Below are 141,211 nucleotides of genomic sequence, written 5' to 3' on the forward strand. Positions count from 1 at the left end.
CTCTCTGTTTAATCACAGCATTATAGTTATGCCTCGTGGTTGGGTTCATTTTGACAAAATCAGACATGCAAGGAGTTTGGGTTCCATCCCTGTGCCCCCCCCCATTCTCCCTCCTCTACTCATTTTGCACTTTTATTTATTTATTATTTTTAATTTGGGGGACACCAGGGATTGAACTCAGGGGCCCTCGACCTCTGAGCCCCATCCCAGCCCTATTCTGTGTTTTATTTAGAGACAGGGTCTCACTGAGCTGCTCAGGGCCTCGCTGTGGCTGAGGCTGGCTTTGAACTCATCATCCTCCTGCCTCAGCCTCCCCAGCTCCTGGGATGACAGGTGTGCACCAGGCGCCAGCTATTTATCTGTTTCCCATGGGGACTTCCTGCCGTGAAGGTGAAGGCCCTTTGTTGCTGGCGTATGTACATGACATGATCTTGGTGACCCTCCCGGTATTTCCTCCCTGTGTCCATCCTTCCTCCTCCCTCTGAGGATGGCCTATTTTTCGGGTGGCCTTGGTTTCTCTAGGTCTCCACATGAGTCCCTCCACAGGGCTCCTGGTGGCCGGCCTTCCCCAGCATCAGCCATCAGAGAGAACAAGCTCGAAGCCACGACAGCATTCACGAGCAGGCTGTACGCCCTGTTATGTCACCGTAGTCCTCAAGTCACAGTGGCTGGCTCTGATCCCGTGTGCAGGGACAGTGCGGATGTGATGCAGAAGCCAAGCGGCACGGGGAATCGGCACTGCAGGGCTCCTCCTCTGCATAGATCTCATTTGATGTGCCCAAGGAAGACCCCAGGCCTATTCCCATTTCACAGAGGAAGAATCTGAGGCGCGGAGAACGGGGCCCGCAGAGCAGCTGTCCTGGTTCTGTGATGGCTCTTCCTTCTCAGCAACTTAGCTCATCAGATTCTGCTCATCCGATTGGCCAGAGTCTGTCTGTCTGTCTGTCTTGCGGCTGGTGGGGGCTCAGGGAGCCAAGCCAGTCACAGCAGCTGCCCCGCCCCAGTGCAGCTGGGAGATGCGTGTGGGTGACACGGATCTGTTTTGTCGACAGGCAAATGTCTCCATCACAGGGCCACAAGCGCTGGGTGACGCGGGCGCAGTCAGTCAGCGGAGGAAAGCAGGGCTGTCCCTCGTCCCTCCCCGGGAGGGGGGGGCAGGTGTCTGCATGGAGTCTGCACACGTTTCTCTGGTTTAGCAGGTTCCTGGGGGGCCCAGGGGGGAGCTGCCCCCTGGAGGGGAAGGGCAGGCAGAGTCACCCTTGGGGACAAAGAGGAAGCCCCTGTGTTGAAAGCCACAACCAGGTCAAGATGGCGCCTGGCATTTTGCCAGAAGGAGTGGTTGAGGGGTAGCGCCAGCGAGCCATTAAGATGATGGAAGTCAAGCTGTGTATAATTATTGGGATAATGACTGATTGCTGTAACTGGATGATGCTAGATTGAAACAAGCTGTGTATTCAGCTGTGTATATAAACCTCTGCTGTCCCGCAATAAGGCGGCTCCTGCTACCTCGGGTGCCCGCTACTTTTGAGTTCTCGTGGAGTTTGCGTTGGGTTCTGGCAATAAAGTAGTTCCTGTTTGAACCTACAAGTGGCTCGTGACCTCCCAGTTATTTATGTCCAGCCAGACTGCGGCACCCCAGGGCGCAGGGGACCTGCAGGACCAGGGGTCCTCACCCCCTTGGCTCCATGTGGCTCCAGATTTCTGGCCGCCTTTGAGGAATGCAGCATTTCTCTCCCTCGGCCAGCTTCAGAACCTGCTAGAAGGCAGGTGCCCAGGGCCCAGGGGACTGTCTGGCTCCTGGTCACACCCAGGGCCACGCGGCTGCGTCTCCAGGGAGCCCCCCAGTGCCTGTCACCACCCGGCATCCACAGGCCCCACGGTTCAGGGTCAGGGACACACAGGGGAAGCCCGCATCCCATTCCTCTGTCTGGTGTCAGGTTTTCAAATTTCGGAAGCCGCTCACCCCTCCATCCATCCACTCGTCCATCGGACAAGTCTCCATTGAGCACCGGCTGCATGCCAGGTCCTGGGGACCCAGGAGTGGCTGAGACAGGTGTGGTCATGTCTGTCCCATGGATTCATCCTCCCCAGTCTAAAAGGGGGACGTGGGTCAGATAGGTCAAGGAGAGACCCAGACATTATCTGTAAATTGTAAGTTTCCCCCAGGAAATGAACTTGGAGTGCTCAGGGGCAGCTTCTGTACACTAGGGGACTGGTCAGGGATGCTCTCTCTGAGAACAGAAATTGGTTTGGGATCTCAGGTCGAGAGGAGGCTGTTTGTACTACAGGTGGGGGATGCGATTTCCCTCAGGGAGAAGCAGCATGTGTAAAGGTCCTGAGGCAGGTGAGACCTGAGAGTGTTCAAGACACAGGAAGAAGGCAGCGTCCTGGACTGGAGCAGGCGAGGGCAGACACCACGGGACGGGATGGGCTAGACCACGTTCACCACGGCACAGTCTGGATTTCATCCTGAGGCAGACGAGTGGCACTTGGAGGGGCTCTATGGGCACAGGCTCATGGGCTCACCGGAGATGATTCTTTGGGCCACATCCTCTGGCTGTCCCCGGAGGGCTCCTGAGCGCCGTGCCCCAGCTGAGATGCCCGGGGTGGGCAGATGCTCACAGACGGCTCCCCACAGTGCGGGGGCCCTGGGTGCCGGTCACCATGAGCGGCGTTGTTACCCCCCGCCCAGAAGAGCTTGTCTAACAGAGGCTTCGCGGGCTGCCCCAGTCCCTCACTGTCCCCCCCACTGTCCCCCCCACTACCCCTTCCTGAGGACAGGGACGTCATCAAGCCCGTGGGCACCACGAGGGCGTGGGGGCCTTTGCTTCCTGGCTGGGACTTTCCCCTCTGCTCACAGGACAGATGGTCTTCACAGGCTGAGAGCCACACGGGGACCTGGGGGGCCTGGGCCCGAGGAGGGGCGGGGAACGCAGGAGCCAGGGGCTGAGGCCTGGCTTCCCGCAAAGGAGGGTCTTTCCCCTGGGAAGGGACAGGGCTCCTGGTCATCTCCCCGCTGGACAGGAGAGCTGGAGCTCTAGGTCCACCTGTCCGTCCACCAGTGATCCCAGCCTGGGACCCAGCAGGGAGCAAGCAGATGGGGTCCCTGAGCTCCTGGTCACACCGAGGGCCTGGCAGGCTGAGTCTCCAGGGTGGAGCTGTGTTTTGTGAGCACCTACTAAGTGCTGGGGACCTCCCCCAAGGGGCTTGTGTGTGAGAGTGTGTGAGAGGGTGAGTGTGTGCATATGTGAGTGTGTGTGAATGTGAGTGTGTGTGTGAGTGTGTGTGTGCGAGTGTATATTGAGTGTGTGTGTGAATGTGAGTGTGAGTGTGTGTGAGCGTGTGTGTGAGTGTGTGCATGTGAGTGTGTGAGTGTGTGTGACTGTGAGTGTGTGAGTGTATATGTGCATATGCTAGTGTGTATGACTGTATGTGTGCGAGTGTGTGTGAGTGTGAGTGTGAGTGTGTGTGAATGTGTGTGTGAGTGTATGTGAATGTGTGAGTGTGTGAGTGTATGTTGAGTGTGTGTGTGCATTTGTGAGTGTGTGTGAGTGTGTGTGTGAGTGTGTGCGACTGTGAGTGTGTGAGTGTGTGTGAGTGTGTGTGAGTGTGGATGCTCGAGCCGGATGTGGTGGCTTCACCTGCACCTCCCTCCCTATCTCCTGCAGCCATAGCTAACCAAGCCCCGCGGGTGAACCTGCCCGGTCCAGGGCGTCCTCTCTAAGGCCAGAACCTAGGCCGGACCTTCAGCTCCGCTCTGTGTCTGTGGCCCTGGGAAACGTCCCTCGACTGCCCAGGGCTTCCGTTTCTTCATCTCTAGGATCAGAAGGTCCCTCTGAAGAATAAATGCGACACACGTGGCTGTGCCATTCACAGAGTGAATCTGGAAGACTCTGGAAGGCAGCAGCTCTAGCTGGTGAGAAAACTGCTCTCCTTGATAGAGCTCCTGGTGACTTGCTAAGAGCAGACAAAGAGCTGTGAACAGTGACCAAACTCTTCTTCTTTTAACTATTCAGACCAAGCCATCTGGGGACCTTTGAAAGATGCCCATCACATGTGAATGCTGAGGGGGGATCAAAGCACATGAACAGACAATGGTGTGTCCCTCCTGAACCTGCGCTTCAGCCCCAGGGACTTCAGTGACAATCTGAAGCTTAGGGCACAACCCTTAGGTTCCTAAGAACTTTCCTTGGGAAAAATCTCGTTAACCCCCTCTGCTCCTTAGTATTGCTGCCAGCTTGGCCAGCGGAGAAGCCTCGTTCGTTAGGCAGCGGTATCAATGATGCAGATACATCTTTTAGGTAATTCTTCTTTTTTTGTTTATTGGGTGTGGAGCATTGGTCTCATGAAGACCCTGGGAAACACTGCCTTTGGTTGGGGGCCGGAGCATCCGGCTGACGCAAGACACCGTGAGCCCTGAAATGTGCTTCTTTTTGATTTAGTCTCTGGCTGGCTTGAAGGACCGGGTTTTATAACAGGTCAATTTCAGACCATTTGGTATTGATATATGAAGATCCTCAGGGATTATTGAATGCATTTTTCATCCAGCCGCGATAGTATCATATCAAGAAAATGGGATTGACTGTTAAGTACAAATTGGAAAAGACATGGCCATTTAAGATAACTCCTTATCTGTATACAAGGAAATGGTATCAGGGAAATAGACCACCAGTTGACGGAAATAAATTTCACCTTGGGTCCCTCTTCCCCACACCTCCTCTGCCGGGCACCGTCGCCCGGGATTATTCCATTACTCGGGGAGCCCTTCCCGGGGCCCCTGGGGGAGGAGGCACCTGCAGGGAGAGGTCTCTGCTGCGTTATTCTGGAAGAAACGATTGGATCGGAGGACCTGGGGCCATTACTGGGGTAACCCTTGAGGAGTCTGGAATGGGGAGCTTTGCCCTGCGATATGGCAAGTTTCCCCAGTAGAGCCTCTGACCCCAGCTAGAGCAGACAAAGAGCTGGGAACAACAGCACCTCATCCACTCACGCGACTCTGTGGCTCACGCTGGGGCTGGGCCTGGGTGAAATGACGGTCCTCAACAGTAGACGCCCTCCACGTCCCTCTGAGGAGTCCCGGTGGGCGTGGTCTCTTGGAGGGGCGTGGCCGTCTGCGGGTGGAGGTGGGTGTTTTCCCACCCGGTTCTTTTGGGTCAGGGGCCCAGGAACTGCCTGATGGAGCGGGTGCAGGTCGCGCCTGACTCCAAGCCGGCCCCACTCTCTGTACCGACCACAATCCTTCTGCTGCCCTCCAGGTGCTGTGTGGGGGGAGGTCAGCCAGGTGTGCCACCCAGGGGGACCTTGTCACGGGGGGGGGGGGGGGGGAAGCAGGCTCAGGTGGGGCCTGCCACTGTGCTCAGGGAGCGCCTGCCCCCGCCTGGCTCTGCGTCCCCCGCGCAGCCAACATCTGAAACTCCCTGTGTTCAGGCAGGAAACGGGCTCTGGGATCCCCAAAGGAGCCAGGTGATACGGTACCTACCGCGTGCCAGGTGAGCCGCTTCCAGGGGAAGGAGAAGCGGGTAATGGGATGCGAGCAGCGTCTTCAGGGGCACGACTTCATCGGCCATTATGAGATCAGCACCCGATTCACAGCCCTCCACCTTAGCTAAGTACCTCCACCTGCACTGATTTTTTAGTACTAAGAATTGAACCCAGGACCTTGTGCATGCTGGGCAAGTAGGACTGGGCTGTGTCCCCAGCCACCCCCACCTCTTTCTTTCTTTCTTTTGGTAGGAGGTACCAGGGTCTGAACTCAGGGGCCCTGACCCCTGAGCCCCATCCCCAGCCCTATTTTGGATTTTATTTAGAGACAGGGTCTCACTGAGTTGCTTAGCGCCTCACTTTTGCTGAGGCTGGCCTTCAACTCATGATCCTCCTGCCTCAGCCTCCCGAGCTGCTGGGATGACAGACGTGGGCCACGTGTCCTGCTCCCAGCCTTTTCATTTGATTTTGAGACAGGGTTCTCACACTAAGTTGCCAGGATGATCTGAAATTTGTGATCTTCCTGCCTCAGGTTCCCATGTGGCTGGCATCACAGCCGAGTGTCACTGTGCCCGGCGATTAAACAGGTCGCACAGGTAAGATGAGTGGAGGTTGAGAGTGTGAGCGGGTTTGTTTGACTGCAGTGTCACTGATCCACTCGTCCCCTCACCTGTGTATCCAGGTACTGCCTGACCCCCCCCCCCCCCCCAGGCATCTGCCCACCCCCCAGCTCTCCTGGGTCCTTCTCTGTCCCTTCTTTCCCCCAGGGCTAATCAAGCACAAGCCAGGTAAAGCCGAGACTTTCCCAGGCCACCACATCCTGGGACAGTGACCAGCACGACTGGAGGCTCAGATGACTGGGGCAGCTTTCCTCTAAGATCCGCCAGGAAGAGGCGGAAGGCTGGGGAGGGGGGTGTCTGCCACCAGAGCGGGACCTCAGAGAGCCCAGGTGGAGACAGTGTCTGTGGGGTGGGAAGAGGAGCTCCCTTTCCCCAGAAGCCCACAGTCTCTCACTGTCTACCAGGGTCTGTTGGCAGGTCTACCCAGGGGACCCTGGGCCACTTCTCCCTGAGGTCCCTGACTCCCCGACTCCCTGGTACTAGGACAGGCTGGGCTCGGCTGAATGAGCCGGAAGTCCTCCGGATCCCTGGGCCACCCTCTCTTGGGTCTCTCACTCCGGCAGGGCCTGAAATGCGGGCCTAGAGGCAGACACGCCCTGGCACCCTTGGCTAGACCTGTCCCCAGTGCAGCAGAACCTCGCCGGGCCCGGGCTCTGGGTTCAAGTCCTCCCATAGCCCTCATCAAGTCCCCTCTCCTCTCTGCTCTGAGATCAGGAGATTGTTCTGGAGGCCCCCGCAGTCTCCCCCCGCTGGGCCTGGCTGGGCCTGATCTTCCCCAATGCACCATGGCTGGGGGACACCCCAGTTATCCACGGGTCCCCCAACACACAGCCCTGTGTTGCAGAGGTCACGTCCAGGGGGAGGCCCCGATTCCCCGCCAGAGTGCGGCGAGCACAGCAAGGCCTGCAAATTTGTCTCAGTTTTCTGTTGCTGCCATCAATTAAAATGACGACAAACTTGGTGGCTTAAGGTCATGGGAAAAAAAATGGGAATTTATTTCCTCACGGGTCCGGAGTCAGAGATCTGAGTCGAGGTGTTGGCAGGGCTCAGCTCTCGGGAGGCTGTCAGAGAGGCCCCTTCCTGGCCTCGGCAGCTCCTGAGGATTTCAGGTTTCCTCTGGTCACTGGGCACTCGGCCTACCCAGGACCCAGGCTGAGGCACTTAGTAGTCACCATCGCGTGAGCCGGGAACGCTCCCGAGGGCTGGCAGGGGCGATGCCCACTGTGCAGAGAGAGCGAGGCGTCCACCGAGGAGTCTCTGCAGCTGCCCCACAGTCCCTGAAGGCCTGAACGCGCCAGGGGCCAGCGGAGGGCAGCGTGTGCGCTGGACGGCCTGTTTGGGCAATGAATCGGGTCATCTCCATAGGTGAGCTCTGGGGGAGGGGGAGGTCCCAGGACACTTCCCATTTCACAGGTGGGGAAACGGAGGCTTAGGGAGGGGATCCGCCCACCTCGTGGCTTGGGGTGAGATAGGGGTCTTCTGCTCTTAAACCTGGAGAGGGGAGAAAGTGGAAGCCAGGATGAGGTGGAGCCAGGACTGGAACCCAGCTCTATCGGACTCCGGAGCTTTCTGGGACTAGGATGCATGTCTGTCTCTCCAAGTTCAAGTTAACTAAGGAACAAGTGCTGGTGTTTGTCAAGGGCTTATTCTGTGTCCGGCACTGAGCTAGCCAACCCCCGCCATGACCCGAGGACCCCTTCCGTGGAGGACAGAGCCCAGGGTCAGGAACATTGGTGGAGAGTAGTTCTTGTCCCCACGGGAGAGGAACAGAGGTGGAATGGGCTCATGACCACCTTGGCTGGAGGTGCCCTTGGCCTTCATCGGGTTTATTGTAGCAGCCTTCCCCAGGCCTCCCTGCCTCCATCATCCCTGACCTCATCCCTCCCCTGCTGGCTCTGCCCCCCACCTTGGCCTCCTCTTCCTGCCGGCCCCCAAGGCTGGCTGCACCACACACAGTGCCTCAGGCCTTGTGTTCTAGCGTGTTCCTAGTCTGTGGATGCACATGAACATCCGCCTCTGCCTCTTCCTCTGCTTGGCCTCCTCCGGTCGCTCCAAGTCCCTGGGCCTTCCCGCCACATAGGAGAGTGGTTCGAGGTCAGCCTCAAGGTCAAGCAGGCATTGGATCAAATTCCAGCTGGGCTGCAATCTCCTACTGTGCATCTGTGCAGTGGGGCACCCACTGCACCTGCCTCATCAGGAGCCCGTGAGGATTGAGGAGGCCGTGCTTGGAGTGCACGGGGAATACAGTAGGTGCTCAACTGGTGACGGGCCTTACAACCGCCAATGCAGTGGAGATTCTCTGACCTTCAGCAAGAGGCTTGGAAGGTCACCTCATCGTTCTTCCTCTTTTTAACTATTTTTAATATCTTTATTTTATTTATTTTTATGTGGTGCTGTAGATGGAACCCAGGGCCTCACACACGGTAGGCGAGCACCCTACTATTGAGCCATAACCCCAGTCCCTCGTTCTTCCTCTTGTAGGTGGGAAGCAGAGGAATATTCCAGAGCCTGGCGAGTGAACAGCCTAGGCCTGCAGCCAAACCCCCACTCGTGACCCCGCCCACAACAAAGACCACGCCCATGCTCATAGCCACACCCAGCGCTCCGGTCCACACCCATAGTGGCCAGCCATCTCCCACAGATCCTGAAGTCACCAGGGGAACTTGGAGCTCCCGGCCAGGTCCCCCCACAGCAGGGGCAGACTGCTGCCTGACCTTGAGGCGCACTCACCCCCTGGGCTGGAAAGGTGGCTGTGTGAGTGGGTTCTCCAGAGAGACGAAATCCACGGATAGAAACCCGTGTGCAGCCAGCCCTGGCGCCCAGCAGCTCTGCACTGGCCAGTCCGACCCGTGCATCGGCGGTGCGTGTGCTGACCTGTAAGCCTTCTTTCCTGCAGTTATTCCGGGGTAACAATGGTTTCCCCAGCATTTCCATTGCCCTAGGCGTGGTGAGCCCTCTAGAGACCTCGGTGGACCCCAGGATGGGCGCAGGTTCTCTGGTTCACGACCTGGGCGCCTCCTGGAACAATCTCCACGGATCTGAGACACGACGCTCTCTGTGTGTCTTCCAAACCCACCTACTGCTCGCTCTGTGTGTCCTTTCGTCCGAGCAGACTCAGGACAAGGTTTGGGCTGGCCTGAGTATGGAGGCCGAGCGTCCACGCCCGCCCCCTGCTGCCTGGAGACCCAGGAAAGCCTGTGGCTGGTTGGAAGGCCGACGGCCGGTGGTGGACATTACAGTTGGAGGGAAGCGCTGGGAACCTGGGGCTCCAGGGCAGAGGACCCCTGACCGCGCAAGCAGTCGGGCAGGGCGAGGCCACCTCCCTCGGCCTTTCCGCTCCAGTCAGGTCCTGGACAGACTGGATGTGGGCCATCTGCCCGCTCAGTCCGCCAGTTCCAAATCTCATCTCCCCAGGAACATCCTCAGCGCACCCAGGCATAATGTTGAACGAGCTGTGGGGGATTGGGTGGCCCCGCAGGAGGGTGCAAAATTAACAGCACTGTGACCTTCCCCAAGAACGGCTGCTAGTGGGAGAGTCTCATCGGGTGCTCTTCCAATGACCCGAGGCCTGAGTGGCAAGATTCCCCGCCAGGGTCGCGCGTAGCCCTGTTGCGAGGTGGGGTACCCGGAAGGGACGGGTGAAGGTCTCACTCTTAAGGACTCACCCCTGAGAGCAGATGGTAAGTCACAGAGAGGCGTGGCATGGGCGAGACCTGGGAATGACGGGGGTGTGGCTATGTGTGTGGGTGTGGCTTTGGGAGTGGGTGTGGTCACAAATGTGGGTGTGGCTACGGGTATGGGTGGTGGCAAATGTAGGTGGTGCTATGGGTGTGGTCATGGGTTGAGTGTGGGTGTGGCTAAGTGTGTGGGCGTGGCGTGATTACAAGTGTGGGCGTGGCCGTGTGTGGGCGTGGTGGGGTGTGGCCAGGCTGTGTGGAGAGGCAGAGACGTTCCCTGCGCTCCCGGGAACTGGGCTTTCTCCTCTGCTTAAGCCTGGTGTGTCGTGTCCACTCCGAGGCTGGGACCCTCACAAGGCCTGGGCATTGGGCTGCCACACCAGCCAAAGGTACGAAAGGGGCCTGACTTTCTGGAGCCCAAACAGGTGAGCAACTTTCCTACATCCCACACACTCCAGGGCGGGGGATACCCCAGGGATCCTGCAGCCCGTGGGTCGGGACCCCACTGGCAGGAGCCCCTCCTCGTGCACCTGACCCACATGCAGGGCTACCTAGCATTCTGATGGTGAGATGGGCGCTGTGGTTCTCCTTTGTGTTTTTCAAATAACTGTTTTATTTTGAAATAATATTCATGTGCAGTTTTAGGGAATACCACAAAAGAGATTCCACGTATCCTTCCCCCAGATGTCCCCCAATGGTGACATCTTGCAAATTCTACAGTCCAATGTCCCAACCTGGATATTGTCATCGATACTGTCAGGATGCAGAACACTTCCATCACCATAAGGCTCCCTCCTGTCACCCTCTTACAGCCCCGCCCACTTGCCGCCTGCCCCCAACACCTCCTTCAGTCCTGGCAGCCCCGAATCTGGTGTTTCTACAAGTTTGTCATTTTTAACCATGGCATGTAAATGGGGCTGCAGTCTGTAACTTTTTGGATTTGGAGGCTTTTTGACTCAGCATAATTCCCTGGAGGTCTACACAGGTTGTGGCATTTGTCAATAGTCATTCCTTATTCCTGCTGAATAGTATTCCCTGGTACGGAGGTGCCACATTCACGCATTGAAGGATATCTGAGTTGTTTCCAGATTTGGGTTTTTAGAAATAAAACTGCTATAAACATTCTTGTACAGTTTTTTATGTGAACAGAAGTCTTCATTTCTCTGGGATAAATGCCCAGGAGTACAATTGCGGGGTTTATAGTAGAGTGTTTACTTTAAAAAAACATTGCCAACCTGTTCACCCGCCCTTTTACATTTCCACTGGTCACCAAGGAGTGAGTTCGTTTCTCCTCGTCTTCACCAGCTTTTGACCTTGCTGTGGTTTTTCATTTTAGTGATGCTGATGGGTTAGTGGTGAGATCTCACAGTGGTTTTAATGTGCATTTCTCTCACATAATGATCCTGTGCTCTGTGGTTTAAAAAAAAATGTTTTGAGCCACTATTGGGTCCCCTATTCGCCCATTTCACAGATGAGAGAAACTGAGGTCCAGGGATGGCATCGGGTTTGCTCAGGCTTCACCTGACTCTGTGTCACATGCCTTCTGAGGGAAAACAGCTCTTGGAAATGATGCTTTCTTTCCCTTGGGGACAAGGGAGGCTTTATTGTGACATTTTAAACTATGCATGCCAGCTTCCCATGTGTCTTGTGACTGTATTCTTGCCCATTTGGAGAGCCAACTTCACACTGTCTCTGAGGGACGGATGGTCACGGCAGGACTTTTCTGGAGGATCCCCAAGTCCTACCATGTGGACACCCCTCTTTATCGACCTAGAACCCTTTTAAGATGACCTGAGCGGGAGGTGGTCCAGGCTCTGAAGGGTTGCTTGACCCTGACCCCCGAAGCTCATGCCCAGAGGAGCTCGTCCCTCTGTGGAGTCACTAACTTGCACCCCTAGAGAGAAGCACGGCCACCAGTGGGCCTTGGGACCCAAGCTGGCCAGGTCCACTGTGGTTCCCAGCTGTGTGCCCCTCCCCCTCCCCATCTGTCCTGTGTGTCCCTCTGTCTTTCCTTATCAGACGCCTCCTCCCGCCTCGGCCCTGCAGATCGGTGGCATCCTGTTTTCTCCTGTTTTATTTGTCTGGAGACAAGCTGCATCTGTGCGACCCAGGAGCAGACAGACCCGGCATCTGTGGGCCACGCCGGTCTGCGGGGACGACGACACACACACGCATTTTTTTAAAGCATGGTAATAAATGCTATTCAGAAAAAGAAAGAAAAGGAAAAAAAAAGAAAGAAAAACCCACCCCACAACCCCACAATCTCTGAAAAACACAGCCCATTGAAATGACAAGCCGAAAATCATTTGCTAAGCGCGGAGACCGGTCCCTTTGTCACCCATATCCTTCTGTTGACAGTTACCTTTCAATCCCGCGATTGTGCTGCAAGCGCTGATTTTTATTCAATGTTCTATTCACCCTGCGTATTAATGGAAGGGGGGAGGGAGGAAGAAACTTGTAAGAAGGGCGTTTAATAGGCTGAGAGACCAGCCGTCTGCACCCGCCGACCCCCTCTTATCAGTGGCCCGCAGCGGGCCGTCGGCTCCCTGTCCTGGCTCCGCTTGGCGCACCCGCCCGGCCTCGGCCGCCGCAATGGAAACCCTGTCGTGATGGTGGACTTTGTAAATTATGTGTGGACATGTTTAAAGGTGCGATGACCTGTCCTTCCTGCCGGGGACCGCGTCACTGGCACTCAGACCCGTGGTGTTTATTTAGCAGCTACTAGGTGCACTTGGGACCTGGAAGTAGATCAGCAAACCCAGTTGGTCCAGGTGTCAGGAGAGGCCCGTGTGGACCCACCACCTCCTGGGAGACGGTGCACCCCAAATGGCAGATACAGGGCTGGGGGCCACAGGACCAGTCTGCCTGAGTGGTCACCACCTGCCCAGACCGGGTCCAGTTGGTCTCATGTGGCCTTTGGCTCTTGGGACCCCACCCACGCTCCTTCCCTTGGCCCACTCGGTCCCTCTGGAGGTCAGGCCAGCTCTGGCTGGAACACCCCTGGAGCCCGCCAGCTGTCCTCCTCCCCTGCCGGGTCCCTGACCAGGCTCCCCACCCCGGGCCCCTCTGTCCTTCCTCTTCACTGAGCAGAGGGACACTGCGAGCCCACACATGGGGTCTCCCCATCTGTGCAGGACTGACCACGGCTCCCAGCCCAGGGCCCTCGGGACACCGCCCCGTAGTGGCCTTGCCTGCCCGTCCCCATCTACTCGCTCTGCCCGGTCCCCAGGACCTCACGCCCCTCAGGTGGCTGACCGCCTTCCCTTGGCCCCAACTGCCCCCTCTGCCCGGGACGCCCCTCCCCAGGTCCTCCCGAGCCTGTCCCTCTCTCTACGCTTTGACCTCCCTGGGCACCAGTCCTCGGTGCCACCTCTCAGTACCCGTCCCCATCTTCGCCCTCCAGGCTGGCCTGTGGCTCCTGAGGACAGCTTCGTCCCTGCTGGGCTCTCGCCACCTCTGAAGCACAGCCAGAGTCCCACCTGGCCGGGTCCCAGTCCCACAGCTGGTCCTCCAGATGGCACCCTGAGGCTCCCGCCAGCCGACATCCGGGTTCAGGGCTGCAGTGCCACCGCCTCATCGTGCCCTCTCTCTGTGCTGGGCAACGTTGACAAGGAACGGCCACCTGTCCTCAGGGTCACTCATTTAGTCACTCAACAAACGTCTATCATCATGAGCAGGCGATTTGCAGATACTAGAGACCCCGGAACAAGAGCTGAGCCCCGTGACGGGCAGACTGAGGTCGGAAGTTAACAGGATGGGGGGATGCTGTGTCGAGGGGGTAATCAGGGAGGGCTCCCTGGAGGAGGTGATCGTGGCGGGGGTGGTGGGAGTCGGGTGAGGCAAGAGGAACAGGCACCAGATGGTTCAGGGCTCAGAGGCCCCGGGACGGGCACAGATCTGGTCCCCGATGCTGCGTGGAGCCTGGCACATGCTTTGCCGAAAGGCTTCTATTTAGCACATTGGTAACTTAGCGGGCTCCTGAGAAATGCCTGATCAATGAGTTAGAGAGTGAATTCGAGGGTCCCCACCGTGGCCCACGGGGAGCAGCATCCTGCCCGCTTGACCTGAGCCCTCTCCACATGGGCCCTGCCTGGCCGGTGTCCCCTGTAAAGGTCCCATCTGGGCCATCTGGGACCCTGCCTGCTCTGGGGTCTCCGCCCTGCGGTGGGAGAGCTTCCTGGTGAGCATCTCAGGTGGGCTCAGCCCAGGTCCCCCCAGGGACACCACTGGTCACCAGCGTCCGGGGCCATCTGCATCCGGATACCATTATGACACCAGCAGTGGCCTCCTCTGAGCAGCCCCAGGAATGCGGTGGCTCCACCCTCTGGGGTCGGGGCTCGGGGGCTGGGCAGAGTGGTCCTGCTCGGGCTGAGCCGCAGCCCTGATTTCCCCTTGGTGGGACGAGGGGGATGTGGCCTCAGGTGGGGAGGTGTACCTCTAACACCCGGGGAAGGGGTCGGGCGATGGCAAACATGTCCCCATCGCCCCCTTCTCTGCAGCCACTGCCCTTTGCCTCAGGGTCCACGCCATGGAAATGTGGACTCTACCCCTCCCCCGCAGCCTGACCCGTGACTTCTGTGGCCATCACACAGGTGTCCATGAGGGAGTCCAGCTCCGACCCCAGGCTCACGAGGCCTTGTCTGGTTTGCTTTTCCTCTTCTGGATCCCTGCAGCCTCTGGGGGAGGTGCTGTGGGGAACAGGGACGTGCCCTCCCTGGCAAAGCCCACCAAGTCAACCCGAATCTGGCGGAGCAACTGCTTGGTCTGCAGCGTTGCCCCCATGTGCTGACCAGCAGGAAATGCCTGCAGGAGGAAGGCCTGTTTTGTTACGGGGCACTAGCTAACAGGGGCGGACGTCAGTAAGAGGGGTTTCATCAGAGACCCAAGGGGTGAGCAAACAGGGGTGGAGAGAAAAGCTACAAGAGGAGAAGCCCTGGGAGAGGGACCGACAGGCACGGAGGCCCAGAGGCGGGACACAGGAAGCCTTCCTTGGGGGACAGAGAGGGGGCTGCCGAGGCCGGGGTTTGGTGAACATGCAGGGTGTGAATGGTCCCATCTGAAGACCAGCAGCTGAGCATCTGGGCTCTCCACCAGCTAGAGGTAGGACAAGCATCTCGGGGAGCCGAGCTGCTGCTTATGTTAACAGTGTAGTTGGCGGGGCGTAGATGGGGTAGGGGACAGGCACGTAGCTACCACAAAAGGAAATGATTCTTCCCGTCCCCATGCCCCAGCCTGCCAAAGGCCCTTCTCACAGGCAAATCGCGTGTTAAATTTGTACACGTCTTTTAAGGACATTTAACGCAAATGTAAGTAAATACTTAAAAAGAAGACCCACCTTTTACACCAGCAGTGTCATACTCACTCCATTTTGTCTATTTCCTGGAACTTGGAGATTGTCTGCATAGCAAATAGAATCCTTCCTCATTCATTTTATACAGCTGTGTAGTATTCCACTGCATGAAGGTGGCTTCGTTTTACCTATCCAGTTTCCTATTGGTGGGTGCCTAGGTGCCTTAAAATCCTTCACTGAATAACCTCGTGCATCTTTCTGCCTGTAGCATAGATTCTTCCCCTTGGGATTGTCCATTGATTATATTGATAGGTTTAGTTGTCCCCCATAGATGACATCAATGGGCTCATGAGAGTGATGTGGCTGACCCTTCAGCAGGAAGACCGTGTCCTCCGTCCTGGACTTTGAAGCTGGCTCAGGAGCACCATCTGCGGCCCCACTCAGCCTGTGACACTGTTCCTCAAGATCCCTGAGACTACAGACCGGAGACCAAACCTTGTCTCAGGGTCCCCAGCCTCCGCACGGGGCTCAAAGTACAAACCAGCACCCTTTCTGCACAGCCCACCGGCCGGGGTCCCCAGGGAGGGGAATCTCCCTCAGCCTGTGCCCCCGGCGGCAGGGACTGGGCCTCAGCCTCTGGCCCTGGCGCCGGCGGGCCCTCCGCGTGCTGTTCCTGGACACAGCCTCTCCCCAGCCTCTGAAGTCTCTACCTTCTCCCTTGAACAAATAATCATTGTTAGAAAGAGGCCTGTGGATAAATTATTATCGTGACCCTCATTCCAGCGCAAAAAACTTTGCTAGCTGCCAAGTGAAAAGTCAAAATTTGCATTTAAATAGAAAACGTTAGGCGGCTGAACAGGGAGGCCAGTCCCCCCAGAGGCCTCTCCTGGGCAGGGATGGCAGCCCCCTCAGGAGCCCAGGGACACGAATTGGACCTGCTGCTTTTGGGGGGCTCCTGGCCCCTTGGAGTCCCAAGTTCCAGTCCCTGAGGAAGACTCCGCAGTGCAGCCAGATAGACTCTTAGATGCCCTTCCTCCAACACCCTTGACCTTGAGCCTTGCTCCCTGAACCCCCCAGTAGACACATCCTCGCCAACAGTGGAGGTGCTCGGGGACTCGACAGGTGACGCGACAGAACCTCCTGAGCCGGGTTTACAGCTGCCCAGACCAAGGGCTCGGAGCCTGGCCCCTGCTAGGTCACTGGGCCACTCTCGGCCTCGGTTTCCTCATCTGTAAAGGTCACACAACCTCCTGACTGGTTGTCACCTCAGAACACGGGTCATTCACCACAGTTAGAGAATGTGACAACTCCCACCAGTTAGTCCCTCCCGTGAGGCTGGGGTCCCATTCCAGCAGCTCTGGCAAGTGCTTGAATGCCCCCCACGACAGGGCGCTCACTCCACCCAGGCCAGTGGGTTCCACCTGGCCACGCCGGTGTCTTCGGTGACGTGAGGAAGCCCACGCTTGTCTCCTGCGGGCTCCGGCCCAGGGCCACAGCCTCTGGGCGCCCATCAGGTCACCTGCTGGCTTCTTTCTGAGGACCGTCCTGTCCTTGTGGGCACCACCAGGCGCCACCTTGTCCTATCCTCTGACCCCTCTTCTGGGGGTCCTCACATTTCTCTGTAGCTGAGAGCTCATTGGACCCCCAAGAATGTCCCCTCTGGCAGCGGGAAGTCCCAGCACTCCCAGGACAGGGAAGAAAGGCCCAGAGGGAAGACATGACATGCCACCAGGAGAGGCCCACAAGGGACATGGTGCTGTCCCCTTCCCACTGGGTGACGCTGGGCACTCTGGGGTCTCTGAGCATCCTCCTATGAGTGGGAGACAGGGACGAGTCTCAGTGTGTTGACACTCCAGCTTGGTGACATGCGCCTGTGCTCAACGAGGGCTCGTGACTGGTTGTAGGCTGTTTGAATATAATTGTCACAAGACGGGAATCAGGGCTTGCGTTCAATTTGGCAATTGCATCTTGAGGTCTGACTGTGCTTGGTGCCAGGACACTACTTCTCCCCGCCACTCTTTTTGGTTAGTCCTGGGGATGGGCCCCAGGGCCTTGCACATGCTAGGCAAGTGCTCCACCACCGGGCCATGGCCCTGCAGCTCCTGCAGCCGCTGTTTTGGAAGTGGAGGTACCAGGGGTTGAACCCAGGGGCCCTCGACCACTGAGCCCAGCCCCAGCCCTATTCTGTATTTTATTTGGAGACAGGGTCTCACTGAGTTGCTCAGGGCCTCGCTGTGGCTGAGGCTGGCTTTGAACTCGGGATCCTCCTGCCTCAGCCTCCTGATGGGCTGGGGTGACAGGTGTGTGCCACTGCACCTGGCTCCCTGCAGCCTCTTCTCTCTGAGGTGATTGAATGCACCTGAGGGTAGAGATGCTGTCCGTGTTGCAAAAATTGTGCCCACGTTGCCCAGCACATAGTAGGGTGCTTGATACCTGCTTGGGTCTCAGTGGTGTATAAAGAGCTCCTTTGTCCTCAGCCCCTAGGACAGAGACTGGCGCATAGTAGGGGCGCAATCAGACCTTTGCTGGCTGGAGTGGTCGAGCAGTTGCAGGGACCTCTGAGTGCCCTGGTCAGGACAGGCCTTCGGGCCGCGTGGATCCCACACGGGACCTTCCTCAGGTGATGTGCACTGGCTGTTACCCTACTGTGCGCTTGCTGTGCTGGGATGCAGGAGCTGGGGGCAGCGGAGGCCTCTGTCCTTCCAGGTTCGTGGTGCTGAGACCACCCAGCTGGTGGGGCACCTGCACCTGCCGAGTCTCGGGGAGCTTCCTGGGGGGGCTGAGGCGGGGAGGTCTCCACGTCGTCCTGGGATGGGCCAGGGCAGGCTCAGGGCGGGGTCAAGGCTGCCTCCTGTCCAGAGAGTCTGGGTGGGGGGAGGTCTAAAGGAGCATGCGGTGTGGCCGGAGAGGACAGCGGCCGGCGGGGTGCAGGGTCGGGACCCCGCACACAGCACCCAGCACCGTCCCCTGTGGAGGAGCCCCTCTGGGCCGCGCAGAAGCCTGGCTCACAGCAGAAGGTCCCCGGGCTGCGCCCCATTCTCCTGGCAGCCTTTCTGCCCCTCCTCTCCTCTCCCGAGCGTCACAGCATCCGGAAAGGAACCTGTCACTACCTTGCCTCCCTGGGACCTGGCACCAAGCTCGTCACTGTGCACACAGGGCAGGCCCCATCTCGTCTCTGCTGTGGGCCTTGACCATGAACCCTGCTGGAGCCCCTGGTGGCCATGGGCACCCCCTCTAAGCCCCAGCGACAGAACCCCACAGGCCTTCCATACCCATTGGAGATGAGGACACTGATGCTCAGAGAAGTCAAGACATCGGCCCTGGGACACACAGCCAGGAGCCTCGGAGTGGAGCATCCAAGGCAGCGCCTGTCAGAGGTCAAGACAGTCCTTAAACAAGAGGAAAGTGTGTGTGATTTTTTTTATGTAGTTAAGGTTGAAATAGGAAAATATGCAATTCACATCGTTTTCAGAAACAGGAAAGAGCCGTAGGTGGGGGCGCTGTGTCTCCCAGAGTCACATGGAGGTGGGGCTGGGGACCCTCCTTTGGGCTAAGAGTCTCGGAGTTTCTTCCCAAACCACGCACCTGTGTTCCTTTTGCAGAAAATAAGCAAATAATTATAAAAAGTGACAACCACCAGCGTATGCCCTCCAGCGTGGCCTCGGGGTCCTGGGGAGGGGGGGGGGCGATGCCCTGCTCTGGCCCGTGGGGCTCGGCTTCCCATTTTCCTGGTGGCGCAGGGTCCCCCGCCTGGCCTCAGCTCTGGGGACTCCCTGGAGGACGGCTGCGAGGCTGGGACCCGCCCGTGGGTCAGTGCCAGGATGGGCTGTGGGTCATGAGCTCCGTGGTGTTAACTGTGGTCCCTTCAATGCCACCACGCAGGGAATCCCCCACCCAGGTCCTGGGTCCCCAGCGCTCTCCCTCCCTCCCTGGCCTTGCCGACCGGACAGTGCCCGCCCTCCAGAGGCGCCTGGCCAGCCTCGGGGAGACAGCTGAGCAGCCTACGTGTCCTCACGTCCCTCTGAGAGACTGCCCTCGTGACAGAGGGTGACAGGGAGGGACTCAGGAAGCTTGAGCTGCGCTCTGGAAGAGACAGGGACAGCGGCCGATGGAGATGCGTGGAACAGATTTCCAAGCTGAGGGAACAGCACAGGCGAGGGCCGGGACAGGGACAAGGTGTCGCTGTCCAGGGCGGCAGGACAGATGGGAGGAGGGCCAGGGAGGAGGAGGAGCAGGAGGAGAGGACTGGGGCAGGGGAGCCCTGGGGGACCCACCTCAGGGTTCGGGCCACCCCGTCCTGGAAGAGGAGCAGGGGGCCCCGAGGGCTGGCGTCCCCTCTGCGGGCAGGAGAAGGCGTCCCCAGGTGGGACGGGCCTTGTGAGAGACGCACCATGGAGCTGAGCCTGTGGAAAGGTTAACGAGGTCCCTGCTGTCCCCGGTCAAGCCACTTCACACATTTACAACGTACCAGTCAAACCAATTAGCCGTAAAAGTGTGTCGACTGCGTTTTATTGGATCCTGCTCAACCAGGAACTGGCCGAATAATGTCTGTGGGAAACACAGGAGCGCCACACAGGGGTGGGTCCCCCAGGCTCCCGAGGTGGCCCTGGAGACGGGCCGGACCCGGGGCTGCGCAGGCCGGGCTGAGCTTCTGCCGGGCGCCTCTGCCCACAGAGGGGACAGGTGGTCCCCACAGAGCCACTGGCCCCCCCACGGGTCCAGGACCCCCAGAGCCTCAGAATCCCCCGCGGCACTTTTAAAACACAGTCTGGATGCCTGGGGCCGTCCCAGTCCAGCTGCCTCTGGGGCTGGGGACAGCCTCGTTCATTTTCCAGAGTGGCCTTTGCTACTATAAAGTGTGGCAGGGGCTGGGGGCCACGGCGCGCTACCAGGCCTGGTACCCAGGGAGTGTCCAGCAGTGTCTAGAGACGGTGTGGGCGTCCCCCCATGAAGTGGGTGGAGGCCAGGGACATGGTCCTACCCTGCACAGCGGTCCCCAGTGCCAACCTTCGGCTGGGAAATGCTGCCCTAGACTCCTTCACTGGATTGACATCTGTGAACAGAGGGGTCCTCGCAGACAGCACCCCCCAACCTCTGCCCCTGGATGGCGTGTTGGGAGATCACCAGGTGACTTTGGTGAGGGACACTGCCTGACCCAGGCTGGGTCTGACTTAGGATCTGGGGACTCACTTCCCCTGTGGACACCCCGAGGCTGGACCCCCAAAGATAGAACCAGGAAAGGAAAGAGTCCGACTTTGGACGTCCCTGGCTGCTGGTCTCGACCCCCTGCCCATTTGGCCACCCGTCCCTGGGGGGGGCGGTAATCTGAGCCCAGCCGGGGGCTGGGGGAGCAGGCTAATTGCAGGCTCAGGGGGAAGCCAGCCGGGACGGTGGGTCGGCGGGTGGGCGGGCATCTGGGACCTGATGGAACCTGATTAGTGAAATTGCCGGCACCTGTTTGCTTTTATTGCAAACATAAACACAGCTCTGCATGGGACCGACCCACCGGCCTAATGTTTTCCGCATTTGCAACTTGTGCAAGGTCCCCAGTGGGGCGGGCGGGCGGCGGGAGGGGCCGCCTGGGCACCGCGGGAAGGCACGGGGTGTCCTGGGAAAGTCCTGGGTCAGTGGGGAGGAGGAGGAGGCCGGTCACACGAGGGAGCACGCGTGGGGCCCAGCCGGCCTCTGCAGAGCCAGGTGACCCCCGCGGGCTTCCTGTAAGGTATTATCACGGCTCTGGTTGAGGGTTGGGAGCCTGAAGCCATATCCTCGGGTGATCCAGCCGGGAGGCAGGACTGCGGGATTGGCACCAGGGTCCTCCCGCCGGCCCAGGCCCTGGGGTTGAGGGTCCAGAGCACTGTGACCAGGAAAAGAAAGTTCATCTTGTGACAATTTGCTGGGCGATGGGGAGAAAAAACAAAAGTAAAGAAAAGACACTGTCCCCTCTCTCTGTGCCTCAGACTCCCTATAAAGTGGCCATCTGGTGGCCTGTGTTCTTGCTCTTTGAACTCCAGGGCAGAGGCTGGACGGTGAGAACTCGACCTTTGGAAGCGTCTGGGGTCAAGTTCGGCACCACCAGAAACATCCGCGGGAGGTCCCCAGGGCTTCCCGCGGGTCCCCGGGCTGGAGAGGAAGGGGAGGACCCCATGACGCAGGGCAGGGCCTGCTCAGCCACTGCCCAGCAATGGGCACCACAGAGGCCGGCTGGGGACAGCACTTCACCTTGACCCCGTCCCCACCCCAGGCCCTCTTCTTAAGATGGGCTCTTGGAGAGGTTTTCGGGAGAGAGCCCTTCGCAGCCCGCGGGAAGGTCAGGGGACACTGGGGCTGTCATCTCAAGCTCTCTGGCTCTTCACGTGTCTCCCTCTCGGTGACAGATGCTTCAAGCCCGTGACGTGCTTTGTCAGAATTTCATTTGTCCGAGCAGCTTCCGTCTCCTTGTTGGCAGATGCAGCGATGGGGTTTCCATTCCCTTCTGCGTCCTTGGGAATAGGGGGGGTCTCCGTCCATCGGCACCTGGAGGAGGAGGAGGAAGGGGACATCTCACCCCCACCCATCCGCCCAAGCCTTTGCTCTCGCTGATTAAATCATGGGTCGATTAAATCACACCACAGTATCTTTTCACATCCCTCTAATCGATTTGTGTGTGTGTTTTGTCCCAGGGATTGAACTCAGGGCCCTCGGCCACGGAGCCCCAGCCCCAGCCCTATTCTGTGTTTTATTTAGAGACAGGGTCTCACTGAGCTGCTTAGGGCCTCGCCGTGGCTGAGGCTGGCTTTGAACCCGCGATCCTCCTGCCTCAGCCTCCTGAGCTGCTGGGATGACCGGTGTGGGCCACTGTGGGGCCGTCTGTATTTGTGACTTGAACTTGGCTCCTGACCTCTGTCTGTCCTTCTGTGTGTCGGAGCCTCAGTCCACAGCTGGGGTGTGGGGATGGGGCTGGCATAGGGTCACTCAGGTGGAGCCCTCTGCTCCCCATGGGCACCAGCCAAGCCCACGGGGGTTCTGTACTGTGTGAAGGTGGTGGCAGTGGTAGGTCCCTTGGCCAGCAAGTGTGGGGGTGGCTTGGGCCCAGGGCCTGTCCCTATGTCCTTCCTTCCTTCCTCTCTGACCTGCTTTCCTGGTGACCCTTAGCCCACGCCCGTGGGGGGCCTGGTGACCGAGGCCTGGGCCTGGCCGCTGTCCTGCAGAGTGCAGACCCTCACGCAGGCCCTGACCTTGGGCTTCTCCAGCGCGGCCGTCTTCTCTGGGGCCCTTTGCCACACAGGCCACCACGGGTCTTGCTCACCACCATCTTCCGACAAGCCCCATCGGGCAGGGCTCCCTGGGCCCCAAGGACCGGCGTCTCCTGTGCCTGGTGGCCACCCTGTCCGCTCCTGCCTCGCCTTACCCTTCTGCCCAGGGGGCTCTCGGAGGCCTGGGGTCCCTCCTGGACTCTGAAACGGAGTGACTTAAAGTGGAGGAAATGGGTGTCACTGCAGCTCAGGGACCTCGTTGGGACAGTGCTTTGACACACAGTTGACATTAACCCTGTTCAGCTCCCCCGCCTTTCCCTCTAGGGAGCCCTGGGTCCTTGGGGACGTCCATTCCCACCCCTAAAGGGTCCCTAGTGCCCCACAACCCCTGTGGCCCAGGACCCTTGCCCTGGGGGATTCTGGATGACAGACACCTCGGTTTCTCCTGTCCCAATCGCCGTTTGTCAGCCGAGGAGACTTATCACGCTGGGGACCATGTCTCCTGGGCTGTAGGACACATGTCTCTGCCGGGTCCGGGGCTCTGGGAGCGATGGCATAGTGTGGTATGTGATGTGACTCCGTGGGTCACAACGGGCAGAGATTTGGCAATCGGGGTTGGGGGTGGGGGCTGCCCGGTCGAGAGGGGGAGGTTTTGAGCCTGTGGTGGGTTTTCGGGGTTTGGTGGGAACCTTGGCGTCCACGGGCAGCCAGTCCCAGGAGCCCAGCGCTCACGGAGGGCAGCCAGCGGGGACACAGGCCATGGCCAAGGAGAGGACAGAACATTCTGGGGTAGGTGCAGAGGAGGCCGCGGCTCGGGAAGGGGACGTGGAGGGAGAGCCTCGGAGTTCGCAGGCCGAGTGGGTCTCGGGGGCCGGGAGGGGGGCTGTGGGATCCAGATGTGGACGGGGGAGGGGGAGGGTGGGGGAGGGGGCAGGCCTGTTCGCAATTAGCCCGACTCTGTGCGCTGACGTTCAAATTGTGGGCAACATGAAAGCCGAGTCGTGAGGACACGTCGTCCGGGCAGCGGGATTAATCCGACGTGAAGGACGCGCCCGGGCTGGCGGCACATGGAAGCATTTTGAGGGGGTTTTGATGTCCCGCTCCTGAAGGGGCCCCGCGCCCCATCCCCACCGCCCGGGGACGGCCGCCCCTGGCAGGAGAGGTTAAATCCCGAACAGCCCGAGGTCCTGCGCTGCAGAGTGCCCGCCCAGGTCTCAGATCACACGGAGGTCCCCAGTGTCCCCAGGCCGCCTGGGTGGGGGTTCCCTGTGGAGCCCAGAGGCAGCCAGGGTGCGTGGGGCTGGGGGTGGTGGCGGTGGGTGTCCCTGAGCTATTTTCGATATTTCTAATATGACAAAGAGTAGCACTGGCCACACGCTCAGGGGCTGGCAGGACACAGCTTTCTTTTTTCTTGGGGGAGGGTACCAGGGATTGATCTTAGGGGCACCCGACCACAGAGCCCCACCCCAGCCCTATTTTGGGTTTTATTCAGAGACAGGGTCTCACGGAGTTGCTTAGCACCTTCCAGTTACTGAGGCTGGCTTTGAACTCAAGATCCTCCTGCCTCAGCCTCCCGAGCCGCAGGGATAACAGGTGTGGGCCACCGTGTCCCACCCAGGATGCAGCTTTCGGGGCCTATGCCCTTTGGGCAGGGCTTTGTAGGGATTCTTGGTATTCTTTTTAAGAACCTTTTCACACTACCTTTGTTCTATTTATTTTGTATTTTTCTGTGGGACCCAGGGCCTCACATGTGCTGGGCAAGGGCTCTCCCCCTGAGCCCCAGCCGAGCCCAGATCCTTGGCGTCTTATCGATGAGGGAGCAGGGTTGGGAGGCCGTCGGGGGTCCAGGGCCACCGAGCCAGGCCTCCAGCTCATGGGAGCCCGCCTGGTGAACTCAACTCAGGATGCTTACATCATTTTGATGGGGACCGTTGAGTCTGGATAAGACTCTGCCCTGAACCTCCCGGGGACTCAGCCTCCTCATCTCTGCAGTGGGGAGACGGAGGGCTCCTCCTTCGCGGGCCAGCCGGGGGACCCCAATCCTGCTTTAAAGCCAGGCGGTGGCCATTCTGATTTCCGGCTCCCCCCGGGGGGCGAGCGCTGGACGGGGTTAGGATGCTCAGTGCTGTTGCCCGTGTTGCTATTTATCAATGAGGGTTTTGCGGCCCAGAGAGTCACCAAGTGCATCTGCTGCTAAACACCAGGGCAGGGACTCCTTTCCGTCAACTGGGCCCTCCCCCTCTGGACACTGGGCTCCAGCCCTTCAGCCCGGCTAGTCCTGACCCCAGCCCATCACGCACTGACGGCGGCCGGGCCTCTCGAGCTGTCTGGAAGCCCAGAGCCCCATGGATTCACTAGTCCCTGTGACCCCCAGCGGGTCCCTGGGGAGGTGGGAAGGAAGGGGCTGTGTTTGAGTGGGGGAGGGGTGGGGGAGGGGCGGGGGGAGAGAAGAGTCGATGAAATTTCAGGATGTCCCAGGGTCACTTCCCGTTGGGCGCATCTAGGTTAGGGAGAGGCGGTGGCCACCCCAGACACGCTTCTTCATGAGGAGCAGCCCCTGCTTACAGGCCTTCCCCCAGGGGGACATTCTCGATCCTGAACACAGAGCTGCATTTACATATATTTTGTAGTCACCCGCCTGTAGAGAGCTGGCGGCAGGAAGGTTATCCAGGGTGGCCATGATCTCCCGGCTGAGCCTCTGACCATGAGCTAAGAGCAGGTGAAGAGCGGTGAACAGTGGTCCAGTTTTGGGGCTTCAACTAAACACGGAACCAAGTCTGTCCCTCTGAGGATTGAGATGTCCTAGGAATAGAGACGACAAGGTCTTCAAGGGAGACAGGAATCGAGGCCAGTGGACTAAGAAAGTGAACTTCGCAGGATTCTTAGTGAGGTTCGGCCGCGCGGGTCTGGGTGTTGGTCTGGGGAACCGACGGGGGCTAAGCCACGCGCTGAGCCTGGCTCTCTCTACCTTGTTGCAGAGAGACAGTTGGAGGAGGTGAATCAGGGAGTGGGACAGTGGCCGCTTGTCCCTCCCATGAGCGACGACCAGGGCCCGCTAGATCACCAGGCCATTGCTGCCCCAGATCTGCACAGCTCGGGACAATTCTTTCCATCTGTGGGGGACAAGCTAGGCGGGGGGGGGATCAAGACACTGACACTGAGCAGGACACACCCCCCTCCTGGCCCACTTCAGAGGCCTCACAGGGCCAGCTGGGGGGTGCCCTCCGGGGTCATAAGGTGGTCACTGCAGGCCTTGCTGGGAGTCCCCGTAGAAAAGGGGGGCTGGGCAGGCATCCCCGGGGAAGGCACCGTGAGACAGCTGTCCTCCTGCCCAGGGGCTCCACACCAGGGACTTGGCCAAGGTCAATAAGCTCCTAAGTGTCAAACCCAGCCCTTGACCTGGGTCTTTGTGCCTTCAAAGACCAAACTATTATATTAAAATTATTTCTACCAAGTCGTTCTATCTACGCAAATAAAGTTTAAATATCTCTGCGAACAACGTATCATGTAGACATGGAGAAAAAGCCAGCCGGGCGGGGTGGTGCACGCTTGTGACCCCAGCGGCTGGGGAGGCTGAGGCAGGAGGATTAAGAGAGTTCAAGGCCAGCCTCGGCCACAGCGAGGCCCTAAGCAGCTCAGGGAGACCCTGTCTCTAAATAAATACAGAATAGGGCTGGGGACGGGGCTCCGTGGCCGAGGGCCCCTGGGTTCAATCCCTGGTACCCCCCCCACACACACAAAAAAAGATACGAGGAGTTTCTGCAGTCCCTCCCCCCAGACGCCATCCTCCACGATGAACTCAGGGTCAGCCCATCCTGGGGTCCCCAGTTTCGTTTTACGTGTCTTCATTTTCCGCCCCCTTGGGGAACAGCTCTGGGAACAGGAAGCAGAACCGCCCGTCCCCCCAGATGCTGCCGTGTCCCCCGGGCTGACCTTTCTTCAGTGCCAGGTGGTGATCACCCCCCCCCCCGGGTTCCGCAGGCCCTGTCCCCGGGTGCCAGGTGGTACACACTGGTGACACTTCACGGGCACAGCTCCTGGCACCCGTTGGCCGGGTCCTCCTCACACGTCTCTCTGGGGACATGGCTGGTCAGAGGCTGGTGGGTCTCCCACAGGACGCCACATCGTCAGATGGTCTTCCCAGTGGTCGTGGTCATTCACACCCTGGACGGTGACACGCCACACCGTCTCCTAAGAGGCCCGGATGGGGCCACCGTCACGGTATCTGCACGGTGCTGCAGTCCCAGGCCACCCTGCAGCCCCTGCATGTCAACTCGGTGTCACTCCACTTGCTGAAGCTGGCATCTTGACTGTTCCAGGGCTCACGTGTTAGAGACCTGTCCCCAGGGGTCACTACTGGGCGTCCTGATACTTTCGCTTCCTGGCCACACCCAAGCACTCCCACCACCCCCTGCTGCGGGGCCACAGGCTCAAAGCCAGTTGGCCAGCAGATGGTGCCCTGGAAGCTCCCACCCCGTGTTCTCCAAAGCAACTTTTTTCTTTATAAATCAGTCGTCTCAGGTTGTTTGTTACAGTCACGGAGAGCCGGTTACACTACACGGAAAGAAACAGAGACATGGATGCCAGGTGAAGTAACTTGCCCGGGCCGTCAACCAGGAACTTCTGGTTCTGAGGCTGGAACTCAGGTGGCCCCTCGGTGTCTCCTCCATCCCACGCTCTGCTCAAGGGGACACCCCACTCCCCGTGCACCATCTCGGCCCCTCATTCGGGAGCCTTGACACAGTGTGAACAGGCAGGGCCGGGGACGGCCTCGGGGACCTGGGGCTGGGAGCCAGACCCCTGCCCGGGGAGGATCCCGCAGGTCCCGGGGGCCCACGGAGGCCCAGTCTCATTGGGCCATTGACTTGGACGCTTGGGGCCGCGCTCTGCACCCACTTGACCCAGCGAAGCCCCCGGGAGCCGAGCGGAGGCTTCACCAGGCGGAACCCAGCCTCCCCCTGAAGCGCCCGCGTGGACCGGCCCTGGGCTGCGGAGGTGACCGCGGCACACGGGGAACCAATTTGCTCTGAGCGTTCCCTCCGCAGCGGCCACACAGGAAAGAGGCCGCTAACCCCAGTGTCGCCCCTCCACTCGCTCTCCAGGGAGGCCGTCGTCCCAGGGAAGCAGCGCTGGCCTCACTCTCCCGGGTGCGGAGCGGGTAGCAGGTGGCTTGGGAGGGTGGCCCCAAGAGGACCGTGGGCTGAGGAGTCTCGCTGTCCCCTGAGGGCCCCGGTGGGGTGTGGGTGTGACATTGCAAAGTGAATAAGGGCGGTGACATGGCTGGCTGGCAGGGTCCGCTTTGCAGAGCAGAGTGTGGGTCCGGCCGGTTGCAGATGGGCCATGCCCGTTTAGTTTTCTGCCAATTGGAGTGTCCCCTAAAGGCCTGTGTATTCAAGGCATGGTCCCCAGCCTGGCACTGCTGGGAGGTGGTGGCTCCTTTAAGAGGCGGGGCCTAGCAGAGTGTTTTAGGTCTTCAGGGGAAGTGCTCTTGGAGGGGATTGTGGGGCTCCACCTCTTCCTCGTCCTCTTTTTCCTTGACCTGGCCTTGAGGGGATCCCCTGGCTCTACCACCCACTCCTTACCACAGGCCCAAAGCAACGGGGGCAGTGGCACAGACTGCACCTGTGAGCCCAGGTGAACCTTTTCTCTTTATAAGTTGATGGACCTCGAGTGTTTGTCACAGTAACAGGAAGCTGACTAACACAGCCACATCCATTTTCCACTGAGTCCCACACATCACACAGCCAGTCCTGCATGTAGCCAAAGGACTTGGTTCAAGTCCTGCAAGTCACGGCCCCTCCTTGCCTCAATGGCCTCATTGCTGAGGTCCTGCTTGGCCCAGCACTGGGCTCCCAGAAGGGATTGAGATGAAGAGTCTCATTTCTGGCATTTGAACGCTCACCTGGGCTGGCCACTCTGCCTTCCACTTTACCTACATGTCACAGACAAGAAAAATGAGCCGTGGTGACTAAAGGGGAGGGGGCAGGGCTGCTTCTATCACAGGCAGAATCAAGGCCCAGGCAGACTTGGAGCAAACCCAAGATGATTTGGCCTGAATGAGGCGGGACTCACCCCCCAGAACTGAGTGACCCAGACAGAGCTCATGCTCCTAACCACTGGACCACACTGCCTCCCAGATGACTTAACTTTTTGCTGGGAAGACCTCACAATTGTGAAAGCCAAACAGCGCTGTGAGGAACCTCCAGGAGCCAGGCAGGGTGGCATGTGCCTGTCACCCCAGCATCTCAGGAGGCTGAGGCAGGAGGATCTCATGGTGAGTCCAGCCTCAGCAACTCAGCGAGACCCTGTCTCAAAGTAAAAGATCAAAAAAGGGCTGGGGACGTGGCTCAGTGGTCAGGTGGCCCTGAGTTCCATCCCTGGTGCCCTTCGGGGTGCCTGCTCGGGGCAGTCTGCGTTCCTGGGACGGCAGTGTCTGGACTTCTCCCGTGATTCCTGGGCTCCGGGAGCGGAGCCTGGGACATTCTGACATTTGGAGAATTCACTCGGAAACGCAGCAGCCGGGTGGGTTGTCAGATGACCTCGAGCTGGAATGTCCTCCCGGGGGTTTGTTTAAAACCATCACGTTTGGTGCTGCCTCCCGGCCCACTCCAGGAAGGTTGTCTCCACATGCAACACGTCCCAGGACAGCCTCACCCCGGCTGCCCCAGCTCCAAGTGATTTATTCTCTCTCTCTCTCTCTCTCTTTCTCTCTTTCTTCTTTTAACCAAGAATTGACCCCAGGGGTGCTCAGCCACTGAGCCCCATCCCCAGCCCCTTTTAAATATTTTATTTGGAGACAGGGCCTCGCTGACTTGTTTCAGGCCTCAGTGGCTGAGGCTGGCCTTGAACTGACGATCCTCCTGCCTCAGCCTCCCCAGCCGCTAAGAATTACAGGCGTGTGCACTGTGCCCGGCTTTTTCCTTCCCTTTCTGAGCACACCATTGCTGGCCTGGAACCACGGAATGGGGACGTGACTGAGCTGGGCTGGGGACTTGGGTGTCGCTGACTGTGGGTGCCTTGGTTTTCTCCTCCTGCCTGACACGGAAGCCGTGACGTGGTGCCTTCCCACCAGCCACAGGGACTCCCTCTCAGGTCCGCGGGGGGCGGGGGGGGGGGGTCCCGGCAACGCTCAGCCGGCTCCCTAGCTGAGGGCGTCATGGGCTGTGCTCAGGTGCTGGTGGCTGGGGCTGAGGTCTCATCCAAGGGCCCGTCTGAGGGAGCCCACGGCTGCAGGACCCGGAGCTTCAGCCTGGGGCTCCTAGGGACGGCCACAAGCTCTGCCCCTCAGTCCCCACGAGGTGGCCCACGGCCCGGCAGGCTGCTGCTTCCAAGTCGGTCGGGTTGAGGGGTTCCAGCCACACGGGTGGCGGGTGCTCCATCCCACATATGTCACCGCACGTGCCACCGACTTGCCCTGTTCTACAGGTGAGCGGCAGGTCACAGGCCGCCCACACTCAGGGGAGGGACCACATGGGACCTGGGCGCCAGGAGGGAGGGCCCCTGGAGCCTGTGTGCGGGGCGGCTCGTCCATTCTGCCCACCGAGCGCTCACTGCCTCAGGATGGAGGCAAAAACTGTGACCCAGGTGTGGTCGCCACCACGCTGGGGGACTTGTAGGGACACCTGCTGGGCCGCAGTGGTGGGTGGGGGAGGCGGACCCCCTACTCTGGCCTTGCTGTGAGTCTTCTGACTTGATATCACCCTCTCTGGGCCTCCGGGGCCGTCTGTCCAGGGGGTAAGTAGCACAGGGCAGGCCGGTGACCCACCTCCTGAGCAGGAGTCTCCGCACCAGGTGGGGACATGGGGACACCTCCGTGTGCTCTGGCCCCTTGCTGTGGCCCCGGTGGCTCTGGCCGGGGCTGTAGAGGGGATGGCAGTGTCCGTGGTGCTGGCTTGTCAACTGGGACGCCTTTGTCAATAAGGACAGAGCCCCAGATCTGTCCCAGACCCCCCCAGAGCAGACCTCAGGGAGGGAGGAAGGACGGTGGTCCTCGTCACAGAGGCCACGGAGGCTGGGGGGCTGCCAGGGCAGAGGGTCTGGTCATGCTCCTGTGGGGTCAGAGCCTTCCATGGCTCCCCAGTGCCTGGGTATCAAACCCCGTGGCTCGCGAGGCCTGGCGAGGACCCTCCTGGACGCCTCGTCCTCTCCCCTAAGCTGCAGGTCTTGTGTGGACACAGTGACCAGGTGACTCAGCCCTCCCGATGGCCAAGCCCACGCCAGCCTCCCACCGCGCATGTCACAGTGTCGGACACACCCCAGGTCCCAGGACCGCAGTCTCACCACCAAACAAACGGGAAACCGAGGCCCAGGGAACCAGGTGACGTCCAAGTTCAAGACGCAGCTCTGGAGCCTGGGTCCCTGACCCGGCGTTGAGCCCGCCTCCAGACCATGTGAATCAAGGGCGTTTGTCCTAATGTCGGAACAGCAATGAGACCCGCGAAGCAACTTCAGAAAAAATATAAAAGTGAAATGGAATGAATATCTAACCCTCAATATTTCAGCCAAACTGTAAATCTACTAAGTCAGAAGTCCCTCTTAGTGGCCCCGGGCTGAGGCTCTTGTGTTGCTTCAAAGAAGAAACTAGTGCCAGGCGCTGTGGCCCACGCCTGTAATCCCGGTAGCTCGGGAGGCTGAGGCAGGAGGATGGTAAGTTTGAGGCCAGCCTCAGCAACTCAGTGAGACCCTGTGTCTAAATAAGTAGAAAAGGCTGGGCATGGCTCGGTGGCCGGCGGGGTGTGAGTCCCGGCCTGGGTGGCTCTGGCTGCGCGGGGCAGTCTTGGTGGGTGGGTGCCCGTGGGGTCCCAGGGGTCCTCCCTCAGGAGGGGGCCCTTACCCTGGTCCCTCTGCTCCTCTGCTGCCAACTTTAAAAGCCCTGCTGATGTTTGAACTGGGGGCCCGTGTTTTCCTGAGGCATGGCCCCCAGGTCAGGTCGCGACCCCACGGTGGAGGGACCCCGGCGAGGCGTTCCCCTCCCCGGGCCCTCAGCTCCCCGGTCCAGAGGGCAGCCCTCGCGGTGCTGCTACAACAGCCACAGAGTCGCCGTCTCGCACCCGACGTCTCCCTCGCGTTGTCGCATTGTCCGAGCACCAGTCGAACACGGCCCTACACCTCCTAGTCACCCCGCCTGGACGGAACTATTGCCATGTTCATTTTATAGATGAAGAGACTGAGGTTCTGAGTGGCTGAGTCACTGACAGGTGCTAGAGACCCGAGTGCACACCCTGGAGACCCTCTCTGGGGCCTGGCCAGTGTGTGCAGGGGTGCGGCCCGTGGTGGGGGCGTGAAGTGGCTCCCACCTCCCCTCCCCAGCTGTGGACTGTTCTGAGTCAGGAGCTGGGAGACGTCCGGTGTCCCACAGCCGCTGGAGAACACTCGGTCTCTCCCCAGCCTCCGCCCTCCCTGCCGTCCTCTGGCTCTGGCCTCCCTGACAGGCGCTGGCTGGCCTGGCCTGAGTGACTTCAGCTGGCTTGGCTAGTGTCCCCATGAGCTCATGGGCCGAGGCCGCCGAGCAGGGAGGCCTGGGGCCTGTTGTCAGGGTTCCCCTGGGGGCTGTGGCCCTGGGGACAGCAGGGCACCTTCTCCTCTCAGTGTGTCCTGAGGTCCCGGGGACCCCACATCAGCTGGAGCGGACAGCGAGGTCTCCCCAGGCCCCCACTGCCCGTGCGCTGCTGCGGGACCTGAGAGGGCTTCTGTCCCCAGGGCCCCTTGGGCTTTGTCAGAGCGTGGAAGACCAAGGGACACGCGCCACCCGCAGCCCCCAGCCCCCGGCTCCCCTGCCTGGCTGTGGCTCCCCTCCACCCGAAGGCCACTTTCCCACCTGCTTCTTGTCTCTGTGCTCTGTCCCCTTCCCACGGGGACCTCTCTGGGCCCAGAGGCACTCACCATCCTCTTCCTCTGCCAGGTCCCAGTTTCCACCGTTATCACAGCGTAAGGTGGGTTTAGAGCGCCGCCTGCCTCCCCGCCACCGCTGGGGACACGTGGCAGGCCACCAGCACTGGCCCTTCCCGCCAGACCCTGGGACCCACTCACTCACCAAGCCTCTCGCCGGCACCCCTGCCCCAGCCCGGCCCCTGGGGGCGCGGAGCCAGCTCGCCCATCGGTTCAGATTTCGTGCACGGCCGGGAAGTGGGTTCTGGGGCGCCCATTTCACAGATGAGGAGACTGTGGCGGGAGCAAGGGGTGATCTGTGAGAATGAGGTTCTGCTCCCCTCGAGGGTGGGTCAGGGGAGCCCTCCTGCAACACACCCAGGGCCACTCGGAAGGCCCAGTCCCAGGAAATGGGCAGCTGAGCCCCGTACGAGGTCTCTGTGACCTGCGGAGGTGGGCACCCGGCCGCTGCTTTGTGGAACAACCAGATGCAAGACGCACAGAGACCCTGAATCTTTTGGGGTTTGGAGGGGTAGATACTGGGGATTGAACCCAGGGACCCTTGGTCCCTGAGCCCCATCCCCAGCCCTATTTTGCATTTTATTTAGAGACAGGGTCTCCCTGAGCTGCTTAGGGCCTCACTGTGGTCGAGGCTGGCTTTGAACTTGGGATCCTCTTGCCTCAGCCTCCCCATGGCTGGGATTACAGGCGTGCACCACCGTGTCAGGCAGAGATCCTGTTTCTTATTTATCTATTCTGAATACTTTGTACCAATGGAATGACACAATATACGGCCTTTTGTGTTTGGTTTCTGTCACTTGGCATAATTTTTCAGAGGTTCATCCACATGCTAGCATATATCAGTGTGCCATTCCTTTTTAGGGCTGAATAATATTCCACTGTATGGATAGTCCATATTTTGTTTACCCTTTCATCTATGAGTGGACACTGGGCTCTTTCCATTCGGGGGGCTATTATGGACAAGGTGTGCAAGTTTTCATGTGGACACGTGTTTTTATTTCTTTTGAAATAGGAGTGGACTTACTGGCTCCTGAGGCAGCCCCATGTTTTGCCTTTTGGGGAACAAAGGCAGCTGGGTTCTGGGGTTCTGATTGCTGGGCCAGGAGTAAGGAACCCGACCGCCAGCTCTTCTCTTTATCTGGACCCCAGGATAAAGGGGAACCTCCCCGCTCGGCATGGACCCCCTTCTGCGCCCAACCCCAGGCTATCACCCCCACTTCTGTCTGTCACCCTGAGCAGTGAGCCACTTGCTAGAGTGCCCTGTCCCTCCCTAGTCCCCGCGGTCTCCGAAGCCCTGGGGACCTCCCTGTCTCTAGGTGCTGTCCCCTGTGGAGCCCGTCACTGTTCCCTGTGCAGTCGTGCGTCTCCTGCGCCCGGCCCCTCCTCTTGGCCTTCCCGTGGTCGCTGCCTGGCGGGAGGAGGGACCTGTCAGTGCCATGAGGTGCCAAGGCGCTGCACTCCCGGCCAGGAGTGGGTCCTCGGGGGGCCGGGCTGGGAACTGTCACCTTGGGCTCTGGGCTCCTGAGGGGTTGGGCCAGCGTGTCCGCCTGCTGACCGCCGTCTCCCTCCCTTCTAGTGTGAAGCCTGGGGGACTGTCCCCAGTAGGTTTTTTAATGCACAGGTGGATGGCTCCCAGACCCTCTAGAATGTGTGTGCTGCAGAGGGCTCCTGTTAGCTCCCTCCTGCCCGGCTGCAGGCCTCAGCCCCGCGCCCTGGTCCTCACGGGGGTAGACATCCGCACCTCTCTGCACCACGGGTGCACACTCGGCCACACCGGGCTCTTTCACTCCTACGTCACAGTAGAGCGCAGAGGCCCCAGGTGTGCCGCCAGCTGGCTGAGCCACGGGGCAACCCCGGGTCACCTGGATGCCCCTGACCCTGAGGCTGGGGTCTCCCAGGGCTTCCCGGGAGCTCTGCCCCTGGTGCCCGGATGTGCCTGAGTTGAGATTCGCCAGGGACGATGCCCACCAGGACCTGCCTTGAGCACGGGCATCTCATTCCCCTTGTTTCCTGGTCGCTGTGTGGCTCTAAGCAGTTTTCTTTCCCTCTCTGGGCCTCCATTTCTCTGGCTGTAATAGGCTGGACTCCAATTTCAGTGATCCTTCCCACTCCAGGTGTCTCTTGCTCCTGGTGGGCAGAACCCGCATCGTCGTCTAGTCCTCATGGCAGCTGCGTTGGGCTGACCGTGGGGCTGCCCTGCTCCATGCCTTCTGGCTCCCTGGAGCCTGCCTGGTACCGGTTGTTAAAATGTCCTGAACGTTGCCCTGGAGTGTTCCACTCCACACACCTGGAGACACAGGTCACCTGCACGCCCAGGGCCCTGAAGGTTGCTGACCCAGGAGGAGGATGGATGGGGGGGGGGTGGGACTTTGGAGGGAACTGACTTGTAAGGCAGCTCTTGCAGAAATTCAGAGAGAAGAGTGGGTGTGTGGGGGGAATGGTGGCTTAGCACAGGGTGATGATGAGAAAGAGGAGGTAAAGGAAGAGATTCAGACACACTTAGAAGGTAGAAATGGCAGGATTGGGTGAGGAACGTATCAGTGAGCTATGCTGAGTAACAACCATCCCCAAGCAAAATGAAATAAATTAACAAGCATTAATTTAGCTCGTGAGTTTGCACATTGATTTAGACTGGGTTTGATTGGATGGTTCTTCTGGATTAGGCTGGTTTACATGTCCATTAATGTCCTGGCTATCAGTTGACCTGGGATGACCTTGGCTGGGGACAACTGGGCTCTGCCTTGTCAATCATCCTCCAACAGGCTACACTGGACGTGTTCTCATGATAGTCACAGAGGAGCAGCAGCAGGAGGAGGAGGGGTGGGAGGAGGAGGAGGAAGAGGAGGAGGGAGAGGCTTGCTGTGTGACCTCAGGGGAGTCATTTGACTTCCCTGTGTCTCAGGTCCCCCATTTGTGAAATGAAAGGACTGGGATCAGAAAATGTGTCAACTCCATTCTGACTCTACCACCAGGGACACTGAGAGGGTTTCTTTCCTGCAGGACTCATCAGTGCCTTTGCTGGGGGTCAGTAAATGCTGGTGGGGAGATGGCAGGTGGTCTTCCAAATCCGACCCATCCCCAGGTATGTCTGTTTGCTTTTGTTGAAGAGTGTTTTAGAGGACAGTGTTCTGGGATTCTAGGTTGGGGAATTCTGAGCCCACGGAACACACGGACTTGAGAATCCTTCTCAGGCCTGCTTCCCCGAAATCCACAGACCCCCTCCTTTTCTCAGTCTCCTGAAGTCAGGCAGAGCAGGTGGCTCCCAGTCAGGGGCAACGTTTGCAAGGACAAGGTGAGTTCTTTCCTCCTGTAGTCAACTTGGTGCAGGTGTACTGAGGTAGGAGGGCCTCGGGCTGGACTCAGGGAGCGTTGCCAAGTCACCACATGCGGGACAGCCACCCTGGAAAGGGACCAAACTTACATCAGATTTGGTGCTTCCAGGAAGCAAGCCTTTTTGGATCAGGGCACTGGGGTTTTGGGGGTGTATTTGTTATGGCAGCAGAGCCTGACTTATCCTAGCTGGCACATGATGTGACTTTCTTTCTTCATGGGCATGTTTTCATGCTGGCACAAATAGACGTAGCTTCCTCTTTTTCACATCTACACAATATTCCACAGTGGCCACACCTTGGTTTATTCAGTCAGTCCCTTTAGAGAATTTTTGGGCTGTTTCCAAGGATTCTCTACAGTCCACAATCCTGGGATATCCTTGTGTGTCGTTATCCATCTTTGTGCAGTGTGGGTGGCACTGCGTGGCCAAGTTGGCACGTGCATGTGACATTTCTGTGATCATTGCCAGATGATCTGCTAAAGATGTCAAACCGGCTTCACTGCCACTGACGGTTTCCGACGACCCATTTGCTGCCCCGTTCATGAAGGAGTCCTCCATCTTTCCCTTCCTGTCCGTGTGGTGGCAGAGCCTGGACCTCAGTCTGCTTTGATTTATTTGATGTCTGTGTGTAAGTCAGCACGCATTTATGTTTTGGTACCAGGGATTGAACCCAGGGGCCCTTGATCCCTGAGCCACATCCCCGCCCTCTTTATGCTTCATTTTGAGAAGGATCTTGCCGAGTTGCTCAGGGCCTCCATACGTTCCGGAGGCTGGCCTCGAGCTGACTTGTGTTCCTCCTTCCTCAGCCTCCGGAGCTGCAGGCCTGGCGTCCGATTTTAATTCATGTTGCACAGCGAGCTTTTCATGGGTCTGGGTTTTTCGGGATTCCTGCCGGCTCCAGGCTCCTCGGTGAGAGAAAAGGATGTGACCCAGAGACCCACGCTGGAGTGAGACCCCCACACAAGGGAGTGGAGGCTGAGACAGGTATAAGAGGCATCCGGAGGCCCCCGCAGGAAGGAGCGGGAGGAAAGGAGGAGGGCTGGGCGGCCTCTGCTCCCGCTCCAGCTCCCCGCTGCAGGCTGGCTCCAGGCCGACCCCTGGCCTCCGGGCTGGGCGGCCTTGGCGCGGGTCCTTCTCGGCCGCAGCCTCGCCTGGCTCCCGTGCGGTTGGGCCTCAGCCCTATCTGGGTTCCCCGGCTCTGGATGAGCCCTTCCCGCCCCGGGAGGAGACAGCCCCCTGCGTCCCGCCCGGGGCACCAGGAAAGACGTCAGGACATAGCCCGAGCATGACGCACTCCCGCCCTGGACCCTGGACGTCCACTCGCATTTCCATGGAGTGTGGAAAAACGGCCGCTGCCCAGGAGCCTCTGCCTCTGCGGCCGCTTCCTGTTTTCTCTAGAAGCCGCCGGTTCCCCGAGGTTCCCCGAGCCCAGACTTGGTCCTGGCCGCGGTCTGCTGAGGGCCTGCGGAGACGTGTGCGCATGCGTGCGGCCCCTGGAGCGGTCTGTGAGTCGATCAACAAACCGCCTCCGAGAGGCTGGGGCCTGGGGGCTCATTTTCTCTGCTGACGAGTCCTTCCAAAAAACAAGGAGGGCTCAGCAGAGTCGCCTCTTCTCCCAGGAGTCTCCCTGACAATAAGGCGCCCAGCTTCCCCGGGACCACGTGCCCGTCCAGCTGCTTCAGGCCCCGGCCGACCCAAGCCTGGCGCCGGGCCTCCAAGTGCGCCATGCGGTGTGGACCCCCCCTGTGTACCCCTGAGCAAAGACCACGCAGGATGCTGGCAACAGTCGGAAGCGAGAGGGTCCCTCTAAGCGTGGACCCAGTGTGCCCCGGTGTTTCTCGGTGGGTGAGCTCTTGGTGGCACCTGTTGTCCTCCTGGCAGGCAGAGTGCTTCTGATTTTAGCCCACGGCGGGGGCAGGTCTGACTTTAGACAGCTCCCGGGATGGGGTCCCCAAGGGAATCCAGGCTCTGTGGCTTGTGGGCTTGGGGTGAGGCTGGCGCCTTCCAGAACCGACTGGGGGGGTCATGTTCGGGTGGACCTCCCTCCCCCCACCCGCCAACTACTGCTGCAGGGCTTTTATTTCGGCAGGTCATGTACCAAGCCGAGCATCCTTCAGTTAAATGGACAGACTTTTATTTTGATGGGTCAGTCGGCCACCACTTATTGAGCACTTACTGTGCACGAGGTGTGGGGGATGCAGAAGTGAATCTCACATAGCCAGGCCCGCAGAGGACTCGTGGTCTGGCGCTCACAGGCAAGTCAGGAACTGGCACTGTTGGTGTCCCTGCCATACCCTCAAAAGTCTCCAGGTCTGTCACCCCATCCCAGTGGCCAGCACCAAATAAGTGCTCCTTTTTTTGGTGTATGTTGGGGATTACTGGGGACTTAACTTGGAGGCCCTAGACCTCTGGGGTGCACCCCAGCCCTGTGGTGTATTTTACTTAGAGATTCGGGTCCAGCCAGCTCTGGTCTCTCTGTCCTAGTTTCTAACCATCTTTCCTGGTTCAGAGGGGTCTGAAGTGGGCTTTCTACCGCGTGCTCATCGAGGGCACCCACTGACAAGTCCCCTGATGGCCTCTTCCCCCTCCTCCTCAGGCCCTTCCTGCAAAAACCAGCTCACGTCCCCAGGCCCCCAGCCGTGCTGGCCGCTGTCCTGGTCCCTGGGCTGGAGACCCTCACCCCCAGGCAGCGAGGCCCCGCTGGGCTGCGGGCGGAACCCCACCCCGTGTGCCCCGTCCGGGGGCTGCTGGTCTTTCCTGTGTCTGGGAACAGGAGTGGGGACACCCAGGTCACTAAGATCCCTGGCCAGAGCAGGGTGTTTTGAAGCTGCTTCCTCCAGGGGACGCTGGGGGACTTGCCCTCCCCCCACTTCACCATCTGTGAGCGAGCGGCCACGGCCAAGGTCAAGACGCGTCTCGGGAACCGGCAGGGGAAGGAGGGACCCGAGGCTCTGGTCCTCCACCATGTGCCTTGGGGCAGTCACTCCTTGAGCCCTTCTGCACTCATTAGGCACCTGCTGTGTGCCTGGACCCTGTAGATGGGGGCTGCCGTCTCCCCACAGAGGGACCATGGATCAGAGCCTCAGGGCTGGAGGAGGCAGGCGGGACCCTGCCGTCCAGGGCTCTGGTCAAACGACTGCGGAGACTGAGTCCCCCCACTGGGCCCTGACCGCGGCCTCCCCCCTGCCCCCTGGGGAGGGCGTATCCAGGAGGTGCCTCCTGGGCCTCCTCACCTGGAGGGTCAGGCTCAGCCCAGGAGTGCAGCCTGCGACAGTGGGAAGGGCAGACCCTTCTGGCTTGGGAACACGCGCAAGCACTGACCCCCACTGTAGCAGGCTGGTCCAGGAGAGCCCGGAGGTCCCCTGGCTGGGCAGGACGAGGGAGGCCACGCCCCACCAGGAGGTTCCAGGCAAGGGTCCACCGGGGCCTAGTATCTGCGGGGAACCAGGGGCTCTCCTCGGGTGGCCTGGTCACCAGGGACGAGGTCCCTTCCCCACCCCATTGTACAGAAGGCAAAGCAGGCTCGGGGAGACGGACCGTCAGCCCAGAGGTGCCCGCGGGGACCTGGGAGCGCGGCAACCCGGGGTCAGTGTGGCTGCCGTGTCTGTTTCTCTGGGTGACAGGAGGCGGCTGGAGCCGGTCTCTAGGGCCTCTGTGGCCCAGAGGCAAAAATGGAGACCAGGAGGGAACCAGTTAGTGGTTCTCTAACTTGTGCGTCCTCCGAATCCCCGGACAGCTCCTCCCAGGGCGGGCAGCCGGGCCATCCCTGGTGACTGACCCAGTGCTGCTTCAAGAAAGTCGGGGATGGGGCCCAAGAACGCGCGCGTGCGTGACAGGTTCCACAGGGACGCGGCCGGTGTCGGTCCAGGGACCACACTCTGAGAACCATGGGCCTGATGGACCCAGAGATCCCTGAGGGGCTTCTTGCAGGTCCCCGAGTTCCCTCTCCCTCCAGGCCTCCGAGTCCTGCCCCAGTGGCTCTGTCAGCTGGGCCCTGCAGACACCACGTCCCCAAATTTTCTGGCCAACTCAGAAGAGGGGCCCCAGAACGGCAGCCCTAGGACGGCGTCCAGCAGATCGAGACGCTCAGGTGGAGTCCTCTAGGCCGTCTGAGCAGGTGACGTGGCGCTCTGAGGATGGATACTCCCCCGTGGAATTGATGAGCAGGGCTGGGGGGGTCCAGGTGACAGGTCCCCTGGAGCCTCTGTCCCCACAGCCCCACGGGCTGCCCTGCCAGTGGCCCTGATCTATGGCCTCCCGGGAGCCTCCGACCTGCCCTTGGTAAACAAAGGCTTTATTCCCAGCCGTGGGGACGTTTCAGGCCTTTATAATGAAGTGTCCCGGTGAAGGGCAGCTGCCAAGTCCTGGCGCTGGGGGCCGTCAGGCGGGTGACGGATGGGGACAACACATCATCCCCGCGCAGCCTGCGGGAGCCGGGACCATATATCACCGCAGCCTGGCCCGGCTGCTCTGCTCGGGACGGAGGCAGGAAGCTGGGGCTCTGTGGGGACGGGGTGCAGAGGCCCTGGCTGGTCCTGTGGCCTCCCCCAACTTCTCCTGGGGCAGCTGAGGAGGCTGCGACCAGGGCAGGGTGGGGTCCGCCCACGCCCATCCTGTCTGTGCCATGGCCCCTGGAAGAAATTCAGAAGCCAAACTGCATCCTGTCCTTTTCCCTCACTCCTCCATTGAACCCCCTGCAACCTTCCAGTTGGTTCTGTCCCCTAAATTCATGGCTCCGGGGTTCATCTGCTTTTCTCCATCTCCTGGTCGCCACCCGCATCCAGGCTGCCATCTCTCCCTCTCTCTCACCATGCTTCCCCACACATGATTGGCATGAAACTCTCAGTCCCTGAAACTGACCCCGTGACTTGGTTAGTACAATGAAGCTGCAGGAAGTGTGTCAGTTCCCACGTGAGCCCTGGGGGCCTTGCTGCCTACCTTATTCACTAGCGTTTCTGACACAACTCACAAGAATGGGCCTAGGCTAGCCCTGCAGTCCCAGGAGGAAGCTGAGACACGAGGAATAAAACTGCCCCAGATATTTTGCTTCAGCTGAGCCGACATACAGCAGAGCACCCCATCTCCCCAGCAGATCCCCCCAATGTGGTGATAGCTCCCATTTGCTCCCCTGTTTGGGGATACTTGTTACGCAGAAGGAGCTGACTAATACACACCACTCATGAGCCCTCACACGATTTAGGGCCTTTCCAACCTCCCCAATCTCATCTTATTCACTTCTCCTCTATAATTATCATTTTTCCCTGTCTCAGGACCTTGGTGCATGCAGTGCCCTTTGCCTGGAGAGTTTTGTCACAGGTAACCTTCTCCTGTCCTTAGGTCTCAGTATAAGTGTCATCTCCTTAGAGAGATCCTGTGTGACCCCCCATCCAGAGCCAGTTTCCCAGCCTATTACCCTCTTTTAATGTCACTCATGTCCTGCATGAAACTTTAAAGAACCCAACAGTTGGAATTTATTCCAACCTTATGTTTATGTCCTTGTCACAGGCACAGCAGGACGCCTGCGATGTCACCTTTGTGGCCCTGGGGCTCCCCCCATGCCTGGCCCAGAACAGTCTCTGTATTTGTTGTTGGATAAACAGACAAAAGAGCGGAGCTTATGCAGACCTCGGGGGGCCCTGGATCTTTGACACAGGGAGCCCACTGCAGAGGTGGCAGCCTCACGGGGACTGTGTCACCAGACAGAGCCCTCCCGGGTTCACACAGTTCATCAGATCTCTTCCCTGCAGACCTTTTCAGAGCCTTTAACATGCTAATGGACTCCGGAATCCCAAGAGGGTTAGGAATGATTGGTTGCCCAGTAGTAGGGACCAGGGGACCAAGGGACCCTTTAGACAGTCACCATCTTGTGGAATCACTGGTCACAAGGACACACTGGCCTGGGACAGGGTCACGAAGTACTATTTCAGGTCAAATCTAGCCCTCTGATAGTTTCAGGAGGCCGTTGGGGGGCTTAAAAGTCAATATCGCGTATGCGATAATAAAAAGTGTTTAAAAAGCTCTGAATTTCTAGCTTCTGTCAAAGAATTCAGTGGGCACCGGGGTCCCATAGCTCACGGAAGGGTCCTCCAGGCAGGCCGTGGCTCTGCCGTTTGCCACAGTCCCCCCACTCCCCACCGCCTTCCCCTCTGTTCTCCTAGAACAAAGCGCCTCCCTGCCCCCCGGCCTGGCCCTGGGCAGCGACCAGAAACGAGCAGAGCGTCCGGGCAGCCCCAGCACCGGAGCTTCACCCTGGAGGGAGGGGCAGCGCTTGGTTTGCACATGTCCTGGAAAAGAAGGGGCAGCCCCAGGGAAGGGTCCCCGGGAAGGCTCCCCGGACACCCTGGGCAGGACCAGGGCAGGAGGGGTCACGGGGTCAGCCCAGAGCTGCTCCTGCAGGTGTTGGGGCCGAGGGGCAGCAGGGGCGGAGGAGGAGCCGGTGGGGACAGCTGGGGACGCTCTCACACCCTCTGTGCCCCTCAGCAGGGACCTTTGCTTCCTTCTCCCTGAGAAGTCAGACCTGGTGGCACCCGAGGCCCAGCTGCAGGGAGCCCTGGGAGGTCGGTCAGCACAGCAGCTGGGACCAGCAGCCTGGGGCCTGGGGCTGGCATGAGGCTGGGCACGAGGGTCCCAGTGGACTTCCGGGGGGCACATGGGGGACCGGCATCGGGACTTGATGACCATGATTCCTTCACGGTGGCCCAGAGCTTGATGCCGGGCACTTCCTGGATGTCAGGCCTGGTCACCAGACCAGGGCTTCTTCCCCCGAGTGGCCCCTGCATGGCCCCTGGACACTTGCTGGAGAGGCAGCCGGGAGCCCCGGAGGTGGGGCTCCTTCAGTGAATTTGACTCAGGCCGCTGGCCTCAACCCAGAGTCCCATTTGGGGTCCCAGTGACAGTATCAGTTCCTCGGGGGGAGGCGCTCCTGGTTTCCTAGGCTAGGGAGCCCTCGTGAGGACCTGGACCTGGGCAGAAGGGACAGCCCTGTCTCAGAGATGAGCCCACCAAGGGCCAGGGAGGCTGGGGAGGGAGGCTGGGGAGGGAGGCTGGGGAGGGAGGCTGGGGAGGGAGGCTGGGGAGGGAGGCTGGGGAGGAGCCGGGTCTCTGCATCGGTGCCTGTGGGAGGGGCCTGGCCAGGGGCTCACTCCTGGCAGCAGCTGCCACTGTGCCCGTCTCACAGATGAGGACACGAGGCCGAGGAAGGGGCTTCCCTGGGTTCCGGGGTGGTGGGGGTGGAGGCCGGGGTCTGCCCAGGGACTCCTGGCCCCGAGGCTGCTGCTCAGACCACAGGGCCGCCCTTCCCCGAGGGGCGCTGGGCAAGTCGCTGCAGGGGAGGCCGCTCCTGTCCCCGCGCCGGCCCCTTCTGGGGGAATGCACCAGCTCCCTGTCCTCTGTCCTTGGAGAGGCCCTTCGGGGTCCCTCCTCAAAGCCAGCACTTTTCCTAGAGGCCTCCCGACTGGCTCAGGCCCATGTCCCCAGGGTGCCCAGGCTCCAGGGAGAGTGGCACGGTCATCGTGGCTCCTGAGTCCCCCTGGGCCTTGTGTCCCCATGGAACATGCCTCCCCCTGGTCACGTTCGTCTCGTCCCCGCCACCCAGGTGACCTTCGGGCCTGGCACCCAGGCCTGGCTCCCCGGGGTGGGCTGGGGCAGCCTGTGAATGGCCGCCCTGTCTGAGCGGCCGCTGTCCCTCCCCGTGCGGTCATGTCCTGTGTGGGCCTTAGGTCATGGGCTGCGGGGGGTGGCGGACCCGAGGCCAGCTGGCCGCGTGGCAGGGTGACCGGCTTTTCCAGCCCCGCGGCCAAGGGAAACACGGGCTCGTCCCTCCCACCCGGCGCTGCAGACCAGGTCAGAGCGCAGCTCCGTGTGCCCGTCCCTGGCCGGGGGGTCCCCGTGCACCCCACTCTGGCCTCGGCCTGGGAGGCTGCAGAGCTCTTGAACCCCCCCTGGGGGCCTTGGGTCCCCCAGCCCCACAGGTCTCTGGGTCCCTCAGGTCACGCTGTCAAACCTGCCCTGGGGACCCCTTGTCCAGCCTCCTCACCTGACCAGTGGGAAAACCAAGAGCCAGAAAGGAGCAGGGATCTGGGCACATGGAGCTGTGACAGCCACCAGAGCGTTCTGCTGATGCAGAAAGAGGCCCAGAGAGGAGGAGGAGCCCCCGAGGTCCCACTGCAGGGCACCGGCAATGGCCAACAGCTCTTGAGTGTCAGTATCGGTGTTTGACAGATGAGGACATTGAGACACAGAAAGGTTAAGACACTTCCTGGAGGTCACACAGCGAATCCTTACTAGCGGACCCAGGACTTGCTGTCCCGGCCTCTGAGTCAGGGGCACCACCAGCTGTTCCCGTCCCCTCGCTGCCCTTCCCATCTGGCCCTCCAGGCCTCTCTGACCTCGGAATCCTCATCTCCCTGCCCGTCATTCGGGAAGCTCTGGTAAAGGGGAAGTATCTTGCAGACCAGGGAGAGCAGAGGGCCAGGCCAGGGTGGGCTCTGCCCCGTGTGTGTGCCCGTGAGGAGGATCTATTTGTTGGTGGGGGGAGTTACCTGCACACTCTGGTGCTCTGCCACCCTTAGCACCTCCTGGGGGACTGATCCCCGGAGCCACCCACGAGTGGGTCCACTTTGCAGCCACAAATCTCCCACCAACTCCATGTGGTGGGGACAGGGGTCACATCTGAAGCCGAGGCCCAAGGAGGCCCAGGGAGGCCCAGGGAGGCCCAGGGAGGAGGCCCAGGAGAGGAGCCACCCTGGGAGTAGCTTCTGAGATGGGAGGGGGAGCCCAGGAAGGACTTGGGGGGTGGAGCTGTTCTCGGGGGCAGCGGGGGTTGGCTTGACCATGGAGGTGTGAGTGGTGAGCTTAAGGACCCGCAAGGGGATAGCTGGAGGCCCAGCCTTCCCTGGTGGGCACCTCCTGGTGCCATGTTTGTGAGATGTGTGTTGAGGGGCATGGAGGTCAGTTCCTGGGCACTGGGACAGGAACAGGGAGGACACACTTACCGTGAACAACCAGGGAGCAACCATAGGCTGGGAGCCACCTCCCTGTGCTGGTCAGCATTCTGCTACTATAACAAAACACCCGAGGTAATCAACTTAGCAAGAGAAAAGGTTTATTTTGCTTCACAGTTTTGGGAGGTTTCATTCCATGATCTGTTGTCCTCATTGTTTTGTGTGTGTGGTGGCACATCATGGGAAGAAGTGCATGATGGAAAAGAACGGCTCACCTCATGGCTGAGGAGCAAATGAGGGAAAGAGGAAGAGACTGGGGTCTCAGAATCAAGGATACACCCCCAGTGACCTGAAGACCTCCGAGGAGGTCCCACCTCCAAAGATGCTACCACCTCTGAATATTGTGCTAGGGACCCAGCCACCAACATATGGGCCTTCGGGGAAACACTTGTCCAAACCCCAGGGCCTTGCATCACTCATAATCTTAAGCATTTGCTGGAGGAAGATGGTCATTTGTCCTGTGGGTCTCAAGTCCAGCAAGGAGCCCCCTTCTGTGTCTCCCCCTAAGCTCATGGAATTGCCTCCTGATTGTTTGTCAACAGAGTGAGTTCAGAACTTCTAATGATTAAACTCAACCTCCAATCACCTGGTTTTCTGCAGGAGACGGTGTGGACACAGCCGTCTCCCGATATAGAGAAAAGAAAGGAGCAGGAAACTAGTTCAGGACTCTCCTGCGAGGTGGTGCTGTCCGCAGATAAATGGGCCCAACTGATGAGGAGACTGAGGTCAGAGAGGCCCCCGTACCACCCCTCACAGCTCCCCTGAGATCCTGGGCCGAGTGGCCGGGAGGGGGGAGGCCAGAGGCCCTGGGTTTGCAGAACCCGAAGGTATTGACGCCCGGCTGGAGGCTCTATCAGGACAGTAACTCACCCGGGGAGGATCCAGATCCCCGCCTATTCTCTCTGCACCCCCAAAGGTCGGTTACGGGGAGGCAGCCAAGAGCCGCCCCATCTAGAACAGCCGCGCCATCAAGCCCTGGATTCACTGGGCCTGACAGGTGACCACTTCCCGCGAGGTCCCCCAGCTGGGCCAGCACGCAGGCTGCTGTTTGTCCTTCGTGGGGAGAAGGGACGGCCTCTTTCCTTGGGGTGGGATTTTTGGGGAGAAAACTTCCCCACTTTTCTGAAGAGCAGGGACATCCAGGCCTGGGAGGGTGCATTGAGGCACATGGCCAAAGTGCCCCCAGGAGAGCGGGGTGACGGTGCCAGAAGTCTGCTCCCTGACCTGCACCCCCACAGACGCTCTGGGTGTGACTTCCGTTGAAGCCACTCCACGGTCAAGGTTGCTTGGCCAGTGACCCTCCTTCCAGGGAGGACCCCTCCCTGCCCACCACGGGGCCTCAGCCCCCTGCCCCTGTGGATGCCCCGGCCTCTGTCACCCTTGGCGTTTCTGAGGAGCTTCTCTGCTACTGCCATCTTGGTGGATAATTCTGACCCCAGGAGGCAGGACCGAGAGGCCTGTCAAAGTGGAGGCTGAGGAGCGAGGACAGGGATCTGCCTGAGGCCAGCCAGCCCTGGATGTCCTCCGAGGAGCCAGGACTGACAGCGGGACTCACGGCAGGACCCCCCTAGCCCAGGCCTCCTGCAAATGGTCAAGAAAAATCTCCCCTCCTCTGCCCCAGGATGGATGGCCGCCCCCCTGCCCCGTTTCCAATTTCAAGGCAAAACCCAACCAAGCAAATCGACCCCAGGAACAAGGAGCTTCCTGGCTGAGGCTCTCCCTGCTCACCAGAACTGGGAATTCTTCTTTTGGCAGATCTGCAGGAGGTGGGGGCCCAGCCGGGGGAGGACGGTCCCCTCCGTCTCTTTGTGGCCAGCTGGGGGGGGCGTTTCTGAGGCCCGAGCTTTGGAGACCCGCTGCCCCCTGCCGTTGCGGCCCCCTCCTGGTCCCCAGGTCTCCTGGCAGGGCCGAGGGGGGCCGGGAGCCTGTCAATGCCTCTTAGCAATCGGAATGTGCCCTCTGACCCCGGCTCCCCTCCCCGGAGCACGGGGAGGCTCCTTTTTCGGAGGCCCTGCCCCTCGGCCTCGTGTCTGTGTGTGGCTTCAAAAGCCAGGGGGAGGCTCTTCCCCTTTGCTAAAGTCCCCTGAAGCTCTCTGGTGGCCGAGGACTTTTATTTTGGACTGGGAGGATCAGCTGGTGCTGGGAAAGGGCTGCTGGTGACAGGCAGGGACCCGGCCCTGGGGGAGCCCACCTAGCTCTGGGGCTCCTCGCAGGCTTTGCCCTACAGCTGGGCTCCTTGCCGCAGGGACTCTCGGGGCGGGGAGGAGGCTGGCCTGCTGCCTCCCCTCCTCCAGGAGCCGGTGCCGAGTGCCACGGTGGCAGTGCATGGTGGCTTCAGGGGTTCCCCAGCTGATTGGGAGGGGACAGGCTCCTAGCCCCGCTCTGCCTGGTGTGGCCTCCCCAAGGGCCTCTCCTGTCTCCGCACTGTCTCCTTAGTGTCCCCTCCCTCCCCTCCTTCTCTCTTTCTCTTCCCTCCCTTCTCCCCCAGAGTCTCCCGGGGCCCCGAGCTCCCACCAGGAGCCACCCAGCCTGCCCAGGATGCTGCTTGCCCCGTAGACAGGACTCAGGGTCCTGAAGGGCCAGATATTTTAGGGTTTGCAGTCCCCCCGGCCACTGTGATCTGGAGGGTATCACAGACAACTTGTCATCGAAGCAGTGTGGCCGTGTGCCAATAAAACTTTATTTGAATAAGCAATCAGTGGGCCAGATGTGGCCCATGGGGAGTGAGGGCTCACCCACACCCACCTCTTGTCCTTGAAGTCTCGGGCAAAGATCCCAGGGGCTGTCACGTTATGGGTCCCAAACAACAGAGTGACAGTGTCCAAGGTGGCAGAAGGGCCAGGCAGGCCCAGGTTTGAGTCCTATCTCTGAAGCGTGACTGCTGTGTGACCTTGGCCACTGGCTTTCCCTCTCTGAGTCCCAGTTCCTTCCTCTGTAAAATAAAGGTAAAAGAATACCAGGTCTTCCCAGTCGTTGGGGTGACAGCTTAGAGGTGACCTACGGTGCCCGGTGGACCCTGGGCTCATACCAGTCACCAGTTTTACCTGTAATCGGAGCACAGTGCTTTCCAGCAGTCCGCTGAGGTCCACGGTGAACAGACAGCGGAGGTCAGTCCTTCCTGCTCCCCAACAGTGTCAGATCCCAACTCTGAGGCTGAATGCTGGAAACCGAGGGCAGAACGCGGCACCTCTCTGAGCCCGAGGCCCCTTCAGTCCTACACGGGGCTGGTCCTTGGCGCTGGGGCCGTGGCCCGTGGAGGGAGCCCCCTTCCTTGGGCAGCCCTCCGTGTGAAGGTCCAGCTGCTGAGTCTCCATTTGGCCCCCTTCTCTACCACCAGTCTCTCTTCCCTCGATCTTCCTTGCTGGGAGCCATTAGCCAAGTAGGTATGACAATTTCCTTGCCAGCGTACCCCATGTTGCTGACATTTTGCAGTGACATTGAATGTAGGTGACCTTGCTCAAGGTTTTTTTTTTTTTTTTTTTTTTTTTTAGATTCAAACAGCAACTCTTTATTCCCGAACTCACACCAGCCGTCTACAATCACGTTCTGGGGAAATCCACGTTCTCTGCCCAAATCCACTACCACTGGGCTTCTATCTCCCAAAAAATACTGTCTGAATCCCGTGAGAACTCAAGGGGAACTCAGGCAGCAGTATACGCCCTATTCCCAGCAGGAACAATCTTAAACCTGGAACGCCCTAAACCCGATTATCTTAAACCGGGAACACCCTAATCCACCCTGGTCCTTGAGCAAGGTCACCTACATTCAATGTCACTGCAAAACGTCAGCAACATGGGGTACGCTGGCAAGGAAATTGTCATACCTACTTGGCTAATGGCTCCCAGCACATGTGCACACTCTAATGCACACACACGTGCACACACTGATATACGCACACACACGCACACACACAGTTGCACTGTTGTAAGTGTGGAGAACTTTCTGGAAGGACAGGTGAGAGGCATGGCCATGGCTGCTGAGCTGGGGAGCAGGACCAGGGCGTCCACCGGGGCTGTTTGGTGCCTTTCAAGAAGGGCTCAGTGGCTCCCACCCGGGCAGAGCCCTGGGGCTCAAGAACCAGGGCGCGTTCCGGGTCCCCAGGAAGCCCCTCCAGATGGCCTCGGGTCCCTCCCGCCCCAGGGAACCTGAGCCGCCCAGCTGCTCGGCAGACCCCTGCCCCTTCTGGCCTGAGGGGCCCAGCAAGGCCAGCTGTGTCCACACAATGGGCAGGACAGAGGACCTTTGTGTCCCTGCTCACTCCCCAGGGAGGCTGGGCCTCTCCACTTGCAGCCCCAGGGTGAGTGCCCCTGCCAGGGTCACCTGTCACACAAAGGGGAGGGCAAGGGTCCCCCTGGTGCCCAAGACTTCTTCTCAGTCTCCACAATGTCAGCCCTGGTGGCACGGGCTCGGAGCCGGGCGGCTGGTTGGGGTCCTGGAACACGGGGACCAGAGGCTTTGTGTTTCGGAGCCTCATTTTTTTCACCTGGAAGATGAGGTGATGTCGCGCTGGGTTGTGGGGAGGACAGAAACACAAGGTGACACAGCCCCTGGCTCAACAGATGGCACCTTGGGAAAGTGGGTGGGGGGAGAGGGCACAGCTGCCATAGAGAACATTCTGGCAGCCCTCAAGTCATGTACCCTGGAGGGGACCTATGACCCAGCAACTCCACTCTGGGTGTTCTGCTCACACGGAAATGCAGCCAGCACTGCTCACAGCAGCCCGAACCTGGAAACAGCCTTCTGTCCATGAAAGGACTGACAGACGAACAAAATGCCGTCTCCCCAAAGAATGGAATAGTATGCAGCCTTCAAAAAGGACGAAGGGCCAGGACCCGATACAAGGTGGATAAGCTTCGAAAACCTGACGCTAAGGGACAGGACCAGCTGGTCCAGATGGTATGATTCCATTAGAAGCATCCAGAAAAAGCTAATCTACAGACTGAGGAGGCTGAGGTGAGTGGGAGGACAGGAAGCTTTTTGGGGGAGGTGATGAAATGTCCTAAAATTGAATCAGGAGAGGGTTCACTGGGCCGTCCAGTGCAAAGGCCTGGACTCGTGGCCTCCCTCTTTTATCCGGGCCCTTCCCTGGCCAGTGCCTCAACCTGCCCACCTGTGGCAGGTACGGATGGCCCCAGGCCCACAGGAGGCTGCTGTGGCCGTGCGGAACCTGAGGAAAAGCTGGACGGTCCTTGCTCCCCATGTGCAGGGCGTCCCCCACCCCCCAGGTCAGCCCACCTGGTGGCTTCCACCCTGAGTGGGGGGGAGGGGGGTGACTCCCTGGGCTGGGCACAGCCCCCGGAGCTGGAGGAGCCACACCCAGCTCCCTGCTCTGCGGCTGCATGGACTCCCAGGAGGGTCCTGTGGGCCCCACGGGTCAGGGACCCTGGGCCCACAGCAGAAGCCCTCAGCTAATACAGTGTCCCCAGCCTCCCTGGACCCCCACCTCCTCCCAACCACATCCCCGGGAGCTCCTGTCCCAGGTGGGCTTCGAGGTGGCCGTTGCCCACGGTCAGATCGGAATATTGGCCCCTAAGCCCTGTCCCCGCCCCCACCCCAGTCACAGCAGGGAAGGGACCTCGGGATTCAGAAGTCCGAGCCTGGAGGACCGAGGAAGAAATGGCGTTGGGGACCCCGCCATCCCCAAACCAGAGGGCCCCCAGAGGGGTTGGGGACAGCACAGCCGGGGGCCGCGCCAGCCAAATGGCAGCAGCTCCCACAGCACGAGCCGAGCAGGGCCGAGTGTGCAGTGGAGCTACAGGAAGCGAGGCTGAGGCTCGAGGCCGGGCTCCGCATACTTGAGCCCCGGCCAAGAGATTCTTGGTGTTATTCAGACGCTTGTTTTTCTGACTCACTTACAAAGAACTCCCCACCCGCACCCCCAGCGCCCGCTTTCTTCCCCAGCACCTTCCACCTGGTCCTGACTCACCTCCTTCCTTCCGGCCTCGAGGCCCCGGGATAGTCTCCAAGGAGGGAGCCCAGCCCAGCTGGGGCAGGCGCCCCCAGGGGAGCACCCAGGCCTGGAGGAGGCGAGGGGCGGAAGGCCCGGCAGGTGAAGGAGGCCGAGGTGCCGGGAGCTACAGACAGGCTGGGGAAGTGGGGGTGGGGGAGGTATCACCCTGCTGTGTTACCCCGGGGAAATCGCATGCCCTCTCTGGGCTCAGGCGCTGTAGAGTGAAGGGCTTGCATCTGGTCTTCTGCCTCTCTCTGAATGCTCTTTGGTTCTGGAGCGAAAGCCGCAGACCTTTCAGTGTCACCAGGGGCTGATGGACTGTCCCTCCTCCCTGCATCCCCTTCCTCTCCACACGGAGCCCTGCTCCACGCACCGAGGACACAGGGTCGGCCACACAGGCCCCTCGCGGAGGCGGGCACTCAACGCCAGGTCCAGCTGAACGCCCGGCCCCGGGCGCCTCGGAGTCCACTAAATCCTCAGAACATTTGAGGACCGGGTCCTGGGCATCTCCAGTTCCCAGGTGGGGAGACGGGAAGAGAGGTGGGGGCCGGGTCGCACCCCCAGGAGGGGAGGACCAGGCCTGGGATTGGAACGGGGTCCTTCAGGCTCCAGGTCCCTGGTCACCATCACTGCTGAACAGCAGCAGGCAAAGGGCATCTGACACGGCAGGGGCCCCCAGACCGAGGCCCCAGCTGGGGCAGGGGCGGGGCGGGGGCGGGGCCAGGGGCGGGGCTGGCGCCTGTTACAACCTTGCAGCAGTAGCGCCCCCTGGCATTGGCTGACAGGACCCTCTAAAGTTCTGATTGGTGGGCTTCAGTCAAGAGCTTGATTCTGACCAATCAGTGTAGCCAAAGGTATGGCGTCAGCTGATTGGCTGATCCTAGGGAACGTGCCCGAGTTCTGGAGCTGGTGGGCGGGGCCAGTGTCGTCCAATCCACACGGAGAGTCAGGGAGGCGGGAGCCAATTGAGACGCCCTTGGGAGAGGAGGGGAGAAAAGACGGACCGCCCCCACCTGGTATTTTAGGCAAAGCAACTCAGGACTCGCTCAGCAGCTCTGGGGCACAGAGAGGCCAGGAGACTCAACCCAGGCCACACAGCTTATAAGTCCTGGTGTTGGAACCCTAAAAGTTTGACTCCTGAATTTTTTAAAACCTCAGGGCCACTACTTCTTAGAATACAGCTCAGATTATGAATTCACTTCACGGATCCCTTCTGCCCTTGAGGCTTCCCCCAACTGACGGATGACTCATACGTGGCCTCGTTGGCCAAACCTGGCTGGCACCCTCGGCCCCGCCCGGGCCCTGCAGTTCCTGGTGGCGAGATGGTCCCAGGGTCTGCAGAAACAGACGGAGGCCACGCTGGTTCCAGCCCCAGCTGCCTCTTGTCCGCACTGCACGGGAACCCATTCGGGCAGTGTCTGCGGCAACTTCAAGTGGCTTCTTGAGGACACTTCTTAGAGAAGGACCTTGAGGTCAACAGCGCTGCTTCTTGACAAGGGCCGTGCGCATGTGGAAGAGGGTGACCGGGTGGAGAATAGCTCAATCTACTGTCATCATCCTTCTTGGTCCTCCTGAGAAGATTTCTCCTGCCTTAATGGGTCTAATTCGATTGTTGCTTAAATATTCCGTGAGATGTCCCCAAACTGGCATTTTTAAATGAAAATGTCCTTTCGGTGGCTTTAGTTAAACACATTCTGGAAATAAATTTGGTCCCAATCTTCCCCGTCTCTTTCTCTTCCCTTCTTTCTCCTCTCCCTCTGTGTCTTAGTCTGTTTTCTGTTGCTATAACAGAGCACCTGAGACTGGAAAATGTATAATGAACAGAAATGTTTTTGGCTTCTGCTTCTGGAGAACGGGAAGTCCAAGTTTGAGGGCCCAGATCTGGTGAAGACATTGTTGCTTTGTTGTAAGGCGGCAGAAGGCATGGAGAGAGCGGGGAGGATGAGTTCATCCTTATATCAGAAACCCGCTTGAGGCTGGGGCGGTGGCGCACACCTGTGAACCCAGTGGCTCAAGATGCTGAGACAGGAGGATCATGGGTTCGAGGCCAGCCTCGGCAAAAGCAAGCAGCTCAGCGAGACCCCGTCTCTAAATAAAATACAAAATAGGGCTGGGGTGTGGCTCAGTGGTCGAGGGCCCCTGGGTTCAAGCCTCGGTACTGCCCCCCACAAAAAGAAAAGAAAAGAAACCCACGTGAGGCCCACCCCTGGATAATGGCACTCATCCATTCTTGAGCACAGAGTCCTCACGACCTTATCATCTCTGACGGGACCTGGTCCACGTTCATGATAGATCTGGGGGTGGACGTACCTATGGGAATGAGGCTGGACACAGTGTTAGGACTCAGCCAGGCCACCCAGTATTTGCCATGACAGAGGAGGGTAGGGGGTCATCCAGGACCAAGAGAGCACTGGAATAGGAGTCCAAAGGCAAAGACCAGGCTCTGTCATGGTTTAGAATCTGAGTCATGGTGCCTCTATGACCCTCAGTCTCTTCATCTGTAAAAGCGGAGGCTGCTCTGTTGGCCTCGAGGCGCATTCTGACGCGGCAGGCATTGAGTATGTATCTGAGTGAGGATCCTGTCCCTGGCCTCCCTGGATTCCCTCCAGCTCTGCAACCCTGTGAGGGTCTTGGACCCGCGTACACCACCCACCTCAGACGCAGACTGACCTCCTTACTCCTGGTGGGCCTGTCGATGTGAGGGGCACCCCCTGGGGGGTCGCTGCACGCCACCTGATTGTCTGATTTATTTTCACAGCTGTGGTGTATTATGGGAGCCGAACGCAATGACTAAACCAACCCCAGGGCCCATTGTCACCCCCAGGCCTATCACCAACCCAGTGGATAGGTTTGGGTTCTACCTCTGAATAATCAATGTGCGGACATGGACCTGGGGCCAGGTGGCAGCGCGGGGAGCAGAGGACGGCGGGGACACAGAGGAGGAGCAGGTGCCCCAGGGTCCAGGACCAGATGCTCCACGGAGACCCTCAGAGGGCAGCTCAGGACATCAGGAGCCCCTGACCCCAGGAGCAGCCAGGATTCACCCTCAGAGGGGCCCCGCAGCGGTACCTGGGGCCTCGATCATCTCCACATCTGTCACCCACCCCCCACCCCTCCACCCCCACGCAGCCCTGGCCATGTTCCCCCTGGGGCCAGCAGCTGGGGACACAGTCTGGCCTCTGCTGCGGGGGCCACCTTTGGTGTGGGGGCGGGTAGGGCAGGTGGGCTGCCTCCTGGGTAGTGTGACGCGGGTTCTGCAGGGCAGGGCGGGCTGGGAGCCCAGGGGACCTCATTTGCCTGAGGGGTCAACAGGGCTCCAGGCCCCTCTGGAGGAGCCGCTGGCCAGCTGGGGCCGAAGCCGGGACTCGACAGGACGGCAGCCGGGCTCCAAGATGGCGCAGCAGCTACGAGGCGGGTGGGGCTTGGGCCACTGTCCACAGGTGGCCGGGGCCAGACGTGGTGGCTGCTCAGCTCTCCGGACCTCCTTTGAGGATGCTCTGAAGGCTCCTGTAGGGAGTCTGGATGGGCTCCTTCATGTGCTTACTGTGTGCCCTTGAGCAGGTTACCTAACCTCTCTGTGCCTTTGGAAAGTGGAAATCACCATCGTCCCCATCTCGTGAGGACTGGAGGAGGGAGCCCAGGAATGGTACTTGGAGCAAGGTCTGGGAGTGGTGGCTCACACTGCCACCGGGGTGTCATGACCGCCTGGGACGACTCCTCTGGACTTGGTGAACAGGGGTCACAGCAACGCCGGGCTCCAAGTGCGGTGCAGGACGCAGTGATCTGAGGCGGGAGCATGCCCGCGTGGAGCCTGGCCACAAGGTCGGTTGCAAAATGAGCTCGCGGGGCCTGCCGTTCCGAAGCCATTAAGAGTCCCATTGGCGAGGCGGGCCTTGGACCGAGCGGCCCGCGTGTCAGTTTGACAGGTTGACAAACGGGAAATTCCAGGCGACGGGAACAGCGTGTTCAGGGGCTGAGGCTTGGCCTGGAACAGAAAATTTGAAACAGGGTTTGTCTGTGAAAATCCAAACAGGCGTTGCTGGGACCGCAGGGCATCCGCAGGACACCCCAGACACGAGGGCCCTGCCTCGGGGACCCTGCCACCCCCACTCACCCCCGTCCAATTCTGACAGGGGACCCAGCTGGACCAAACTGCAGCCCTCTCTGGACCAGAGACCTGAGTTAACTTTTTCAAGGACACACAGCCCACTGTGGCCAGGGTCGGAGTCTGACTGGTCCTGGGGCTTCCTCACGAAGGACCTGTCCCCAACTCCAGATGACGAGGGATGGAGAGGGGTGGAAACAATTCACCAGGCATCAGAACAAGCAGCTGACCGGGTCGTCCGTGTCCCCGCTGTGACTCACGCAGCATCTCTGGGGGCGGTCGGGGAGGGAGGCTGAACGTGGCGCGGCTCTGCTGGCTCCAGAAGGTTCTGCACAACATATTTTATGTGTGTTTATAGAAAAAAGAATCCGAGACCCAAATTGATTAAAAAAACGTGTTGTTATGGAGAGGATCGTGTCCGACTGCGGAGCGCGGCGCTCGGCGGCCTCGGGAAGCCAAGATTTCACATAAATAGTTGCGCGAGTCGTTATGGCAACTGAGATCGGAGGAGCCAAGGGGCTGGCGAAGGGTCCTCCTCTCCTGGAGGAGCTCTCTGTCGGGGCCCTTTGCAAGAGGAAGGCCTCATCCAGGCCCCGTGGGCGTGGCGCAGGAGCAGACGTGGGGTCGTCCCCGGGCAGGGCTCTCCGTGTCCGTGGGGCTGGCTTTGTCCTTTTCCTGAATAAGGATTGAGAAGAGGATCGTGTGGACTGGGTCACACATGCTGTGTGGCCCTGGGCCAGCGGCCTGCCCTCTCTGGGCCTCAGCTTTCCTGTCGATAGAACAGTTGTGTTAAAAGGAGTAGCCATGCAGCTGAGGGACTGTTGCTTTGGGGACAAGGATGTGCTTCTGCATCCGAGCACAGGACTGAAGACCCTCGTGGGTGGGGACAGGGCAGCTGTCACCCAGGCCTGGCTCCAGTGTCCCAGGCCTCGCTCCAAACAGAGGTGCCTCTCTACCCTGCCTGTCCCCCGAGCTCCTGGGCTCCCTGATGGACCCGCTGGGTGGCAAGAACTCCGTGTCCTGGCTGGGGTCAGGCAGCCTCTGAGGACCCTCAGGAGGAGCGCTGCCCCAAGGGGTCCCACCTCTTGGGGACAAGCCTCACGGTGCCAGGGACCCGCTGAGGCTGTCCCGATTCCCAGGTGGGGACACCAGGTCTCAGGGACCTCCCCAGGTCACGTCTGGGCTCAACCCAGGTGGGCATGAGTCTGAGCTGTCCCTTCTGGTCCTGGTGTGGAGCTGGCCGAGGCTTGGTCCCCAGGGCCACCCACCCTCTGCCCTGGCTGGCCTTGCAGACGTCCACCCAGTGGGCCCTGGACGACAGCCGTGGCCCCCGGTGTCCCTGCAGGAGCAGATCCCCCCCCCATGCTCAGGGATGTGGCCCTTGGCTCTGCCACGGGGGCCTGGCCTGGAGGCCACAGCCAGGGACAGTCCCCGGGAGGGCAGGAGGGACACCTGGCCCGGGGAACAGCGTCCCCTGCTCCTTGCTGGGGACGGGGAGACAGGGACAGGGATGGCAAGAGGGGCACCGTGGACTGGCTTCACCCACGGACTCGCCGCCGTCTACCGACCCGTCCGTCCGTCTGTCTCCATCTACAGGCCCGTTGACTGTGCCCACCATCTGTCTGTCCGCCCATCCATTTGTCCACCCATCTGTCTCCTCTGTCCACCTGCCCAGTCACCCAGCTGCTATTTACCTATCACCTGTCTGTCCACCTGTCCATCTGTCCGCCCATCCACTTCCTCTCTCTCTGTCACCTGTCAGTCCTCGTCCCTCGGTGCCTCCCCCACCCCTGTCTAGTTCCCATCTCTCCGGCCACCTCGGGCCACCTCGGGCCACCTCTGTTATGTCTCTTCCTGTCTAGAGACAGACGCAGGAACAGAGGGCAGCGTGGTGGCCAGCAGGCTGTCCCGGGCCTGGGGACTATAGCCGTGGCCTGAGCTGCCCGCCCCCTGCCTACCCCTTCCCTGCTTTGGTGCCGCGAGGAGGCCGGGGGCGTGGGACAGTCACCTCATGGCCGTGGAGCTGAAAACGTTCCCCACCTGCCCCTGGCAACGTCCACTCGCTTGGCCACCCCCTGAGGGACCAGGACCGACCCAGAGGCGTTGGATTTGAAGCCACTTGATGGCGAGGAAGCCCCGAATGCAGAGCGCCCGCCACAGCTGCAGAGCTGGCTGCAGGCCTCGCCCTCTGTACCCAGGACACCGACGCTTGTCACCCCAGCAGCTCGGGAGGCCGAGGCAGGAGGATCTTGAGTTCAAGGCCAGCCTCAGCCGCAGCGAGGCCCTGAGCAACTCCGTGAGACCCTGTCTCTAAATAAAACACAAAGTAGGGCTGGGGACGGGGCTCCGTGGTCCAGTGCCCCTGGGTTCAACCCCGGGTACCCCCCAACCAACCAACAGAACAAACAACAACAACAAGACCCCAAACCACAACAGCGCTGGGTGGGGGAGGGGGCAGGAGGAGTAGAGGCGCAGAGGCGGGAGGGAGAAGAGTGACTCTGGAACCTTCTCCCAGCCGTGCCCCCCTCCCTGTACCGACGCTCCAGGGCCACTGGGGGCTCTGGGTCCCCGAGGGGCTGCTGCAGCCGCACAGGCTCCCCCGGCTGCCCGGCCTCCCCTTGGCCTTCAGGGTGGAGGCCCGGCCTGCCCCCATCCTCCCCAGCAGTGTCCTCCTCGGTCACATCCAATTCCAGCCGCTCCTCATCAAAATGAGAACTCGGAGGCCGGGCAGCCACGGGAGCTGAGAACACCTCTCAGGTGGGCCTCCCTCCCGGCTTATCGCCAGCCGCTCACCCGTCTCCAAGGACTTCTCCCTCAAAAAAAAAATCGCCTGGATGTGCACGAGGTGGTGAGATAAAAGGAAAGGAAAAAAGGGAAGAAAGGGAAAAGAGAAAGAGGCCGAGGAGCCAGAGATCTGGGCTGGGGGAGGCAGGATCCTGAGCCCCCGACCTCTGCCCGCCCCAACCTCGGCCCCCAGCCCCGGGCACCAGGAGGAGGGGCAGGTGTCACCACGCGGGCTCCCCTGGGTCTGCGGTTGGTCAGCAGACGTGTGCTTGGTGCGGAGTCCACAGGGAGGGCCGTGGGCGGGCCAGGGGTGTCCCCCCAGCCTCCCCTCAGCCCTGGCCTCCAGGCCTCCCCTCCAGGTGCCCATCCCGGGGTCTCCGTCCTCTGTCTCTGTGCCCCCGGCCTTTGTCCCCCACCTCTGCCCTCCCACCCTTCCCCCCCAGCGGTGGGTGGTCCCCTCCCTCTCCCCTGGCCTCCCTAGAGGCTCTGCTCTTCTGAGACTGCCTCCCCCCCCCCCCCCCCCCCCCCCCGCTGCCGTCTGTCCACACCTGGCCCCTCCCACGTTTCTCTGGCTCCTTCCACAACCTCCCACCGCGCTGGAGGGAACGGCTCTGCCCTCGGACCCTCCTCCTCCCCGCGCTGTGTGCCTGGACCCCGGGGGCCGCAGGGGGCGCTCTCCTCAATCCCTTGGTCCTGGCTTGTGCCCAGTGGGTCTGAGGATGGCTGAGTTTCAGGGCAGCTGACCCCACACAGTGCCTCCTCCATATGGCAAGTGGGACTAGAGTCCCTGGGAGTGAAGGTGGCTCCCAAGGTTGGGAGGCTGGGAGGGGAGGCTGGGAGGGGAGGCTAGGAGGGGAGGCTATGAAGCTTCAAGTCCAATCTGCCCAGCCTCATTGTCCACAAGATCAGAGTTCCACACAGCACACTTGTCCCATGTGCCAGTCACTCAGGCAAGGTGGCCAGGACTCTACTTAAGAGTCAGACTTGAGCTGGGCACAGTGGCGCACTCTTGTCATCCCAGTGACTCAGGAGGCTGAGGCAAGGAGGATCAAAGCCAGTTCAAAGCCAGCCTCAGCAAGAGTGAGGCCCTCAGCAACTCAGGGAGACCCTGTCTCTAAATAAAATACAATATAAGGCTGGGGACGGGGCTCAGTGTGCTCCTGGGTTCAATTCCCAGTCAAAAAAAAAAAAAAAAGTCAGTCTCGAGCTAAACAATGTTTAAAATGCTGACTGTGCCACTTCCTAGCGGGTGACCCTGACGAAGTCATTCAACATCTTGGAATCTCTGTTTCCTCGTCTGTAAATGGAGATAATGACAGCATCGGCCATTATCAACGTCAATGTGGGGTTCAGACTTAAATCATGAAATGCATTTGGGGTTCTGCTGGACACATCCTGGCCACACACGCATGTTCACTTTTGTTATTATTATAGGAGAATCACCTTGGGTCAAAGGGAAAGGGTGTTGGGAGACCCTGACGCAGGTGACCTTGAATTCCAGACCTGTAGAGACCATGAGACTGTTGACGCTGCTGTTTGAAGTCTGCTCGGGGCTGTTTGTTACGCAGCGTGGATAACCAACACCACGAACGTGGGAAACACCTCGAGTCTTCCAAACCCGCATCTCCCTGTGACGCTGTGGGACTGTCCGTCCCCTCCAGAGCTCACACTGAAAGTTAATCTCCACTGCATCCGTGTCCAGGGGTGGGCCCCAGGGGCAGACTCGGGCGCCTGTGTTCCCACAAGGAGCCCGGGGACGGGGGACTCTGTGGGAGATCCCAGTCTGCTGCTCAGGGGACCAGCCGAGGGGTCTTCCTGCCTCAGCCACCTGCCTTTCCTGGCCCGACTCTCCCGTGACAGTGAGGGTGACGTGGGGGTGGAGGGGGACACCTGGGGTGCCAGGCAGGGAGGGATCTGAGAACAAATGGTTTTCCCGCATTCTGGGTTTCCCTGAAGTCCCTAAGGTCCAGTCCTGCCTCCAAGGTGCACCTGTGCCAGCCCAGGAAGCAGGTGCCCAGGAGGCAGTGTCCGGGCGGATGACCAGGGGCAGCAGGAGGGTGGACGAGGAGAGTCCACCTGAGCAGCTGGCCCTCACCCACTGGGGTCCCTGGGCCACCGAGGAGTGGGCAGGAGCTGGGTGCCCGTCCTCCGACTCCTGTCCCTCACCTGCAGCTCCTGGGGTTCCCCAGCCAAGTCCAGGTGGCCCCAGGCACCTGCCCGGAGCAGAGCAGGGCGGGGGCTGCAGGGTCTCTGGGTGCCGTCGGGGGGCCCCGGGGTGGGGAGCAGCGGGTCTGTGAGGAGGGGAACCGTCCACACCTGCACCAGGGACACTATAGCTGGGACTCTACTCCGTGTGTCCCTCCCTCCTGCAGGCGCAGCCCCTCGCAGGGCCCCGCCCACCTGCGCTGCCCTGGGAGGCCACCCTCAGCTCCGGAGCAGCCTGGCCTTGGCCTCCAGCCGCCCACAGGTCGGGTCAGACCCGGGACCCTCCTTGGCCATCGCTGATCCCTCCCCCTCCTCCCGACTGGTGTCTGTCCCCTGCCTGATCCTCTGGTGCTGACCCCAGGGCCCCGGCAGCCCCAGTGTCCTCCCTGACTCCGGGATCCCCAGCCTCAAAGGCTCTCTGGGGCGCGAGGCCCCAAGCTGGCGTCGGCCACCCCACGTTCCCTGGCGCTGGCCTCTGGGGCCGCCTCTCAGCTCCTGCCCAGGAGGAGCTCATTCCCTTCTTCATCGTCCCCGATGCACGTGGCACCGGGGTGACGTGGCCCAGCCAGGCCAGCGGAGCTCACGTCCAGCAGGAGGGGGCAGAGCTCTCCAGAGCCCCCTGGGTGCTAGAATAGGTGGGGTTCCCCAAAGCAGGGCCTGAGACCCGGACTTGGGAACAGGAGTGGATCTGGAGGTGACCCCAGGGGACTGGGCTCAGGGGGCGGGGCAGGAAATGGCCGTGAAGAGTGGGCTTCCATCTGGTGACTGTGAGCACCTGGGGACCCACCCGGCTGGGGACCCTTGGAGGATCCGTGGGGCGTGGTCTGAGCTTTGAAAACCCTGGGGCAGGAAGTCAGGGGAAGCGCTCGTTTCTGGGTGTTGGTCACGGCAAGCGGTGTCCACCACACGGCTCTGGGGCCAGTGGGCACGGAGCACCACGGACAGCTCCTGCAGCTGCGGTGGGGAGCTGAGGCCAGCTGGGGGTCAGGGTGGGCCTGCAGGAGGAGGGGACACAGGAGATGAAGTCTGACAGCTGAGAGTCGGGGGTGGGGTGGGGTGGCGAGGAAGAGCTTCCTGGGAAGGTAACAGCACATGCAAAGGCCCAGGGGCAGGAGGGGGTGGATTTTTTTTTTTTAACCCAGGGGCCCTCGACCACTGAGCTCTGTCCCAGCCCTATTCTGTATTTTTTTTATTCTCACTGAGTTGCTCAGGGCCTTGCTGTGGCTGAGGCTGGCTTTGAACTCACCATCCTCCTGCCTCAGCCTCCCGAGCTGCTGGGATGACAGGTGTGGGCCACGGTGCCTGGCAAGGGTGGGACAAGGGAACAGGGAGGACAGGAACCTGCTGCTGAAGTTTTCCAGGCAGGAGAGGACCCTGGCTGCCACCATCACTCTCTGTGTCTGCTAGGGACAAGTGACGTCCCTCTCTGGGCTCTGGGCTCCTCACAGCCCCACAGAGCTCAGGACCCCAGCCCCAGGGCTGTTGGGAGGAACAGAGAAGGTCACCTGTGCCCGCTGGCTGGCACAGAGCCTCCTGCAGGGCAGGTGCCTCCCCACTCTCCCCCCGCTGCCCCGTTCCTGCCTTTGGAGCCCCGTCTTGCCAAGGCCAGGTTCATCTCGGGAGGAAACGGCCTTGTGCGTGTGTGACTGATGGATGGCGGGAGAGGAAGAATGGCCGCCTGGCCTTGGCCCTGGAGCTGTCCCATCTGGCAGGATGGGACATGGCACCTCCCAGCCACACTGAAAACTGTTGGGTGTGTGCACAGGAGAAGGAGCGGGGGACACCTGTGCCCAATGCAGGCAGCGGGCGCCCGACGCTGCCAATGCTGTCTCCCCTGTGCCAGGCCGAAGGCAAAGGGGACTTTCTAGTGCCATCCCCTCCCACCCCGAGAGCCCCGAGACCTTGTGGGCCTGAAATCCCAGGTGGTGCTGCCAGAGGGGCCCTGGGCTCCGGGCCTCCACCTCAGCAGGGCCCTGGGGTCAGGAGCGCGCACTGCACACCTCGGCGCCCACTGGGTGGGACCGTGGCTGTGCTGACTGCTCAGGGCACCCGGCCAGGTGGGGGGCCTGACCTGAGCTGGTGCCTTCCTGCCTGCTCCTCTGGAGGGCTGAGGAGGGGGAGCCAGAGACGGTGACTCCGCTTCCTCTCGCTGGCCTCCTCCTCCCCCATCTAGGTCGGCCAGCGGGCCCAGAGCCTCCAAGGACGGGGCTGTGGGGTTGGGAGCTCCAAGTGGAACTTCTATGGCATCCAGCGCCCAGCACAGTGCCTGGTACACAGCAGGCGCCAAACTAATGCCAACCACATGAATAGATGGATGCAAAGAAGGACAGATGGACAATGGACGGGAGGATGGGTGGACGGATAGATGGACAGATGGAGGGATGAGTGGGTGGGTGGATAGACAGAAGGTTGGGTGGACGGATAGATGGACAGATGGGTGGGTGGTTGGTGGCTGAGAGCGAGTGCTGGAATGAGTGTGTCTGGGGTCGTCACTGTCACGCTCTGGCCCAGCCTCCTTGGGTGGTGGAGGACACCCCAGAACCAGCTGCTGAGCGCCTGTCTTTCAGGAGGACTGCCGGCTCCCGATTTGCCTCTGGAGTGTCCGGGGGAGCCCTGGCCAGATGGTCCTCGTCCCAGGTCCCTGGGTGTCGGTGGCTGTGACAGCTGTGTTAGGGTCCTGGGTCCTCAAATGCAGGGAGCTTGAGCGGAGCTGTCGGGCCATGACGTGGGGGATGGGTGGCGGGAAAGGAGGACAGAGAGCGGCTCAGGCCCTCTTGTCCCCTGCGGAAGCTGGCAGGGCAGGGCCAGGCTCCAGAGATGACCCTTTGGCTGGTTGGGAGAAGATGCAGGGTTCTCTCCCATGAGCAAATCCCGGGCCTTTTCGTCCATTCACCTGTCTATCTGATGTTCCTTTTAACCAGTCACCCTCTCACCTACTGTTTAATCCACCCACGACCCACCCGCTGTCCTGAAGTCCCCACATCTAGCACCTCGTTCACCTGTCCACCTCCCTTCATCCCATCGACCCACCTGCAGGCCATCCGTACACCGCCTGCCCACCAACCCAGCCACGCAGCAGGTCCTCGCACTCACACACACTCACACTCACACACACACACACACTCGCCCCCCACCCATCCACCCACCCTCCGTCTCTCCCTCCCGGACTCCCTTGACCTAACCGTTCTCCCCAGTGGTCCTGGGTCTGTGTCCTATTCACGCACGGCCTGGCCGTAGTAGGTGCACTGCAAATATTTGAGCATCCATTAAATGAAGGTGACCAGACTGAGAAAGAGGAGGGACAGGAAGGACATTTGGGGGCAGCAGGGCCAGCTGGGCTGCTGAGTCAAGGGTGGCTGCATAGCCAGACAGTGATAGGCATGAGAGTTGGAGACCAGGCCCCCGCCCTGTCACAGAGCTCAGTGAGCTCGGGAAGCCCCTCCCCTGAAGCTCGGTGTCTTCACCTGTGGAGTGGAGGGAACTGTGTCTGCCCTCAAAAGTTTTGTGCAATATTAGAAAGTGCATGAGATCATGTCCTTGGTGCCAGTTTCCTGTGGTTACTGTAACAAATACTGCAGCATGGACTTCTTCTCTACAGTTCTGGAAGTCAGAAGTCTGAGATGGGTCTTGCAGGCTGAAATTGAGCTTTCAACAGACTGCTGTATTGATTTGTTTTCTGTTACTGTAACAAAATACCTGAGGCCGGGTACTTTATTTCAAAAAAAGGTTCATTGAGCTCATAGTTTTGGAGATGGAAAGCCCGTGGCACCAGCTCTCTCAGGTCTGCAGGAAGCCCCAGGTTGCATTTTGGTGGGACAATGTGTGAGAAGCAGGGACCACGTGCTGAGATAGGAAGCCAGAGCTGCCCAGGAGGGCCAAGCTTGTCTTCATAACACCTCCGAAAAGAACTGAAGTGGAGTCCCGGGAGCATCACCCCAATTCCTTCCAAGTGGGGCCCCGTGACCCCCGTGAGGCTCCAGCTCCCCACTTCCAACAGTGCGTCTCTTCTCTTTAGCCTGCTGTTCCAGAACCAAGCGTCTGGCCCGGGGACCTTCCAGGGACACTCATAAGCCACATCCAGGCACAGCAGCTGCGTTCCCTCTGAGCCCTGTTTGTCTTCCCAGCCTCTGGGGACCGCCTCAGCCCTGGTCACAGTCCTCTATGTCCAACACCCGTCACTGTCACTCCAACCCCCTGCCATCGTAGCCACTCCTCTCTGTGACCTGATCCCCCCCCCCCCGCAAGGGCCCTCGTGATGACGTGCGGATCCCAGGACACTCCCCCCTCAAGACCCTTGGGGGGCAGTGCCGTCAGGGGTGCTGGGGTCCGGAAAAGGACTTTGCGGGTCATTATACTGTCAACCGCGTACTCTGAGAAGATGGCAAGATGAGCCCAGGAAGGGGGGACTGAGGGAGGCTGGGCCAGCTGTTGGGCCTCCTCGCTGGACAGGGGCAGGAGGAGGGGCCCGGATGGGGGGTCTCAGGTGGCCACACGGGCGGGCCTAAGAGAGATTCAGCCAGACCAGCGGGGACCCCTGGAGCCAGTGACCCCTGACCAGCGGGGACCCCTGGAGCCAGGGACCCAGAGCAGTGGGGACCCCTGGAGCCAGTGACACAGACCAGCAGGTATCCATGGAGCTAGTGACCCTGACCAGTGAAGTCACCTGGAGTCAGTGACCCTGACCAGCGGGGACCCCTGGAGCCAGGGACCCCCAACATCAGTTTCTTGCTGGAGGGACTCGGCCTTGATATCCCAGCAGCCCCGGTTCCTGGCTGGCAGCAGCCCTCGAGTGGCCGGGCTCTGGTGCCACAGGGCGGTGGAGCCGGAGCAGTGGCTGGGACCAGCAGCTGGTCACCTCGGTGAGGCCGGGGCCCCGGTGGGTTGGATGGCAGGAGTTCCCAGCACAGACCGTGGCAGGAGGTGCTGCAGGGAAGGCAGTGGCCCTGGGCCCTGGGGAGGCTGGGCAGGGGAAGAGACCACTGTCCCAGGGGGGCCTGGCCCAGAGCCCCTGGGGGTGGGAGACCCCGAGCCACCCAAGATGGGTGGCCCCCACCCAAGGGGGCACCAAGGGGGCCTCGGGATTTCTTCCGGATCAGTGAGGGAAGGTCCCCAGGTCCTTCTCGATCTAAAGAAACACGTTGGGGCCACATTCTGCCACTTACTTAGTGGCCACTTGTGAAGAAAATTCTTCTCCCGAAGTTCGTCAAATGGTCTCAGAATTTTCTGTTCTAAACCTGGGCTGGAGAACAGACGGTGCCTCCCTCCCTCCCTCCTCCCTCCTCCCTCCTCCCTCCTCCCTCCTCCTCTCTCCCTCCCTCCCTCCTCCCTCCCTCCTCCTCCTTCCTCCCTCCTCCCTCCCTCCCTCTCTCCCTCCTCCCTCCCTCTCTGTCCCTCTCTCCCCCTTCCCCCCATCTGTCACATGATGCCCAGGGCTGTGCGTTAAAGATACGAAGTCACGCTGACAGCATGGTCACCCGCAAGGACAAATATCTGCGCGGATGTTTTCTGGAGTGTTCTCTGAATCCGGCAGCTGGACGGCCACCGTGCCCTGGCTCTAATGTGACACTCCTTGCAGACATTGCCAGTCGATCACAGAATTACGTCCAGCGAGCCGGACATCATCTCAGGACAGGGTGATGGCATCATTGACGATGAGCATTGGGGACACTTACAAGACTGCAAAGGGACGTGACTTGTGAGTATGTCTGAATCACAGCTGCAAACGGGGGTGATGCTAAGAGGACCGGGAGCCTGGCCCCTGACCAGACATCGACTCAACCCCGAGCTACAGGCGGCCCTTGCCCACCGCCTACCACCCTGGGCACATGAGAGCCAGGGGTGGCTTTCCAGGTGTGGCCGTGGGTGGCCGTGGGGATGGCACGCCTCCCAAGGATAGATGATTCCCGCCACCTCTTCTCTCAGGGGTGGAGTCCTGCTGGGGTCGCCCAGGCGTTGGGACTAGGTTCCGTGTCCCTCATCCCCTCTGCAGTCCAGGGGGCCATGATGCCCTGCAGGGCCCTGTGTTCTGCGTTCTGAGCCTCCGTGACGGACATCTGCACGGCTGTCTCCTGGGGAAGACTGCAGCCCTTGCATCTTGGGGGACGTCCTTGGGGACGGACAGTGCAAGACCCTGTGTCCATGCGCTGGCTCTGAAGTCCTTCTGGTCCCTGCAGGACGGGATGGAGGGTGTGCTCCCCCACGTGGGGGGCGTTCAGAGCCGGGGTGGTGAGGTGGCAGAAGGGCCCTGGGAAGCAGGCATCCTGGGTCCACCTCAAGTCCTGACACTGTGGCATCTGTGGTGGCCACAGGGGCTGCGGGGCCCACCACGTCACCATGTCATTCATCTGAAGATTCCCAGGGGTGCCCACGGGTCACAATGGAGGGGCAACGAAAGACTCCATTCATGGACAGCACGCTGATTGACCGTCTCCACCGCCTCGATTCACAGATGGGCAAACTGAGGCTCCAAGGGCGTCCTGCTGGGGGTCCCTGAACCAACTCAGACCCCGAACCCCTGGCTCCCGGCTCCTTCTCCTGAGCACCGTCTGGGAGATGGGTACGAAGGAAGCTGGTCATCTGACGTATTCCCCCGAGGGTGGAGCGTGGTGAGTGCTGGAATAAAGACTCCAAGGCCCAATCCTGGGGCGAAGAGATCAAAACCAACATGTACCCATCTCCTACTGTGTGCCAGGGCGGTCCTGCATTGGCTTACTGCAAACTGCTTCTTTTATTTATTTACTTATTTATTTTGGCACCAGGGATTGAACTCAGGGGCCCTCCACCACTGAGCCCCGTCCCCAGCCCTATTTTGTGTTTTATTTAGAGACAGGGGCTCACTGAGCTGCTGAGGGCCTCACTGTGGCTGAGGCTGGCCTTGAGCTAGAGATCCTCCTGCCTCAGCCTCCTGAGCCACTGGGATGACAGGCAGGCGCCATCGCACCTGGTGAAACTGCTTCTTGAGTTCCCCGGGTTCTACCAGGTGGGCTCCTCGGCCCCTGGCACAGAAGGGGGACAGACCCAGAGGGTTCCAGGCTTCCCGCGGCAGGGCTGGCGGGCCAGGGAGGTGAACTGACCCTGGCGGGTGTGGGACTGTGTTCTGTCACCTGCGGCCTCTCTAAGCTGGAGCCGGTCCTGTGTCACCTTCTCCCAAGCCGCTGAATCTCCAATGAGACGTGCTGTAAATACACAGAACACCGAAGAAGTCGTGGCGTCAGGCGTCTGGGGACAGAAGTGGCAATTCCTGGCCTCCCTACCATCCCAGCGCCTGCTGTTTCCTGAGCACTGACCACGTCATCGAGCTGCTTCTCATGGTGACACTCACTTCACAGATGGGGAAACTGAGGCTCGTGGGGGCACAGAGCAGGGAGAGCGCGAAACCAGGACCCCGGCCCTCCGTCCCGGGCCCCGTGTTCTTCCTGGTTGGCCTCAGTGGGGACAAGGCCTGGGCCACCCTGGGTTCCCCAGGCCACGTTTCCCGGGCCACGTTCCCGGGGCTGGATTTTCCTGAGTCGGCCTCTGGGTGGCCCCGTGGAAGGCAGCGGGACAGGGACGCGGCTTCCAGACTGATGAGCGCCATTATCGCCCCTTCAAAGCCCTAATCCGCGAGCGGGCGCCATGGGCCTGGAGGACGATGGCGTGTCCACCTCCCCGGTGACACCCAGGCCTGTCTGCGGTGTCCTGGGGCCAGGGTCCCCAGAGGTCACCTTTGGTTCCTTTGCCACATCCAGAGAGGCTCGCTGGCCCCACTCAGCATTCTCCCGTGTCCCCGGGGAGGACACTGAGTCCCCGCTGGCTGGAGGCCGCTCGGTGGACAGTAGGGCCCAGCCCAGAGGCACCCGCGTGTGCCCGCGGTGGGACCAGGGCCTGCGGCCCAAAGCGGGGACCTTGACCAGGTACCCGCAGCCCTCGCCCTGGCCGTCGGGCCTTGTCTGACCAGGCCTCGGGCCTCCACCTTGTTATATAGGAGCTGCACCTGCCGCACGGGTGACAGGTGGGGTCCCCGAGTCATTGACCCGCACACGGGACCGCAGAGCCAGGCTGGCGTTGGAACCCGGCTGGAGCCCCTGTGCCCTCCTCTCTGGTGGCTGGACCCTGGACTCTGTGTAAGGTGGGGCTCAGCCGGGTGTGGGGGACACGTCCAGGTGACTGTCATCTGAAAGGGGCACTGACCCCGGGCCAGGCGTGACGGCGTGGTGTGAATCTGGGGTAGGGTCTGAGGGTCGCCGCGTCACAGAAGAGGAAACCGCAGCTCCCCGAGAGGAGGAGACCCCTGCCCCTGCCCAGGCCACCCCCCAGTGAGGACGGGTGGCCCCGCGGCCTCCCCAGCAGCCCATTGAGCTCCAGGCTGCCTCGAGTCCAGTGCCTGGGGACAGACCCAGGCACGGGGCCTCCTGGGGACACCAGACCGAGGGGTCCCTGGGGGCCGCCCTCCCGTGGCCCGTGTGTGGCTCCGGAAGCAACAGCCAGATGTTCGGTGTCCACACAGCAGGTCCCAGCTGTGGTCCTGGAGGCCGAAGGCCTCATTGGCTGAGCCCGTGTGTCTGGGGGCAGCGGGTTCAGCCTGGGTCAAGCATATGGTGGGAAGTCACCTGTGCCTGAACGAGAGTTGGTGGGAATGTTCTGGATCCATCCTCTTGGGCTGGGGAAGTGCCACTGATCCTGCTCTGAAACCCCCCACAAATACTGCCTTGTGTCACGGTCACCTTGGGCTGGCTCTCTGAGACGAAGAGGAGGTTTCAGCTCCCAGGCTGTGTGACCAGGGCAGGTTGCTTACCCTCTCTGAGCCTCACTTCCCTACCTGGAAAGAGAGCTTATGTCAACTGGATCGTCTCCCTGGTTTGTGGGGTACTAAGGGACCTGGATGCCAGCCCTGGGAGACCCCTTGCCCAACCCCACCCCCACAGCCATTCACAAGACAGTCCCCTCCCCGGAGGCTGCGCTGCAGGGTCCCTATGAGTAAAACGGGTCTCATTATAGGTCCCTCAGGGGTCACGCATCTCTCAGCAGGCGGCTTGGCACAGGGTCCCCACTGAATAAGTAGATTTGTTATTAGTATGGTACGCAGTGACACAGGGGACCCGCCTCTTGAGGGCATGTCACAAGATTGAGCCGATGGAGCCTCCCTCCAGGTGTGATGGCCAGCCCAGCCAGGGGACTCCTCTGCAGAGAATCACGTGTGGGTTCCGTGAGAAGGAGGGGGACCAGGATGACAACAGGCTGTGGCTCGCGCCCCTCCTCCCCCTTCCCCTCCCCCTCCTCTCCCTCTTCCCCCTCCTCCCCTTCCTCCTCTCCCTCCCCCTCCTCCCCCCTCCTCTCCCTCCTCTTCCCCCTCCCATTCCTGAACCCCCCCCCTCAGCAGGGCCCAGACACCTGGGAAGAGGGACCTGGAGACCAGCCACTCCCCCCCCTCTGGAGGCTGGGCTGCCCCTGCAGCCTTCTGGGGACAGGGCCTGAGTGGCCCCCCCTGCAAGCTTCTGGGTTGGAGCAGAGGGTCTCCCAGCTGAGACCCCTGGCCTTGGGGCTGTGGCTCACCTGCCACGTCAGCGTTCACCTGGGGAACCCCGAGTCCCGGGTCTGACCTTGGCTCAGTCCTGCCACCTCTGGGCTCTGTCCCAGGCCTGGGAATGGGGAGAGCGGATTTGTCTTGTTATATCAAGTGAAGGTGACAGTCTTTGGGGGTCCCAGGGATCCTGGACCTCGTGGAGGGGATGTCTCCTGACACTGGAGGGGCATCTGAGGTGGGGGAGGGCTGGGCAGGGTGGTGCCCGGGCCTGCGTGCCATGGGGCCTCGGGGCCGACCTCCCCAGCTGGCAGTGAACTTGAAGGTGAACTCGAACGTCCCAAAGCCATGCCCTCCCTGGCTGCCCTGAGTCTGAGGGATGAATCCAGCCTTGTCTAGTCCCCCGAGGGGTCCTCTGAGCCAGCCCCTGGGCCTCCCTGTGAGTTTGGGACGAGGGTGGCCCTGGCCAGGTCTCCTCGTGGGGGACTGGCACGTGGGACTTTAAATCCGTCATTTCCCAACTTCACGTGCCCAGGAGACACCCGGGGCCCGCGTGCAGCACAGCACGGGGTTCTGCGGGCCGCCTCCGTCTCGGGGCCCGGGCAGAAAGGCCCCGCGACCCCTTGTCCACAAACCCTTCCAGCGAATGGCAAGTGGTGGAGGTTGGGGACGCTGCCGCGAGGCCCTGCTGACCTCGGGGTCCAGTCTGCTGCGGCTGCTGGCCCTGGCCACACTTTGAGGAGCCGGAGCCCAGGGAGCCCTGAGATGTCCAGCTGCTGTCAAGGATTGGGGTCCTCAGCAGGCCGCGTGGACTTGCACCTGACCTTGGCCTCCTGGGACTCAGAGTGGGCGGGTGAGAGGGTCACTGCGTGTCCTCTAAGCCACCTCCCTCTGGTACCCTGTCTCCCTGCGAAGCCCCCCAGCCCTAACCTCCAAGCCTCCAGCCAGGATCAAATTGCGGCAGCCTCCTCCCTCCCGCGGCTGGGAATGATTTTAAACAAAGCCACGTCCCCTGTTCCTTGAGAGCCTATTGATTCCCCAGCTCCCAAGTCCACGGCCAGAGCCAGGGAATCAGCAAACGGCAGGACCCCAGCAGGCAGGTCAGCAAGCCCCCGGGGCGCCCCAGCAGGGTCCCCGTCTGCTTGGGCCTCCCAACACCCAGGTCAGGGGCTCCCGCCAGGCAGGAGGGTCCCACTGAGGCACCCGGGAGGACAATCAGAATAAAACAGAGGTCAGGCCCCCAAAGGGGACGGCTGACTTTAATCCCATAATGGACGTCCCCAGGGGACCGTGGCTTGGGAGGCTCGCAGGGAGAACGACGTGGCTTTGAGAGCGTTCGCCAGTGGGTGAGGGGGACGGGAGGGGGACCCAGGATGCCGACATTAGAATTCTGTTCCTGCAGGTTCCTGGGCGCGAGCCTGCCGCCCGAGCATCGATCTGTTCCAGCATTTGACTTTCAACCATGACAAACCTGTGGGCAAATTAATTGTTCTCCAGGATATTAAGCATCAGAGTCCATTAATCCTTTCTGAGCGAGATGCTCGCAGAATACTAATGGGGAGGGTTCCCGGCTGCCGTGGGTGATTTTCCTGTCACCAGGGCCCCACCAGGTCCCGGCTGTCTCTCTCTCTCTCCTTGGCTGTGGGTGCCCAGGGCCACGTCTCCCCCCACCCCACCCCAAGCCACCACGGGCTACCTTTGTTTGCCTTTGTGGCCCAGGACAGTGGGGGGACAGGTGGCCCCAGCCTGAGACCTCCCCGCCCCCACCTGGGCGTCTTCTCCCCGGGAAGCCGCAAGATTGTTTTATGCAAATTCCAATATCTGTATGCAGGCACGGCCGCGAGGAGGAGCACGGGAAATAATTACCAAATTATGCACGTGGAGTTGCTTTTCCTGAATCCTGAGCCCCTGAACAGACACGGCAAGAAAAAAGAGAAAAAAAGGAACCAGCCTTGTCAGGGTGGGAGACGGACGAACCAGCCCAAGGCCCTGGTCACCCCGGGCAGGAGTCAGGACTCCCAGATCCAGGCTGCCACCAAATGTCCAGGTGTCCTTGAGCAAGTCCTTTCAGAGGGGAGGATGGCCTTTGACCCGGAGGCCGGGCATGGTGGCGGTGGGGGGTACTCTGAGCTCCTGGCTGACCAGAGCCCCACAGGGACCCCGCGGGGGACCAGTGGCTTCCTCTTGGTCTGCAGACCTTCCCTGTCCCTCGGTGGTAACCGGGTTTGGTGCCCCAGCTCATCTCGGGGAGGCCGGTCTGGGACCATCACCCTGTCCACAGAGGGCAGCTCAGAGCCCTGGGGACCAGTGGACCGTGACCCTGAGCTCTGTGCTGTTCTCATGCGGGGACAACCCCTCCCTTCCCCAGCTCGCCTCCTGATCAGGTGAGATTCTCACCTCCCTCCCAGGTGGGCAGCTCAGCACCACACGGAGCAGATGTGGTTCCTGCCCCCCACAGTCCTGATGCACCCCGAATCCAGGAAATTTACTGGGGAGGGTGTGTGTGTGTCTCACGCCAATTTAGCGAATCCCAGATCCATCACAAAAGGAGGCTGAAATGACCTCCACCTCCGTGGCCACTGTCACCCCCACCCGTTAGGAAACTCTTAGCCCTGAGCACTTTCCACCAAATTTCCAACCCACTGCCCTTTGACGCCACTCTATGAGTTGGGTCCTAATTTGTGCCCTTCCAGATGAGGAAACTGAGACTCAGAGAGGCAAATTCACTCGCCCAAGGTCACACAGCAAGTCAGTCAATGTGTTGGGATTTCAACCTGCATCTGTCTGGCTTCAAAGCTCACTGGCTATCCTATATATGTAGCATCTTTTTAATTCCTCTTTCCCCCTGTCCTGGAGGGTGGGGAGGGGAGACTTCCTCACCCCCTGACCTACTGGCTCCCTCTAACTCCTGCCCAATTCTCCCAGGATGCCTCTGTGGATTGCAATGGGCAGGGAGAAAACCGAGGCTGCTACTTGGTAACTGCATGGATATTTATGCAGTATAAACAGCACACACGCCTTCTGCACGATTTGGAGCTAAATGCAGTGTTACTTAATTAATGCACATGTAACACTCGGGAACATTACACCTATTAGAACTCGCGGACAATTAGCACTCCGGGGCCGCCGTGTGTCCCACAGGCAGAGGCCTGGACTCAGTCTGCAGGGAGTCGGCTGCCAGGGGGAAGCGCCCCCCACCCCAGCCCGTCCACCAGCCCCGCTCCTTGTGCGGGGTTTCTTTCTCTATCTCCTTTATTTTTACCTTTTCTATATTTAATCTCCGGGTCCCTCTTCTGTATTTAATCTGGCAATTTGGCATCCTTGCATGGGAAAATTATTACCCATAAAACACCATATTATACGTTAGATGAAGTATAAAACATTTCTGTTTTGGTGGTGTTTTGTGCAAAAGAACTTTCTAAGCTCCATACAGCCCGGGCTGATGGGTCATGAAACATTTTGAATGTCCTGCTTCTTCTCATATTTCTTGTTTTAACGTTTATAAAAGAAAAAAAAAAAATCACCTCTTCCAGGGAGCCCTCTCTGATTGCTCCAGCCCATTCTGAGGCTTTTCTCTGTAGATTGTCCTTAAACACTTAAGATAGTATTGGCTCCAGGAGGGGCTGGTTGTCACCCCTCTGGGGTGTCCCTGCCCTTATAGATGGAAGAAAAGATCCAGAGAATTTTTATTTTCTTAACCTGCTCTGCTCTTTGGAGGATGAAATAAGATTTGGGCGTTGTGCAAATCTGCAGCCGAGTCTCCTCTGCGCATCCATCTTCCCATCTGTCAAAATGGACGCGTGACTTCTTTAGTGCTGGCTTGTTCGTCCTACACGCAAAGAAACCAGGCTGGTACAGGGTTCTGTGGGGAGCGACATAGCACCTGGAATAGGCTTCCATCAAAGAGGCATCCCCTACCGACTGCAAAGACAGTTGTCGAGCACCTACTGTATGCAAGGACTACAGAGAAGACTGGGATGGGCACCGCCTCCCGCTTCCGTGGGCTTCCAGTCAGGCCAGGCCGAGGGCGACAAACCCACGGGGCAATGGAGAATCCTGGCTCTTGACCCGCGTTGGGAAGGAAGTATCTGGAGGACAAGGTGGAGAGGGGCAGGTGCTTTCCCAGGGTGGCCGAGGAGGGCTTCCCGCGGAGGCACCCTTGGAGGAAGGGCAGATGCTGCAAGGAGGAGGTGTGATGGTGCCCCGCCCCCTCTCCCTGTCAATCACCGATCCCGGGAGCCCACTGGAGGGCTCCGGGGCGTGGCCCAGTGTGGGCAGGAAGGGTTGCTGGGAATGCACGCCCCTGCCCCGAGGGACGCGGTCCCCAGCCAATGAGAGGCCAGGGCTGGGGTGGCCATACCGGGCTTCCTCGCCTGGCTTTGAAAGGCCTACTCTACCCAGGGTCCCCTGCTGGCCTGAGCCTAAACCTGCCATTTGGTGCAGCCAAAGTCACTGCTGTCCCTTCCCAGAGCCCTCCCGCGGACCCTGCTCCTGGTGCCTGGATCCCACCCCAGATCGGCTGGCCCAGGGGTGCTTCTCTTGGGGCTCAGCTGCTGGCCCAGCAGGGTCAGCAAGTGGCAGATGTCCTTGGACCCCCAACTTGGGTCCCCCTGAGATTTCTCTCCAGGCCCTGCCCCACCCCCCGGGGCCCCTGGACCCTAGGTCCTCAGGCTGGGGGATTAGCAGGGTCCCCAGGGCTGGCCTTCAGACCCACCCCCAACACTGTTTCCAAAAGGGATTAAATAAATACGTCCAGCGGGAGGTGGGGGGAGCTTTCAGTGCCCACTGGCGGGAAATTGAATAATGTTCCTTTCTGCGGCTGTGAGCTGGAACCGGCCGGCGGACCGGGCGCGGGCGGCTGCGGCGATTGGCAGCTCGTGGCCAGCCCTAAATCAAAGCAGCCGATGAAATTTCTAATAGCAGGAGTGCGGCTGGCATGGGCGAATAAATAAAGTCCCCCTCTTGAAAGGCAGCTTATTCCAGCCTTGCGCCAAGGATATTAAGCCCAGAGGACCAGTGGCTGCGGCCAGGCTGGACCCAGGCCAGAAGCCAGCTGGGCCTGGGAGACATGAGTCCTTCCCAGCTGGCCCTGGCTGTTCTTAAAATGGTCCCCGGGTTGAGCTCCTGGGCATGCCCAGCTCCGACTTGGATGGGTATGCGTTTGTGACCTGGGGCCACAGACTGACACAGCAGATTTTGATCATTCTCATTGTCAGGTTGGGCTCACCGAGGCTCAGAGGTGTTAGGTGTTCTGCCCAAGGTCGCACAGCAGGCTCCTGGTCCCTCAGTCTGTGCAGGGCATGCCATCTGTCCATCTGTCCATCCATGCATTTGCTGCTGTGGCCACAGGGTCTGGCCATGGCCGGCCTCTACACTTTCTTCGCGCCTGCAGTGCCGGGTGCTCTGGGTCCGGGGCACCCAGCTGGTCCAGATCTCTCCCAGAACCTATTGTCTCAAAGGCCTCATGAAATTAGTGAATGGACTTCACAGACATAACAGGTGTCCAGGAAGGACCTGGAGGGGGACTCAGGGCTGCATGAGTGACCTCTGGCCTTGGGCATCATCAGCGAGTGCCTCCCTGAGGCGGATTTTCAGGGGGGGGAGCCGTGAGGACAGAGGACGTGAGGGTGGGGGGCAGCGAGGTGGGTCCCAGAGCCCCCTGTGGCCAGGCCAGGGCTCTAGGGACACAGTGGTGCTGGGGTCCCACCATTGTGCAGATGAGCAAACTGAGTCCCAGGATAACTCCACGAGCCGAGCCAGGGTGGGTCTGGGCTTGGCTGCCTCTGGTCCAGGGCCTTCCTAGCAGGAAGACCAGCAGGGGCCCGCGGGGAGGTGACGCAGCGGGAGCTGAGTGGCGGGTGTGCCTTGGCTCAGAGGGTTCCTCCTCCGCACCAGCATGAGCTCCGGTGGAGCTGGAGGAACTCTGCCGGGTGGGTTCATTCACAGCTGGACGCAGGAGCTGGATCCGAACCCAGAGCCAGGGGCTGGGGCCTGGGCTTGGGGCTGGGGACGGCTTGAGCTGCTGTGATTGACAGGAGCCAGCCCGCGCCGCCCTCTTGGCCCAGCGTGCGCCCTCAGCCCTGGCTGCACCTCCGGGGACAGATGCTCAGGTCACTCTGGCTCTCCGTCCCTGTCCTCTGTCTCTGCATTGGGTTGTTTCTGACTCCGGCTTCACGCGCTGCCCTTTGGTGCAGACTCTTTTCTTTGGGATTGGAATTCCTTTTCTTTCTGGTTTGGAATCCAAAAATCTCTTGACAGGAACGTCGGGGCCGGGGTTGGAGCCGTTCCTCGCGCTCCATGCGAAAGCCATTAGGGGCTGTCGGCCGGGCTGGCTCCCTTCCCCACGCCCTGCCAAAGTGTGTCCAGCTGTCAGCCCGGAGCCTGCCCGGCCGGACCTAATGCAAACCAGGCCTCAGAGAAGTCTGCTGCCATCAGGGCCCACGTCCCGCCAGCTCCGCGCCCAGAGGGGGGGCTGCTCCCCGGGGTGGGGCCCCTCCAGGCTGTACATGGAGCCCGGCCTGCACTGGGTGGCTGCGGGGGGCTCCCTGCAGGCCCAGGCCCCTCTGGGTGTACCTGGGGGCTTGGGGTGGTGGAGGACAACCCCTGAGCAGGGGAATGTGGGGTGCAGGGAGGGGTGCAGGGGAGATGCCCGAGGGGGCAGGGGAGAAAAGGGAGGATGGAGAGGTGATCAAGGTAGGAAGAGAGGGTCATGGGGGGACAGAAGGAAAGAAGGAGAGGGAGAGAGGAAGAGGGAAGAGGGGTGTGGAGCGAAAGGGATGGGGGAGAGGGAGAGAGAGGGAGAGAGGGGAGGAGGGGGAGGAGGGGGAGGAGGGGGAGGAGGGGATAGGGAAGGGAGAGGGAGGGGGAGGAGGGGGATAGGGAGGGGAGAGGGAGGAGGAGGAGGGGGAGAGGGAGGAGGGGGAGAGGGAGGAGGGGGAGGGGGAGAGGGAGGAGGGGGAGGAGAGAGGGGGAGGGGGAGAGGGAGGAGGGGGAGGAGAGAGGGAGGAGGGGGGAGGGGGAGAGGGAGGAGGGGGAGGAGGAGGGTAAGGAGCAGGAGGAGGGGGAAGAGGAGGGGCAGGAGGGGGAGGGGGAGGAGGGGGAGAGACAGGAGGAGGGGGAGGGGGAGGAGGGGAAGAGGGAGGGGAAGGGGGAGGGAGAAGGGGAGGGGGATGGGAGGGGGAGGAGAGGGAGGGGGAGGGGGAGGAGGGGGAGGGGGAGGGGGAGGGAGGGATTTTTTTCTTAGTGGAGAGCGAGAGCCCAGGAGAGGTCAGGGCGAAGCGCTGGTCAACTGCAGGCCCCTGAGGGGATTCCCTAGGTGTCCGGTGCAGGTGGCTGGGACCCTCCGTCCAGCCAGTGTCTGGACACCTGTTTGAGTCCCTTCCCAGCTGTGTGACCTTGGCGAGTCTCGGCCCTGCCCAGGCCTCCTTCTCCGTCTGTCTGTCCCAGGGGTCCCCTCCAGGCCCAGCCCCGCAGTCCCCTCCAGGGAAACTGGAAAGTGAGGTGGGAGGTGAGAGGCTGGTGGGGACACGGTGCCTGGGGAACGGGGTGCTCTGCGGGGTCTCGGGAGACCTGGGAAGACCCTCGTGTCCTCCCATGGGGGCCTCTGGACGGGCTTGGGCTTCTCTGTGCTGCTGGTCCCCGTGTCGTGCAGCTGGACCTGAGGGATGGTGTGTGTCCTGTCAGCCTTAGGGACACCACAGGGACACCACCCCAGGAGCCACGGGTCCTGCTGACCCGGAGTCTCCCGTCCCTGCCTGGGGAGCCCCTCCAGGACTTCGGGTTTACCAGGGACTCTGATGCCCACGGACCAGGGGACAGTGGGTGGTGGACGAGGGAGGGGAGGGACAGAGCCCTGTGGCCCTCAGCCCTGAGCAGCTCTTCTGGGCGGTGGCTCGGGTGTGGCCACATCCTGCGCTGCCCTGCATGCCCCTCCCCTGCTGTCCCTCTGTGCTGTCCTGCTGTGACCCATCCTGCTTCTGGCCGTGAGCTGGGCAAGAGCAGGGTCACACCCTGTACGCAGCAGGTGACAACAGGCGGTGCCCCGCGGCTGTCCACTCTCCTCTCTGCCCATTTAGGACCAGGATGTCCGTGTCCACGCTGCATTGGTGACAGGGCCCTGTCCCTCCTCCAGGCCGTGGGTGTGGCCGTGTGACACGGTGGCCTCAGTTCCTCCATCTGTAGGAGGCCCAGGGGGACAGGGGTCAGGGGCTCCCTCCAACCTCCCAGAGGAGCCTGGACCCCGAGCCTGAGCTCAGATGGCCACTGAGGGTCACCCACTGGTGACCCAGAGGAGCCCGCCTCTGGCCTCTCCAGCCCCAGTTCCTGTCCCGTGTTGGGCTCCTGCCCTCGCCCTGCCACCAGAGCACGTCCTGTCCCCGGCCATGGCCCTGACCCCACTCACCAGATGGCAGGGGTTGGGCAGCGGGGAGGAGACAGAGGGCCCACCCCAGGCCTGTCTCACCCAGGGCCTTGTCCCTCGGCCTCCTGGCCCCTCCGTCCCCCTGCACGGTGAGGTCATGGGTGGGCTCAGCGCGCACATCCTTCAGGGAACTCCGAAGTCCCAATCCTGGGGACAAGGACCTGGGGTTTTAAGTCAGTCCTATGTGTCCCCGAGGGTCACGTGCTTTTCATAGCAGACGGTGGAGGTCAGAGTTCAAAATTCCAAACCAAACATTCTCCCGGTTCTAGGAAAAAGGTGAATTATGTCCTGCAGATAAGGAGTGCCCTGTGCCCTGGGCAGCTTGCGCCTTCCTGGAAGGTGTCACTTGCCACCACTCATGAAGGAAGGTTACGGAAATCGCCAAGTTGGAAGAGGCGGGGAAGGGCATAGGGGGCAGTGAAAACAGAATATGCAAAGGCTCAGAGTATGAAACTCTGGTGTCCACAGAGTGGCAGTTCCAGGGGCTGGAACAGAAATGGTCGTAAGTTTGGGGAAGCAGCCGGCTGGAGTGTGCGTCTGCCTGAAGGCGATTCATTTTAAGCTGGTTCATTTAGAAAATGTGTTCTAGGGGCTGGTTGGGCAAGTCGTAGACGGTCTTCAGTTAGTTCTAAACTAGTCTGGAACCGGGTAGACTGGCTCAGAACCTGGTGTCTGTGGCAATAACCCAAGCCTGAGAGCCTGGTGGGCAGGGAAGATGAGTCCAAGTTCAGAGATGGGTAGGAGTGGAATTTATAGCACAGCATCTGGTGACCTGTGGGAAGGGTAATGGATAGGGAGACGCTGAGTGTAAGGCCAGACTTCTGGCTTAGGGATAGTCAGTGAAGTGGCATTTCAACAGGCCCATCAGGGACAAAAGAAGTGGGCACAAGTCAGGGTTGAGGAGCTGGCAAGTGTATCAGTCACCAAGGACCACAGTAATGCTTCATAACAAAATAACCACAAAGCACAGTGGATTTCAGTGGTCAGCTATTTAGCTCATGTGTCCAGGGTTGGACTGCTCTGAACCAGGCTGGGCCGATCAGGCTGGCTCCCCCTGGCACAACTGGGACACGCGGCTGGATTCTATGTGTCCCACCCCCCAGCAGGCCAGCCCTTGTGTGTCCTAAAGGCCAGAGCAAGCCAATCAGGAGACCCCTTGTAAATCCTGTTTGTGTCACAAATCCTGTTTGCTGGCCTCCCAAAGCCAGGTCAGGGGCGGGGACATGGTGGGCACCTGATCAAGGCTGTGGCTACGGGAAGTGGGGCCCGGGGGTCGCAGGAGCATGGGCAGCCCTCACAGACCTGACGCTGTAGGCCCCGGACCTCTCTGGAGCCTTGGCCGGAGGCCTTGGACCAGCAGAGCAGGGCTCTGGCTACGAGAGCTGGACACCTGGGTGACCCTGTGTCTCCCTTTACCACCAACTGTCCTCTGTCATGGGAGAGAAAACCTCTGGGCCCTTGAGGCTGGCCCAGGGGGTTGTGGGGGGCTGTGGCCCTGGCATCAGCCCTCTGAGGGGGCCCTGCTTTGGATCAAACAAGATGGTGGCTGGTTTCATTCCAGAAGAGCTTCCGGAACCTTCTGGTATCTGTTCCCATCCTCCCCACAGCTCCAAGAGCACCAAGGGATTGTCCCCATTTGGCACATAAAGAGCTTGGAGTGGACGCAGGCCCAGGTCACACGGCCCACCAAGTGGCCCTGCTGGGAGCCCGGGCGCAGGGGAGTCTCCCCCGCCGTCCCCCCCACCCGGGGCTGCTGCTGGGCCTCTGGCAGCCGAGGTTGGGCGCAGTGACGGCGTCTGTGTGACGGTCCCCACGGAGCCACCCAGTCCTCCTCCTCCGCAGGGACAATCCCTTAGAGGACATTTTCTTTAAAAAGACAAGAAACAGCGGGAACCGGTCTCTGCCGCCGCCTCTTGAGTTTCTTTGGTCTCTTTTGTTGTATTTTTGATTTTTCGTCTTAGACGCCGTCCCCAGGAGCGGCTCCAGGGCCATTGATTTATTATTTATGGCAAAACGTCCGTCGCTGCGATTGCGTCTTCCGTCCTTGTCCCGATGGACGTCCTGAAGGACGAGGCCCAAGGACAGTGGCGGAGGGGCCGGGGACCCTCGTGACGTCCTTTCTGTCCGTCTCTGCATCTGCGACCCATGAGGACGAAGGAGCCATGACTTCGGGGGTGACCCCTGATGGTGGCCCCTTGGCGGGGGGGAAGGAGCTGGTGTGATCTGTCCTTGGGGATGGAGTGTGGCCTCCAGGGACACTGTGGGTGTCCCCAGGCTTCCCGCCGGCCCGTGGCTCCGTGGCCCCCTGTGTGTCTGGTCCCCTGGTCTCCGGCTCCTCCTTCCCTCTGTCGCGGGGTTTGCTGTGGGAAGCGACTCGGCCCAGCCCGGCCCCGGCCCTGGAGAGGAGCAGCTGCCTGTCCACCAGGGCGTCAGCTGACGGTCAGGGGCCAGCCGGCGCGGGTTGGGGTGCGGCTGTGGCCAGCTGTTCCATGCGTCATGGACTCTGATCCTCTGCCCATTTGACAGGGGAGAACATTGAGGCCAGGAGGGGACAGGGGACTTGCCCAAGAGACTGCTAGAGCCAGCCTGGAGCCTAGGACAGACCCCACGTGTCCTCAAGTCCGTCTGCCTCTCTTCCCGGACCCCGCAGGCCACAGAAGGGAGCCGGGGACCCCGGGGCTCCCCTGCGGCTCCTGTCACCAGGTCTGTGGCCCCGGGAGGCCGCGCGTCCACCCAGCACTGGGGTCCAGGCTGCAGTGGCCTGTCTCTGGCCCCAGCAGCCATGGCTCCACGGCTGTCACCTGGCATCTGTGTGACATAAGGTCCTGATTCAGGTGGGGCCGTATCTGGAGCCCCGTGGGACTCTGAGGGTCCGAGCGTGCGTGAGCGTGTGTGCAAGCGTGCCCAGGTGAGCATGTGTGCGTGGGACGTGAGGGGACTGTCCTGTGAGCGGGTGAGTGTCCACCCGGGCACCTCCAGGGATGTGTTTTGGGGACACTCCTCAGCCCCCGCTCTCTGGGCCCCAGTGTCCCCCGTGGCAGGGCTTGGAGGGCAGCAGAGGGCCCAGTAGTGGTGTCCCCGGCATGACCTGGTTCTGATGGCAGACAAGGGACACGACTCGGTCAAGCCACCTCCTGGGACTCACAGGCCCACACCCACCTGGGGCCCCAGTGAGGCTGTCCCCAAGCCACACCGTCACCCCTGGGAGGAGGGGAGGTGCTGCGTCCCCGAGGGCCACCCACAGACCCCGCTGGCTGGTGGGACCCTGTGCGCACAGGAGCCCCGCCCACCGAGGTCCCCGCTGCTCCAGAGCCAGCGGGAGGCGGGCGCCCAGGGAGAGGCCGCCTTGCTCACCAGGCCGGTCTGCTGCCCAGCCCCACATCCAGGACCTGGGGGCCTCCCGTGATGACAGGAAGTGAGGACAGAGGGCAGTGGGTGCCTGTGACCACTGCTGCTGGGGACGGCGTGGTGGCGGTGCAGTCACCATGGCTACACTCCTGAGGAGACCTTCTCCCCGTCCCCGACTTGGTGAGCATTTATGGGGACCTAGTGCCAGGCCCTGTGCTGGGCACCAGGGGACAGCATGGCACACAGGACACCCCTGGTCCCAAGGGCAGATGAGACTATAATATGGTAGTGGCTCAGGGGATCTTGTGCTTATAAATGCTGACCGTGGTCAGGGGGAACCTGCTGGCCACGGAGCCAGCCTGCTCTGCAGTCGGGAGGGCTTCCTGGAGGAGGAGGCGCTTCAGGCCAGGTCAGCGTGGAGGAGAGGACAGGCCAGGAGCTGGTGGGGGAAACCCCCTGGGCGGGGCCTGGGCGGGGGGAGCCAGGCTGGGGCTGGAGGACGGGGCACAGGGTGACCCCAGGGCCAGGGAAGCCGGGGGGTGTTGGAGGATGGGGTGACCGGAGCCGGGTGTCGGCTGCATGGTGAGGTGCACCTTGGGTTCTCCAGACAGGGCTCAGCACGTCCCAGGCCTGGACTCCAGGTCTCCTGAGAACCTTCTAGAGGGTCTGGGCTGCGGTGGGCGGAGGGTGGCTGTCCCCCCTGCCGTCAAGAGTGGGGGTCATTGCTCTTTTGAATCTGGGTCTACTCTGTCGTTTGCTTTGAGTCATGAAACACGGTGACGATGACATCTGGGACTGTTGGGGGTTGGGGTACAGGAAGACCTGGGGCCGCCCCTGAATCGCCTGGTGTCTCAGAGTCCTGTCTGCGGGTTTTTAATTTTTTTTGCTGGGCGGGGGGTGGACTGGGGATGAAACCCAGGGGCCCTCGACCACTGAGCCCCGTCCCCAGCCCTATTCTGTGCTTTATTTAGAGACAGGGTCTCCCTGAGCTGCTCAGGGCCTCGCTGTGGCTGAGGCTGGCTTGGAACTCAGGATCCTCCTGCCTCAGCCTCCCCAGCTGCTGGGATGACAGGCGTGGGCCACTGCCCCTGGCCTGACTGCCATGTTTGAGGGTCCCCTCCCATGAGGGGCCACCTGCAGAGAGGGAAGGAGCCGTCAGAGGAGGGTGGGAAGGTCCTGGGGAGGGCTCCCAGCCCCTGCTGCCTGCCAAGGTCTCGCAGGTCGGAAATGAGCCACCCTCCAGGCCTTTCCTGAGTTCCTGACCCGCAGAGTTGAGAGCCAGACCAAATGGGGGAGTGTGTCACCGGGCCAAAGACACTGCATGGTGGACATCAAGATTCCCCGGGGGCAGCCAGGCGCGGTGGCACACACTGTCATCCCAGCGGCTCGGGAGGCTGAGGCAGAGGATGGCGGGTTCAAAACCAACCTAAATAAAAGTGAGGCGCTAAACAGGTCAGTGAGACCCTGTCGGGATGTGGCTCGGTGGCCGAGGGCCCCTGAGTTCGATCCCTGGTCCCCTCCCTGAAAAAAAAAAAAAAGATTCCCAGAGGTGAGGAGAGACTTCTGAGAGGGGACAGAGCTCTCGGGTCTCAGACCATGAGCGGCTCCCCGGGCGGCCTGGCCCTGGGTCTATTTCAGACACTGTACAAATCGACAGTGTCCTCGTGTCCCCTGGTGGGAGACCAACTCCAAACGTCAGGGTGAATCAAAACAAGATGGTTCTCTGGCCACAGCAGGCAACGGTGATCGTGAGCCTGTCCCCGCGTGTCCTTCCCCGGCCCTTCCCGAGCTCCGTGAGGACATCGGTGGTTCATGGGTGGGCGGACTCGCTTCAGAGACTCCTAGGGACAGCAGCCGATGTCCAGGCCCCGAGGCCCCTTCCCACCAGACGACCCGGATGCAGGCACATCTGCTGCCCCTGCTCCTGGCTCCGGGCTGACCTTGTGACTGTGACTCGGAGCTGGAGGGCTGGGGTGGCCTCACCTAGGTACCAGGTGTCCACATGCGGCTTCCGCTTCTCTTTCAGGGGAGGAAACTGAGGCCAGGAAAGGGGGAGCCTCCGGCCTGCGGGATACTAGTGCCCAGGGGCAAGGCCAGAGGAATCATCAGGGACCTTCCAAGGCAAGTTCCCCAAGCCACGGTCCCCGAACACCAGTCCTAAGGGGCCTGTGGACGGGTCACTGTGGGAAGTGCTATATATTTTTCTCTAGATGATCAATGCACATAAGCACAGTAAAGGCACTGATAAGTCCTGTGTGTGGGGGGGAGATCAGTCTTTAATGAATTTGTTTGTTTGTTTATTTATAGAAAAATTGAACCCAGGGGCACTTAACCATGGAGCACATCCCCAGCCCTTTTTTTAAAAAAAAAAACAAACTTTTTCTTTTTTTTAAATTTTGAGACAACGGGGTCTTCCTAAGTTGCTTAGGGCCTCACTCAGTTGCTGAGACTGGCCTTGAGCTTGTGATCCCCCTGCCTCAGCCTCCTGAGCCACTGGGATGACAGGCCTGCGGCCCCGTGTGCGACATAACTTTCTCCTTTTACAACGAGAGGGAAAGCGTGTTAGTAGCTTCCTGTCACCGTGATAAATACACGAGATGGTCAGTGGACCAAGAGGGAAGGTGGGGCTGGCTCAGGGTCCTAGGGACCGGGACCTCTGGGCTGCTGACGCCCTGCCCAAGATGGAGAAGCTGGCTCGCCGCACCCTTGGATTCAGGAACGCTCTGCAGCAGTGATGGTCACCCACAGGGCCAGAGCACGGGGACCTGTCCCCTCTTAGAGGTCCCCTCTTAGTACCATCACAGTGTCATCACATCTTGGAGGGGACATTCAGACCCCAGCAGGTGCCCTCTCTGGGGCTCACGGTGCCAGGATGGAGCGCTCTGGAGGGAGGGTCCTGTTTGGGTCCCTGCATGTCCCCAGTGTCTGGGACACCTCCCCTGATGCACATCAGCTTTCAGAGTTCAGAAAGTACTTGGAAAAATAAATAGCACCGATTCAGGCCTCAACAGACGGAGCTGGAATCCCGCCTCCTTGTCACCCCGAGGCCCCGAGCAAAGCGCCCTTCCCGCCTGCAGAAAGGCGGCCCCCTCCTGGACAGGGGACAACGCGGTCGGCTCTGGCCATGGCTGATGCCGGCTGGTGGAAAGGAGTTGGGGAAAGGGTGAGAGCCGTTCTGGGCCCCTTAAAACCTGCAAGGCAAGGGGACCCCTCACCCCAATTTCTCTGCCCATGTCTGAAGAAACCGGCCTGAACACGGTGGTCACAGGCAGCGGGTCCAGCAGCCCGTGCTCAGGAACCTGACCGCAGCAGTCCACCTGAGGTTGCCGATCTACATATTTGTCCCTTAGCGTCAATCATGCGCCATTGGCTTTGGTCCCCACCCTGGGCTCAGACAGGCTGCAGGACTGGGCTGAGGATCCCGTCTGAAGGAGCGCGTGTGGGCAGCGCCAGCCACAGCCCGGCCAGCGGGCACGGTGCCACAGCGAGCAAGGCCTCCCGTCGGTCACGAGGCCTGAGAGCGCTGGACTCTTTACCTAGATGTGGGGTTGCCAAGGGCGGGTGCCGGCCTGGTCCCAGCTGCGGGGGCACTGGTCTGGCCTGAACAATGGCCGCCCTTTGTAAACTGCTCTGCTCTGCTCCGTCTGCTCTCGGTTTGCCACAGTCCCCACCGCTCCCTATTGCTCCAGCACCGTCCGCCCCTCCTGAAGGCTTCAACCTGGTCCTCTGGACACTGGAGGTGGCGACCCAAAGGCCGAAGCTCTTCAGCCCTTTCTTTTTATTACCGGCCCCTGAGGAGCCTTAGGCACTTCCCACTGTCCGTGCGCACCAACGAGGCTTCAAACCTCGACACCGGGGTCTGGGGAGTCCTGCTGGGCATCTGTGGGGTTCAATTCTGCAAAGTCCACCCGTGTTGGGAACCTGTGCCCTGGGTGACGAACACTCGGGCCACCTCGGGGGTTTTTATGAGGGGTGGGGATAAGAGGGCCTGGCCGTGAGGTGCTGTCCCCACGCGGTCCTTTCTCCTTTATTTTTCCCCAGAGACCCCCGTGGGCCTCCCTGTCCTCCTCGTCCTCCTGAAGCCCGGAGTGTTCCCCTCCCATCACCTCCTCACGCCGTCCCTGCCTTTCCCAGGGTGTGGAGGTACCAGAGGGGAGGCTCTCGGGAGTCCCCATCGCTAAACCTGCCTTTGCAATTAGAGAGCACGAAGCCCAGCCATGGCAAGGGGTCCCAGCCCGCCCCCAGGTCTGGAAGAGCCAAACCCTACGTCAAATTCAGGGCCAGTGCATTGCCTCTACCCCACTTCCTCCCAGTGCACTTTTAGTCGCCTTGTGTCACGGGGACCTGGCACAGAGGTGGTGCTTGTGAAGAGTCACGATGCACAGAGATGCACTAAAATGTAAAGGCTCCGATGAGTCCTAGGAAACTGTGACTGAATGAGTTCTAGATTCTTCTTCTTATTATTATTATTATTTTGGTATCAGGGATTGAACTCAGGGGCCCTTGACCACTGAGCCCCGTCCCCAGCCCTATTTTGTGTTTTATTTAGAGACAGGGTCTCACTCGTGATCCTCCTGCCTCAGCCTCCCTAGCCGCTGGGATGACAGGCGTGCACCACTGCACTGGGAGAGTTCTAGATTCTGGCAACACCGTGGGTGCATCTTACCACGGAATGTTGAAGGGAAGAAATCAGACACAAGTCTATAATGCGGGACGATTGATATTTCTGATATTATTTTTCCATTTATAGAAAATCTCCGAACAAGCAGGGCACCGGGGCACGCACCCACAGTCTCAGCTACTCAGGAGGCTGAGGCAGGAGGACCGTGAGTGTGAGGCCCACCTGAGGGATTTAGTGAGGCCCTGAGCAATCGCCTAAAATAAAAAACAAACAGGGCTGGGGACGTGGCCTGGTGCTTCGCACCCCTGGGTTCAGTCCCAGTACCTAATGATAATGATAATGAAATACATAACAACTTAGGAAAGTGCCCCGGGAGACGGGCGGTGGTCCCACCAGCGGCCGCCCCTTCATCTGGAGCTTGCTGGGGCCTTTCTCTTTCCCACGGCTGCGTTTGTTGACCGCATCAAGAGAGGGATCGGCGTCCACCCGCCCCCCCATCAGCACAAGCACGGTCTAGGACGGTCCCTTGGTGAAGAGACCCCCTTTATCAGAACGTGTCCCTGTCCTTCGGCAAGGCCCCTGTGACCTTGTTCTACAGTTGACACCATGAAAGGCTGCGTAGACCTTGGCTCAGAGAATGGGCTGGGGGGAGGCCGGAGGGGAGGCTGGAGGTGAGGGAGGAGGCTGCTGCGGCCACTGCGGCCTGGGGTGATGGACAGGGCAGGAGGACCCCTGGGGGACGGGGCAGGTGACCCAGGAGCCCCTGGTCCTGCCATGGGGGTGAGGGCTGCTGTCTCTGCACCCCGAGTCCAGACCTCTCGACCTTGGCCTCCGGCTGTGGAGCTGGGAGGCCGGAGGACGTGCAGGGCGCTGGGGAGCCCAGGGAGAGGGTCCCGAGGAGACCAGGGACTGTGCGGAGACAGGGCGGTGAGGGTGTCCTCACGGCTGTCACCATGGAGACCGCCACCCACCCACCTGGCCTTCCTTTGGCCACTCTGGGGATCTGTCTGTTGGCCGAGACGCCGAGGGTCTGTGGAGCTGGCCAGGCTGCGACCTGAATGCCCGTGGCCGTGGGTGGGGGCTGCTGTCCGCGGGGGGACACCACTGGGACCCCAGGAGGCCCTCCCCACTGACATTCTAGCACCTTCTCCCCTCCCTGGTGGCCGTGTGCTGTCCGTCTGGGCGGCCGTGCTGGGCACACAGGCCCCTTCAGAGGTCCCCGTCCGGGCCGCCGGCCTGTCAGCCTCGGGGGCGTCGCCGCCAGCTGTGTAAATGTTTTCGGGTTTCCTGCTGCGCCCGGGCTTGAGCCGGGGCCAAGACAAGCCTCGCGGCAGTTTTCTTTGGCAGGAAGCTGAGCGCAGGAATGTCAGGGAACCTTCCAGGCGGGCGGAGGGTCGGGGACGCAGGCTGAAAGCCGAGCCCTGGGCAGACTCTGCCATCATCTAATGACCGTGTCCCCAACGAGAGTCAGGAGCCGCAGTCCGCCTGGCCCCATGGGACACATCTTCCTGCTCACCCCCCTCCTTCTAGAAGGGGCCTGTGGGTGGCTCTTGGTGGCTTCCTAGGGTGGGCATAGGTGGCTGGGTGGCTGTGGGCAGCCAGGTCTCCCAGGAGGGGGGGTGGACTTCCCTCTGGGCCCAGCTGAGGTGGGGGAAGGGCCCACCAACCTTGGCGAGGGGTGAGGTTTTCGATTTCTTGCTCAAGTCCATTTAGTTAAGTGTGACCGGGGACTTTGGTGTCACTGCAGAAAAGATCCAAAGCAAGTGCACAAGCCTCTGGGGGCCGCCGAACCACCTAAAGGAAAGAAGCTGGCCCGGGGGAGGCGATAGGGAGGGCTGGGGACTGGGCGACCCAGGGGCCCATGCCCCATGGAGAGGGGCAGGCACTTCTGGGCCCAGCTGACCACAGCTCTGGGAGGGTGTGGCTCCGATGCCTTCAAATTGCAAAGATTCCGAGACCAAGGGTCTGGACTTTTATTTGAAGTCTAAGTGTTGGGAACGTCTTTAATTGAAAAAATCAAAAGGATGAAGCATTGCGTCAGCTCAAAGGAGACACACCCGGGGGCTGGGTGAGGCCCGCATGCTGCACCCGCGACCTCTGGTCTTGAACCCTTGACCCACCACTGCCAGCTGAGCGGACTGAGGCCCGCAGTGACGTCATCCGCACCGACAGCGATGAGGACCACGCTGCGGGCTGAGCCGGGTGTCGGGCTGAGGATGGGATACGCGGGGCTCCTCGTGTCTGGGGGCAGATTTCAGTGTGCCCACTTTACAGTTGGGAAGCTGACGTGTCAGAGGGAATGGCACTTGACCAAGGTCACAGTTAATGGCAGGGCACAGATCACAGCCCAGGCCTGTCTGAATCCCAGCACTGGGCTGAAGTCAAGAGATTTGCTTTGTGGTGTTCGTTATTGTTTCATTCATTCATCCAGATATTCCAGAAATGTTGATCGGACTTTTGCAGATGCTGGTTGGTGGGCAAGGAGTTTTACATGCAGCAAATGAGAAAATATTCATAAAGGGCATACGACATGGAGGAAGTGCAGCTTTAACTGCATTATCACTGTTACCAACACACATCTACCTATCACAGGGGGGCTCCTGCACAGGTCATGGGGAGGGGTAGATTGGGAAAGCAATTGTAAAAATATGAATATATGTAGTCTTTCTTTTAAAGATACCCACCTTCCTGGGTCTCCATGGGAGGTTCCACAGACTGCCTCCATGACCCTGATCAACTCTTCCATCCTCATCTGTGAAATGGGCAGTAGCATGATCCAATCAGAGCTACCAGCAAATAGATTTAACTTGTCTCAGAAACCTCCAGCTGATAAGCTTTGCAAGGACATCTTGACCAACTTTATGCCTCCTTGAACTACAGTGCGACTTATGAAGATGCCAGTCAAGGAGGAGGGCCAGTAGGCTTGGGGCAAGCCAGCCTTGGAGCAGGGGGTAAGTGGAGTCCAAGACCTGAGCCCTTCTCTGTGGGGCTGTAAGTCCTCAGGACAGACTGACATTTACAGTTTGCAAAGCTGGACAGTGAACCCAGCCCTCCCCTACCTGCTCATGAGCATTCACTAGTGCCCCTAGTGCCCCTTAGTAGTGAGAGGCAGGAACATGAAAGGAAGGCAGGTGACCCCAGGCTTGGCTGGTCCTTTCCAATGCACTTGGCTGTCAGAGATGGATAGTGAGAGTCAGCATGTGGTGTTCTGGTGTTCTCATGGAATTCCAGGGTAAGCCGGGGAGTTGGGGAGCCCAGTAGAGAGGTGGGGCAAATCTAGGTATGGACTTCTGGGTGGTACCTCTGGTCCTATTCCTCCGTGACTAGAGGGGTGAGTCCACTTCTGGGCTGGGTGGGATGCCCAATCTGCACCTGGATCCTTGCTCTTCATAGAGCACTTGGGGCCCAGCAGGGAGCCCCACGTGGCCCGGGAAGTGCTGCTGGAGTCTTGGGCTTGCCTGTCCTTCCCATTCTACAGAAGGGGGGACTGAGGCTCAGAGAGACTAAATCATACTCCTATGAGTGGAGGGCCCTGCACTTCCGCCTCACCTCCTTAGACGTGCTTTTAGGAGCACACCCTGCTTTCCCATGTCTTGACATCCTTACTTGACAGGTGGGAGTGGCGCTGGGAAGGCTCCCACTCAGGCCCCCCGCTGTGTGGGTGGACCCAGGATGCCCACCCCTGCCACACCAAGTTCAACCGGACAGGTCCCACTCACTTTACCCAAAGCAACTGCAGTCTGAGCAGAGAGGAGCTCCCTCCAGGAAGGTCCCTCAGGCTCCCAGGGGCTGCCTGGTGGCGCCTAGGCGGGGGCTGGGGGGATGTCCCTCCATCTGGGTATTTGGGAGCCAGTGCCCAGGGAGCCCCTAGAGGATGATGATCTGGAACTGGAGCCACTGGCCCTTCCCTGTACATGATGAGCAGGGAGTGTGTTGGTAGATATGCTAATTTCATTATCCCGCACTAATTACAATCTAGAAGTTGGCAGCCTTCTGGGGGGGAGGGGAGGGGAGGGATTTACCTAACTTCCTCATGTGTGCGGTGGCATCATTTAACGCTTAAACTAAGACCAGGGACCTGATTCACTCCTGGAGGCCCAGGATAGAGGCGCCCCGCGCAGCTCCCTGGGTCTCTCCCTCCCATCCTCCCGCCTCCTGCAGAGGTCTAGCCCTTGGCCAGGGCTCCCCCCCCCCCCCACCTTCTGGGGGTGCCAGGATGATGGGAGCCCAGCTGTCCACCTTCCCCACGACTCCCCTCTTCCCCATCCCCGGTCATGTTCAGGGAGCAAGAAATGGACATCTTGGTGGGGGAGGGGACCAGGGAAGACCTGCGGGCAGCCTCGAGGCCACGAGGGAAGGGAACCCGGAGGGCTTCCTGGAGGGGGCGGCTAGGGGTCTTTGCTAAGGGGCGAGTTGGGGGCGGGGAACAGCCTGGACAAAGGCCGAGAGGTGGGGCCACAAGCGGATGTGAGGGGCTGGGCTGGTGGAGAGGAAGTGGAGGGATGGGCGGATGCTTCTAGAACAGGCCTCCTGGTGTCCAGCCCCTGTCCTCTCCACCCACGCCCACTGATAAGGCCCGGGCAAGGGCGACGGGGCGAGGAGGGACGCCCGAGGCTCACTCATTGCCCAGGGCCCTGGCAGGGAAGCCAGCTAGGAGGGCAGGATGGCAGGTCCCCTGTGAGCTGTCATGGTTGACAAAGGCCGGCTGGGGGCAGGAGGGGCTGGAGAGGGTGACATTCTCCATCAGGCAGCCCGTGGCCTGCTCCCCCCGCGCTCAGGGGACACAGGACAGCTGTGCAAACACTGTTCAGGGGGTGGGGCGCCACAGAGTGGGGTCCCTGGGAGGTGGGGGGGCCACGGTGCCTGCGTGCAGGACGCCGCGTGGGTTTGGCACCTGGCTGGGAGCATGGGACGTGGGTCAGAACGAGGGTCTGTTCCCGTGTGTGCGCATAAGTGTGCACGTGCTTAAGACAGAGCGGGCGTGTGTGTGTGTGTGTGTGTGTGTGTGTGTGCGGGGGGGGGGAGGTGTGCATGCATCAAGGAGTGGGTGCGCACGATCTGCGCATGTGCGGGCGGCATCCCACTGACAGCCCGTCCTGCGCGCGTGCGGTGACGCTGGCGCGGGTGTGTGACATCCACGCTCCTAAGCATGCGCTGGCCCACGCACATGCGTGTGTGTGTGTGTGTGCGTGCTACGCTAGAAGGGGAGTGTGAGAGGCCGTCACGGTGGAGGCCCCAAGGCTGGGTTCAGTCCCGGAGCCCACGAATCCCCAGGGCGCTGTCCCTGCCGGTGCCCAGGGAGTCCCCGGACCCAGCCCCTTCGCCCCTCGCCTTGGAGAGGGCCCAGGGGTGGCCCCAGGTCCTCCCTAGATGGGTTTCCGTGGAAATCCGTCCCACGCCGCTGCACCCCCACCCCGGGCTGTGCTCAGCTCCAGGGGTGCAGATGATGGTGGGGGGCAGGTGGCGACTGTGCGGGCAGCGAGGCGGGGACTGTGTGCGTCTCTCCATCCCCGAGCCCACAGCCTGGCTGGAAAGCTCAGGGGGCCTGGATCCCCGGTCCCCACTGGCCAGATCACCTGCTGTGCTCATAGGAAGTCCCACAGAGCCACCAGGGTCCAGTAAGGGGGGAACCCTGACCTAGGAGTCGGGGCACCCCCGGCCTGTGGCCCTGCCCGCCCCCTGCCCACGCTGACCTCCTCCTTGGTGAAGGGGACACCAAGCCGCAGCTGTTGGCGACTGAGGAGCCTGCAGCCCTCCAGGTGAAGCCGGAGATGGAGGGGATTGATGCGGCTCCTCTCTCCTCCTGTCTCTGGGTCTCTCCCAGCCAGTCCCGCACCCCCTCCTGCTCACACACTTTTTAAAATGTTAATAGACCGTAAATTACTTTTCTTTTTATACTTCTTAAAATAAGCGTTTCCTCTAGTCGATGGCGGAGCTGCCGCTGGAGTTACGGGCTGGGCTTTATTACTGTCGAGATGAGATGGACTGTGGAGAGCTCATCCAGCTTTTATAGGAACTATTTTATTTATAAGAATTTTCCTAATGTCAGATGAATGGGACACGCCTGGCTTCTTTTTGCCCACTCTGGAGGGAAGGGGGGACTGAGCATGGCCCGAGTCGGGGTTGCATTTCTTTACCCTGAAGCCCAGAATCCTAGAGGAAGTGACCTTCAGCAGTGTAAGGCAACAGTTTCTACTTGCACACCGCTGGTGGTGGGGAGCTCACTCCCGACCAAGATGGCCCCTCTCAGGTCCAGTCTCCAACCCCTTTCCTCCCCTCATGGGCCCTGGCTCTGTTCTCTGGAACCAGGGAGGAAATCTCTCCACAGTCCAACTGAGGGTCCTCCTAGGGATCACTTCCTGCTCTGAAATAGCCCCCTTAGTCCTTCCAATCTCTCTCTATCCCTTCACCATCTCACTGAGTCTCCAAAATATATCCAGAATTCTCTTCCCCAAGATCAGGAAGACCACTTGAAACTTCAGTTAGTTACCAAGACCAGTCTCTCCCAAGGTCATTTCTGAAATGTCTTCATTCTGGTCACACTTTTAAGGATCTCATGTTCAAATGACTGTTGGAAGTGCTGGGTTAAAGAAATATTAGAAACTTCCTTTGCAGAAGGACTTATCAGGGCCTTATATGACTCATGTATCTGGGACTCTCCAAACCAGGTACAGGAGGTTGAGTTTGGGTGGGTCTGGACTTGTCAGAAAGTCATGCTAGAAGGGACAGGTAAACTGCTCTAGAGGCAGACCTGGGTTAGAATTCCAGCTCTGCCATGTATTACCTGCAGGACCTGGAAATGCCTTTACCACTCTGACCTTCAGACTCTTCATCTGTAATGTTAAAGAGCTTCATCTCTGTCTCCTGCTTGTACGACAGGTGGAGCACAAGGGAAAGAAGTCAATCAGCTCCCAAGCTGCCTCATCTGGTGCAGCTATCCCCAGGCACATCCTGGCTCAGGCCAGCCTCAACTCCCCACACAGCCTCAAATGGACCAAGCCCACTGCTGCCTCAGGTCCTTTGCACATGCTAAAAATACACTTTCCAGCTACAACCACATGATGCATGGTAGGGACTCAACAAACAATGCATAAACTGCTGTGAGATGAAGGCCCTTGATGTCTTCCCCTCCCGGCCACCATCCTGCTCATGCCCATAGTCTGATGAGGCCTGAAATCTTCCCTGTCCTACCCTGAGGCTGGAGCAAGCAGTTCCTCCCACCCATGCACCTGAAAATCACCACGAAGGCAGTTTCCAGGAGCTCCCGGCAGGGAGGATGTCAGCTGGGAGCCGCGGGGTCTACGCCCAGGCCGTCCCCCAGGCCCCTGGACCCTGCTCTGGGTCATCTCTACAAAGGGCAGGCAGCGTGTTTAGAGCAGACCATGGCGTCCCCTCTGCTGGCTGCCTGTGCTGGCCCCCGACTGAATCAATCTCGGACAATGGGCCACAGGCTTGTTTCCTTAAAATGATGTCACCTCCAGGGTCTCTGACAGGACGAGGCCCGCCTCCTCAGCTCAGAGCAGTGGGAACGTTGCAGCTCAGGTAAGTGAATATTCTCTTAAACCACCAGGCTGGAAGGGGGCTCTCAGGACCACGTAGGCAGCCCCCGAGGTGGGCCACTGTCTGCTCCACTCACCCGAGTCTTCTCCTGCCCTAGGTGGGTCGTATGTCTGATGTTCTTCTCCAACTGACTGCGTCTTTGGTTTGAGGGGTCTGGAGTGAAAACCAATGGCCTGGGTTTAAAACCCCACTGGGCCTCTTTTGAGCTGTGTGATCATGGGTAAGTTAATGACTCTCTCTGTGCCTCAGTTTCTTTCTTAAATGGAGGTACTGGTGTGTCTCATGGGAATTTTTTTTAATGCAGAACAGTCCCTAGCACATAGTAGGTGCTGCATCAACGTGGCTGCGATGACTATTAAGGCCTTTTTTGGGTGTTGTGGGCGGAGTGGGGTGGGGAACTTCAGGAGGATCAGTGTGAACTCTTCTTGGTTAATTCATTTTCTTTTTTTGTGGGGGGTACGGGGGGATTGAACTCAGGGGCCCTCGACCACTGAGCCCCATCCCAGCCCTGTTTTGGGTTTTATTTAGAGACAGGGTCTCGCTGAGCTGCTTCGCACTTTGCTGTGGCTGAGGCTGGCTTTGAACTCGCCATCCTCCTGCCTCAGCCTCCTGAGCTGCTGGAACGACAGGCGTGCGACACCGCACCTGGCCGATCTGTCCACTCTCGCGTGAGCAGAAAGCTTTGCTCCAGGGAACCGGTGTTCGTGTGGGTGGCAGTCAGGTGTGTGTCCCCGGGAGAAAGTCCGGGGACGCTGGCAGAGCCCTCCCTGTCTGTTCCTGGCACCGAGGCCACAGAGAGTGGGTGCAGGTGGAATGTTGGTGAGTGACTGAGCGAGAGTCTGGGTGCTGGTGTGTGTGTGTGTGTGTGTGTGCCCAGCGAGGCCGAGGCTGTGTGCACGCTGGTGAGCTCACCGCCCAGAGGGCCCTGGGGATGTGCGTGGGGGGCTGCGGATGGGCCACAGGGCCCTGAGGTGACTCCCAGTCTGCCAAGTGCTTACCGCGAGGCCTGGACTCTGCAGTCCCTCTGGAGTCTGTTTCGTCATCTGTAGGTGCCCAGGATCCCTGCCTCCGCCTCAGGGAGCCATCAGGATGAGGCTCATGAACAGTGACGTGGGCTGGTCCCCAGCTGACAGGTCCGAAGATCTCGGCACCGCGGCCATGGTCCTCGTGGGCATCCACCCATCCATATGTCCATCCATCCGTCCACCTATCCACCCATCTACCCATCCATCCACCCGTCCACCCGTCCACCTGTCCATCCGTCCACCCACCCATCAATCTGTCCACCGACCCCTCCACCCGTCCATTCTGACGGCCTGGGGCCCCTGTGTACCGGGCAGGACCCCGGAGGGCAGTGAGGAGAGGAGTGAAGTCCGACACTCTGGTGGGGGAGAAGGGGGCATGAGCTCGTGCACGTCCTCGTGATGATTTCTCCCTCACCAGGGAGCTGAGGCCTCATGGAGCACGAGGTCAGACAGGACAGGGAGGGCTTCCCCAGGAAGTGGCACTGTCCCCGGAATCCAAAGGATGAACCATTTGTAAGGGAGTGAACAGGAGGAGGGAAGTGCAAGGTGGCTGCTGGGAGTAGCATGTGCAAGGGTCCTGTGGTGACCAGAAGAATGCCGCGTGGGCCCTCCGAGGAAGAAGTTCCACCGTGGGTGGTGGGTGACGATGGAGAGAGAGAGCGGGTACCAGGGACTAGTAGGGGTTGGTCTTGTGATTACAGGAGAATTTTAGCCTTTATTCTGAGATTCTAGAAGCCGTGGAAGGATGAGAAAGGTCAGACCCAGGTTTCTGAGAACTCCCCCCACTAGCCCAGACCAGGGGTGAACGGTGGCCTCAGAGTGGGGGACACACACAGTCTATCTTTCCAGGTCAAACTGCCTGCCAGGGAACGGCTGCAGCCCACAGAGCCCCCTGGGAGACAGGGAGCCCAGACGCCCCCAGGCCCGAGGGCTCATTTCCATGATGGCAGCCTCATTCCCCAGGGGTATGCAAATGTATGCAAATCACCTCCAGGAGCCAGGAATAGCAGAGCGTTAGCATCCCCCAGGGGACGGCCTCATGCAAATGCCCGGGGCCTGCTGAGCCTGGGAACCAGAGGCCTCCAGGCTCCAGGGAGGCCAGCCTCCGCCTGTGTTCTGGGCCCCTGGGTCCTGGGCCAGGCCCCTGCTGGGAAGTGGACTCTATCTGGGAACTAGGGTGGATGGAGGTTCCTGGATACAGGTGTCCAGGCTACGTAGGGTCCCCAGGATGGGAGGACCCTGTCCCCAAGGTGATGGGGACCCTGCCCAGCCCTGGCCTCCACCGCTGACCCTGGCACCCCTTCCTTCCCCCCCTCTACGGCCTCCCCCGTCCCTTCCCCTCCCTCCCTCCAGGCTCCCCTGGTGACCTCTGGTCTTCCCTCCCCGACCAGGTGCCGTCTCCTGCCTTCCCTGCCCATCCGTGTCCACCGGGTCCTTGGTCCCCGCTCTCTGCTCTCGGGCCTCTGTGTCTGGGGTCCGCCGTCCCCTCTCCTGAGCCAGCCCTGGGCTGCAGGCTTTGTTCTCTGTCCCTCGTTCTCTGCTGCCAGGGCCCTGCCTGTCCCTTTCCACATCACCCTCCCTGGTGACAGTCCTGGGTCACCATGTCCCCTGCTCACGTGAGCGCAGGGGCTGCTGGGCTAGGGGAGCGGTGGACACCCCTCTGCACCCCGCCTCCTGGTGGGCCCCAGCCCTGCGTGTGGCCGCAGACCCCGCTCTAGACCCCGTAGCTTCAGGGGCACCCACCCGCCTGCCCCGCCGTCCCTGCTGGCCTGGGGGCCTGGCCAGGGGTGGGGCGGGGGGACCGGCCTGTCCCCTTCGTGCCTTGCAGCAGTGCATGCGTCCTGGCCGGGTGGTGTCCCCGCCCCCGTGAGGTGGGTCCTCACTGGTGTCCGAGTCTGGGGCTGGTGGGCGGCGTGGGGCTGAGATGGCCCTCTGTGTCGTCTCGGTGACTGTCTCTGCCCCCAGGATCCTTCCTGTCACCTCTCCTGTGTCTCCAGGGAGCCTGTGCCTTGGTTTCCCCCTCTGGGACGGGGACCACACTGCTCCTGCCCCGTGGGGAGCGAGGGGCAGTGACCACACCGGGCAGGAGGTCCCCTGGTGGAAGGCTTGGTCCTCGGGGCCGCAGTGTTCAGAGGTGGCTTTGGGGAAGGGACGGGATCTGAGGGTCTGACCTTCATGGAGCCTGGGTGAGTTAATGGACGGGCGCTGGGCATGTGCCCTGGACGGTCCGTCCCCCTGGCTCCCTGCCCCACCCACCAGGGCCCTGGGCTGCCGCTGCCCCTTGCCACAGCCCTCTGCGTGGCCTCCCTGGCCTTTGGCTGAAGCAGAGGAGCCAGCCTCCACCTGGGAGCCAGAGTAGATCTCCCCCTGCGTGCGGTTGGCCTCAGCTCCCCGTCCCGGTGGTGCGGCGCACAGTAGGTGCTCAGTAAACCGCTTCCTTCCCTCCCAGACCAGCCGTGCCGCTCAGGCAGGGCTGGCGGGCCCTCTCCATGCCTCATCCTCCTCGTCTGGAATAAGGTCAGCGCGGAGCACCCCCTGAGGTCTCTCGGTCAAGCTGGACTGGACTGGGGTCCCCAGGGTGACTGCCAGGCAGTGGTGACTCCACAGTGCCACCAAGCGGCCACCCCAGATCACCAAGGGGCAGGCTCAGGGTCTGGGGTTAGGGACAGGAGTGTGCCTGACCTCTCCAACCCTGCTGGAGCCCCCAGACCCTTTATGGCCAGGCAGCAAGGGCCACAAGGGAAGGAATCTTCTCGGGGACACATGGCCACCACGGGAGGACGAAGACCATTGCTCCGAGTCCTGTGTGAGCCTACCTCAGAGTGCTGGGTGACCTTGGGGCAGTGTCTTGCTCTCTCTGAGCCTTGCTTTCCTCACCTCAGACCACCCTGGAGGCCTCTGGCCGCAGTTGTCCCCTGTGTCCCTGTGGGTGCATCGGGGCCATGTCCACTTGGCAGTTCCGGGTTGTGCGGAGCCTACTCTGTGGTCTGCACAGGACAAAAACAGGACAACTCAATAAGTAACTGTGACAGTTCCTTCTGGGCCAGGTCTTGGGCTGAGCACGTGGTCAGCGCCACCTCCTGTGACGAATGTGAGACTGACCTTCTACACACCTTACGGCCTTCACTACTCACCCCCAGCACAGAGACCCGAGCGCTGACTCCGCCCATCAGTGGGTTCACCCAGCAGTTATTTTATTGAGCACCTACGTGCCAGGCCCCGCGGTCAGCACTGGGGCCGTGGGGAATAGCGCAGGGACCATCTTGGACCCTGGTGGCTCCCTGTTGAGTGGAGGGGATCTACAGTGAGCAAAGAAGACACCATGGAAGTCAAATGGGGAGATTCAATAAGTGACCTGGAGGAAGAGAAGAGGAGCCGTGAGGGTAGGGGAGGAGGGCAGCCCGGTCCGAAAGGCGGCGTGGAGGGTGGTGTTTCCATGGAGACCACAGGCAGCATTAGAAGTCTCAACGTGAAGGCCAGGGGAGCAGCCTGTGCAAAGGCCCTGTGGCAGCAATGAGCTGACATCACTGAGGGTCTGAAAGGAGGCCCACAGCACCCCCTCTGCACCTCCAGATTCCAGGGGTTGCTGAGGACGCTGGGCCTCTGAGAAGGTCACCAGGGAGACTAACAGAAGAGCCGCACCTGGGCCTTCTCTAGGGCCACCTAACAGGTCCTGTGGTCACAGAGCTGGCTTGGGTGTTTGTTGTCAACTCCTGGGTGACAACACTGGGTAGATTGGGGGTCCCTCAGACCCCAGATCTGGGTTTTGCTAAACTCTGTTGACCCGATGACTGAGTGCCATGTGGGTGGGACAGTTTTATTATCTATTTATTTTGGGATAATTTTTATCAGTATTTTTCTCCCTGTTGGCCCCGCCCTGGCCTTGGGTCCTGTCACACTAGGACACTTCTCTACGTAACAGTCCTGACTTATCTTACCTGATACAGGTGACAGTGTGGCTGGCGAGTTAGTCTTGGGGACCTCCTGGGCCAGGGTCTGCACAGGTAACCCCCAGGGAGGCTGAAGACCCCCCCAAGCATGACTCACATAGGACAGCCTTAGACAGGCCCTTCTGAGCTGACCCAGGGAAACCTGTGCCCTGTTGGTCCACCCAGAAGGTGCCCAGCTGGAGCACAAGGTGGGGCTGGTGGAGTGCTCTGGGATGGACTGGCAATGTCTGCCCTGGAGGCAGCCTGGGGGGAAGGTTCTGGGGAACCACTTCAGGGTGACTCCCGCTGCACTCAGGTCTCACAGTGGGGTCACCCCCAAGAGGTCGGAAGGACCCACCCCTGGCTGGGTGACAGACTGAGGGCCCACTGAGGCACCAACTTTCACACTGTGTCTTCCACCAGGAAAATGACTCCCAGGACGGTATGAGTCTGCGAGCGCTGCTGTAACAGAGCATCCCGGGCTGGGAGGCTGGAGCAACTTTGTCCTCCTAGTTCTGGGGACTGCAAGCCCAGGGCCAAGAGCTGGCAGGGTTGGTGTCTTGGGAGGCCCCTCTCCTTGGCTTGTAGAAGGCCATCTTCTCCCTCACTGTGTCTCCTTTTTAAATCTGCTCTACGTAGAAGAACCTGCCATGTTGTCCTCGATGACCTCACGTTATCTCAGTCACCTCTAAAAAATCCAATGCAGTCGCATTCTGAGGTACTGGGGTTAGGTCTTCAACACAGGGTCTGGTGGCAGTTGGGGGGACCTGATTCAGCCCATAAGGGATGGAGTGTTAGAGTCTGTAAACAAGTCAAGATGGCGCCTGATATTTTGCAGACGGAGTGGTTTGTGGGGTGGTGCCAGTGAGCCATTAAGTGTGGAGATTCCTTATTGGTTGACTGCTGTATCTAGTTTATGTTAATTAGATAAGCTGTGTGGAATGTATATATACCCCTCCTGTCCTACAATAAAGGGCTCCCACTCCTGCTGTATCAATCTACACAAGTTGGTTATTTTGCTGCAGCCGGGCTGCGGCAGACGGAGCATTCACCTTGGGGGAGGGGGGAGGCCCTTTGAGAACTGCCCATCCACCCAGTTATCTGTCATGAGGTTACAGACACATGTCCCCAAAGTCAGCAACTTAAAAACGTGATTCATGTTTAAATTAATTATCTTAAACATATTCAGTGATTTTTCATGATTTTATTTGTTAACTTTTCTCAGGGATCTGTGAGTTGCCACAGGCACCTCTGTCTCAGGAGGCACCACTAGGGTGGCCCCATGGCTAGGAGTGGGAGGTTCTTGGGGCTGGTTCACTTGCACCCCGGGAGTCGACCCTGGCAGGGGCGGTGGGGGCAGACGCTCACGGGTGGCCTCTGCGTGTGGTCTGGGCTTCCTCACAACGTGGCGGCTGTGTTCCCAGGACTGTCTCAGGGGAGGACACCAGGGGGAAGCCGTGCTCTCTTGTGTGACCTCACCTCACAGTGTCCCTTCTGCTGCACTTATCCGACCACGGAGTTGCCGAGAACATCCCGACTCCTGGGGAAGGGGGATCTGTCTGCACTTCCTGTTGGGCAAGCTCCTGGAGATGTCTCTATACTCCTTACAGAACACAGCTTTCCAGAGGCAGAGGGGACTCGGGAAGGAGGTTCTGCCCAGGCCCAGCACGGGATGCCCTCGCTCACCCCAGAGAGACCCTAGGAACGTGTTGCTCCCCTTCTCCCAGAACCCACCCAAAGGCCCACAGCTGGACCTCAGTCGGCCTGTGGGATGGGTCGTCACCTGGGAGGACAGCACTGGTTTTCTGCTTTCTTTCCCTGACTCCTACTAACGTGTTGGTCAGTGGGGAGTCCTCAGGAGTCAGAGGTCCTCCAGGACCCCTTCCTCTTCTTCTTCTCCTCTACTTTCTCTCTGGTTCTCTTTCCCTCTCTCCTGGTCTCCCTCCTCTACCTCTCTGATATTTGGGTCCTGCTCAGACCTGCCCCCTGGAGGCAGCTCCTTCCTTGGAACCAGGCTTTACCGCCACTTAGCACCCGGTACAGCCGCTCAGGACCATGTCCGCCCAGCTTCCACTCAGCCAGGCCTCATCCAGCAGGGAGCAGGGAGGGAATGAGCCGGTGCATCGTTGCTTTGTCGCTTAACGACTTTTAAAAAAATAAGATGAAATTTACATAACACAGAATTAACCATTAAAAATGGGCTCTCACCATATTCACAGAGTGATGCAAACACTGCCTCTATCCAGTTCCAAAACTGTGTGCGCTCGCCCCTGGCAACCTCTAATCTATGTTATTTTTTTCTGGATTTCCCAATTCTGTGTATTTTGCAGAAATGGAATCGTGCCATATCTGACCTCGTGTGTCTGGTTTATCTCAGCATAATGTTTTCAAGGTTTATCTAATCATAGGACGCATTAGTACTTCATTCATATTCGTGGCTGAGTGATATTCCATTGTATGGATATACCACAACTGTTTATCCATTTTGTTTTTGAACTTTTGGGTTATTTCCACCTTTTTCAGTGAACATCTGTGAAAAAAATTTTTTTGGGGGGGGAAGTTCCTATTTTTGATTATTTATTCTTATGATAATTTTGTGCTTAACTTTTGCGGGGTGGGGGGGACTTCTAGACTTCCTTACCATATTGCTGTGCAGAAATCGATCATGTGTTTCAAGGACTCGTGTTGCATCCTGAAGTCTTCTGCCTACAGTCCTGCCAGGTCTTATCTGAATGAAAGCACTTAGGGCCTTGAAATGTGCCCTAACTGTACAGCAGTGAAGCCCTGGATGGACCGTGGAAGACAGTTTGGTGCAGCATAGGACAGGGGCGGAAAGTCCAGACTCAGCCACCCATCCACCCACCGATTCACCGTCCACCGATTCATTGGTAGAATGTTTACCATGCACCTACCTCACACCAGTCCCTGAGCTGGACACGGGAAGAGGTGCATAAGATTCAGGTGACTCCTCAAGAGGCTGATGATCTTGGGGTGGGGGAAACAGACACATAAATGACAATCAGGCCCGGCTGGTGGCTCCACCTGTAACCCCAGCTCCCGGGAGGCAGAGGCAGGTCACACAGCTCATTTCTGGGAAGGGAAAGCCAGGGACAGCTAACAGGGGTCTCTTCTGGGGACAGGGCTGGGTCAGGGATGTGGTTCTGCTCACCTCTGTAACTTGAGAGCCCAGCACATAGTAGGTGCTCAGTTTTTCCTGGCACATAGTAGTCACTCAGTAAATGACTGTCAGTGTGTGGGTCGATGTTTCCAGGGAGGGACCTGACCTTTGAGCTTTATGCCCTTCTCTGTGGTGGTGATTTTTTAATCATGGGTGAATATCAAACAGAGAAGATTCCAAGTTTTTGAGTGTGATCCTTCCGTCTCTGACCTTCCTCACCCATCACTGTGCCGAGGAGGATTCGGGCTCCCGTTCACATGACGACGCGCAGCCGTCAGTAAATAAGTGTTGCTTTGAAAATGGGGAGAGAAACTGGCCGGTCAGCCGCAGGCAGGTCTGTTTATTTAAAAGGGAAAACTCCCGGCAGGTGAGCGAGGGCCTCCCCGCCTCCCTGCCCCCCTGCCTCCCTGTCCCCTGCTCTGGGTTCCTGGGGTATCCGCTGCCCAGGGTTTGCCCAGGCCCCGGGTCGCCTTGCAGAAGGAGCCGGGCAGGGGACGGGTGGCTCCTGGCAGGGGACGGGTGGCTCCTGGCAGGGGACGGGTGGCTCCTGGCCCCACCGGCCCAGGCAGGACCTCCGTGACTTGCGGGGAGGCCGCGTGTTTACCCCAGCCTCAGCCGGGTTGGCTTTTCTGGGCCCATTTCGTCCCTGCCGCAGTATCACGGATGGGACCTTGGGGTCCCCAGGGGTGGGTGTGACTAGAGCTGGGGACTGACGGCTGGGGACAGGGGCAACAGCCCGTGGCAGGGTCCTGGCGCCCTGGGTTCCTTTCCGGCCCTGTGGGGACGGCGGTGGGGACCCTGGACAGCAGACTCCCTCTGGCCTTGATTTTCTCTTCTGAAAAATGGGGCCACTGCAGGGGGAGGGAGAGATGGCCCTGGGGGGAGATCAGTGCCTGTGACTCCAGAGGGAACGCACCGCCGCCTTCCTGCGCCGCCCCCAGGTCACCAAGTCCCACTCACCACCCTGCGACCCAGCCACCACCTAAACACGCAGCCACCGCCCCTCACCTGTCCTCCTGTCCATCCCCAGGTCCACCCTTCACCCCACCCACCATCGACCAGCCGCACACCCACTGCTTCACCCACTCACCCCACCCATCTGTCCATCCATCAGTCCATCTGTCTGTCCATCAGTCCATCTGTCCATCCATCCATCTGTCAATTCATCCATCTGTCCATCCATCCGTCCATCAACTCATCCACTGTCCATCCACCCATCCATCTGCCAATCCATCCGTCCATCCGTCTGTCCATCCGTCCATCTGTCTGTCCATCCACCCATCCACCCACCCATTGGTCCACTCAGCTGTCCACCTTCTCTCCTCTCTCAGCCGCCCACCATGCCGTCCCCAACCATCTTCCCCGCCCACCCCGGGGTTTGCCAGGTGACCACAGGCCTGGCTGTCCCATTTTACAGATGGAGGACCCTCCACCGCAGGAGAAATGACAGGGAGCTCAGGGTCACAGTCAGGACCCCCGTTGGCTGGCCTGCCTCGGGGTGACCAGTGCCTGAGCGTGTCGTGCTCTCTGTGAGGGGGAGATGACAGGCTGCGCGCGACACAGGCTCAAGGTGGGTCTGGCCCGGGGCACCGTTTGCTGAGCACCTACTGTGTGCTCCCCAGGTCTGATGGGCCTGTCCCCATCTACAGAGGAGGGGACCGAGTCTCTGAGACACCAAGTGACGGGACAGAGCCCAGGCCCCAGAGCAGAGGGTGGGACTCCAAATTCCACTTGGCTCCGCTCTGCCACTCGGGTCCTGGTTTCTGCCCTGCCACGGCACACAGTGTGGCCCCGGGACACGCAGAACCTCAGTGTCCCTGTCTGTCCTGAGAGTGGCCTGCAGGGCTTCTGGGGCTGACAGCAGAAGACGAGAGGAGAACAGGAGCCAGGGGTCCCCACAGCCCTCGGTGACCCCGCTCACTCACTCATTCGACAAGTACCATGTGCCCTGCGCTCCTACTGCGTGCCTGCCTGGAGCTCGGCGTTGGGAACACAGAGGTGACAGAGAGGGACAAAGGCTTCCCTTCTCTGGGGAGGAAAGAGCAGCCAAGTCCACACTTATGTTCAGCGATGGGGTGGTGACAAGACTTCTAGGGGAAGGGGACAGCGTCAGGAGGCGGAGGGGACAGCCCTCCAGAAGGACGTGCTGCTGGGTCTCAGCACTGACCCCATCAGCAGAGGAGCCTGGTGCCAGGGCTGCAGGGAACAGAGGACCAGGCAGAGGGAACAGCGAGTTCCAAGGGCTGCTGATGGAGTCAGCCTGCTGGGGACATGGAACTGGGGTCGGGGACCTTGCCAGCCTCTGCTGGGGACTTCTCCACGTGGCTCCTGTGACAGCACGTTGACTGCGGTCATTGATGACGGTGGCGTCTCTCCTGCTCTCTGGGAGAGCGGAGCTGCGACTCGGCCTTGTAACTCTCCTCCCCTCCAACGATCTGTGTTTCAAAATTATGTCCCCGCGTCCCGGGGCCTCTGGGGACCAGGTATGTTTCTCCAGATCCCAGTAAATAAATACAGTCAATCCACGGGCTTCAGGGGGGTTTATGGGCCACTCTGCCAGGGAAACGGGCCGGTCCCCTGCAGGGCCGGGCTGTCGGGGCGGCGGGTAATTAGCGGCTGAGTTATGGGGGCACTTGAAGCCTCATTACGGGGAGATGTGCGGCGCCCGCCTGGTGGGGCCCAGATTTACACCGCCCTGCACAGGCTCCTTGGTAGGCGCCTCCCTTGGGGCACAGACGGGGGGAGGCTGCTGGGCCTCGGAGGGGACTTGAGGCCATGGCCGGAGCCAGCGAGCCCAGGGTGTGCCGGGGGAGGCTGCGCAGGGGACACTGCCTCCCCCAGGAGCACCTCGTTTCTCCTCTCTCTTCCTTTCTCTTTTTGGTCCTGGGGATCGAGCCCAGGGGGGCTTAGCCACCTCCCGGCTCCCCGTCCTCTTTATGTTTATTTAGAGACGGGTCTCACCATGTTGCTTAGGATCTCACTAAACTGCTGAGGCTGGCCTCAAACTCACAGTCCTCCTGCCTCAGCCTCCCGAGCCGCTGGGACTCCGGGTGGGCGGCACGGGGCCTGGCGGCTCCTTGCTTATTTCTCGGGTGGCTCCTGTGGCACTTTCTGAGGACCTGCTCCTGTCCTGCTCTTCTGGCTGGGGACTGCCTCATTGTGGATGCTCCTCAGCATGTGACGCCTGCCCTGGTGACCCTGGGCCGTCTGTCCCTGCCTGTTGGAGATGGCATGGAGCAGGACCAGCCGGCAGGCCAGGGAAGAGACAGCAAGGGCTGATCCCCGCTGGGGACCTGGGGGACCAAGGGGAGGGGAGGCCCCAGGGGCTGGGTGCCAGGGAGAGCCTGGGTGGCCGCGCAGATCCCAGTGGGAGAAGAACTTCCCGACTCCAGACCCACGAGGCCAGGGGCGGCCCCAGGACCCGCTCCCCAAGGGGACCAGCCGGGTTCTTACAAGTGGCAGTGGCACGGCGCGTCCTCCTCCCCTCCCCCGCCCCTCACGGGTTTTGTCATATGCTTTTGGATGCGGAGGGGCCCAGACACCGCGCTGTGTATCAGGCACCGTGGCAGCTGCGACATGGCAGACAGAGCAAAATACAGAATTTACAGCCGTAAATTCTTCTCTCTTCAGGGTGGTTAATTATCTTAATTACTTTTATTATCTTTTATCTTTGAAGATCCTAAATTGCTTATTTCTGCCTCTCCTGCCAAGGGCGACCACATATCTTCTCTTGGTGCCTGTGGAGTGGGGACCGTCAGAGGCACAGCTTTCCGGGGAATTTAAAGGAACTTTGATTTACGCCCGGCTTCTTGTGAGTGTCCTGGTGCCAACGAGCGGGAGCTAAGTCCTGGGAGAGGGCCAAGTTCCGAGTCTGACGCAGTGTTTCTTTTTCCTCTCCTTCCTCATCTCCCTCTGCATTCTTATTTATTTACTTATTTATTTTTGGTGCCGGGGATTGAACCCAGGGGGGCTTGACCCCTGAGCCACGTCCCCAGCCCTTTCTATTTACAGACAGGGTGTCGCTGAGTTGCTTAGGGCCTTGCTAAGTTGCCGAGGCTGGCCTCCAATTTGCCATCCTCCTGCCTCAGCCTCCTGAGCCACTGGGATGGCAGGCGTGGGCCTCTGCGCCTGGCTCCTCTGCGTTCTTTGTGTGATGTGGGAAAAACCTTTTTATCCAGCAAATTTTAACTTCAACTCGAGAGAGAAGAATTACAGGCCCGGATAACTGTCCCACTTAACCCAGAAAATGGAAAGGCGATTTGGTTTGACATAAATCCACCCACGGGGAACATTTTGAGGTTAAGGGGGAGAGAATCACCAGGTGCCTGAATCTGGGGACATTTCAAGCCAGGGGATTTGGGGACATCCAGGCAGTGGAAGGGCCCACAGGCTGAGTGGGGACATGGTGTAGGGAAGGCCTGGGTACCAGGGAGTGACCTCATGGGGGAAGGGGGCGGCCGAAGGGTGAGGCCCGGCTGTGGCAGAGGTGGCTCGAGGTCGGCGGAGGCGGGAACAGGCCACCGTCTTCTCCCGGAGCTTCTTGGGCCAAGTGCATGGTGGCGTTGGGAGAGCATGCAGCAGTTAGAAAGGGGACTGTCACCAGAGCAGCCCCCTGGGAGCTCACCCGGAAGCTGGGGCACGAGTCCCAAGTCAACCAGGTTTCAAATGCTGGCTCTGCCCAGTGGGAGCTGTGTGACTCAGGCACACACCCCAGTGTCTCTGGGCCTCCTCTCTCTAAACTGCACGGTGGACATGGTGGTCAGGGCACTCAGGGCACTCCCTTCTCAGAGCCACTGTGAGGGACGAATAAAATGATGGCAGGTGTGTGACGCTGAGCTCCCCAATGTGGTGGGAAACTAAAGCTCAGAGAGGTCAATTGCCTACCTCAGGTCACACAGCTTCCTGCAGGGAGCCGATGTCTTTACCCTAGTGTCCCCTTCTGATTCTGTTTGGGGACTGGGATCGGCACCCCTGGGCTGGGCTGCTCAAGATTCCCCGGGAAGGAGTGTGAGGGAGACGGAGGGGGCGGTGGGTGTGGGGGACCCTCACTGAAAGACAAGGACATTGTTTGCAACTTCCTTTGCTGAAATGCCGTAGTCTGGCTGCAGCAAAATAACCGGGGGGTGACGAGCAACTTGTGTACATTGATACAGCAGGAGTGGGAGCCCTTTATTGTAGGACAACAGAGGTATTTATACATTCCACACAGCTTATCTAATTAACATAAACTCGATACAGCAGTCGACCAATAAGGAATCTCCACACTTAATGGCTCACTGGCGCCACCCCACAAACCACTCCCTCTGGCAAAATGCCAGGCGCCATCCTGACTTGTTTACAGACCCTAACACTGAAAAACACCTGGGGAGGTGACAGAAGGTGGCCTTAGGGCAGGACATTAGGGCGCAGAGAGAGGAAGGTCGGGCACAGTGGCATTTGGGGGTGGCTCTTCGGGCTTCCCTGGGCCAGAGAGACTGCAGCCCGTGTCCCCACAGCAGCACTCACTGGCCTTGGCCCTCTGTCCCTGGACCCTCTGTCTGCCTGTCCCCTTTCTCCCACCCCCAGAGCTCCCATCGGTGCCTGCTCCTTCCTCTCCCTGCACCCCTCCCCCCACCTTGGACCAGAAAAACACGGCACCTGGGGGGGGGCTGCCAGTCTGGAGATGGGGGGGCAGGGAAAGGGGAGGCCAGGCTCTGGGAGGGGACAGGCAGGGGGCGCCCTCCAGCCCCAGAGGGATCCACTGAGGCCTTGGAGGTTCAAGACCTGCTTTCTGCACCCTGAGCCCTGGGCGACTGGAGAGGAGGCATCTGTGTCTTGTTAAATTATATTAAAATAATTTCATGGGCAGGACGAAGTGGCACCCACCTGTCATCCCAGGGGCTCGGGAGGCTGAGGCAGGAGGATCCCGAGTTCAAAGCCGGCCTCAACCACAGCGAGGCCCTAAGCAGCTCAGTGAGACCCTGTCTCTAAATAAACACAGAACAGGGCTGGGGATGGGGCTCAGTGGTCAAGGGCCCCTGGGTTCAATCCCTGGTATCCCCTCCCGCCCCCTAAATAAGTAAATGTCACTTTTTTTTTTAATGTTGCTTCTAAAAAATTCAAAAAGTGCCTGTGTGTGGCTTTCACCCTTTCCTCCTGGACAGGGCGGCTCTTGAATTTGAAGATGTCCATCTTGGTCACCAAGGAAGTATCTGTCCAGCCTTAGCCTTTGGTTTGTGGCTGCTTTTATCCTCTGGTCTGTTCTCTTAACTGCAGAAAGGAGAGAACATTCTCCTCCCACTGAAGCGATGGATGTTGAAGTGGGGAGATTAAGGAATTCTTGCCACTAATGACGGTTTCAAGGCCCCCCATCCTGGAACCCACTCCACCCATGTCCTCACTGGGGTCCCAGCAGTGAGGGTGACATCTTTCTGGACTGGAGTCCTTGTTAGACTCTGAGGTAGGTCTCCAGATTCTTCCTCCAGCTGCTGGCCTGACGACTGGGTAAGACCCAGATGGAGCGAAGCCTGCTCTTGGCACCCAAGGCTGGGGAGCCTTTGCAGGACTGCTGGGGTGGCCCAAGGGGCAGCAGGGGGCTGGTCCAGGGCTCGGAGTGACAGTCCCGAGGCCGGCAGGAAGCCAGGCATCTCCTGTGTGCGCCAGACTGGACAAACAGACACTGACCCTGTGCTCAGGAGAGTGACTGAGAAGTCCCAGGCTCCGTCACCCCGTGCTGGTTGGTTATAAGCACTGTGTCACCTGGTGCCATGTTGGGTCCGTGAAGCAAGGTTCACTGTGCACCCCATCTCCCAGAAGAAGAGCCTGAGGTCAGAGAGGGGCAGAGCCCACATTAGCTGGGCTCCAGTCCCTGAGCCTCCCTGGGGCGGCCTCTGGAGTGTGCTCTGTGCGGTGAGGCCGGGGAGGTCCTGCCGCCCTCCGTGACCTTGCCTTCCTCCAGCTTCACGACGCCTGCCTTCCTGCCTGGCTGTGTCCGCATCCATGGTCCCTGCTCTTAATGGAACCCTGGAGAAGCAGTGCGTCCTTTCAGCCTGGGCCACCTGGGGATGGTGACACTCCTGAGTTGACTCCCGCTGAGTAGAGGACTGAGCGCTTGGATTCTCCCCAAGTGCCCTTGAGTGTCCGGGAGGGGCGGGGAGAGGAGAGAGGCCTGTCTGGCTCTGGTCACCTGCCTCCCCTCGGGGCCTCAGCCTCCCTCCGGGGTGCCCAGGGCACGTGGTCAGCCCCACGTTGGAGCGTGGACCTGACCGCACCCCCGCCCTGCGTCCTGGGCGTGGGGTCTTGCCCAGGAGACGTCAGTGGGCCACGCCTCAGTTTGCTGCCCCACATCCGGGAACAGGACCCCCATCCTGCAGGACATGGGGACTCTACTGAGGGACCATGGGAGGGTCTGGAGGAGAGGGGGCTTCCCCGCCACCTGGGCTTTGGTGTGGCGGCACTTCACTGATACATGTGGGGGACAAAGATGGCTAGGGACATTATTAATAGAGTTTGAGTTACAAGCTATCGGAAGTCCTCACTGAGACTGGGACACCTTTCTGTCCTCACCTTTTCTACTCTCCTTCCCCGCCCCCCCTCAGCTCCAGCTTCCAGCCTCTTACCAGCCAGGCAGCCCCCTGCCTCAGGGCCTTTGCACGGCTCTTTCCCACCACCTGGATCACTTTCTCCAGATAGTCGTGTGGTCACCCCCTTCTCATGAAAGTGCTGCCCAAATGTCACCTTCTCCAACAGGCACCTCAGGACCTTATTGAAACCCACAGCCCCTCGCCCCTCGTTCTCCCAGCTCTTCTCTCTATAGCAGCCTTCATTTCCTATCAAACCTTATTCTTAAAAAAGTCTCCTTTTAAGGGGCTGGGGTCATGGCTCAGCGGTGGAGCACTCGTCTAGCACATGCGAGGCCCTGGGTTCGAGTCTCAGCACCACATAAAAATAAATAACTAGGACAAAGAGGTGTTGTGTCTGACTACAATTAAAAAATAGAGTATTTTAGAAATCTCCCTTTAAGGCATCAACGCTGTTCATTCTTGTCCACTTTCTCCAAAGCCGGGACTCTCGCCTGACTGTCTGGCTCCTGACTGTCCCTCAGCACCGGGCACACAGCCTGGTCCTCACAGGTGCTCCCTGGACGTGGTGGGACCAACCCGATGTCCTCACTCCTGTCCTTCCAAGTGTTGTGCAGGTGGGTCCTGATCACTGTCACACAGGAACGGCAGTGACGGTGCCGTGGGGTCCCCTCCACGCTCAGAGACAGTTAGTGATGGTTTATTTCAGGACGGGTGGTGTCGGGCTGGGGACAGAGACTTGAATCAGGGACCAGGCTTGGGAAGGCTGACCTGGACCCAGGTGCCCATTTTGCAGGTCAGGAAGCTGAGGGCCTTGGTCTCTCCCTGGTGGCCCTGACCCGAGGGCTTCCAGCTGCCCCTCCATGCCACCTGGCCCCAGGCCCCAGGCCAACCCCCCAGGGCTTCTTAGGACACGCTGGGGCCCGGGGCTGCAGGAGCAGAGGGGTCCTCCGGGAGCCCGTGGGGGGCCTGGAGAGGCGGGGAGGGACCCCAGGTCCCAGGGAGGCTCCCCTATTAGTCTCTGGACACTTAAGGAACATTTGTTATTATAAGTTTTTAATGTGCAAATTTAAATGAGTGCTGGGGTTGGGCTAAGGTCCCCAAAGGCCCATGATTACAGGCCTGGTCCCACCCCATGGAGCTCTTGGGAGGAGGAACCTACTGGGGGGTCTCAGGTCACTGGGGCTGTGCCCTTCTGGGACCCTGGTCTCTCTTTGTTTTTGTGGTGCTGGGGATGAACCCAAGCCTTCCTACCACTGAGCCACATTCATTCAGCGTTTTTCATTTATTTATTTTATTTTGAGACACAATGTTGCTAAGGTGCTGAGGCTGGCCTCAAACTTAGGATCCTCCTGCCTCAGCCTCCCAAGCTGCTGGGATGACAGGTGTGTGGCCCATGGTCAGCCTGCTGCCCTCTTTCCCATCCTAGCCACAAGGTGACCAGCCTGCTCCATCACAGGCTCCCCACCGTGATGTGTAACAGAGCCAACTGGACATGCGCTGCAGCCTCAGAAACCATGAGGCCAAATAAACCTCCTGTCTTTATAAGCTGATTGTCTTGGGGATTGTTACAGTAACAGAAAGCCAAGGGCAGGGAAGAACTGTCTAATTTTAGAAAATGATCATGAGTCTGTGGACCCAGTGTTACCTGCTGACCAAGGCTCAGGCTGGTCCAAGACCTGACACCTTGATCCAGTCCCAATTTCCCTGTGGTGGCCTATAAGGAAGATTAGGTCCATTTTACAGATGAGGAAACTGAGGCTCAGAGAAGGAGGTGATTTGCCCAAAGCACAGGGCCGACGGACTGGAGGGACCAGGACCCGTCTCCAGGCTGACCTCTGTGCTGTGAGGGGTTCCGTGTTGGGGGTCATAATTTCTTACAAAGAATAGAAAATGGGGGTGGGTGGGGGAGGGGAGCCATAGATTGAAGCCAGCGTGGACCCTTCATCTTGGTTTCTACCCGTGGCCCTGGAGGGTGGGTCCCGATTTCTGTTTTCCTTTGCACCTGACCCGGGTCTGCTGGCCACCTTGTACCTCTTTCCTTTTCAGTTACTCTTATGTTGCGATTCCTCTCCGGGTGGTTACTGTTTCCTCTTTTGTCCTTCCTGGGAGGCGGGGATTGGGATCCTCTCCCTTCTACACAAGTCACGGGCATCTCTCTTTCTCCCTTGGGTGGACATCTAGGACGCTGCCCGTCGGTGGCTCCAACTGAGTGCTGTAGGGGCCTCACCTCTGGGTGTCCCTCTCCTTCCGTGTCAAATGGGGCAGGGGACACCTTCTAGAAGGAGCTGGGCGCCTGGTTTACACATTGTTTCAATGACACGCTGCGGGGGGGGGGGACCTCTTCCCACCTTCCGGTTTTCACAAATCACTTTAATGACAAAAAAGAAAAGAAAGAAAAGAAAAACCTGCTCACGGATGACTCCCTGGCTTCACTCTCCCGATTCCCTCCACCTGTTCGTGGGGCAGACCCGTCTCCACGTTGGCCCAGCGCCTGCTGACGGAGCCGAGTCCTGGGGTGACAACAGAATGTGAGAAACACTCGGAAATCAAGACCAGCTCGCACACCCCCGGGAGGGTGCAGGGTCTGGGTCCGCCATGGGACGGGGTCCCCCCACAGATGACCCTGAGTTGGGGCCGAGAGGTCGAGGTCATCGGGACGTGCCCCCCACCAGGATGCAGGCCCCTCCCCATTCTATCTGAAGCCCCCTGTGCCGGGGGCCAGGCTGGGGCTGCCCTGGGCTGGGGTGCAGTTAGGCAGCCTCTGGGGAAGCACCTGGCCACACCACGCTTACTGAGATGCCGCGGGGGGCTCCCCCCCAGCCCCTCGACCATCTAAACCGAGTCCATCCAATGTCATGGTTACATACACTGTACCTTGTAGTGTCCCCCTTTCCTGGGCACTTGCTTCTCCAGCCTGGTCCCCCTCCCCTGGCTCCAGGCACACCCACCAGCACACTTTTTGGCACATGCTGTTCCTTATGCTTGAAATGCTTTTCCTGCCTGGGCACAGAACATCACTGCCTCCAGGAAGCTGGCCCTGATTGCTCCTCTCCCTCCAGAGACCCTATTTCTTCCCTACATGCCACTGAGCTGCCTCTGAAATGTGCTTGGCTCTTCTGCCGGCCACTGATTCTCCACCTGGACTGCTGTGGGGGGCACCCCAACCCGGGAAGCTTTGCTGGGCCCTGCCCCAGGATAATTAAATCAGCACCTCTGTGGGGGGGGAAGGGTCCCAGAGAGGCTGGGAAAGTGCCCCAGGGGAGCCAATGGGCAGCGCGGCTGAGACCGTGGAGGTGGGCCAAGTGCCACACTGTGGACTTCACAGTCACCCAGGGAGGGTCCACACAGCGTAGAAGCCACGATCCCCCCTCACAGCCCAGCACCTTGCGGGGCACCTCAGAGATGCCAAGTCCAGGGAAGGAATTTGGAACACCAACCCCAACTTACCCACTCAGTTCTGGGACAATCTGCATCTGACGACGATCTAGAAGTTCCCAGTGGCTGGAACCAATGGTGGACGGCTTGGGGCACTGTCCATGTTCCAGATAAGGGAGCAGAGAGTCAGGCAGGGTCCAGAAGAACTGGGGCACCCTTCCCAGCTGGGACTGGGGGTCACCACCCGTCTGTCCCTCCATCCATGGCTCACAATGAAGATCTGGGGAGAAAACAGAAGAGAAATGAGCAGGCCCCCCGTCTATCTCTTTTGAACAAAATAAATAAGAGGACCATGAGCTGCCTGTCACCCCAGCGGCTCAGGAGGCTGAGGCAGGAGGATCCTGAATTCAAAGCCAGCCTCAGCAAGGGTGAGGCCCTAAGCAGCTCAGTGAGACCCTGTCTCTAAATAAAATGCAAAATAGGGCTGGGGACGGGACTCAGTGGGTTCAATCCCCAGTAAGCCCCCCAAAAAAAGTCCCTGCATCTCTAAAGCAGAGAATGTGGGAGAATGAAGGAACACAGAGGGCCTGGCTCTGGGCGGCTCCGGGCCTGTCTGCATTCCTGCCGCAGCCCGGCCGCATAAACATTCGGCACACAACACTTGCAGACACTTTTTAATAGAATCGCTTAAAACAATTAATTACCAGAGTTTTCATTCAAGCCGCATCGCAAAAGATACGCCGGCAATAAAAGGCATTTATCCGCGGGTTTCTCGAGGCCTGTTTGTTATTAAGATGTAAATTAAATCATCACAGATGTTCCATTTTTTAATCTAGGCCTGGGAGGATCGGGGCCAAGCGTGGCCTAAACGGGTTTATTTCATTACCCGCACATTCATTAGGAACCCACGGTCTTATTGGGTGTCATTTTTCTTGGGTGACTTTTATCCCCCCTTCTTAAACAAATTATCAGGATAATTTGTTCGCTTCCCTCTCTGTGTGTTCTCGGGGCTCACGGGCTCCTGGTCAGGGACTCCGGGGGCGTTCTCGGGGAGAGTTTCCCCTTCAGGAGGTGGAAGAGGCTCAGGCCCTCGTCCAGGGGCGAAGTGGGGAGAATCATCTGGAAATTTCTAGAAGACATTTCCTTGCGCCATTAGTGACAGGTTCGGGAGGGGAGCTGACATCCAAGGTCTTTGGTTCACAGAAAGTTTGATTTTTGGGGAGAAAGGAGCCTTCACGCCAGGGGAAGCCCAGTCCCCACTCCCTGCTCTTGTCCTCCCAGGCTGCTCAGAGCAAAGGTCACCACTGGAGTGGCCTGCAGCCTCCGCCCACCTGCAGCCTCCGCCCACCTGCTTGCTCATCTCTGCGGGGTGTCTGGGCTCTGAGCCCCTGGACGGCAGGACCTGTCTGCCTGGTCATCGTGGGAGGCTCAGAGTCTGTCCCAGTGCCTGGTCCAGCACAGAGGGTCAAGGCACAGATGCGGTTCTCTCTGCATCTCCCCTGACCCAGGGGACCGGCCCCAGCCTCCACCCCCGATAACAAGACACACACTGAGCAAGCTCCTGGCGTCCCATGGAACAGCGATTGCGAGTGACCCCTCCACCCTCCCGCAGACCCGAGATCATCTCTAGAGACTCGGGACACCTCAGCAATCTCAAAGCTGTGCGAATGGTCCACTGGTTGTTCAGAAGAGAAAGGGCAAGAAAAGAAGAGGTCCGTGCGCGTCCAGTGCAGACCCAGCCGTGGCAGGCTTGACCGCCGGCACCCAGAGGCAAGGCCAGCCCAAGCCCAGGATCCCACAGAGTGCGGGAGGCTGAGGCCTGTGAGTGGGTGGAAAGGTGGGCAGGGTGTGCCCACAGGACACTGAATAGACGTGCATTCAGGTTTCGCTATTTGGAACTTTCTGGAATATTGGGGGGGGGGGGTTACAGGGGCTTGAACCCAGGGGCCCTCCACCCCTGAGCCCCGTCCCCAGCCCTATTTTGCATTTTATTTAGAGACAGGGTCTCCCTGAGTTGCTTAGGGCCTCGCTGATGCTGAGGCTGGCTTTGAACTCGGGATCCTCCTGCCTCAGCCTCCCCAGCCCCTGGGGTGACAGGCGACACCACACCCTGGAGATTTTTCTTATATTTTACATTTTTGCTCTGGGGTTAGCTGACTCCGCAGATGTGGAGCCTGGGGTCCACATGGCCGCTTGTTCCTGAACGTTAGCGCTTACTATCGAAGTGTCCGCCAGGGTGCTTCACACACAGGCCCAACTGAACCTCCACCAAGAACCCGGGAGAGAGACGGTGTTGTCATCAACTGTCCCCACCCCAGTGACAGCATCGGCGTGTTGCAGAGGACTGAAGGAAGTTGTGCAAGGACCCAGGATGGCGAGTGGGATCAGGTGTGAACCCAGCCTGGCCTGGCTCCAAATCCCTGGGGCCCTCCCTCCGTCTTCTCCACACTGCCATGCCTGTTAGATGTGCATTTATTTAGTGCCAGGCCCAGAAACGTGCTTAGCACCTCCATAGAAGGCCCCAGCATTGCCATGAGCACCCTGGGGTCACTCTCCAAGGACCCAGCTCTGCAGACGTGGAGGCTGAAGGCTGGTGGGTTGGGAGTCAGAACCAGCCAGTTGCAGGGCCCAGCGCAAAACGACAACCTCGTCCCCAAATGGCAAGAATTTCACAACCCCAAACCACAAGCTTTGGTCTGGGAGAATGCAGGGGTCACATGCCTGGGGAGCTGGCCTGGTCACCTAGGCTGCCCGGAGAGTCACTCCACAGGTGCTCAAGGGCAGGGCCATCCTGGCTGGTGCCCCTTTCCTCCTAAGTTGTCCCCCTACTCTGCCCCCAGCCTTTCTGCCGTCCCTCCATCTCTGACCCCAAGTATAACAAAGTCAGCCTGTCCTGGGCTCGCTCTGCCATTATTTTCTGATGTTTGTCTAATAGCCAAATGCAACCGAAGAGTCCCTTTTCCCATGGCGGAGAAGAAACAGAGATGCTGAGTCATTTGCTGAAGGTCACACAGCCAGGGGGTTCCAATCCTGTCCTCCTCGCCAGCACATGGGTCACTCTGGCTTCCTTTGGAAAAGCCATCTTTTGCAGAAGCTCCTCTGGCAACGTAGCCGCCCAGGCGATTGCTCTGAACTGGGACCAGGGGTTCAGGCCTCCCCCTCAATGACCAGGGGACCTGGGTCACCAGAGACTGTCCCTGATGGGGTGGCGAGGCTGGCGGAAGGGAAGGGACCCTGCGGGGCCGCAGAAGGCAGGCCATCCCTCAGAGGCACAGCCCAGAGGCGCCTCAGCTCAGCAGCGAGCAGGCGCATGGTCCCCCGCGGTGACTGATCATCTTGGGCTTCCTGCCTGTGGAGGCCGCTCACTTTCATCAAGATTGAAGAAAAGGTCGGGAACCCCGCGGCTCTTAGCCCCCCTGAGCGCGGCAGAAATTGCCTTTTTATGAGGGTCCTCGTGGCTCATGGACTATTTCACGGACTCTCAGAGGGGAGACCCCGTGTCCACCTTCTGCGACATCTGGACAAGCCACCCTCGGGAGGCGTGGAGTGTGGGGGCCGGCAGGAGCGGCTGGGGGCCACCTGGGCAAGAGCTGGACTGCAGCTACACTTTGCACCTGGCCCTTGGGCTGCCACCAGGCGGTTACCAGGATTTGGTGGCTTTAAGTTGCCCTTGGCACCGGGGGAAGAGCTGGCCGCTTGTGAAGGTCCCCAGGCCTGGCGAGCTAACAGACCAGGTTTCCCACCCTCTGCACACAGGCTGTGTGTCCTTGGGCAACTGTCCCGACCTCTCTGAGCCTGGTTCCCGAGTGTGACATGCTCTGCTGATTCCCGCCCTGCAGGGTGCTGGGAGGATTAAATGAGAGGCCAGTTAGGGAGCCCCAGTGTGGTCCCCCCCCCCCCCAGCCACAGCTTGCTTTCACACAGGACCATTTGCCACCAACCCGCCCTGTTTCCCATCTTTGGACAAGAAGTCAATCTCAGGGGATTGACGTCTCCTTTCCCAGCCCTCCGTCTCCTCCCCTTTAGGAAAATGCTGAGTGTATTCATAGTTTGAAAAAAGGCTTCTTCCTGCCGGAGCCCTGTGGAGTCGTCAAAGCTGAGACCCCTGCCCCAGGCTTCTGTGGGCTGCCCCTGGGCCCTGTGGCAGGTTTCTGGGTGTGACGTCAGCGGGCCGGCACCAGGAGAAGTGGGCCCTGGTGGGGCCACCCAGCCAAAGGCCTTCAGCAGCACACAGGGCAATTGCTAGGAGCAGCACCTGTCCACATTAGTTTTTTCCTTTTGCTTTAAAATAAATGAACAAAGGTTCTTCATCATGAATCCGGTCGTAACACCCTGGAACAAAGTGCATACACATGTGGACACATAAATGCTTACATGCAGTGTGCACACATTTATACGCGCAGTCACCCGTGTCCCGTGTGTTTTTTATGATGTATTTTATGTAGAGCAGTCCCCCAGGACCTCTGGGGGGGATTCCAGGACCCTTTGGACACCCACATCCAAGGAGGCTCAAGTCCCTTACACACAGTGGCACAGTATTGCATAGAACCCAGGAACATCCGCCTGTGTGTCACAGTCACCTCTAGGTGACTGACGATGCCTAAGACAACGTCAGTGCTGTGGACATGGCCGTCACACTGCAGGGTTTGGGGGACGACCAGAAAAAGTCCGACCCTGGTCACAGCAGAGGCCAGACTGAAGGGTCATCGCCAACCCACAGACACCAAGGGCCGAGGGTACGTTAAGAAATGTATTTAAACCCTTGAATCTGTAGGTCGGATTTTTACTCCTAGGTGCAAATTGGCATCTTTGTCACTAGTTTTAATTGTGGCTCCACGTTCTGCCCCCAAGTCACAAAACCAGGACCTGCAGCTTCTCAGGACAGACAGTGAGACCAAGCCATCGGGCAAAGGGTTGTGAGAAATGAAGGAAGGCCTCGGGGGATTTCCCAGAGCTGGGTCCCGCAGGGCGTCATTTTATCTTATTATTTATTTATTTATTTAAATATTTATTTTTTTAGGTGTAGATGGACACAACACAATGCCTTTATTTTTATGTGGCGCTGAGGATGGAACCTGGGTCCTGCCCGTGCTAGGTGAGCGCTCTACCGCTGAGCCACAATCCCAGCCCCAGTGATGTCATTTTAACACATTATCGGATTGAACTCAGGGACCCTCGACCACTGAGCCCCGTCCCCAGCCCTATTTTGTGTTTTATTTAGAGACAGGGTCTCACTGAGCTGCTGAGGGCCTCGCTGTGGCTGAGGCTGGCTTTGAACTCGTGATCCTCCTGCCTCAGCCTCCTGAGCCGCTGGGGTGACAGGCGTGGGCCACGGCGCCCATGGAGACTGAGAATTTTGCTCCTTTGAGGGGAGCACGTGTGAGTTCATGCTGTGGTCTCTAAATAAAGTCTCATTTGAAATATTTCCTCTCAGAATCCAGAGTAAGGCCAACAACTAGGGAATGTTCTGGAAAGTGTTTTTCCACTTACTTAATTCATTATTTTATTTTGCTCAAGCTTCTAGAAAGTTCCAAGAAAGATTTTACTTCCGGTGCCTGAACATCCTTGTTGTTGTTCATTGGATCATTTTCTTCTTCTGAACCGCACTGGGCTGGTCCCCTGATAGGACTCTTCTCCTTGTCGGGAAGGAGACTCTGAAATCACTTTTCCCCAAAGTAACAGGATCAACATCACCTTGAAAATCAGAAGGCCATGATTCAAAAAAAATTCCTCTGCTTTTTAATGTCAGGTTGGTCCATGTGCCATCACTCTGCTCCCGACGTACACCAGGCACTAACGGTGACGCAGTGGGGACTCCGAGCCCCAGTGGCCTTGTCCCGTCGTCTTGAGGCGGTCAGCCAGACGGGGCCTGGGGCTCCTCAGACCCACACGGACAGCACCACTACGAAGACATCCCTGCGGCCACAGCTCATAACAGAAAAGCTCCATTAAGCTCCCAGTTCTAGAGGTTCTGAGATGAAGTGGCCTCATTGCTTTGGGTCTTCAGTGACCCACCTGGTGCTGGATGGCGACGGCAGGGACAGCGTCAGAGAGACCACTACCTCGGGACCCAGGAAGAGACACTGACCCCCAGTGACCCAGGGCCATCCCACTAGGCCTCACCTCCTAAGGGTCCTACCACCTCCTGAAGAGCCGCCCTGGGACCAACCTTTAACACCTGGACCACGGGGGACCCTGCCCCAGACCCCAGCAGCTGCCCTCAACTCCGAGGATGAGGTGGGGCTGGGCAGAGGAGTCTGAGCAGCAGGGCCCTGGCCCATGTGTGAGGCCTGGCCCACCCAGAGGCACTCCCAGCTCACAGAGGCAAGACTCCTCTTTCCTGCTGTCCACACTCCACTTTAGCTCCTCTCTGTGGCTGCCAGGGAGCTCAGGAAGCACGTTCAGCCACTTTTCCGGCCATCCGACCTGAGAGCCAGGGAGGATGGGTTCCCTGGGGCCTGGGCTTCTCCTCTGGGGTCTGGGCCTCAGGATTTCCCTGGGGGCTGCCTGACAACTGCCAGCATTGGGCACAGGAAAGCTCCACTGTCCCCCCGAGTGCCTTGGGGGGACCCCGAGCACCTTCCTTCTCCCTGTCTTCCCGTCCCTTCCTCTCTCCCTCTCCCTCCCCCTCCCCCCCCCCCCCCCCAGGCAGGGGGACGCTGGCCCTGGGCTCAGCTCTGCTGGAGGCCTGGGTGTCACAGGCCCCTTGAGGTCCCTTTTGACCAGCCGCAGGGGACCCGCCCCTCCCCCAGAGCCTGTCAGGGCTTTGACATTTCTGAACCTGATGGGGGACTGGAGCAGCCGCTGCCCCTCTGGCCTCTGGCCTCTGAGGTCCTCTCTTAGGCTGAACTTGTCCTGTTGGATTTTCTGGAGGCCAGGACTCTGCGGAGGCTGAAGGTCACTGGTTGTGGTGATTTCCAGACCGTGGGCCTGGTGGGAAGGGGGAGGGCACTGCCCTGGGGTGTGCCCCGGCTGGAGACGGTCAGCTGCTGGCCTGGCCCTCTGGCTCGCATGCAGGGCTGTGACACCCCTGCCTCAGATCCCCTTGTACCTCCCTCCCCAGTTGTGGGGGCAGGTGGGGACGTGAGCAGTCAGGCCTGGGTCTGTCTGGGCTCAGTGTTCTGTCTACACTCCCCACTCATGCCTTGGTTTACTCAACCAGTGTTTGTTGAGCACCTACTACACACAGGCATCAGGAGGTCAGGAGTGGAACCATCAGGAGCCTGACAAACAAGGGTGGCTGGGGGACCAGATGGTCACTAGTGGGCACGGAGGGTCTCAGCAAGGAGACCTGGACACACCTGCCCACAGGAATGCATCATCCAGGTGTGCGTCCAGGGCAAAAGTGCTCAGCAGGAGTGTCTTCAATGGCCTCCACTGCCCTTCTGTAGTAGAGTGGACACACAGTTTGTGGTCCATTACCTTGATGGGATGGCTGACCCTCATGGACAGGATGCAGAGTGAATGAGCCAAGGCACAAATAAGAATGTTCTGGCTGAGTGCAGTGGCCTGTCACCCAGGGGCTCAGGAGGCTGAGGCCGGAGGATCACACGTTGGAGGCCAGCCTCAGCAACTCGACGAGGCCCTAAGCAACTCAGTGAGACCCTGTCTCTAAATAAAATATAAAAATATAGAATAGGGCCGGGAATGTGGCCTGGTGGTGAGGCAGCCCTGGGTAAGAATATTCTGGAGGCTTCCATTCCATCAAAACCAAGAAGAGGCTGAACTAAGGTGTGGGGCCCACAGCTGGGACAGCCATCATCTTTGGGGACACTGAGTGGCGTGGGTTGCAAAGAGGGGCTTACAGGGTGCTGACAGTACAGCCGGCCCCTGTGGTTCCCCCTCCCCGGATTCAACCAGCCTCAGATTGAAAGTAGTCGGGAAAAATCATGGCGCCTCTCCCCTAAACAGTGCCATGTGACAACATTTCCAAAGCCTTCATGTTGCAGTAGGCGTTATCCGTCATTAGAGATGGCTGGAGTCCACGGGGCGTGCCGGCAGGTTCTGTGCAAATGTCACACCATGTGACACGAGGGCTGGGCCTCGGTGGGCCTGGGGGACCTCGGGGTCCTGGTCCAGGGTCACTGTCTTCTATGTCTTCGTCTGGGTGTTGGCTACAAGGTGGGGTCAAGTGTGGAGATCCCTGGAGCTGTCCATGTGACAGCTTGTCCCTCTGTGCCATGGATGATGTATCAATTCTCACAATTAAGTTTTAATGGACCTTTTTTTTTCCTACAGAACAAGCCAATCCTGGAGGGCTTCAGGGCGTCGGGGCTGAGCTGCCATGGGCCCCCCCTCCTGTTCAACACAGAGCTCTAGACACAGGTGGCAGTGCGTGACGACCACAGCCACCCAGAGGCTCCTCGGGACCAGAGGAGAGACCCCGGCACTTACAGGAAAGGCAGGGCTCACAGCCGGCGGACGAGGGGGGTCTTGGCCCTGGGATCTGGGGCCTGGGGGTCAACGCCACAGAGGACCCAAGGTCTCCGGGGTGGAGCTGTGGAGCTCACACCAACTGAACCCGCTCACTCCCTTCCCAGCCCAGGGCAGCCCCTGGGAGCCTGGCCACATGGTATTTAGGCAGCGGCTGCCGGGGGACAGTAAGGGAAAGGACTCAGAAACCCGTCTTGCCCTCTGCAGGGATGTGGGATGAAAACGTCCCTGTCCTCTGTCACCGCAGAACCACAGATGAGACGCGAATGGAAGACGCGAATATCACCCAGAACAACTGGAGTGGCCTGAGATCCTCATGGACACTTCACCAGAGAGGGTAGGCAGGTGCAGCTATCGCCGTATTGAGTGGCCCATTGATAGCCCAGCCGGCACTGTTTCCCAAGAAGGGAGACTGAGAGGCCATTAATGAACCAAGAACTGGATCTGAGTAGTTAGGAAACAGAGCTGCAGGGCTGATGATTTCTACGGCATTGAAAGTAAAAATCAAACCTTCAGGTTGGTGTGTAACTTCTGCATGGTCTGGCCCTTGCTACCTCTCCTGCCTCAGCCTCATCCCCTCTCATTGTCCCCAGCAGAGCACCCACATCCATTCCTGGACATATGCAGGCTTCAACCACAGCAGCCGCCTTCTGACTTCTTGCAATCAAGTCTGGGCTGCCCCAGGGCCTTTGCACACACCACCACATTTTCTTGCAAAGCCCCTTTGTCTCAGACACCACGCATACATCACTCCCAGGGTTGAACACTGGCCATGTGCCAGAGAAAGCTTCCTGGATGACCTGACCGTGTTTTTTTTCTTTGTTGCCAGAAAAACACCACTGGTAGCTATTTTGTTAGCTTCTTGTTTCTTCTTTTCTCCCCATGAGAGAGTCAGCTCTGTGAGGACTGGGACCTGGGCGTTGCTCATGGGTTTGTTCTCATGGTCTGGAAGAGGACTGGCCCAGGGTCATTAACAGAGTGTCTAACTGTCCTGGCATTCCCAGGACTGTCCTGGTTTTAGCATTGAAAGTCCTATATCCTGAGAGAGTCTTCAGTCTCAGGAGCTGGCACAATTGACCAGATAACTGAGTGGTTAGAAGGCACATTTTTATTTTATTTTTGGGCACCAGGGATTGAACTCAGGGGCCCTCAACCACAAAGCCCCAGCCCCAGCCCTGTTCTGTGTTTTATTTAGAGACAGGGTCTCACTGAGTTGTTTAGGGCCTCGCCATTGCTGAGGCTGGCTTTGAACTCTCCATCCTCCTGCCTCAGCCTCCCCAGCCACTGGGATGACAGGCACGTGCCGTTGTACTGGCAAGAATGTGTGTATTTTAAAATAGAAGTACCTCCATTAAATTTCAGTGATCTGGCTTTAAGAAATTAACCTCTATCATTTAAATAGAACTTGTGTTTGACTCATTCCTCTTGGTGTAGGTGATATTACCTCGATTAGTCCTCAGGGTCACCTGCACCCTATGTGCGATCCTCTACATACCCTGCTGGGCAGGGCCCTCACCCTGTGGAGGTGCCTGGTTCCTGGTGGCCTTGTCCCTGGCCAGGTGAGAAGCTGGGAGGCCCAAGGCTGAGCCCTGGAGGAGCAGCCTGGCCGAGCTCTCTCCTGGGGAGCACCTGTGTCAGCCAAGAGATCACAACAAGAGAGGGACAAAGGGCCGGGAAATTGCTTTATTAACTGAGCTAAAAGGCCCGGTGGGTGACAGCCCTGCTACCTATCAGGCAATTAGCCGCCTGCAAACCTGCTTTATCCAAGGCCACAGAGAAGAGCCGCCCTCCTTTGTCACAGGTAAGTGGCCCATTTTCCAATCAGCGGCTCTAATTGCCTGTTCACTTGTGCACACACCTGCAGGGCACAGACGCGCTGGGGCAGGAGGCCAGTGGAGACACTCGGCCCTGGGACCCGTGGCCTGGTCAGTGAGAATCCAGTGAGAGTCCTGGCCTGGGTGTGCCAAGAAATCGTAGGCAGGACAGAGGGATAGCGGTGTCCCTTGTTCCCAGCTCCCCCAGCCCCCATGTCCCCTGAAACGCTGCAGGTCGCAGGTCGGTGCGTCTTCCTCTGCGGGGAAGCTGCTGGGTGGAGCAAGGCAGAGTGGCCCTGCGCTGGCTCCGACGGGTCTCCATTGTAAACTCTGGCCACCTCTGAAGCCACAGCTCAGATGTCCCCTCTTCCCTCTGCAGGATGGCCCTTTGGTCCTCCTGCCTTCTTCTGGGGAGCCCATCACAGCGAGGGACCCACTGTGTTGCCAAGGCCCAGAGGTAGCCTGGTCTCTGCGTGTGTGACCCTAGCGTCCACCATAGGTCTTGGCAGAGGGTCCACGGCATCTCTGTCAGCACACTGAGCTGGGGTTTGTACCCTGCTCAGTCCCCAGATCCACAGAGCCCTGCACAACCCACAGCCTGGCTTTCCCGACCGTCCGAGCGAGCACAGAGACAGACACCCCAGGCCACCTGGGCACCAGGTCAGGGTCGCAGAGGACGTCCCAGGCTCCTCTCTCTCTCTTCCTTCCCTGTGTGGGGAGTCTGGAGCACACACAGGAACAGGCACAGATTGCTCGGGAGGATCTCACCTGTCCTCCTCGTACCTGTGGCCCCAGGTCGCCACAGCGAGAGGCCACAGCGGAGTGGGGGTGGCGCACACAGTGGGGTCGGCCGTTCCCGGGGCTCTGAGGCCAGGGCTGCCGTTCTGGGCGGACTCTGCTGGCAGACGGCTGCGTTCCTGATGTGCTCTAGTGGCCCTGCCTTGCCCTCCCGTGGGCCTGTGGAGAGAGAGTGTGAGCCAAGAGAGTGGCACCTCAGTCCTCTGCTGTCACCCCTTATAAGGTCACTTACCCTAGAGATGGGACTCCAGGAGCTCATCTGACCTCCCTGACTCCCGGAGGCCGTTTCCCACGCAGACCAACCAGGAGGTAAAGCATTTCTATAGTGTGGGAGGGGACCCCCCAGGCCACACTGTCCCCCACTCTGTCACCCACACAGATCACGAGAGTCTCTCAGCAGGCTCCCGGGCCCCCTCAATGCTGCTTCTCCCCACAGTCACCTCCTCTGTTGTCACAGGTGAGCTTCATAGGGGCAGAATGACCAGCCCGGGCCTCGCCCACTTCTGGATTCTCCTGCTCAACATGAGGGTGTGAGCTTCCTGCTCTCCACACGCTGGGCCTCTCCTCCCCCCCTCCTCCCCCTCCTCCCCCTCCTCCTCCTCCTCCTCCTCCTCCTCTTCCTCCCTTCCTCCTCTCCTGTTCCTCCTCCTGTTCCTCCTCTTCCTCTCCCTCCTCCTCCTCCTCCTCCTTTTCCTCCTCCTCCTCCTCCTGTTCCTTCTCCTCCCCCCTCCTCCCCTCCTCCTCTTCCTCTCCCTCCTCCTCCTCCTCCTCCTCCTCTTCCTCTCCCTCCTCCTCCTCCTCCTTTTCCCCTCCTCCTCCTCCTCTTCCTCCTCCTCCTCCTCCTCCTCTTCCTCCCCCTCCCCTCCTCTTCCCTCGCCCTCTCTGAGTGCTCCATTGTGTGATGCTGTGAGGATTCCTCTTCCTCCTGTTGTGGGTAATTAGATGGACTCTAGTTTGGGCCATTCTGTGTGGCCAGGGAGATGTTGTGGAAAGGACGGGACTGGATTCTCTGACCCTCGGCCTTTAGGAGGTGGTCAGAGGAGGCCTCGTCAGAGGCTGAGATGGGGTTAGTGCTCCCAGGTCCACCTGGAGGCTGGGCTGCAGGCCAGGGCTGGGGGAGGGGCCGGGGAGGGTTGAGCAGGTGTGGGGCCGTGGGCTGCACGGTGGGCTTCAGCTGCACAGGCTGCACAGGTGAAGTCACCTGGGGCAGCTGGGGACCTGGAAGGGACAGCGGACACTGGGTTTGAGGAGAGAGTGTTGGGGTGTCAGGCCCTGGGGGCAGGTGGAGTTGGGCTGGGCAGGGGCCAAGGCAACAAAGTAATTCAAAACCTGTTCTCGGGTTCCAGCTCGTGTTGGTGACATCCTGTTAGAAGGGACCATGACGCTGGGCAGAGTCTCAAGGTCATAGAACATATGGGGCCAGCTGAAGTTAGGGTTTGGATCCACTGATGCAGCAACGGTGTCATGGCCTCGGTTTTCCCCCTCCTCAGATTCAGGGGTTGCAGTCCTGACCTCCCAGGACGCAGGATGGGACGTGCAGAGATGGGCCTGTGGGGATGATTAAGTCACCACGAGGCCTTTAGGGGGAGGCCCTAATGGAGGCTGATTGGGGCCCTTTGAAGAGAAAATCCGGACACCCAGACCCACAGGGGAAGGCTTGTGTGAGGCCACAACAGAAGGCAGCTGCCCTCTGTGAGCCAAAGAGAAAGGCCCAGGGGACACTAGGCCGGCCACAGCTCCATCTTGGCCCTGCAGCCTCCAGAGGTGTGAGAGACTGCGTCTCCATTGGTGAAGTAACTCAGCCTGCGACACTCTGTTACAGATGCCCAGGTGGCCCCAGTGAGGCCCCAGGTGGCCCCAGTGAGGCCCCAGGTGCTGTGGTTGATGAGGCCTGGAAGAGGAGACTGGGGTCCAGGGAGCCCTCATGACTGCTCCCTGATCACTCAGAGCTCAGCCCACAATTTTGACCTCAGCTCTCTGAGCCCCAGAAGCCTTCCCATCAGGCTGCCCCGGGAGCAGGCTGTAGCTAAGGGCCCGACTGGAGGATCAGGTTCACTGCGTCCCTCCATCCTCAGCACTAGAGAGCCACATCACTGTGCTGCCCACATTGTGCTCTTCACAGACCTTACAGTGGCACTCGAGAACACTTACTGAGATGCTCATATATACAGCAGACCAAATAAAAAGAGAGAGGGAGGGAGGGAGAGATGGGGGAGAGAGAGAGAGACAGAGAGAGAGGGGGAGGCAGAGAGAAGGGGGGGGGAGAACTAACCTGCAGCTCGCACCTTCTCAGGGTGGAGTTGGGGACCCTCTGGAAGGGGGTGACTCTGCGGGAGCCTGGGGTCCGCAGGGGGATCCTGGGAACAGCTTTCTGTGTAATGAGACTGACTCTTAGATTGAACGTGCTGGCGCTGTCTGCGGTTCGGCACCCCACGGTGTGTTTGTTCCAAGGCTGTGACACCCAGACATCAGGCACACAAGCTGGGGGCATTCAATTAGGTTTTCTGTTATTAATCAGTCAATTAGGCCGCGATCGCCGGGGTATCCATTTTCACTCTTCAGGAGGTGAGAAGCTCGCGGGGACCCCGATCTGGTTGGGAAAGGCCTGCCTGGTGTGTGTGTGTGTTGGGCGGGGACAGGGACCTCAGGAAGACAGAAGAGAGAGAGCAGGGGCTGAGGGAGGAAGAGACAGAGGCTGGGGCCAGTGTTCTGTGTGGGTTCTGGAGGCTTCTGGAAGGACGCTGCTGGGAGATCTGCTCGTAGAGGTAGGGCCGGCTGGGGACCCGGGGAAGAGGGGCCGACCGGCTGGGGAGCCTGGCTGACCTGGAGCTGGGGCCGGAGGAAGACTTACGGCTGGGCTACCCTGAGCCTCACTTGGCTCATCTGCAAAACGGGAGCGTTGAATCCCTGGTCTCGATGCCCCCCACCTTTGTACGACACCAGACCAACAAGGTGGTGAATGTGGAAATCGATTACTTTTGCAGTAGAGGGGACGGAACCAGGGCAATGTGCACGCCGGGCAGACACTGTCACTGACCCACACCCCTGTCCCCAATATGGCACTCTTTTGTAAACTCTGCCCTGCCAGAGAGGGCACATGGAAGTGGTAGTGGCCGTAACAGGCTGAATAATGGAGTTTACAAACACATCAAGGACAGTGATACTTTTCTTAAGTGTGGAATATTAATACACAGACTGAGTGGTGAAAAGCAACTCTACTTCATTTGTTAATTCCATTGCACGGTTCCAGATGGGCACCGGAAAGGGGATCCTTCTGAGCTTTGCTCCAAGAGATGGATCTTCAGATTCCCAGCACCCCAGATTGTAACCAGCCCGTGCCAATTGGGCAGGACTGCAGGAGGAAGAAGAGTGAATTCTGAGACCTTTTCATTATGAACTTGAGCATTTTATTTATGTTCATAATAAGTATCAAGCAGAAGAAAGCTGTCAATCTGTCGACGACAGTTGGTCCTTAAATAAGAGAAGCTAATAACTAGAACACACATCAGTCACAAGGAAGTGTTTGTACTGGTGATTAGCATGCATTGGATTTTTATTAGATGTTTCTGAAATTAAGTATTGATGTAATTAGCACATAAATCATCTGCACATGGGTGTTTCTGAAGTGTCTTGTGTAATGACACATAAATCATTTGTGTTTGGGGATTTCTGAGGTGTTAGGTATGTCATTAGTCCATAAATCATCTCTGCACCCATGTTCTTAAAGTGTTGTGTAATTAGCACATGGATCCTTTGCAAATGTATGTTTCGAATTATATGTCCTGTAGTTAGCATGAAAATCATCAGTGCATACAGTTTTCTGGAGGGCTTAGTGGGCAATGAGGACATATTTAACTCATAAATATGTCTCTCGGTATATAAATTTGTCTCTAAAATGCCTTTGTAATTAGCACATGTACCAATTGTATATGGATATGTTTAAGTTGTTTAATTTGTAGTAGTGCACAGGTCATTTTGTGAATGAACTTCTGCAGCGATTTGTCATTTGCATGAAAATCACTTATATGGGTGCTTGTAGAGGGCTTGATTTATAATTAACAGAAAAGCAATTTGTAGATAGGTCCTTAGTAACTGCTTGAACAAAGTTCTTCCCCTTTCAGAGACTCTCTTTGATCCTGTGTACATTCCTAAGCCAGACTAACTGCATTTGTAGAAAGAATTGATGAGTGGCTGGATTTCTTTTCCTTTTCACTCATCGGAAGTTCAGGACGCCCACCTCTATATCACAATGTTTCCTGAGCAGTTGCAGTTGGTTTGCACCAGATCCAAAGCTTAGTGCTTTTCCAGAGAGGTCAGATCTCAAAGCCTCTCTCTCTGAAATACAGGTGCCACATGTGTCCCAGGAAACCATGGTGCCCTGTCCTGGACCTAGTTCTAGGGATCTGAAGAAAAGGATGTCAGGCAGTACTAATTAATGAATATATGTGAACTCTGCCCAAACAAGAAGCCTGACTGTTCCAGAAGATAACCGTGAAGGGCAGAGGAAAGGGAAATAAATATCCGAGCACTCAGTGAATGCCAGGCACCACTCTAATGGTCTTAAGGAAGAAATATCAATTAATTATAATAACCACCATGAAGAGGCAGGCATTATTGTTTCAGTTATAATAATCAAAGATACAATAGGAAGAAACATCCCAGAGTTTTAAAAATGTTACATAATGTGTCTGGGAATATCACCTCATTATAGGCCAAATAATGGAAAGACTCGAGTTTTGAGTTTGAAGCTCCAAGGTAAATGAAGAATCTTCTAAGGATCTAGATAGAAAAATGAAACATGAAAATGATCTTTTTAACCTTCAAAAGACTCTGGATTTCTTCTCTGCAATAATAAATGACCCCCAAATGGAATATTAAAAGAATAAAAGCCATGGCTTAAGAATTTTATACCCAGCTGAACTATCACAAAGTACTCCGGCTATCAGAGGATGTGCTGGTCAGCTTTCTGTGGCTGTAACAAATATCTGAGATAATGAACATTTAAAAAGGAAAGGTAAGTTTTCACTCACAGTTTGGGAGGTTTCAGTCCATGACCAATTGATCGTCCCCATTGTTTTGAGCCTGGGGGGACATATCACAATGTGAGTGTGTAGCAGAGGAAAACTGTTCCCCTCAGGAACAAAGGGGGTGGGAGTGCGGGAGACCTGGGTCCCATAAGCTACTGTGAAGGCATGTCCCCAGTGGCCTAAAATGTCCCCTAGGCTCCATCCCTCAGGGCTTTCTCCACCTCCCAATGTGGCAAGCTGGGGATCAAGCCTTTCACACATGGGCCTTTGGGGATCATTCTAGATAAACTAGAGCAATGACTAAGTGATGGTCAGAAAGAACTTGCACAGAGCCTGTCTCCTGGCTTGAACCCAGCAGGAGATCACCTCTGAGCACCACAGTGAACAGTGGGCTTGCAACTGGTCCTGGGAAAGGAAGGAGACGGGTGTAATGAGGATGTTCTAAACAGCCGACATGCTCCCTGAGCAGGAGCACACGGTATTAATGCACAGTTCAGCTGCATTTCCAGGACTGAGGCCAAACTCAATAGCAAATTCACCTGCTGGGCACGGTGGGGCACGGCTGTCATCCCAGCAGCTCAGGAGGCTGAGACAGGAGGATCGCAGTTCAAAGCCAGCCTCTGCCACAGCAAGGTCCTGGGCAGCTCACTGAGACCCTGTCTCTAAATAAAATACAAAACAGGGCTGGGGGTGGGGCTCAGTGGTCGAGGGCCCCTGAGTTCAATCCCTGGCACCAAAAAAACAAAATAAAACAAAACAAAACCCCCCAAAACAGCTGGACTCAGGCACTTCCCAGTATGTGAGTGGATATTAGCTAACCCTAGTATCCGCAGACTCCTCATCTGTGGGTTCCACCAACATGGATCCAAAGTCTTCTAAAAAATATTCCATCTGAACTGAGCATGAGAAGATACTCCCTGTTGTCACTGTTCCATCAACACCAGGGTGTAACCACTCGTTTTATAGGACGTGCACTGCGTTGGTGCACAGGTTTTGAGCAAATAGGGATCTACTTCACCTAAAGGACTTGAGCATTTATGAGGAGTAAGGGCCTGGGGCCAGTTCCTGAAGGTGCTGAGGGATGACTGTTTATGTATGTGGGTCTGTGTACACCTTCACACACACACACTCACACTCACACACACTTATACACTTGATTTAAAGACAATATCCTATATTTATTAATATAGTTGGAATTGAGGTTTTGTCTCTTTTATAAATTTATTTTGGGTGCCTGATATTGAATGCAGGGGCCCTCGGCCCCTGAGCCCCAGCCCCAGCCCCATTTTGTATTTTATTTAGAGACAGGGTCTCACTGAGTTGCTCAGGGCCTCACTGTGGCTGAGGCTGGCTTTGAACTCCCGATCCTCCTGCCTCAGCCTCCTGAGCTGCTGGGATGACAGGCATGCGTCACTGCGTCTGGCTGGGATTGAGTTTTATAATTTACGACCAAGACACCCTGGGAACCCAAATGGGACTTCACATGATTCCAAACTCACATGCATCTGCAGGTCTCTCTCAACCCCTTTCATACAAGTCGTTTTTAACGGTTTTGCTTCCAAACTGGTTATCTAGGAAAACAGTCCCTGCTGGGTATCTCGAGGGAGGTCAGGAGTGACCCTGGAAGAAGAGCCTTCAGACACCGCTCCCTGTGCAGAGGCTGGTGGACTGAGACTGCTTCCTACGTCAGCCTCGGATGAACCTACAAACCTCCCTGCTGGTCCCTCCTGGGCATCCCTGACCTCCCTCCCTCCCCAGCACCCTGCTGTGCACTCGAGACTAATTTGCACAAATAAAACCTGACACTTGAAAGTCCAGGTGAAGTGGACATTCACATACACCTTTTAAAGCCAAGTCCCCCCCCCCCGCCCCTGCCCAGACATTGATGCCTGCTCTTCCTGCCTCCTTAGCTTGTTGGAGAAGGAAGAAGGAGAAGGTGTCCTTTCCCAGGCTGGCCCTGGCTGTGCAGTCTGGGTAGGTTCCTTGCCTTCCTGAGCCTCTCCAAAGTGTTGGGATGATTGACAGGTGTTTCCTTCCTGCACTGGACGCCTCATTGTCTGAGAAATGACAGGACCACAGATAGGCTGAATACGCAGGACAGGTACCTTTCCCCACCCACCACCTCAGTAAAGGAGCCCAGTGGCAACAGTACCCAACAGACCTGTGTGCAGGTCTCTGTTCTGTAACCCCAGTGACCTGCTCCATAGGATGACTATGACATCACCCACCACCCCAGTGTCAAAAAACGATCCATGGAAAGGGTGGATTGGAGGACCTGGCACCGATACATCCCCAGGTAGCACCCAGAGCCCTCTCCTTACAGTGTTGTTCCTCAGAATCAGATCCTAGGAGGACTTTGGCCTCCTGCTAAGAGGGAATGACCAAGTTAGATTTGCTCTCCCAAAAAACATCTGTAACAGTGACTCTAAAGGTCTGGGTGGTCAGGCATCAAACAACTGTGACCACAGAGAGACGGCACGTGAGGAGAGTCAAGCCTACTACTCAGAGAACCCAGGCCACCCCGGGGAGGGCAGCTCAGGTAGATCTGGGCACTCTGTTGGAGTCGGGAAGATGAAACCTGTGTCCAGGGAGCCAAGAGAGCTACCACAGCGGGGCGGAGAACCAGAGAGGGGAGGACCGGGCGGAGAAGGGTCCCCGGACCTGCAGAAGTTCCCTCCTCAGCACTTGGAGGAGTACTGTCAGTGTCTGCTTGGGAGGAAATGTGTTGAGGCCAGGGTGGGGGAGGACCTGCAGGAATCAGACCAAGCAGCGTCCAGGAGTCAGGGGGGCTCTCAGGAGCGTCTTCCTTGGTGGTGGGGAGTAATTGGTCCCAGAGCAAATGCTTCTCTCGTCTCACTGGACAAAGTTTAAAAGCAAAACTGAATGGGTCAAACTGTTGTGTCCCATGAACAATGGCACTTAGGGACAAAAGTCGAGACCATTTATAGACATACAGAAGGAACCAGAGATTGAAGGAAGGGGACAAAATTAAAAAGAAGGAAAAATTCTAGCACTTAAAAGAATAAAACCCACAGTAGCTTGCATGCAGTCAAAATATTAACAAGCCCACAGAGAAGCAGGAAAGTAGAACCCACAGTGAAGGGGAGGATCAAAATGGAGTCCCAGGTGGGAAGGATGTTGGGTAGAGGTCTCATGACTCATCTCATGTGCTCAAGGACCTGGAGGGTGTATTGAGCATGGTGAATGGAAACAGGAAAAAAATATATCCATTTTTTTAAAATACAGAAATGGAAATGACAATGTCTGAAATAAAGAATGTCATGAATGGCATTAACAGAAGATTCAATGGGGCAGGGGGAATTTTTCTTTTTCTGTGAAGACCCAGAAACAGGAACTGACCAAATCAAATGCACAGGAAAAAGTAAAAAGAATCCAACAGGCATTAGTGAGCTGTGGGAGAATGGAGTCTGCCTAAGACGTGTGGCCCTGGAGACTCTAATGAAGAAAAGGGGCCGAGGAAATATTTGAAGAAAAGTTGAGATTGAAAATTTCCCCAGCTGATAGAAATGCAGATTTAGGAAGCTCAACAAACTCCAAGCACAAGAGAAAAACAAACGAGCAAAACTCTCCCCAAGACTCATAACAGTCAAACGCTCAAAGCAAAGATAAAGGACCTAAAATCATCATCCTACAGGGACACAGCCACATCAATGTTTATAGCAGCTCAATTCACAAAGGCCAAGCTATGGAACCAACCTAGGTGCCCTTCAACAGAGGAATGGATTAAGAAAATGTGGTTCACACACACACACGGGAATATTAGTCAGTCATGAAAAAGAAAGAGATCATGGCATTTGCTGGTAAATGGATGGGACTGGAGACTATCTTGCTAAGTGAAATGAGTCAATCCTCCAAAACCAAAGGCTGAGTGTTCTCTCGGATGGGCAGATGCTGATACACAATTCACTGGATTAGACAAGGGGAAGGGAGGGAAGGGAGCATGGGAATAGGAAAGACAGCTGAATGAGGCAGACGTCACCTTCCTATGTTTACATATGAACACAGACCAGTGGTCTCCACACCACGGACCACCACAGAACGGGAAGTCATGCTCCGTGTGTGTTCGATATGTTAAAAAACAACTTACTGTCATGGGTATCTAAAAAGAACAAATAAAAAATTTGACCAAAATATGAAAAAAGGAGAACGTCTTAATAAGTCTCAAGAGGAAAACAGCCATCACACCCAGACGGGAGGACAGGGCGGCCGCAGACTTCTCACCAGCCCAGAGCCAGCGCCAGGGAAGCTGCCCCTTTAGTGTATGAAAAGGGGAAAAAGTGCTAGAATTATAGATCCATGGGAAAGATTTTCCACCATCAAGGTGAAATATAGACTTTAGATTAGAGTGTAGGTGGAAAAGGAAAAACCGCTGTACAGGAGCGTTAAAGAAGGCCCCTTGGGTCAAAGGAGAGTGAGAGGGGATCCAGGTGCGTGAGGGAATTCAGAGCTGTGGAAATGTCACTGATTAGGTAAATAGAAAACCCGTCCCCTCACCTCTGAATCTTTTGATATAGATTCGTGGTTTAAGCAAAATCAATAACAATGCGTTTAGGACCTGCACAGAAGTAAAATACTGTAACTAAAGAACAAATGCTCGCTGGGAAGAGAGAAAAGTCTGCCGCTGACAGGCTCTTCCGTGACCGTGGAAGGCTGCGGAATGTTCTGTGGGCAGGTTGGAGTAAGTCAGGGAGGTGGGTTCTAGATCCTAGAGCGACTGCTCTAACAACACGACAGAGAGGGCCAGTCAATAAGCCAAGAAATGGGATAAAACAGAATCATAAAGACACTTCATCAACACAAAATCACACTAAAGGAGAGGAAGAACACGATAAAAACAGGAGACAAATGTCAAATAAACAGTGAGCTGCCAAGGGGACAGATTTAAGCCAGACCATACCAATGATGACATTACGAGCGGATCCCTTGAATACCCAGCTAGAAGAGGGGTTCTTAGATCGGATGAACCTGTGGATGCTAACCACAAGAATTTAAACATAAAGACCCAAGGGCAAGATGGTCAGGAGTAAAGGATGGTAGATATACCCTAGTACTAATTGAAGAGATCTTGGGTGGGTGTACTGACCTCAGACAAAGTACAAATTAGAAAAAAAAAATCATGGGTAGACGGGACGCTCTGTAATGACAAGGGTCGGGCCACTTCATGTGCCTAACAACAGGGCTTCCAAACACAGGGACGGCAAAAAGAAATAGTCAAGTCCTCACTGATAGTTAGCGATGTCATCATTCCTTCTCTTGATGATTGATGGGACATGTGCACAGGAAACGAATAAGACTATAGGATTGGAGCAAGCCCTGTGGGTCCCCTTTCATCCTGTGGGAGTTTGGTTTCTACGCACCTGATAAATCCTTCCCTTACACTTAAGAAAAAACACACAGAAACAAAGCATACAGATGGAGCCACCCCTTCAGATGAACTTCCTCAGTTGTCCTGTAGACACTCCACTGACCAACGGAAGAACACAGATTTGTTTCTCTAGTGCAAACAGAAAAGACCATATTTGCAAAGATAGACAATATTCTGGGCTGTAAGACATACATTTAATAGGACTCAAACCATTCCAAGGTTCTTTTAGGATGACGATGGAACTGGATTAGATAGCAGTACTCGTATCTGCAAAATCTGTGTGTATCTCAGAAACTAAGTGACCCTTAGCTACCATCTATGGGTCAAGGGGGCAATCAAAGAAAGCTGAAAATTCTTTTGAATTGAATCAAAATTCAAATGCAACACATCAACAGTTGTGGAAAGCGGCTAAAGAAGTATTTAGAGAGAAATGCACAGCCTTAAATGCTTACATTACAACAGAAGGAAAGTCTCAAATCAATGAAACAGAGACTATAAAACAGAGAAAAACCACTGGATACAAAGGTTACTTGTTGGACAAATGAATAAAAATTTACAAAGCTCTAACAGACTAATCTGGTGTGTGTGTGTGTGTGTGTGTCTGTGTGTGTGTGTGTGTGCGCGTAGGTGTGTGTGTGTATGGGGCGAGGGAGACCTCACATCAGGAACAAGAGAGCATATCACCACCCACACTGCAGACCTTAGAAACAATAGGGAAGATTGTGAACAAATTCATACAAAAAAATTAAACAACTTATATGAAATGGACCCAGTTCTTTGAAGGTAAAAACTATCAAACTACATTTAAGAAGAACACAGTAACCCAGAGAGATCTATAAATCTACTAAAGACATTGAATTGTAGTTAGAAATACTCCTACTCCCAAAACCCCATGCCTAAAGGGCTTTGCTGGTGAATTCTCCCAACGAGTCAAGGAAGAAGGAGCACCACATCTACCCAAGCTTTTCTATAAAGCTAGAATTACCTTGATATTAAATTTAGAAAAACACTAATTGTAGATTAAGACATTATAAACCAAAGTCCTCATGAGCTCTTAACAAAATTCTAGCAAATCAAATCCAGCAATATATAGAATACATGCATCATCCCCACATGGGTTTACCCCAGGAATGGAAGTCTGCTTTGACATTTTTGAAAATCAGTGCAATTAATCACATTAACTAAAAATGAAGCACCATATAATCATCTCAGTAGTTGCAGAATAAGAATTCAATAAAGTCCAACATCCATTCTTGTTGGAAAAAAAAAAAAAAACTCCAGCAAACTAGGAACAGGAGGAAACTTTCTCACCTTGATGAGGTCATCTATGGAAACCCACAGTTAACGTGGTACTGAACGTGGAATACCGAGTGCTTTCCCTTTAATATTAGGCACAAGGTTAGGATGGTGGACATGAACACTTCTGTTCGGTATTGTTCTGGAAGTTCTGGACGGTGCAATAGAGCAAGGCAGAGAAAGAAATACCAAGGCCATTCAGGTCCATCGGCAAACAATATGATAGTCACTGTAGAAAGCACCAAGGTACATACACTAGAGCCACGGAACTAGTAAGTAATTTTAGCAAAGTCAAAGAAGACAAGGTCAACATATGAAATTAATTGCATTTCTATATATTAGAAATAAATGATTGAAAATAGAAATAAAACCTCCATAGCTTACCACAGCCTGTGAAAATACAAAATAAGGCTACATCTGAGAAAAGGTGGGCAAGGTCTATATTTTGAAAACCATAGGATATTGTGGGGAAAATTTGAAGACGATTCAATAAGTGAGAGGTATACCATGTTCATGGATCAATGGATTTCATATCGTCAAGATGCCAATTTTCCCATAAATCAATCTATCACTTCTATATGATTGTGATCAAAATGCCAGCAGTATATTTTTGTGTAGAGATTGGTAAAATGATTCTAAAACCCACATGGAAAAGTAAAGAATCTAGAATATCCAAATGCTTTGAAAATTACTGACAAATTTGTGAGAATACTTATACAATCTGATTTCAAAAGGTAAAGACAGCATGGTATTGGCCAGAGGCTAGAAGAATATGTCAACGGAGCAGATAGAATTCAGAATAGACCCCTGCACGCATAATCAATTGTTTTTAATAAAGGTACATACACAATTTATAGTTGAAATAATAGTATTTTAAACAAGTGGTCATAGAAAAATGAGATATCTTTATGCATAACACTAACTGGGGTCTATACCTCAAGCCACTAACCAAAATTAAGTCAAAATTGATCAAAGGTCAAAACATAAAAACCAATAGATATAAACCTTCTAGAAGAAAGTATAAGGGAAAATTTCTTTGTAATCTAAGGAGTTAGGCATAATCTTCTTTAGCATGACAATAAAACCATCAACCATAAAAGAAAGTGTTGGTAAAGGGGACCTCATAAAAATTATGAGATTTTGCTCTTTGAAAGACCCTGGTAAAGTAAAGTGAAGACTCACAGGTGAAGAGAAACTATCCCTACACCACATTTCTAAGAGTATAGTTCATTCAGAATATAAAAAGAACTCTCAAAACTGAATAATAAGAAAATAAGCAAGCTGCTCTGGGCACATGCTTAAAATCAATGCTACAATTATCTCCAAATAAAAAGCTTCATTTAAAAAGACCAAAAACTGTTGAATAGATGATTGAGCAAAGAAGATATATATATATATATATATATATATATATATATATATATATATATATATATATATATATATTGGCAAATAAGCAATGAAAAGATTCCCAACATCATTAGTCATTAAGAAAAGACATGTATACCAACATTCACAGCACCTTTATCTCTAATAGTCAAAAGTTGGAAGTAATCTGAATAATGCTTGCCCATAGCTGAATGGATCAACAGACCAGTGCCTCCTTACAATGGAGTACTACTTAGCAATGAAAAGGAATGAGCTATTGATACATGCAAAAAACTCGAATGAATCTCAGGGGTATTGTGTTAAGTGAAAGAAGCCAGACAGGTTACATGCTCTATGATTCCATTCATATGGAATTTTAGAAAAGGAAAAGATGGCTCTCATGACAGCAGATCCAGGGTTGCCTAGATGGGGTGTGGGAGTAGGGGATGGAGGCAGGGAGAGGTTTCATGGGGTGCAGGGAGACATCTAACAGAATTGATGCTTGTGAATTTGAATATGGTGCTGGTTTCATGAGCATATATGTGTGCCAAAGGCAAGAAATAAGGAAGAGTCTAAAAGGTAAACATAGTCATAGGCTCCAAGTTGTGTCTCTTGAATCTACTGTGAGCTCGGGAGCCTCACCGACTCCTCTCTTTCTTCCAAGGCCCACTCACCCTTGGCACGTAGCAGGCAGGGGGTGAGGCCTTGACTGCTTGAATCCAGTGGATTGGGCTCCGCTTGCTGTCCTGACTGGCTTGCTGTAGAATAAGTGGCTCAACACCTTGGAGTCCCTGAGTCCCCTCCTGCAAGGTGGGCACTGGGCAGACACCCAGGTGTTCTTCTCACCTGCATGCTGTTCTACCCCCTGCTTAGTTCACCTGTTGTCCCTCCACCCTGCTGGGGTCACATGCTCCCCAACCCCCTCTGCCCCTTGAGGCCCACCCCACCCTGACAGCTCCCAGTGTTCCTCTCTTTGTCTTGACTTCAAAAGTGACATCATGTTCCACGCATCAGGGACCAGAATCCCAGAGACGCTGCTGCTGTCCACTGTGAAGCACGGCAGGCGGTGGAGTTGCAGTGTCCCCTCCCAGGTGAAGGGTCACAGCAGGGCTGCCTTTGGCTCCTGTGCCTTCTGTGCCTCTCTGAGCTCAGGTCCCAACCCAGGGAGGAAGGAGACCAGCACGGTGGCCCCCTCTGCTCTCTAGAACAAGACCTGCTTTCCAGGGACTCCTGAAGGTCCAGCCTCTGAGTCAGAGACCTGGGGCAGTGTGGCAGGGGCAGGGGATTGGCTGTGATGAGAGTAAAATCAGGACCTAATGGACAGTGTGGACGGCAAATGCTCATCAGAGAATTCTCATCATTATGGTCATGGAGGGGGAGCTCCTGAGGGTGAGCACCTAGGAGGGAGTGACCACTGCCCCTCTGTTCCCAGAACACGGCCGGCCTGTGGGAGTGTGGAGCTCATTAGCAGATGGGTGGATGCACGGGTGGACAGGTGGGTGGACGGGTGGGTGGGTGGGTGGGTGGGTGGATGGATGGATGGATAGATGTACCCATGGACAGACGGGTAGGTGGATGCATGTATGGGAGGGTGGATAGATGGATAAATGGGTAGATGGATGGGTGGATGGATACATCGGTGGGTGGGTGGATGGATGGCTGGATTAACTCAGTGCAGATGTTACCCTGGTGCTGACTGGCTGACTCCATGGAAGAGAAATACTGAGGTAGGAGCAGGGAAGCGACCTGGATCCACAGAAAGAGAACAGAGCCCCCTGAAGCTCTCAGGGTCTATATCTTCAACCCTGAACCAATCCTACAATCTAAGGAGGGTTTAGGGAAAGCAAAGGCTGTCGGCTCCCTAGAAGGGTGGGTGGATGGGTGGATGGGTGGATGGGTGGATGGGTGGATGGAGTGCAGTCTTGGTTTCATTCCAGGAAGTCAGTTTCCATGGTGCAGCCCATGGGCCCCCCGAGACCACCCGACAGGGAGGGAGGGGAGTGTCACCTGGGAAGGGAGGCGCCAAGGCAGCAGAAGCCAAAGCTTCTGGAGAGGGAACCGCACCGAGACCCTCAGCTCATCTGGGGAGGCCGAGGGGAGGCCGGCCAAGATCAGCCAGGAGCTGGCCAAGCCCTGGACAGGGCAGCAGTCCCCACCGGGTCCCACAGAGGCACCGTGCACGGGCCACACCATCTGGCTGCAGCCTGCCGCGGGGTCCTGTGACCCTTCCGCAGCATTATTACGTCAATAGGAAACTGATATGCCACGATGGCAGGAGACCCATTTGTGTAAGTCTCAGCCAGTGGCAGGGACTTGGGCAGTGACTCGGGGCAGGGCTGGGCAGACTCTCGGGGACCTCAGATGATGGACCTCTCTAAACATCTCGTCCTGCTGGTCATTGGAAGGCTTGGCCCGTGGCTGGGAAGAGACAGAGCACAGAGGGGGAGTTTGAAGGAGAGAGGCATCAGAGGCTCTTGAAGGGACACAAAGTGACAAATGACCTCAGGCCTGTGACCACTGGATTTGTTCTAAACTCCCTGCCATCCGGCATGCCCTGCACAGTTAGGGATTTCTGATGAGAGAGAACAGGGGGCGTGAACCACAAAGGCAAGTGTTGACCTTGAAGTGAGCCCCACGGGCGTTCCCTTGTTGGTGACTGGTGGGAAGGACATGGACGGAGAGAGGGCGGATTCCTCCCCCGCAGAATTGCAGAAAGCCCCGCCAGGGTATGGGGAAGGACGGATTCTGATACTAGAAAGGCTCGCTGTGAATTCCAGGTCCGCTTCTAATTCTCAGGGTGGCCTCAGCCGGGGAAGTCGGGGAAGTCGGCTTGGGGGGATTTCACGTTCCCCACCGGTCAGCCACCATGGCCCCCGTGGAGCACGTAACTGGGATCATCACAGCAGCCCTGCGAGGGACAAGCTGGTGTCGTCACTCTCATGGTACAGAGAAGAATTTGAGCTTTGGAGGACCATCAGGGCCACCAGGTCCGACTGATCCCAAGTGAGACCTTGTGTCACTACATATACCAACACGGCATAGTCTGAGTGAGGGCTGCATCTGCTGTTAGGATAAGAGGGGAGATACCTGCCAAGCCCATCTCACGCAGCTCTAGGAACTCAGGCGGAGACGCTCAGATGTGTCTCAGTTCTATTCCTTGGTGTCTTCTCTGCAAGCCCTTGGCCTTCACGTCACTTCCAGGAGCAGTTAGGATAGGCTGAGCTTGCTGCAGGAACAAAACGGCCCTCTGCTTTCAACGAAAGGAGACAATATTTACTTCTTGCTTAGTCTGTGTGTTCCCTGTGGGGACTTGAGGTTCTGCAAGGCATTGTTCACACTCAGCAGCAGGATCAGTGTTTTGTCGTTTGCAGGGCTCAGTGTAAACCAAAAACCCTTGTTTAAAAATCACTCAGCATATTTTTTGGGGGGTGAGAGGTAGGTACCAGGGATTGGACTCAGGGGCACTCAACCACTGAGCCCCGTCCCCAGCCCTATTTTGTGTTTTATTTAGAGACAGGGTCTCACTGAGTTGCTCAGGGCCTCGCTGTGCTGAGGCTGGCTTTGAACTCGGGATCCTCCTGCCTCAGCCTCCTGAGTCGCTGGGATGACAGGCGTGTGTCACCACGTCCAGCCCCCACACACATTCTTGTCTGTCTCTCATCTATCTGTCTGTCTACCCACCCTCTGTGTATCTCCATCCATCCATCCATCTTCAGTCTCCCCTTCAGATCCTGATTCAATAAAATGTCCAGGAAAGAAGGGCCACGCACACAGACACGGCCTCTCCTGTTCCTGTGGCTACTCCCTATCAGTGTGGTCTCGGGACGGTCTCCACGGGGCGTCCATGCATCAGTTCCTGTAGGTGATCTGGGGGTGGTTCACCTTGGCTGGCAGGACGTGCCCCGGTCACGTGGAATGCTCTGTCCAGGGTCGCGCGTCATGCATCCGGCTATCTGAGGGGACAGGCCTTGGAGGCCCAGGAAGCAGCGTCTGCGGTGGAGACTCCGGCTGCCCGTGTGGACCAGGGACGGCCACAGCCAGACAGCGGCTCGGCAGGGACCTTGGCCCTCCTCCTCCCTCCCTGGCCTTCGCCCCTAGCTTACCTTTAGCCCTTGCGCTGGGCCGAGGTGGCCGTCACCCAGGGGTCCTGGGGTTCAGGGGCCCGTCTTAATGGAAGGTCGGGGGATCGCTTGGTTTTCCCCAGACTCTTCTATAGATATAGATAGGTATGTCCTGAGTAAGTGTGGGATTGTTTAACCTGATATGATGAGATAGAGAGAGAGAGAGAGACAGAGAGAGAGACAGAGAGAGAGACAGAGAGACAGAGAGAGATAGAGAGACAGAGAGAGACAGAGAGACAGAGAGACAGAGAGAGAGACAGAGAGACAGAGAGAGAGACAGAGAGACAGAGAGAGATAGAGAGACAGAGAGAGACAGAGAGACACAGAGGGACAGAGAGACACAGAGAGACAGAGAGAGACAGAGAGACAGAGACAAAGAGAGAGACAAATAGAGACAGAGAGACAGAAAGAGATAGAGAGAGACAGAGAGAGACAGAGACACAGAGAGAGAGACAGAGACAGAGAGAGACACAGAGAGACACAGAGAGACAGAGAGACAGAGACAAAGAGAGAGACAAATAGAGACAGAGAGACAGAAAGAGATAGAGAGAGACAGAGAGACAGAGAGAGACAGACACACAGAGAGAGGGGGGGGGAGGGGATCCCGTCTGCGAGCCTCTGTTTACCCTCAGGGGGAGTGAAGGCTCAGCCCAGCGCTCCTCCTGCTGCAGGCTTGTCCCGGAGACTAACAGCTCTTTGCAGTCCTGAGGCCCTGCTGTGAGGGAGATCTCTCCATCACGGGGAACCGCCGTGTTCAATGTCAGCCTCTGGTTCCGACAGCTCGCGGCTCTCGCAGTGGAGTTTCACAAACAGCCCAGCGGCCCCAGCCCGAGCCGGCCTGGCAGAGCCCAGCGCTGGCCACTGGGTGGGTCCCGCAGGATAAC

Source organism: Marmota flaviventris, chromosome 1 (genome assembly GCF_047511675.1).
Source record: "Marmota flaviventris isolate mMarFla1 chromosome 1, mMarFla1.hap1, whole genome shotgun sequence".
In the NCBI taxonomy this organism is placed as follows: domain Eukaryota; kingdom Metazoa; phylum Chordata; class Mammalia; order Rodentia; family Sciuridae; genus Marmota; species Marmota flaviventris.